Here is a 111,328-nt window from a genome sequence, read left to right as displayed (position 1 = left end):
ACTTATGGGTTCATAATTCACTACAGTTTACCTAAAGCCTAAATCTGATTTGGAACATGATCGCTTCAAAGAGATGCAAATTAATAATATTTGTGAAGTAGTAATGAAAACGTTCAATAAATCATAGATCACTGTTGAGTGCGAGATCAATAAGTTCCAGTTTCAATCAGTTTAAAGTGCCACACTTAAATCCTGAGCTCGCAAAATCAAAAAATTGATAAATCCATTTAATTCGTCCCGAAATTCTAGATAATTCGCCCCTATTTCCCTCTAAAAGACAGGTACTTGTATCACCCTACTTCTGCCAGCAAGTAGGTACTCTAATGAAAATTACGCGATAATCGAGTACTTCCTGCTGTCATTTATTGCTCATTGAATAATTGTTTTTTCCTCCCTTGTGCTGGAAGAGTCGCGGCTTTTGCGGAAGGATCCGGAATAGAGTCGGTGCGCGCTCGCTTTCCTTTAAACCATAGTGCCCCACTTTTCCCCGCGATAATTTTAATTGTAATATTGACCTTTAAATGTTTGTCGATAAGGAAGTTTCAAAGATTGAGAGCAACAATAAGCCATAGAACAAAATTTGAATAGATGTGTCGGTGGCGACGCGGATTTCTAATAAAAATATGAAGACATCAGCGCAGAAAGCGTCAGTGACCCAACACCTGTTGCGCGGTGCAAACCGCGCGTCCGCGACTATATTATTATTATTACAACAAATAACGCCGTTTAATTCCAGCAGTATTTTTTAACGCAAATCTCGTATTTTTATTTTTATTTATTTATTCCGGTCTTACATTCCCACTTTTCGCGCAAAATGGGCCATCACGTGAACGGCTTAGAAATGGAAAAGAAGAATCCCAACGAAGAAGAGCCACCGCAAAGTAAGTAACGATATTTTTTAACACAGTTTCACTTTACTGAGACCACAGCAAGGATTGCATCCACAAATAAATCCATGTTATTTTTAAATCACCTTTGGGACTTGTTTTTTCGAAATTATACACGAAATCCGAGTATAAATAGATAAAAACGAAACATGCGGTCTTAACTGACAATAAAACTGATTCGTATGATTTAGATAAATTAGACACTCAAACTACGTGCAATTAAAGGTAGGAAATAACAAATTACATTCACGTATTTAACCACAAATAATTGTTATCACTGTAGAGGTTGAGCATTACAACAAACCAACTATTTTTAAATTTTTCATCAAGGTCTGTTTCCGTAAAACACTTTTTGTTGCTTGTACACATTGTTCAGGTACAGTTATTAAATACAACGGAAGTAATTTAAATTGTGCTTTTATCTGATTTGCAATCAATATTTTAATAGGTGGGAGTGTTGCACACAAATAAATCACATTTAGAAGCAAAGATTTCCATTTGGCGTTGTTTTAGAATGTCGATGGGAAGTTTCCACGTCCAAACAAGACGGACATAAATAAAAATAAAATTACAATAAATTTAAACATAATAGCGAATTTTTCAAGATTCAAATAGCGCCATTAACCAGGTTATTACTAAATCATAATTAAATCCAACACAGACAGCTGATTTTTTCTTAGAAAATTCAAGTGCTAGACAAACATGAACTTTATCTGAAGCAACTTTAGTTAACTTCAATACATATTTTTAGGCGTTTGCTTTTTTATCATTCGGTACTTATCAGTTATTTCTATTTGCATGTCATTAGGACATAGCAATAGTTGGAAAATCCGTGGCGAGTTGAAGTAGCTTTGGACGTTATTTATTTAGGTGTGGAAAGTGTGGAATTGCTGCTTTTTCCACTAATTGGCGCAAATGTTGTAAATAATCCATTGTTACCAGTTTATGTCCAAAAACGTGCCTCACCTGATTGGCATGCCATCATGTGTAAGTAAGTTTCCATTTGTTGCCAAAAACAGGTTTGTTGCTTAAATTTTACAATACATTCTTTGAAGACTAAACATCGGTGAACTTGTTTCAGAAGAACAAAAAATTTCAATGTCGAATGTTTGCTCATTAATTAATTACCCAACTGTTAATAACAAAAGCGTAAAAATGTGAGCAGTTTAGCATGAAATCGTTTATTATTGAAATTAAATGGGAAATAATCTTGAGTTTCAATTATTTGTTAATGGTTTGAATCTTTTTTAATTATTGTAAAGTATAATTTGGTTACTTAGAACTGTAATTACATTAATTACAATGCGTGCAGGAATGCCATATGACGAAAATACATACCTCTTCCAATTGTATGAACATGAGTGATCCATGTGCCATGAATAATGGAAAAATGTTAAATTAAGGTCTTGCGCCACGTTCTAAATAAACATTTTGCGGAAAATGTTTGTTTATGTTCTTTTGCAAGAAATTGTTGAACTTATCACGAGCCAGTAAAAATGCGTTTCTGACAGTCACGTGTTTAATTAACATAAGAAAACTTAATTGTTTTATTGGTGGAGTTTTTATTCTGTTTGTGGTAGAAAAAAATTTAATTTACCAAAGAGTGCACAATGTCAAATAATTTCTACTGATTTCCGTGTATTATTTACAAAGAGAAAGCGTGAACAATAAAATTTCAAGGCAGTTTATTGAATAAAGTTATTAGAGACTAGTGTAACATTACTGGAAACTGTAACATAATATGCAAGTGAACTCTAACTTTTGCTCCAACTTTGCGGAATGCCAGGAAAAGATATTTGAATTTTTTTATGTGATTACTCATTTCCATAAAATTTGAACTTTATCATATCTAGAAGCAGACTGAGCAACATGATTTATACCTCGTTCCTTGTAATCATTGACGAAATTCTTTCGACGAGCCGTTAACAAAAATTTATCATGGTTTTTCAGTTTTTCACTTTATTTAGATAGAACGTATAATTCTTCTCGCCTCTGAGGCATATAAGGGGATTTTAAAACATCGTATTTTGAAATTTGATCTGAACACGTTTTGTAATAAAGATTAACGATAAATTTCTTTATAAAGATTATGGTGAAGGTAAGAATGGGAAAAAACGCGGATCATCAAAACAGATGTTGTAATGCACTCGTTGTTTTAACCATATCTTCTCAATAAAATTATTAGCCAAGGTTAAAATCATGAATGATAAAAATACTAAAATTTTTACCCAATTTGATACAGACAAGTAAAGTATAAGTTTGTATGTAATACAATAATGAAAAAATAACATAAAACACTATATTGCATTACAATTTTTAGCTCTGAAAACTGAAAACCCATCATAAAATCTTGTATTTTCTAATTAAAGCGCCAAAAATTTTTTTCAACATTATGCAACTTACAATACTAATCTGTGTTTAGAGAATAGAATACAGACGTGCGCAAAAGTGATTAATTAAATTAATGATAAGTTGATAAGCGAAGATGTGTGTGTAGGCAACTTATAAAACAGATTTGTTTATTTCATGCAAACTAAATAACTGCACTCAAAAAATTCAAAAGCTATTAGCGTTTTCGATAATTAATTTACTATGAAATGAGGGTTTTTTCACTGCTAATATAATTTTGATTTTTCCTAAACTCTTGATGACATTTTAAATTGTGAATAATGATTAAGAATTAATAAAATATTTATTCCTAAACAGCAACATTAGAAAAATATTCAGGTAAGTCGTACCTATAACTGGTTGTATTAAAAAAACACCGTTAAAATTTTGACGATGTAACATGAGATCATCACTTGCTAATTCTGAATTTCAATAAAAAAAATTCGTTCTTAAGCTTCAATTTGGATAAATCAAATTTTTTGCTCAGAAATAATTCAAATTTTTACTTTTGAGTTTCACCAGACAATTGTACGTGTTGTCTGTATAAGATTATTTAGGCCTTAAGGTGTAAGAAAGACAACTTTCTATTCTAATTTTTGGATTAGGTTCAGTCTACCGCCATTGTAAATTTAAAAACCAGTTTTGTGTTACCGATCGAGATCATTGAACCGGCAAATATTAATCTTCATAAGTGCTTTGCTAAATATTTGCAAAATTCTAGTAATGACAATGCCTTTTTGCAGAATGTTGTACCTATTATGAAAAAATGTAAACCTTTGAGCAAATGAGCAAGTGTACTTGCCTACTGCGCAAGTTATTTGTATGTTGAATTTTTATTGTTCTAATTAGAAATATAAATAGCCAAACAAGGAAAAATTTGTTTTAAAAATAAATTAATTTATGTAATTTTTCTTAAAATTGATGATTCACTCTGACATAATATTGCACAATGGCACTGATGATTATTTTCCATTCTAGTTTGATAATGATTTTACTTGGTGTACTGTGCACTAAAAGATGTTTACAAGATAATTAACAAATAAATATAAAACACACAGCTATACGTCATGCAATTACTGCGCCATTGGTATTATTTTCTACCATCACAAAGTTTTTGATGTTTTTAACTTTATTTAAAAAAAATATTAAAAAATCTCCAAAAATCATTCATTCAATAGAACCAAATTTTTGAAGATCAACGAAGTTCATCAGGTCCACAAATATAAATCACCCTGTACGTTGTTAACTACAAAAAAAAAAAAGATTTGAGAGGATTTTGAAATAACTGGAGTCAATAAACCATGGAAACGTTGGTGGTACTTCTGAAAAGGGAATATTCCTTAGCTTATCGTGTAAAAACAAGAAGGGGGTCAAGAAATTTGTTATATCATTGTCCCAATCATTACTTAATCATCACTGATCCTTAGGTACAATGTAAAATGGAATTTTTTATAAAAAAACTGTGTTGTATCAAATCAATCATTTTTGTCAACAGACAGGATTCGAAAAATTAAAAGAGATTTGATCAAAAATTTTAATTCTTTCTGAAAAATAACCTGTAACTAAGCCATATATTATAAATTGGATTTATACGAATAATACAGAGTTTAGAAAAAAATTCCCGTAAAAATACATAGTTAATGTCTATTTTTCCGAAAGCGTAATAACTTACGTATAAAAAATTCCAAGAGATGGAAAACTTCTACAATAAATTTTATCAAATGCATATTGTTCTAAAATGTGAGTTATTACTTATTGTTGGAACAAATCTAAATTGTTGCAGGTTATTTGTTAAACAAATTTATCTTTGTTTAACACACATGCTGCGATGGTTTTCTTATGCAATATTTGAAAATAATATTTTTAGAAACGTAACTGTGTCAATTCGGCCAATTGGTAATAATTGGTAAAAAATAAATGCATGAACAAGAAATGCTAAAATTATGTCGACTAGAAAGAACTTACAAGTCATTACAACAATTATCTTTGTGGTATTAGTCATCAAGGTAGAATTTTTACGTAATGTGTACCAAGATGATTTTAGATGGTCTGGTCAATGTCCAATTTTTGCGCAAATCACTTTAAGATCTTGATAAAAATCTAAAAGATAAAGTAACGTCAGAAGAAATTGCGTACAACATTTTTAATTCAGATTGTAGTTCTGATTTTAATATACAAGATGATGGCCTTTTTTCCTTACGTATCGAAAAATCAGATCAAAATTGTATTTGTAGTATGTACATCAGTGTCAAATGATTTACAAGCTAACTGACGACGTTTCAAAAACAGAGATAATACAAAAATTTTAAAAGTTTAAAATCGTAAACATTAAATTAGAAAAAATGTATATTATCATGTCACATTTTTGAGATTTTCCGAATACAATGACGTATCTTATGGAGTTTTTTTCCTTGAAATATGAGTAAATTTTTGAAAAAAAAATAACAATAATCAAAAACAATTGCAAAAAGTTGCTTGAAACATGTGACAATTTATAAATAAATGTTGAGAGAAAGCACCCTTATCTAAATATCGATCGAAATTTGGTGTATTATATTTGTCGAAATTTTTACAAAAATCCAAACTTTCTGTGCATACAAAACGCAAAAAATAGTTGAGCTGTCGTTTTTGCTTTTCTGTATTTAACGTTTTAAGGTCAAGTTGTATAAAAAATTAATCCTTTTTAATCTTGGTTTAAACCTAAACGTTTGTTACAAGAATTGTTGTTAGGCAGGATTTATATCTGAATTAAAAAAAATGGAGTGTTCGGCAAAATTGTTCCAAATCTAGGGTTTGTCTGCTTTTTTATTCAAAGCCATTTTGCGTTATTTTGACGGATCTGTCAATTGTGACAGTATTGAGATTTCATAGGTGACTTGATCACACTTGATGAACAACCATTTTTGAACACTCTTTACCGTATTAAAAAAGTGGTTTAAAGAGCCACTTTGGAAGTCACTTTTTGAAACCATTCCTACTCAAGGATGTCCCTGATCGTACAATACAACCGCTATCTTGAACAAACTAGTAAATACCGTAGATTTATTTATCTGAAAGAGGTGGCGGCAAGTCGATAAGCTGCGACTTAAAAATTCTAATCACAATTTATTCTTATTCTGCTGAGTTAATTTCCAGTCTTTGTCGTTTTCAAATCAATCTTGATTACAGTTAATACCGCGTATTATCCCCTCAGGAAGATTTTTCCAGTCCCTATTTCCAAAAATAGGCCGCACGTTTTGATCGCCCGCGATTTTTTAAAAGAGCCGGTCCGGTCATGCGCGCACCCCACTAGTCCAATTTTTTGGTCTACTCTACTCCCAGAGATTACCAAGTAGTCTTATCGGTTCGGTTCGTTGTCTTCCTGTTCAGTGAAACTGATAAAAGTGACAACGAGCGTTCGGTCCCAACATTTCCCTCGAAAAACAACCGGCGGAAAGTTAAAAACTGTGCTGTGCTCGTGTACGTGTCGGAGTTCCGCTATCGGCAAACACAAACCTATAATGAACGTTTGATTATGATTTGTATTTTCAAATCATTCCCCGATCGTTTAACGATACTTTCGTCCCGAAAACGGAAGCGGCTCAAGTAACTCGGCCAAATCGCATCCGCCATTTAAACCCGGATTATTTTTGGCGCCTATTTATACCGAGCCCAATTATTTATTTTTTGATTTTTTACGCCGTTTTAACTCATTGAGCCCAGCGAACATGCACCCCCATCGCCTCTAGAACTCCGCCGAATTAGTTTTACCCAATTTTCGCCAAAATGAAAAGCAACGTGACGAATGGGACCAGCAACAACACCAGATATACGGTCGTTTTCGACCAAGAGAACCTCAACAACACCGAAAAGAAAAAAACAGGTAAATGCGACCAAAACCAGCAGTTTTTACATTTTTAATGTTCCGAAAAAACCACGTGCTTCACGTGCGACTCCATTCTGCGCCCGCAACGCGCATGCGCATCGGCGCCAAATTCAAATTTTATCGCGCTATCTCGCCTTGAAATTTGGGGCGCGTTATCTGGAGTGTGCAATTTCCCAAAAAAACGTCCACAATAATCAATGATTGATTCAATTTTTCCAATCATTCCGGCTAAGTATTGCAAAAATGCGGATCAAAGTTCGGGTTTATTTCTAACACTGCAATAAAATTGGCGATAAGTTCATGACCAGGATTGTTAGCACCCTTGAAGGGTGTATTTGCAGACGATTGTTGACTTTGTTGATTACCACTTTGCGAGATATCGATCACTTGTGTTATTGCACAATAATTTTTCTAAGGTTTTTGGCTGGTCGAGGTACACGTGCAATAAAATTGTGATCCACATTTAACTCTCAATTCGTTGTCGTCATTGCAAGGCGGACTAAAGGTCGATTTCCAGGTTTAACATAATATGATGAGTCAATTAATAAAATGGAATGCGAGGTTTATTTTATGGGTTTGCTGACTGGGTTTTTATAGCATGGGGCGACTTATCCAAATAAAAATTACGACAGACAAGGTTAGATAATTACATACAATTTCATTCACTCATTGTGACTTTTATTATTCAGTTACCTTCAAAATTTTTATCATATTTGCGCCAATTAAAGTTTTTGACGAAAGAAAAACGTCACTAGCGATTCATAAGTATTTTTGAAAACCAAGTGATGCCCAACTTCGTTGCGCAATTTTCAGAGGAAACGGTTATTAATTCCACCACATTATGGTAATTGTTAGTGCAACAAGTGATGTTTATTTTTAACTACCTGCATTTAAATATTGTTACAATAACAAGTTTTTGGGGCAAATAAACAGGAGAATTTTTCCTCGGAGACAATGATTTACTTCAGAAAAATTGGCAAAGTCGGGTCAAGTTTTTTTTAGATTGGTTTGAAATGCAAGGGTCCCGAGTTGGGAGATATTTCCGACGTCGGTATTTGATTGTCATTCATTAGGCGGCACATAATAACAGACCACAAGCACGTGCTATTTTATTTATACCACGAATGTCTCATTTCTTAGATAACTAGCACAGTCTCAAGTTCATTTGTGCGTATTTTCCAATCGTTCTAATTAGATTTTGGCGAATATTAGTCATACACGTGCAAAATCATTGCTTTGGCCCTTGAATTGTTCGGTAACGAACCGATGGCCACGAGTTGGACAATATTCAAATGAGCCATCTGTTAAAAATAAGCCATTCTATAACTGTATTTTTTAATTACAATAATTTTAGCCCCGATTTCAGTTGTCAACCAATGAGTTTGAAATCTGCAATTAATTCTTTGGGAAAAAGGCTTTCACTAATCCGGGTTTATATTTTGTAATCTTAGATTATTTATGATTAGAATCATGATTGGTGCATGATTCTGTCGTGTTGTTTTTTATTTTTTTAGTGATAACAATCAAGCCGAATTCATTGGAATGTTGAACTTATTTTTGGGAATCTTCTTTTCTTTGCATTACCAATTGAAATTGTACCAAACTTAGTATTAAAAACAAAAGCCACAAAACGAACAATGTTTATTAAGTGGCCGTAATAAAATAGAATTATGAATAAGTAAGCAAATTAAAAAACAAAAGAAAAATTTTTTACTGTTAAAGATTTGGCAACAATTCTGCTTTACTTAGAAGAAATTTGAATTAAAAATTATTGGGCTATCTTCTAATAGGCATTATGGACAAAGCAAAAAAATTTTCCCGAAAAAAAAGAATATATAAAAGCAAATAATTACTTACGCTCTCAAATAATGTAAGTAAAAACCACAAATAATATAATTATGTGTATTCTAAAAGACTGCAAAATTAATTAAAATAAATCTTTTCATTTAAATAAACTGCTGCATGTGGTTTGTGTTAATTAAAACAAATTTTTATTTACGCATTATTGCGTTTTTATTTTTATCTTTGCCAGAATTATGTGTAATGTAATGATTTTTGTTTTCGAAATCTAATTTTTTTAAGAACTACCTACATACTGCTAGAGGAGATTTTCTTGTCTGAATCTAAAGCTTATAGTATAAAAACTAAACTGAATACTGTATACATGTCGGGACAATTGGCAACTTTACAAATAAATGTTTTCGTTTTTATATAAAAAAAGATCTTTGTTGTAACTGTGTAGTTTCTAAATCTTACTGACAACTTCGGGGCCAAGGAACTCATTATTTTTATACTGGAGAAGTTTATTTATAACAACTTTTAGAATTCACTTTTAAAAAAATTGAAATAGTAGTGTTATACAAAGAAGTTTGAATTTATATGTTTTGTAACCAGTACATTTATTAATTTATATCTTATTCAAACAAATATTTCTCGATTTTTTAATAAACTCTTATTTATTAATTATCCTCTTCAATTTTAAAGTAACTCGGTGGCGTTCTGTAATGACTATTTCAATTTTTGTTAATAAAATAAAAATTTGTAACAAATATTATTTTTTTAAATATCTTCAAATTAACACTATAAATATTTTTTATAAAAAACATATTTGTTTCATCAAAAGTTGTAAATTTTTTATTGATTCAATAAAATCTACAATACTTACTCGGTTTATGAATTAAGTAGATCAGCAGACAAGAAAAAGAAAAAATTAATAAATGATCAGCGAGTGATCAGCATACAATACAGTAAAACCTCCTTTAATGGACATCTCTTCACAACGGACATTTTTGTAGAAACGTAAAGGAAAATAATGTAAGAAAACCTCTCTAGAACGGACCTTCTGTATAGTGGACACGGTCAAAAAAATCCCCAATTACCATAATATCATATAATTTTTTTATCTCTTACAACGGACAGGCCGAAAAAGTGGTTTAAAAAACGACCGTTGGTTTTAAGCACCTTGTAGAAGTGGATGAAAAATTCTGTACCGAAAATCCAGAATTAAATATCGATGAGTGTATGAAAATTTCTTAAGTAAAACGTGATGAAAAGATTGTGATAAAGGTGAAACTTGCTTCAGAACCACAGTTAACTCATGCTATCTGGAACCTATTAAAAAATAGCTGAAATTAAGTGACATGTAAAAAATTAATAAAAAAAAAAACGGCTGGAAAAACAACAAACAAAAATTGTAAATTTAAGTAAAAAAATTTTTATATTTCCCTTTTGAATAATGTTAATTTTATTTTGAAAAGATTTTTAGTTAAAATGTACCTAATAAGAAGTTTAATAACAAAATGTTTATACTGTCACGAATCTTAAGATATCAACCTGGTCACAAAATTGAAAGAATTAAATACATCTAAAGCTATACAAAAGTTATTTAATCCACGTAACATACGAGTACTTATTAACTTATTCAAGAATTCTTACGACTTCTTACAAGAGTACGAGTAAAACATTTTTTGTGAAATATATTTTTGCTGCTGATTTAAATTTCAATATGTTTGGTGGGCATTTTATGAAATGATGTTTAGAACTATTTATTTAACATTGCCCACTTCTTATTAGTGGACACCTCTCCACAACGGACAAGACAATTTAAGATTTTCCACCGGTGTCCGTTGTTGAGAGGTTTTACTTTATTACAATAGTTGGCAATAAATTAATAAATCTGCAAATCAACAGAAAATTTAATAAGTAGCCAGTTTTTAAGACACAATAATAAAGAAATAAATAGTCATTTGACACTTCAGATTATTACTATACTAAATACCTGTCTATTTCACCTTTCTTTAAGTCAGAGCATTTGTCTTTATTCAGCTGAATTTTGTTATTGTTTTTTTGGTATCTTTTTATTTTGTGTTTTATGTTTTTGTAGAATGAAATAACTAATATAATTATTTCATACTTTGCAGAGCATTTCACTGATTAATGACCATATCATTTTCTCTATTAATTCATACTGACATTCTTTCTAATAAAATAGTTGAAGAGTGTTCACAAAATTCAAACTAGGATAATTTACTCGTACTTTGTACATGATCGGTGTATTTTATTTACGAGTATGCAAGAAGATCCTCATTTTATTCTTAGTTCAAACAGTAGGGAAGTCTTGTTTCTTGGCGATTTTCTCATACTTGGATCAAATTCCTTTAGTAAATTTACTTTTTTTTGCAGGATGGTTCGGCACGCGCCACTTTGTGACCTTCATGCTGTTCCTCGGAATGGCAAACGCCTATGTAATGAGGACCAACATGTCTATGGCCATCGTGGCAATGGTGAACCACACGGCAATCGAAGCCTCACATTCGAACCACGACGAGCCGGTTGACACCGAATGCGGCGTGGATCTGCCCCAGGTAACACCACGGCAAAAATCGCTTGCGTTTCTACCTTCCTTTTTAGGCGAACAAATCGCACCAGGAAAACGACGGCGAATTTGTCTGGGAGACGGACATCCAGGGCTACGTCCTCAGCTCCTTCTTCTACGGCTACGTCGTCACCCAGATCCCCTTCGGCATCCTCTCCAAGCGCTACGGCAACATCTACTTCCTGGGCGTTGGCATGCTGATCAACTCCCTGTTCGGCCTCCTGGTGCCCGTCGCCGCCAACATGGGCATCTGGTGGCTGATAGCCGTGAGGTTCATTCAGGGCCTCGGTGAGGTGAGTAGCTGATTGTCGCAAGTACAAAGTGAGACAACACATTTTTGTAAGTTCGGTTCGTTGCGAGTCAGTGAAACAAAAATGCTGTTTCCGCTCACTTTCGTACCTTGTATAGGTTTTCAACTATACCTTTCTGGTCAGGGCCCTATTGTCCCATGCACACACGCTCTTCTGGCAAAATGGATCCCTCCTAACGAGAGAAGTCGAATGGGTGCTTTCGTTTATGCAGGTATATTTTTCTGCAATACTGAAAAAGAGACAGTGTTACGAATGATAGGTTTTACGGCACGTTGAGCCGAAACGGTATGTTGTTTGATTCTGACTTAGCAGTAGTTTGACCAAGTTCGAGTTTTGTGTGAGTGATGAAGGTAGAACATCCATCAGTGTTATTCAAACATGCGGCTGAGGGTGTCCAGGTATACAGGTGACTCATCTAACATTTTTTCCTCTCGTTTCCAAGATTTCTACTCTCTTTAAACTCTTTCTTGACTAGCATTACGGCAACAGCCTGTATATGGCCACCCCTTATTTTCAAAAACCTACCCCAGCGAATTCGGTACAATTAAAGACATTTCATTAACCAAGAACTTTAACATCCTCAAAACTCAAAAATTTTAGTCAAAACTTAGTTTTTGAGTTATTAAGTGAAAGCACTATTATTTATTATATTATTTTTAATTAACAAATAACCATTCTCTGTTATTGGTAAGTATAAAAGTAGGACTTGGCTCTTTCCTTCATTTTTCTAAAAATCATTCATAAAACTTTAAATTTCTAAACGAGGGTTATTTCCAGATAGTTCGCAAATCTAAATAATTGACAGTAACTGACAAAAATTTTACACAAAAGTGGTAACTTTAGACTTCGTTTCTACGTTTCCATTTTAACGGACGGGACACTGCAGGAATTTTTATTTTTAGTTTTTACGGACAGTATCAGTAAAAGTGATTTTTTCTTTATAGACTCTTAGTACCAGTCAAATTGTTTGTAACTTAAAATTAGAGCCACATTTCTAGATTTGAAATACGAGCAGAAAAAAGAAATACAAATTGATGACGGACGGGACACAAAAAAGACCTCACATTTTTATCGTTCGTGTTAAAACTGTTAATTTACAACAACTCTTTTTAAAGTAATTTACTTTTTGTTTACATATGACGGACGGGACAAAAAATCTTGTGGGAGAAAATAGCTCTAAAAGAATTATTCAGACATGTTTTAATTATAAAAGGCTTTAATAATATCAAAATTAGACAGTGGAAAGTGAAAATTCTTGGTGAGAAACAACATTTTATATTTGCGATAACGGACGGGACATCAATAGTTATAAATATAAAAAAGTAATATTACTTACCAATTTACTTACCGATTTCCATTTTATAAACTACCAGAAACTAGCAAAACACTCTTCAAAAAATATTCAACAGTTGTATTACGTCAGTATTTTATGTTATCAGTTTATCACTTAAAAGGCATAGTATGTAAATTTTAGAATTCAATAAATTACCTCAATCCTCTCTCAAAAACTCTTTTTTAAAACTTTTTTTATAAACCATTTCGTTTATTTTGAAAGAACCTTAAGTAAAATCATTTTGAAATTTCGGGGTCACGTTGCATTTTTCCTGGAATGGCTGCAAAACCACCCAGGTCTTGAAAAATACAATTTTTTTTGTTTCACTACTTTATTTCAGCAGAGATAATGTAAATTATTATTAGATGCCAAATAACTAAATTGTTGAAGCATCAAAGTATAAATCAATTAAAAAAAATCTGTGTGATAAAAATGTGAATCAGTTTGGTCGTTTAAAGTGTTACTTTTGTGTATCAAGGATTGTTGTTTAAATTTGCGATCCCTCGTACGTTCTTCCTTGTTGCCTTTAAATAACTGCAAAGTGTTATCAGAATCGGTGAAAAAATGACGAAACAAGACGAATACAACTTTGTTATTGCAAATAATATCAATGTTTTGACCGGAAGACATTAAAGAGAGGCGACGTCTTAAGCGTGGTGGTAAAGCCTTGAAACTGTTTCCAGAAATTTTTTCAGACTCTGTTTAATTTATAATTACGACGATAACTTTACGTTTTAATAATTTTGTTAAATTATGATGATAAATTTCATGGGTTAGATAACTGTTCCTTCAAAACAATTTATAAGAACGTCATTTACTTTTTAATGTGGAATGTTTATTTTAAACGAATATCTTGTCAATTATAATTTTTATGAAACTTATCAACATGTACTTTTTTATTTAATTTTGTAACAGAGTCCACAGAGAAATTTGATTGTTACACTAACGCAACATCTGCCGATTTTTTTGATTTCGGTCATTTTTCTTAAATAATTTTGCGGCTATTGACTTGCGATACGTATCACTACAGATTACGAAAAAAACGACCCACTTTGTCAGCTTGCACAATTTCATCAGAACTATTTACTTAGCCCTGATATCTTCACTGTTTGTAGAAAGTCTGAGATTTTAATATAATTATTGCTAACTAAACCCCAAATTGTGCGAGTAAATAATAAACAAATTGTTAAGATTATCATTCTGCGAATTAATCCGCTCTTCAAAGAAGATCACGAAGTGTAATCATTTGGGCACACGTTAATTTTGTGAAATTTTGCGGCCATGTCGTGTTTATTTGTTCACTGGGAAAAAACAGTTTCCGTTCAAGTGAATAACAACTAATAATAGATTATCACAATATGTAATAATAACTGATACAACGGATTGTCGATGGAATATTCCTGCATCAATTTTTTATTCAATAACGCTGAAAGAAAAATAAGCGTGTGCATAATTATACAAGATGAATCTCCAAATTTCATCAAAGGAAAACTTATCACCGCCTGTATTAAAAAATATTTCGCAATAGATAGTGTTAATGCGCAAAAAAACTCGAAAACTTCCTTGTCTCTTTCACATTATCTTCGGGGCGAAAGCGAGGAGTGCACAAGTCTGTGAAAGAACTGGATTTTAATTCCGAAATATTTTTCCTAGGAGCGCAATTTGGAACAGTCATTTCAATGCCGCTGAGTGGCCTTTTGTCGGCTTCGTCCGCCGGCTGGCCGTCCATTTTTTACGTTTTTGGGGCCGTTGGGACCGTCTGGTGCGTGGCCTTCCTGATCTTCGTCTACGAAGACCCGAGCACGAACCCCAAAATGAACATCGACGAGAAAAAATACATACAAAAAGCCTTGGGGAACGTCAGCGGGGCACCTGTACGACTCTAGTTCTAGTAACAACGCCTTCAATTAAATTTTTGCCAGAGGCGGCCTATGACTGATTTTAAGTTTGCACATAGGCCACTTCGACGGCTGATTTAATTGAACGCACGGTGGAATGCTGACGCTTATGGCTGGTTTTTATAGATTCCGCCAATCCCGTGGAAGTCGATCATCAAATCCCTGCCCTTCTGGGCCATTCTGCTGGCCCATATGGGCCATAACTACGGGTATGAGACCTTGATGACTGAGTTACCGACGTATATGAAACAAGTTCTACACTTCAGTATTAAAGACGTGAGTTTTGAGCTGTTATTGAGTTTTAGTTGCTTAATTTATTGTTACAGAATGGGTTTCTTTCGGCTCTACCTTACCTAGCCATGTGGTTGTTCTCGATCTTCATTAGTCACGTTGCTGATTGGTTGTTAACCAAACCGTGCTTCACACACACTATTGTGCGAAAGTTGATCAACGGAATTGGTAAGTTTGAATTAAAACAAAGTGCAACATTATTTAACCGACAAACTTGATAAATACACTCTAGCATTAAAAATATTGACTGAGCCAGAGGCAGAATAAATTGACTGTTAAAATTTTGGGGCCTTAGAACCGGTCTCCGAAAAAAATACTTTTATTAACATTTTTTAACATTAAGTCACAGTAAAAATAAATCATATTATGTATTTTTTAAATTATTCTAAAACAAACGAGTCTTAAAATCTTATTTTGTTCAAGAAATATGTAAAAAGTTTAGCTGACATCAAAAATGATTTGTTGAATAAAAATAAAAAATCCAATAAACCTCATTTTGAGGCTACTAATAATTTTTTTACAAATTGTGTAATGTTCTTAATTTTATTAGTGTATTAACACTGTTAATTAATATGTATTTAATTTTGAAAAAATTCCATACAATCATAGAGAAAAAATCAAACAAACGCTGATATCAGTAAGTTTTTATTAGTTTTGAGGTACAGTAAAAATACTTGTAGTAGATTCGCGTTGTATAAAAGTGCGTCTTAACTTTGCTTTAACAAATTAATCAATTCTATTTTATTGTACTGTTGATGTGTCTTCTTCCATCATATTTTTTAAATAATTGGGAACACATTAAAAAGGATATTTCAACTTAAGCACTAGGCATTGGTATTGTTAAAAAAATATATTGTTTAAAAGGTTGTACTAGAACTTTAAAGACTTCTTAATCTTGATATATAGTATATTCTATGTTCTGCCTAGCGCTAAAAAATAAATACATTATTTTACGCAAGAACATATCGAGTAATGCTAACTTTAACAGTTTAAATGCTTTAAATAGTTACTCTAAATTCACACCGTGTGGCAGTGAAATGGAAATAATAATCATATTTAGATTTTGAGTTACAAATAAAAAGTAGGTAGCCTTAACTAGGTATTCTTGAAACTATTATTTTGAATAATTACCAGATTAATAACTGTTGTCAGAAAAAAAATTATATACAAGACAAAGGTAAAATGTGAACAGAAAATTTAAGTAAAACTTTAGGAATTAGGAAACTACAAACTACAAACAATGCAAAGAAATAGAAAAAATACTAAGTATATTTGATAATACTCGTCTTTTAAGTAAAATGTTGTGAAATCTGTGAAATGTGACTTGCTAATGAAACATTTTGGTTCTCTGTTTTAAAATATTAAAAATATATAGAAACAAGATCAGGTATAAGACTACCGTTCAAGTTATAAAAATCATGTCGCTTGCTGTTATTTTTACATAATACAGTCTGTATCAGAACTCAAGTCAGCTTGTTCTAACACATTCGTTTTAAAAATTATACCTTATATCCTCTAGTAGCTACTTACTAAACAAAAAGTATAAAAAATGAGTTTTTTTTGGATTAAAATTAAAAAAATTAAGATCTAGACTATGGCTTTTTTGTCTTAAGCCCGATTTCTGGTACGATTAAACTTCAATTAAATTTTATCTCTGTTAGTTGCTAAGGTAATGCGTACCTGATTGGCATTGCTGTTTTAACTGAGGTTTAAATTTATCTCTCCGTTAAATATGTTTTCAGAAACTGTGCCTTAATGATCTATTTACTTGATCTTACGAAATTAAAGGTTGAATTACTCAAAGTCTCGTGTTATATAGTTGAATTTCAGAATTCTTTCACTTGAAAAAATCGATTGGGATAATCGTAATTTGAACACTTTTTTTTGAAATTTGTTTTTTTGCGTTTTGTTGTTGTTTAAAGGAACTAAGTTCAGTGTATTTATTACGCAATATTTGTACAAATTTCTTTTAACAAATTAGGTGTTTTTTCCGAGCCACAAAATTTTACATTCACACCTAATTAGTTTCTGCTTTTTCTGTTGTGGCTATCTTTCATGCAGAAATGTGACTTGATAATGAAACATTTTGCTTAGAGTTTCAAAAATCTTGTCGTTTGGTGTTATTTTTACATATTAATTTTTTTACTGTATTTGAATTGAGTATTCTGAAATTAAAATAACAAACTTGAAAGGTTTTGAGTTTTATTTCGGATTAGTAAATACTTAGAGGTTTTCCAGTAATTTGTGAACGCAAGACAGCTTCTGACAAATTCGTCTTCAAAATTATATATATTCTATAAGTATAAAAAAATTCTCTCTCTTTTGTCTACAAAAATCGAGGTAAACGATTAGGACGATTGGCTGCCTTGTAATGTAAAAGGAAGAAACCTAATTGCAGTGTATTTATTACGCAATAGTCGTACTTTAAAAAACTTTAACACACATAATAATTATTTTAGCTTTTTCTGTTGTGTCTGCCTTTAATAACATGCACCTATCAGCCGCCAAGTTGCTTAATCCGCCTTTTTTGCAACAAGTATTAAATAGTTATTTTGTAGGCCAATATGGCCCTGCGATTGCGTTGGTGGCGGCGTCATTCACGGGCTGTGACCGATGGTTGACCGTGGCCATCCTCACCATCGGAGTGGGCCTGAACGGCGGTATCTACTCTGGCTTCAAAGTCAACCACTTGGACATCTCCCCGCAATTCGCCGGGATCCTGATGGCCTTCACCAACTGTTTGGCAAATCTTGCCGGATTGTTAGCCCCAATCTACGCTGGAAACGTAGTTTTGGGAACGGTGCGTTCGCACAACTGCGTTTATTCTTGTGTTAATTGCCGTTTTACAGCCTAGTCAAGCGAAATGGCGCGTCGTCTTCGTCACGGCAGCGGGTGTTTATGCTGCGTGTTGCACGTTCTATATTCTGTTCGGCTCAGGGGAGCGCCAGTCCTGGGATCAGCAGGAGGATCCCGACAAGAAGAAGGAGGCAGACAGTGACCCGGAGATTGTGACAACACGTGCTTGATTAACTAACTAAAAGTACTATTGTGATTTCTATTCTACAAGTTATTGTATATTTTATATTGCCGCAACTAAACTAGTGCAGCTGTTATTATTTTATTTGTACTGTAGATTGCAATACTCTTGAGAAACCTAAGTTTTATTGTAAGTGTTGCGTGAAGGTTTCGGTTTGATCCAGTGCGAGCGAGTACAAATGGTCTCAAAATTTTTGTTGATTTAATATTTTTATGATTAGGTACGTTATTTAAAAACTTGTGAACAGAATTGTTATGATTTAGATAAATACAGAAGGAATTTTTACTGCCGTGTTTTATTCGATGAAATAAAAGAAAAGTTCTGACTGATGTATAATTTTATAATACATGAATAAGTAATGGTTACAACAAGAATAATACATATCAGATTCTAACAGTAAACAGATTATATCAAAAAGATCACTTAGACCATACATTATGAGACTAGATAGCATTTGTTACAAATGACTAGAATGTCACATGCACTTACAGATACGTAATGCCCCTTACACCAACCCTCCAACAATTAATTTTAATTCCTTTAAAAAAATAGTAAAGAATTATTAAATTCGTAATAGTGGTTGGATGCAAAATGGCAATGTGAAAGATATCGCAATAACAAAAATAAACTATATGTAACGGAATTAATAACAATATTAATTAATAACTTAAATTAATTTAGACAGGATCAACATTTAAGAAATCCAACAAAGAAGTAATTCCTTAACTTGTCCAACACACAGCAAAGTGATTTTTTGACTTGAACAACCGACATTGTTTAAAAATAAGTTCGGTTGTGGTTATTTCACACAAAAGCCGGGCCAGATTGTGTTGTTTAGTGTTGTAGATCGATTAGAAAAGCTGACAATTTAGGAGTCTTGAGCGGGCAGTAGTACAGTTGAGTGGCTTTCTGTGTGAAACACTATCGTTTTGGGAACAATTTGAATATTAACACTGCCACAATCTTAAAAAATATTTCTTTTGAGAGGTGTGGCTCACGTCAAGATTACACCGCTTGGAGAAATAGGTACATATTTGATAATTTTAAATATACTTATAAATAACTACATTCACAAATCACGTCATTGTCATGACTGGAAGAACTGTAAGAAAAAGACGCGTGAACAACAATGTTACCATTAGTAATTACAATATAACTGTTTCTAAAGTGCCACAGTTGTCGAGAGTAAAAACGAGATGTGGTAAGCAGGCAATTTGCAAGTCAGTCATTTTGAAAGCTACAACTAAGGAATGTCTCAACTGCATTTGTGGAATGCTTAGTTTACAATATCAGTTAGTTTGTTTCGCTTAAGATTGTCAATTTGCTCAAAAATCACAATTCATCACTAGTAGCGAAAGAAACACTAAGCGAAAGCGATGACTAAGTTTATAAATACAGTTTCAATATCCTCTAGGGGTCACAGATGTCGCTTAATGAGTTTCAATACTGGGGATAATAATACAATCGCTAAAATAAAACTGTATCAACGAAATGCTTCACTATGTACTAGGTCTACGGGAACTGGACCCTCCTTACGTATCAAGCTTTGGTTAAATAACCACTCTTGCGCTCCTCAACGGTCGTGGTATGTAATATTTGATATGTTTCAGAGTGGAACAAGAAACACTACGTTACTTAATATATTTATGTACACTTTTATTACTTAACATTGGGATGAGAAAGTTCCGTTTTTTGGCACTATACATTAACTACTTCGAATGCAAATCATGCATACTTTAGGTGAGTATATTCATATATAAATAGTCGATTATATCGAAATAAACATTGCTCAAGAACGACTGAGATGCAAATTGCGAACGCAACTACGCTACTCTAAATATTAAAAAAAGAGATACGTATCGTAAACACTTAAACATGTTGGATAAATTCCGGATTGAGGAACGAAAATCCCATAAACTCCGTCTGATCCAGATTCATCATAAACAATTTATCGGTGGGCGTCAGATCCGTTTTTTCCGAAGTGAACTGCTTATCAAAATTGCTGACATCTTTGCGATGTTTCTGAAACCGCAAGGGTAAAAGGCGTTTAAAATTTTACGGACACTCACAATTTTCGGCTTGAAAGGGGGCTGAACCTCCCGATTTTCAATCTTTTCCCAATCGATTCGTCTAAAGAAAGCATGAATACGGACGTCTTCCTCCCCGTGCGGACCGCAACCCAGCCGTTTGTTCGGGTTTTTGGTCAAAAGCTGTGCAAGATAAAACGAGTTATAACCCAGAAAACATTCCTACAGAAATTTTTTAAACGCACAGGGCGATCCAATGGGGCGTGCATGCTCCATAATTTTTTTCTATGCAAGCTGTCAATTTGTTTTTTTTTAAACTATGGGCCTTTACAATAAGGCACATTCTAAAAATATTTTAATTTGTATACAGAGTGTTTAAAAATAAAATACCCAACTAAGCTCAGTTTTTTAATGAAAACCCCAAATTTTTGTTACATTTTTGAAATCGTGACTAAATTGTACATATAACGTACCCGGTTACATAGACTTACTTGTCTATTATAGTTTTTGACTTATGTCAATTTATGTGTTAAAATTGACTAAAAAAATTATGACTGCAGAACCATTCAAAATAGCTTAACCAACTTTTTTCCACTCGATTTCTTAAGCTTTAGTGCATTTTTTGCATTAAAAGCGAACTCGGGGTCGATATTCCAGCGCTTACTACGATTTTCTAAAAATGTCGATTTGTAGTTTGTCATTTTCAGAAAATCGTAGTAGGCAATGTAACATCGACTCCGAGTTCGCTTTTAATGCAAAAGATGCGCTAAAGCTTAAGGAATCGAGTGGAAAAAATGGTTAAGTTATCTTAAATTCTTCTGAAGTTATAAATTTTTCTGTACGTCTATGTACAGACTGATCCAGAAATACTGAGTCTGTTGGCAATACTGAACTCAAATTTTAAAGGATACCAATGAAGAACTCCTCCAGCTAATAACAATTTAACAATCTTGTGAGGTTGTACGTCAAATAAATGTCAAAGATCACCGAATCCGTTTGCAAAAATACTTTCAAATCTGTTGCCAACAGACAGTATTTCTGGATCAGTCTGTACAAGGGGCTCAATTTCGGATGTTCGAATAGGGAATCTCCGAAACTAAAAGGTTTACAGAAAAGTGAGTGACACATTCATGGGTCCGTTTTTTGGGAAAATAATTTTGGTCAAAACCGCTATCGCTTTTGTTTTCGACTTATAAACAAAAGTTGACATTTTAGCGAAATCTTAAAAAAATCATATCCTCATTATTATAAAATAGACATTTAAAACAAAGACATTATCAGGCACTTTCTTTCAGAGAATTTAATGATGTTATCAGCGGTTTGTTTGAATCATTCGTTTAGCTGTAATAACATAAAGTTGTAATTTTTTAAACAGGAATCGTAGTTTGCTATGACGTTTTCGAAAAGCTTATTTATTTCTGAACTGAAAACAATATAAATACAGTTTGATATTTTTATACACTTTTCGTAAAAAATATATTTAAAATATTTAAAAGTAGTTGGCCCTGGAAAAATAGTTTCACATAAAAGGTGTGAAAATCTAGAAATTTTGTGAACGGTTATTGAAATAGAAAAATGTGAAATTATAAATAAGCTATGTTAAAGTTATTTTCAATTGAAAAAATGTGCAGAAAACTGAAAATGATGACACTTTTTTATGCAAAAATTTGATCTAATAATAATTTATTATGATGTTTTTGAATTAATTAGTGTTTAAAAAAATCATTAAATTATAAATACTTGTTGGGTCAGGTCAATATATTTTTCATAGGTTTAATTGAAAATCCAAAATTTTTTCATGGCCTACTACAAAGAGAAAGCGAAATTTTATGTTCTTCTTTAAATATTTAAAAAGAATGTATTACACAAATAGACATATCAAATAAGAAAGAAATAAGCTTTTCAAGCATATCACAGCCGCCTATGATTCCTATTTAAAAAAATAAAACTATATTATTACAACTAAATGAAAGGTTAAAAAAAATCGCTGATAACATTATTAAATTCTGTAAAAAATTGCGGTTTCATTAAAAAAAAAACAAAACTTTGTTGAGTATTTTACTTTAGAACGCTGTATACAAATTAGAATATTTTTAGAATGTGCCTTATTGCTTAAAAAAAATCAAATAAAACAGTTATGGAGCATGCAAGCACCCCTGTGTCACCTTGTATGTTTACTCAAATCTAAAGAAAATGTTTAAAAAAAAATTCCAACTCTAGAAACTTTTTCAGATCGCGTAATTTTTGTCTAATTTATATTATTGCATTTTTCGATCGCGACATTACCCCTTTGCACACATCCTTGGCTTCTTTGGACAAACCCTTCGGATAGCTAACGTTGTGATCTGTGATAGCTGCAAACAACTCTTCCTCGTCCTCTCCGTCGAAAGGGGGCTGTCCGACCAACATTTCGTACAGCAGGACACCGTAAGCCCACCAATCGACCGATTTTCCGTACGGTTGGTACAAAATTATCTGCAAATTGGTGGTGAAATTTTGAATAAACCAGGGAAGCAATGAACAGACCTCGGGTGCGATGTAGTCAGGGGTACCACAGAAAGTTTTCGTAGTTTTATCGCCCGTAATCCCTTCCTTGCACATCCCAAAGTCGGCAATTTTGATGTGTCCATCTTGATCCAATAAAACGTTATCGAGTTTCAGGTCCCTGTAAACTATACCCCGGCTGTGTAAAAAGAACAAACCGATGGCAATTTCAGCCGAATAAAAACTGGAAACGGCTTATTTATTCAAAAGCCACAGCAATTGCAAACCCACTTACACCGCAACAGGTTCTTTAAATTTGCCACATTGCTGAATTTGGAACATGAGATCACCGCCGTTCACGTATTCCATAACAAAGTACAGCCGGTCCTGAAATGATCCAGAAATGGAAAGTTTTTTAATAAAAATTCACCCACCATTGTTTGGAAACACGAATGGAGTTGGACTAGGAAAGGCGGTTTGTTGGAGAGAGCCAGGACGCGCTTTTCCACCATGGTGCATTCGACGTCGTCGTCTTGGATGATTATGTCCTTTTTCAAAATTTTTATTGCGTACAATTCGTCCGTTCCTTTCCTTTCAGCCAACATTACCTTCAAACATTCAGCAGTTATGTTGGTTCACGCAAATGGACGACAACTCACTTTGCCGAATGAGCCTTTGCCTAAAACCATGAGGAAATTGAAATCGCTCGCCCTAATTATGTCTTTTTTGCCCATGTTGTGAGGGACGTCTTTGTCGGTCGTGATCGACGGCTTCTTGGTTATTGACGTTTTCTTAAAAATTTATTAATTATAAACAATTAATGTTAAGTCTTTCCTGTTCTGTAAACCATCAAACTGTATATTTTACTATTCATATTGGCGATAAAATAGCCATTCCAGCCAATATATTGAGAAATATTAAAGCTGTTTGATCTTGATTTGTATTTTTGATATCACGTCGAGGGGCATCGTAAAAAACACGGAGAAAATAAAACGTTCTTTTCTAACTAAAGGGGCCACAAAATGTTGCTGTTACTGCGCTAATTAACTTTGTAAAAAAAGGGATTTTGTAAAAAAATTGAATAAATTATTTTCTCTGATAACCCTTTGACTAACGACTTTTTTACGTAGGTACGTTTACGTAGTAATTGTGAAAATTGGGAAATGGAAAACAATGGATTTATTTGTTTATTTACTTTATTTGTTTATCAGAATTAGTCATATCGCCACTGATTTATTATAACCACTTCTAGTTACTCTCTGTTTATCATAATAACCAATAACATTCAATTGTTTGATTTGTTAGAGCAAAGTCCTTTCTGCTAAAAAATTATACATTATTCTATAACTATGTATAAATATTTAGAAAAAAAGTAAATCAGAACAAAATCTAGCAAAAAAATTAATAAACAAAATAAAAAAATATGTTTTGAACGAATGATTGAAATAAACATTTATTTACTTTTAAGAAAAACCTAATTCGGATATTTCGCTACATTTTTCCTTTCAAAAATCGATTTTTACCTTTCAAACCTATCCTCCAACTGAGATCTACGAAGTCATTGGAGAAATAATCAAACATAAAAATTTGGAAATAAAAAAACAATCAAAGCACTGGAGAAACAGTGCTCACTTCCAATTTTTCAATCAAGTTTCTATTAACTATGAATAAACATTTAGAACAAAATCTGTCAAAGAAATCAAAAAACAAAATAAAAAAATATGTACCGAACGAATTGTTTTCTGGTTGAACAAATATTAATTTACTTTTTGGAAAAACTAAATTGGAGACCCAATTATTTCCTCCAAAAATTAATTTTTACCTTTAAAAATACCATAAAAATGAGATCTACGAAGTCAAATTAGAGGAACAATGAAACACAAAAATTTAGAAATAAAAAAACAAATAACGCAATTTTTCCACAAAGTTGTAAACTGTTCCCAAAATTGTGTTGAAAAATGTTTTGGCTTATTTTATTGCAATAATTCTTTTAAAAACGGTCACTTTTTTCCAACTGTGACAAATTTAGCGTCTGCTATTCAATATTTTATTTTTTATAGACGTAGGTATATCTAAAAAAAATGTTGTTAGTCAAATGTTTTGGTTTATTTTATTCAATAATTCTTCAAAAACGGTTACGTTTTTCTAAACTTTTTCCAACTGTGACAAATTTAGCGTCTGCTATTCAATATTTTATTTTTTTATAGACGTAGGTATACCTAAAAAAATTGTTGCTAGTCATAAAACTACGTTTAGTTGAATTTTCAATTTTTATTTAATTAGTAATAAATTAATTTGTGGGGCTAGAGACATTTTTAACGCTGTTTTTGCACAAAACAACATTTAAGCATCCATTTATTAAAATAACATAATAATAATTTTTTCACAGCGACATGACCTGGCAGCAACTTAATTTTAATTATAAGGAACTGTAGAAGCATTCTGAAAAAAATTAAATGCTTAAAGAAAAATATAAAGTATTTAATAGCAAAGACCGAATTCTTAATTTTTAGTTAATATGGTATAAAAAAAAATTAAATTACAAGAATTTGTACTCACAATATTATCAATAACTCGACACTAAAGTCTCTATATCTATTAGAAACTCAAAAAAATCCAAATTGAAAACAATGTTAGAAGTTAAATAATACGACCTTACTGATTAATTACAGCTTTAGTTTGAGAAGACATTTACTTATTTAGTAATACGTACATAAAAAAGAGGGATTATCTCATAAGGTCCAATACCTATGTTAATTTTGGAGTTTTTTGAATGATTTTCTTAACATTTCTTTTTGCGAAGCGTTTGTTCAAACACTAATTACAGTGGTAATGAATTAATTTTGAGAAGCAAAGCTTGAACATAATTTTTTTCATTTATTTTTCTGTTCTTACCCTCATCTGCGTTTTGATTGTTGCTAGATCGACGCCCTCTTCGGGCACCGGCACATTGTAAAACTCGCCTTCCTCTTGAGTCAAAAGTTTAAACCAGCCATCCGGCGGTGCTTTAATAATTTCCGAAATCCCGAACGATAACGAGCCCATGAAATCATTGCGAGAAGTGCGATCCCAATCCCACACTTCAATTAGTAAACGTCGATCCTTATCCTCGGGCTTGAGTTCGCTAAAATATCGCAAATTCGTGAAAAATGCCCCAGTGAGGAATGAGCCATTACAAAGTCAATGTTTCATTCCAGACCGGATTCAAGCACGATCTGATCGTTTTCGTTTTCTTCTTGACATTATCCGAATCGGGAATGAGTTTGATTTTAACGTACGGATCGCTCAACCCATTGGGATCCATTGGAATTAAATTACGACCCTGTAGGACTGAAATGCAAAGTCGCAGACCTGGCCAAATAATGCACAGTACCAACCTAGAACGCTCAGTTTTTGGCCCGTGTAGGTCATTTTCAGCTGGATTCTGCCTCGGCGTTCGGTATGATCACAACCACACAAATTAGGAACACTCTCCCCACATCTTTTATGAACATTCATATCACATGCTGGAAAATAAAACAACCGGTGCTTATTTAGCCCCACTTTGGCCGGTTCGGAATTTTGAGTCGTAAAAACAAACAAAAGGATTCGAAAGTGAGAAAATCTGTTTTTAATGGAGTGGTAGGAGAGAAAATACCAGAGCGTATTTACTTTATGAAAGCTCATGTGCACTTCGCAACTGACCAAAGCGAAAGAAATTATCAAATCTCGTTACGTCTAAATGGCAGGTGATCCGCTAAAAGCATGACAATGTATAAGTGTATTAGATGCTGCTTCTATTAACTCGAACCAGATATTTACATAATTCCTTACAGAACGCAGACAATAGGCGAAAAATCGATAGTCCTCAAATTTGCAACGTGCACCTCTTTTACGTCGTTTTTCCTCATAACCGGATATTACAAGTTATTTCATCAGGCGACTAAAGGGCGCTTCGAAATTTTGTTTACATAATTTACGACGATTTGCATAAAGTGGCGACAAGGCGTCACTAGTAAAAAATGGTTGGGTTTTGGGTAAATTTCGAGTTTTTACTGCATAATTATAAGCATTTGCCGATGTTTACACAGAAAATATTGAATATTTTCGCCGGAACGTAAACGTCCAGGATCATAAAATGTGCATGCGATTTGGGTGAAATTCGTAAATAAACCAACTTGGAATGAATTTGTTGAGAATAATGAAGAGCCAAAAGAATGCGTGCCACATTTAGCTTTCATAAAATAGAAAAGTCGTCAATCCCATGCCCTTCAATTGATCATGTACTAGGAAAAGCTCAAGCTTCTAAATAAATAGACAGTACCGAACACATAAGCTTCTACAAGGGAGTAATCGTTTGCGAATTGAAAGTATCAGGACCAGTCAAAAATGCAAAATAATAAGACCGTCTTCGAGACATAAACTGAGTTAATGTATTTGTTGATTTTACTGGACTTTGTTTTATATATTGAGAGACTCACCTGAGTGAATTAACGAATTGTAGAAGAGTGGACTTAAATATCGAATAAAAACAAAAATTCTCAAATCATTTAAAGCTATGAATTCTGGATATTAATTAAATTTTGAATTGGATACCTGTTGTTGTTTTCCTGTCACTTCGGTCGGTGCAACCGGCTACCAGCTTCGATCAACGCAGTTAAGTCATTGTTTTCCATTCGATTATGATCTCTGGACCTGCGATCAGTGGTTGTACAAACACTGTCTAACTCAATTCGAACACTAACAATGCTAATGATGCTTTGGTTTCGAACATTAATCATTAAGAAAAACGTAATAGTAAACACAGTTCAAGACATATATCCACCCTTCTTCGTATGGAAAGCGTGATGACTACTAATACATCTGCGTAAGTCGACTGCATGTTCTCTCAATAAATTTCAACTTAATGCATGCTCTTCTTCACAACTCGGTCATTTCGATAACATTAGTCGCCAACATTTAATTTGTATACAAATTCCATGTTAGTCAAACGAGAACCCAAAGCTTTTTACAGCAGAGCATGCATTAATAAATATTTAAACACTTTTTATTAGATTGAAATATTTATAGTTACAGAGTGACACATTTCGCTTTTAGCACCATTTCCACAAAATGAATCATTCTCACATGAATCACCCTGTAATCCAAGCAATTTACAATGGAAGCGAACATGACAATGGCAATGGTGGGTGACTTTCTTGTTACTGATTATAATGGCACAGTGTTTCTTTTGACTAAATGGACGCACACAGTAAAATCTAGCTAGAGAAATAAACACTCAAAGCAATACTTTTGCCAAATATTAACTTTTTCGCAGTTACATTTTCAAATGACTAGCGAAATAATAAGAACAGAGTAATAATGTTTCTAATAATACAAGAAATTGTAATAAGCGACCTAAGAATGAAGAGACATGAACAAGTATAAGCTGACGTTTTATTACAAACGGAATAAGAAGTCTCGCCATCCTATCTTGTATGCAAAGAACGACAGTGTGCTAAAATGCGACGCTCTTAAATTTTGGTTGGATGAAAACACACAAGTACATTTTTATTGCACAGAATATTAATTAAGTCTGAAATAAAAGTGCCAATTTTTTGTGAATAAAATGCATTGTTTCAGTTGAAAAACAAATTACAAGACTGATATTAAACCCTGCAGTTTGCAGCAAAATGTAGCGCAATAATTAATATCTATTTTATTTAAAAAAGGATGTATTAATAGAATTTCTGGAATTTTGACGTTTTGAAATAAACAACCATTTATTCTCATACAAATAAAAAAACAGTGACGACTAACATGACATTTTAATAACTATATAAATTAATACTATAGTGCGAAAACACAAGCTTAAAGATCGAGGGCTGTCGTTATGCAACGAGCGTAGGCGAGTGCATACCTAGACACCCGAAAAATTTAAACGTTTTGGCATAAGTCTTATTAAATTTTTTGTTGATGGAACATTTTAATTTAAAACACGTTGCTATAGGAAGCGTGTTTTAAAATAGAGAAAATACGTTGCTATGGGAAAAGTGTTTTAAAATAGTATTTATAAAAGAAGGCTATAAAAGAATGTTACCAACAAAAACATTTTAATATTACAATTGTTCAAATTTAAGAATAGAAAGTGTTGAAAAATTTAAAATTGTCTACCTCCAGGACAAACAAATGATGAGGGTATGTTATGAGGTCTCATCTTTATCGATGCGATGAAAAAAATGAAATTGGTTTTGATTTGTAATTAATTTCTAATTTTGTCACAAAAAAGAAGTTTACGGTCAACAAAAAAATATTGTAATAAACTCGTTTGTTAATGGGCGATTAATAACTAAACTATCAAAGGCACTCACTCACTATCGCTCGTTCGTGCTTTAAACAGTTTTGTTTATTAAACGCCTTAATTAACAAACTAGTTATTAAATAACTATTTTTTGGGCAAACTGTTTTAAAGGACAACTTGTTAGACAAATTTAGGTTAAAAAACATCATTTGAAATTTTTTTCTTGTCAAAAGAAACAAACAGCTCTTAGATTATAAGCAGTAACTCTCGGACATCTACATTTACCTATGGCTCTTGGATCAAGTCTGTGTCAACTCGTGTGGTGTCACAAAAATCCATGCAATAAAAATGCAACACATGCAGGCTTTTGTTTTTGCTGATGTTAAATTCTTGGGGCGAAGGCGTTCATAATTACCTGTACATTTCATGCCCTGATGGATCACTCCGTACAGTAATGATCCACAGTGGTCACAAAAAGTGGGCGAAGAATACGTATGTGTTTTGAAATTATGACGAGTTCGAGTATCCTGCCGAGAAAAAAACGCACAAAAGGAATTATTTGTGGGTCATGTAATGCGAAATACTTACATCTGAATCGGCACCTTTGTCGGCACCTGGGCAGGTAAATGTTACGTATTCGTGACATCGTTTGTGCACAACGAAACTGCAAACTAAATTAAGAGTTAATTACAAACCGCTGTAATTAAGAATCGCGTTTTGAGGTCGCCATCGGCACGGGATACCTCCATAAAACGTATTTATAATTTTATTTCGACAATTAAAGATACTTCATAGGATTAATAAAAGATATTTGCGACTGACTACACGTTCATAAAATCGGTTTTATTTTGAAATAGGCGGCTCCAAACTTGGACCGTTGAAACGATTTGGAAAAACCTGCACTCAACTACGAGTACTGTTTCCACACTTCATTACAGGAAAAGTCATTCGCCTTTGAAATTCGTTTATTGTCCTTTGTCACGAAATCTTCGCGCTGTGTAAGGGTTTTAGGATGTCTCCAGCTGGAAAAAATCCGGTTAATCATCTACCAGCACCGTGGTCTCAATATCATAAAGTTCCGGATCGTTTGCTCCGCTAATTTACTTGTCGCAGCATCCAATAAAGAGTAAGAAATCTTCAGGATTTACTATTTTGCGATCTCAAGAACCACCAGAGCGGAAAGCTGTGAACTTGTCGGCTTTATACAGCCCATAATTTAATTGTACGTTTGAATCATTAATTGCAAACTACTGTTAAGTTATTTATTTGCACAATAAATAACTATAATGAGTAATATGCAAATTAAATAATAGTGCATGCTGCTATTAATTTGTCAGTTCAGTAATCAATATCTAAATAACTACACAGGGTGCCCGTTTTTCGAGCTCCACCATGGGGGTCTTAAATTAGGACAAAATTACGCATTTTTATGCTGAACAATATTATCTGAAAGATAGTTTTTGAATTATTTGGATTACAACTTTTGTAAATTTCGTTTTAATTTTTTTAAGCGGAAACCAAAAAAACGTTTTTAAGTAAGACATTGTTCAGGCACTTTTTTTCAATAAATCTAAATCTGTTATAGCCTTTTCCAAGGTGTTCTTGATGTCAGAGTTACAACAACCAATTTTTTTTCTTATGTAAACCATATTTAACATTTGTTTTTTCGAAAAGTCTTTTTGTTCCTGATTCCAACGATGTATCACATGATATGATCGAATTTTACATGCTGATTAAAATTTAAAAAAAGCATTTTAGCAAAGAGTGCTTTGGAAAAAATGTCAAAAATGTTGTTTAACAAACTAAATTTTGACAATTCTATTAAATATGCGAGCAGAATTTTTATAACTTTCTTTTGTTTTGTTTAAATTCATTTAAACTTCTAAAATCTAGTTTGTTTAAAAACAAAATTGTTGACGTTTTTTCCATTGCACTCTTCGCAAAAATGCTTTTTTCTCCATTTTGATCAGCATGTAAGATTTGATCGTATCATGTGATACATCGTTGTAATCAGAAATTAAAACACTTTTCAAAAATACATAAAGCGAATATAGTTTCCATAAGAAAAACCTAAGTTGAATATTGTAACTCTGACATCAAGAACGCCTTGGAAAATACGATAACAGATTTACATTCCTTGTAAAAAAGTACCTGAAGAACGTCCTAGTTAAAAATGTCGAGTTCTTTTAGTTTTCGTTTAAAAAAATAAAAACAAAAATTATAAATTTCCGTTCTTTTTTTGATAATTCAAAAACTAAAAATGACACATCAAATTTTCTTGCAGATAATTGTTCAGCATAAAAATACGCAACTTTGGTGGAGCTCGAAAAACGGACCCTGTATTTATTGGGGAAGCTGTAGACAAAATAGTTTTTTTATTCCGCTCGTCAAATGCTAATAATCGTATTTGTATTCGCGAAAATCGCAAAACAGCCTATGAATTATTAAACAACCTATTTTCGTTGATGGTCGAAAAGCGCAACAAGTGAAATTTTAATTGCAAGTAACTGCAAATGGCATTTTAAAGTAGACGGTTCAAAAGTTAACAAACCCACATTATTACAAGCACGAAAACTAATAAATTACAAATCTAGTTTTTGCTTTATTATAATTTAGAAAATCGTTATTTCAGTTTAGAGCCTCGATAAAGTAAACAAACAACGTGATTGTGTTTGTAAGTGCAATTTTATGTATTGCCAATTTCCGAATGAGCAAAATATTTAAATATAAGTGGCCTACTACCACGTGCAGTTAAAAATAATTGTTGATAACGAAGACCTAAAAGGCAAGTGGTCCAAGTCATTAAGTAATAAAATTAATCATTTTTATTGAAACTCTTTCGGCGAACTACAATCAGGTTGTAACTTTTATTAAACCCTTTAGTAAACTGTATATAAATAAAATAACTCCAGCGTTTATTTTCATGAACGGAAATAACACTTTAAAATGGAATATTTGGACGTCATACAAGATAAATGCCCGCGTTAAATAAATGTTTTTACGGAAATCACCGATCCTCATCTTACACCCTGTAAACACTACAGGGCTTCTAAATTACAAAATGCTCCATTGGGGGAAGCACCGAAATAAAAATCGCAAAAATAGTCTTGTCTTCAGAGAAATTAAAGTAATAGTTGGACGACTATAAAGTGCACCGCTTTAGAATCGCCCCGGAAAAAAGCACAAAAACATAAATTTAATGTGTTTACTCTCTTGATTATTTCGCCCTGTTAGTGGCCATTTGTGGCCGGCCTATCGTCGAGTGTGTTGGATTTGAAGATTGTTACACAAGCTTAATTAAAACAGCACATTTATGTTCATTACATCACCAAACGGCGACCACCGGGAGTGCATTGTAGGTCCCAATTAACCCATCAAATAAACCAGCGGCAAGGTTATTGCCACAAATAAGAAAATACAAGTGCGAATTAAATCGCCACGCACACAAAAGTAATTTTTTCTGTAATTTACAGACTGACTGAATAATTATTATTGATGAGATTGCGTGACGGGATTTCAGCTTTCATGCAGGTGCAATCTACATTATTTATTTCGAGTGGGTTTTTTCGGAGCGACGTTAAACTTGCAATCTAATCCTAAATGCTGCAACCGTACAAATGTGGAAAAGCTCGTATTTTTCACAAAGACAATTAGTTCGACACGCCGAGGAAATTTCTATTCAATTTTCAGACGCAGTAGAAATTGATTATTGATGGAACTCGCTTATTCCAGTCACATAATGTACTGAATTCCATTATAATTGTAAAACTTTAGTTTTTGGGTCGCAGGTTTTCCAACCCGTTGGTTTATTCAGCAGAGTGTTAAAAAACCTAATTATTACTATCACAGTTACGTGGTATTAGAATGTAATGAAAATCGTATTTAATGGTGGAATTAAAACGAAATTATTACCTTGACATTGATATCCTTGTTTTCCGAAGCCCCTGGAAAAATAACGAAATTAATACCTTGCTCCACAACCAGACAACAAAAATAATATACTATTTCGCCCAAATACAGGGTGCTCAAAAACTGGTGCACTAACTCAGTGGTACGTTATTGAGAAGCAAGTGCAGATTACGGGTAAAATGTTAAAAAAATTCCTAAAGTTATATTTTAAAAAATCTGGAGCTACAAACTTATTGTGTTAACTTCTTTAGTTTTCATTATTTTTTTATATTTCTATGTTTCATACCAGGTTATCGTTCCGTAACAATACGATGAATTATTATTTTAAAATTTAGTATCAGATTTTAGTAGTTTTTTTAATTTAAAAAAATTAAAATTTATCCAAAAAATCAAAATATGTAGATGTGCCAACACTGGGAATTATTTCCTAGGAAACCGTTTCAAAAATAATATATTTTTATTGTTGCTCAAATTCTATTGCGATCATGACTGTTAGACAACGTTGCCACATATCATTTACCTAAAATTAGTTATTTATCAATAACTTTAATACAAAGATTTTTTTAACTATTTTTACCTTTATATGTAACCACTTCTTTACCACACACCATTGAGTTGGTGCGCCAGTTTTTGAGCACGCTGTATAAAAAATATTCAATTGGTGGTTATTTTCAATCCTGCTTCATGTAAAATAACTGATGGTTGTATTATCGTGGTGATGGCACACGTTTAACTCGATTTTGTTTGAAAATTAACTATCAAATTAAAGTGCCGCAAATAGCCATTATTGTCACATTATAAATGTCAGTCGGATTTACATGTGAGCACTGAACTACATCGCTAATTGCAAATGATGCAAACAACTTTAACATTAACACGATTATTAATATACAACAGCTATAAAATCTAAATATGCCGTATGTTTGTAACGGCCTAATTTTTACTAAATGTACGAGCGTATTAATGAAAAATCAAAATATATTCAACCACCTGTTGACAAGAAAACAACGCTAGGTATTTATAGATTTGAGCAAATGAACAAACGAAAATTTTTCGGTGAAGCTGACAAGCAACACTTGAAGAAAACAATTAGTTGCATCAATAGAGGAGAGAACGCAATTACACTAATTCATTACTTTTGTCCCATTACTTCGACTGCACTTTACTGTAGTTAATTAGTTAATTACTTATAAAGTAGTTTTGCCATCAACTGTTAATAAATTGTGCACTTTTGGTTTGACCTTAGGCGTAAATGTTTAATAGAATTTTAACATCTGCTTTTAGCGTCACTCTGAGCAAAATATTAAACAAAAAATAATTTGTTGCTTGCCAAAGAACGGGCAAAAAATAGATTAATGCTTAATTTCATTTTCTGGGAAGAAATAAAAACCGTTTTAAAAATTAATGAAAATAGTCCTAAGTAAATTTGTTTTAGCTATTTCCATTTAGAAGCACTGATTGAAAGTGGAGCTTTCAGCGTCGACACAAGCGATTACATTTTTTCAGCAGTGACTTCTGCTCGATTTTAGAGTATTTACACGTTGTTTTTACGAACTTGCCATGAAGTTTTGCTACAATTAAACACTATTTATTACTTTCAGCAAATAGTAAGACTCCTACAGAAACCAATAAAACTTCAACAAACTTATGGCTTGTAAATATACAGCTCCATTTCATGGTAACGTACAACTAATTCCCAATTTCCTCCAATATTTAAACACGTTATAAACCTTGAAGTAAATCGAATTGTAAACTACAACATTTTTAAGCTACCTGTGCTGGAAATTCATAAGTAAATCGGAAAAAACAGCATTTGCCTTCTAAAGTCAAAGTTTTAATGCTACTACTCGAAAATTCATTAATTCAAATAAATGCACGAATTTTATGTCTCGGAAATTGAAAACTTCACTTTTATGTAAAGATAAAACGCGTGAAATCCTCGACCAGTGTTCGTCTCTGCATGACAAATTTTTATTTTACGGTGAACTTTACACACAGCAAAATCATAAGTTACCAAAAACTACCTGAAATGTAACACAATTTTTTTTTTGATAAAATGTTTCGAGTGCAGTTTAAGCCAATAATGCTCGGTTCTTTTCTGTTAAAAACACCGAAATACGTAAATAAACAAAATTACAGTCGTGTCACACTTTTGCAGTACAATTTTACATGGTTAAAAATTGACACAGTCATTGTGTTTGCTATTTCTAATAATTTGATTGTTTCAATTAAGGCTCAAGGTTTACCAATTTCGTACAATAGACGTGGAAAGAAACCAAGCGTTTTAAAAATATAAATTCCAAAAGCCTAATAATATTTCGTGCAACGATTTATTTATTACAGTTGCGCGATCATAAGTGTCAAAAGTTATGCTGTGCGAGAACTGTGACATTTTAGATTTGAAAAAGCAATATTTGTGCGACTGCTGCATCTTGTGCATTATGGGAAATTCCTTTGTGGGAGTTTTTTCTTTCTGAAAACATTCCAGACAACACGAAAAGCTGCTTTGACTATAAATTCTTGCCAACTTTTTTCCTCCAGCAGAGAGAATTTAGCTACAAAACACCATTTCTAGTATTGATTCCCTGCTAATAAACCCGGTTCATTTGAAGCATTTTTAATTAATTATTGTTACAACAGTGTACGTTTCATTCAGTAAACAAGCACTTTTTGTTTAATAGCTGTTATCGATAATCAATTTTCTACTCGCTGCCTGTATTATCAAACTTGCCTTTGTTATGCAAAATTGTCTTAACAATTATTTGCGAATGGCAATATATCTATTCCCAGACGATATTTACATATCTATAGACAAGGTTAACTTTGGTTCCTGCATCAATAGACGTGCTCTTACTCTTATTATTTTTACAGTAAATACAGTTATGCAAAAATACTGTTAACGTATGTATCTATCCGGAGCGATCTTGCAGGAAAAATGCTTTTAGTTGGAAAAGTTTGTAAAACCACAGATTTGAGATTTCCGTGAACCACCGGTGTTATAAATAGCTTCTTTCCGTGTTCTTATCAGGAATTTGGCATTGACAATATCCGCGACAAGACTTTATCATTTACAATACAATGCATTTCTTTAATACGACTTGCACCTCGAATTACAGTCAATCACGACTTTTTGTAGCTCTCCCTAACAAAATAAACATATTTCTTGCAACATAGTGTATCTCTTGGCTGGTGCTAGCGATTCCTGTTTATAAAGTGTTGACAACTGGCGTGAAACCCAGCAAAAGCTTTGGCATTTTTGTTGTGTGCTTGGAATTCATTCTCGTTGCCTATCGCAGATTGTGTTTAAAACACGTAAACCGGAGCAATCTGTTACACACACTTTTAACAGTTTCTCGGAACAAGGTGTTACATTTTATTGTGAGATCAAGCCTTGACCTATCAAGAAACAAGAGAAACTTTTTAAATGGCAGTTGTGACCGAGTGAATCAAGCCATATTACGACAAATACGGTGAAACCTTTCGATCTTGCTGTTTCAACAAGCTCAACTATCATTATGCACTTTACTCCTACGGAGAGCTTAGTGGAGCTTTGAGAGATCAATTCATTGACGATAAATCAATTCCCAAATTACTTAAATCGTCTTGAGGGTAATTTATTTAATAACTTCAAAATCAATATGCACAACAGGCAAATTGCGGGAACACTATCCGAATTAATTGGGCAAAAGACCGAAATCCTTACGCTCTAATTATAAAAAAGTATGTGTAAAAATAAATGTAGGTGTATTTTATTTTATTAAAAACGTGGAAAAATTTATTTGGTGTACTAAATTTCACACTGTAATAAACCAATTATTATTATAACAGTTTAGTGTAACTTTTTAAAAATAATTCGCATCTACCCTCATATATATTTATTTACTAATAAATGTGTATTTTAATATTATTTTTTTAATTAAAAACGATCAAGACCGAGGTAAAACCTTTCGTAAAAAAATTCGAATCGGAAAAATTGATGGCATATTATTAACTAATAGTAAATTGTATCTACATTCCATTTGCAAGCAAGGTAATTTGTCAAAGATGACTGAAGTTCATAGAATTTAACTTAGAAGAAACGATTTTGGTTGAAACAATTTCAAAGATGTTCCAAGTTCGAAAAATTAAAAAACGATTTTGCATAGTTATTGCAATTTTTCTTTAAGGTGCTGTGAAAATTTTTTAAACTTTTTTCTTTTTAAAGTATTTTTAAATTATTGTGAGTTACACAATTATACGGTTACCTAATTCATTTTTTAGCTTTCGACATTTATTTTTTTTTCTTATTAAATTTTTTGTATTTAATGGCAAACATTTTTAAATTACTAATTTGTATTACCAGCAAAAAATTAGCAACCATCACATTACAAACAAAATTTAATTGAATAACTTATTAAAATTAATGAAATTGCCGATAATTTTTTAAACTGAGTAAAATCTGTTCACTTTCTTAACAATCGCTGTGGTGCAAATGACTAATCAGTTACCATGACAACTCATATAAAAGATATTGTCAAATGCACGCCAAGTTTAATGAAACCAACGATAATTTTTTAAACTAAGTAAAATCTCTTCACTTTCTTAACAACCGCTGTGGTGCAAATGACTAATCAGTTGCCATGACAACTCATACAAAACATATTGTTAAGTGCACGCAATTTGCACCACAATGGAGGCTAAGAAACTGTACGGCTTTTATGTATTGTTTAAGCAAACTTTAATGAGACAAAAAAAGTCAAAATTAAAAATAAAAATGGTAAACTATTTTTCAAAAAGTCAGTTTTTTAATCCAAATTCAATTCATACAATTCATAATAGAACTGTATTGATTTATCTTTAATATTCCAATGTTTTCGTTTTTTTTACAACCTATATTATAGTTTAACATTAAAAGTAAAAATTACAAAAAAACAAGAGGCAAACTGTAAGAGTGCAAAAAAAAATAAGAAAAAATTGCAGAGAAAAAGTGGCATAAAATTAAGAAAATTAAGGGAAAGGAAAGAATACTTTCTTTCTTTTCTTACTGAAGAAATAAAAAACGTAAGGAAAAAATGTTGGTTTACAAAATATTTCACAACTCGTTGCAAATTTTTTTTATTCATTAGTTTTAAAAAATATCACTTTATAAATCAGCTGATGTATTCCTTTATTCATTTTTATTTCGTTTATGTAAAAATCAGAAAAATACATTTTTTTATTTTACGTAAAGCTTGCTAATGCCAAAAACTTGACCTTTCATTTTTAATAAAGAAGAGCTAAAACAACGAAATACGTGTAGATTTCAAATCTTTTTCTAAAGAATATTTTCTAATACACTATATCAAAACCAACGTACTTTATTTTATTCAAAACAAAAAAAAACATTTTATTCATTAAGAGATACCTATACCTGTCAGTTGATTTTGTCAGGAAATAAAATCAAAAATTAAAAGTAATTCTAATTCATCACCGATTGTGACAATTTTTTATTTCGCCCAAAGTTACAAAATAAAAAAGCTGCTTTATTCAGAGAGTACGTTGTAATAGCGTAACTCTCGTATACGTAAACTAGCATAAAAATTAATTAAAAACGTGTAAAACATGTTACAATTCCTTACTCCACCGTAAATTGGTGGTAAATCCTGAAAAGTATTACCGTTTTGTTTTTATTTACAAAAACATACATTATTCTTGTTAATTACAGTTGAATCCATAAAATTTATTGGTTTACTCTGTGGTTAAGTATACAACTGGGTGTGCGATTTAAATTTAAAATACAGGAAACACACGTGTAGAAGGTAAGAATTTGAAATAAAATGTTCCGCCAATTGTTTGGCAATTATTCTAAAAGAAAAAAAATAGTCTCTTGGGAGCATCCCAGCATTCGATTTTCTTGTCAGGGGTGAATACAATTACGAAATCTCAAATTGCGAAAGCACAGATTTTTAAAAATGGTAAAAAACTCACCATATGAAGTCCTTACAGTGCGAACAGAACGTGGGTTGTTTAAAAAATCTGGGCATGAATCTATGGCCTTTAATGTTATACACATTTTTCTTTTTGAGAGCACCTTTCCTCCCCCGCAATCGCAGGCCGAATTTAGTGTTGAGATCACTTCCCTCTTCATTCAGGTCTTCCTCGGCCATAGTTCGTATTAAAATTAAATAAACAACATGGAAAATGCAAGAGAACACAGAACACTGCCCGTCAAATGTCAATATTCAGGTGCCTATATCTATTCTATTGAAGTATATTTAGGTGCAACAGTTGTGTACGAACGTCCGTTTCGCTCTGGCAGGAACTCTTTCTGGGGGCACCCCACCCATGTGCTGAACGAGGCTAGAGGATGGATGTCGTAGCAAATGGCGTTGCGCAATCGCATTGATTACTTTTCCGATTGGAACGAACCATTACGGTCTTACCTTACCCTTTATGCTGGCTTTTTTTCGACGCTTTTTACCTTTATTTCACGTAGAACGCACTAGACGTAGGGGTAGTGGAGTGGCCCTTTTAATCAGGGTTATGTAATGAGCTGGAGCCCCGCTGCACTCGCTCGCTAATCAATCACATGCCGCTGCTCAGACATCGCCAAATTAAAATTTTAAATATTAATTGCTCCGAATGGGATTGTGGCGACCGAAAGCTATTTTTGAAAGCCTCTTCATTGCTTAAAATAACGCCTCCAAGTGCACCAAACGCATACACAGGGTGAATTTGGAAATCCATAAAGAACTGGAACAAAATCGTTTTAGACAAACCGACCTACTAACCGGGATGTTATATTCATGGCGCCTTTTATGATGCTGCTGGAAATGCTAGAAAGCCTATAAAATATTTCTCATATAGGAAGATGAGAGCTATTCTTATATTATTATTGTACACCGAAATAAAACTTATATTTGATTTTCCCCGAAATAGCGGCTGAGGCGAACCTAAAACAAATAAAAGAAACAGAATTTTGACGCGGTAATAATTTACATCTTTCATAAAAAAATAGAGTAATTGACTAATTACACTCAATTAATTTGATTTAATAATTTTTTGTGACTTAATATCAATTAATTAATTGTAATTATAAGTAATTTTTGAAAAATTATTTAACAAAAAATGTGATACAGTAGCCTTCATTTTTTTAATTCCGATTTGGATTTTTAATTTTCGCTTACATTATAATCCATGTATAATTGTCCCATATATTTTTTTAATAAATATTTCTTTCTTTGGATTCAGACCAGTTTAATTGTTAATTTTATTAAAAAAATCCTATTTACGTTTTACATTTTTTGAGCCAGCAACTGTTATTTACGCTTAGAACTGTGGGCGTTTTTATTAATTGGACGCCGTACATCAATTTTTTCGAACGTTTCAAATTTCAATACCTAACTGGTATTTTTGTCCTGCTATCGCCCACACATTTTGCGGAAGAAAAATGGTGGAATAAAAAATGATTAATGAGAGTGCGTATCGACATTACTATAACAGCTCTCCTCTAAATTTTACACAAACTATTTAACTACTTCTGAAAAATTCCTAAATTTAGAATTGTCTGTAAACTGGTGCAGGAAACAGCCATCATTAGAAACAACATTTTATTTAAAAGTTTAGAAATATCCTAACAGCAGGTAGAAATTATGATTTTGCGCACATTAGTTTTTACTAGAGTCAAATCTTTTTAGCAAGTAATTGGTTAGCATCATAAAATTACCCGCTGGTCATTAAAGTGATTTAAATAAACACTTGAAGAAAGTACACATGGATCGGCTGTTGTGCAGATATGTGGAAATTTCACGTAGTTGTCCGAGTAGTTTAAACATTTCACATTGATTAACTTAGATAGAATATGCATCTACCCTAAAGTAATTCTAGTAACTATAAAGTTTTGCTTCAGTATGTGTGTAATAAGTTGCAGTTTGCAACAAACTCGGGGAAATACGAATACCGCACTCCAAAGTTCCAGCTCAAATAAGCGGTCAATTTGGTTAGAAAAAAAACGCAAAATTCTAAATCTAATGCATATTCAAAACTTGTAAAAATTTTACAACTAACGGTGTATGGCAATAAAGAGTACCATTTTATTTGGCATTAAATTTTGCTTCGTAAGATATGGTAATGTTATTAAACTAAACCAATTCCAGTTCCTTTTAAAATTATCATTTAAATTCACGATATAAAAATAACTTGAAAATGGTGAAAGAGATTTTAAAAAAATTCTAACAAAGTCAATTAAAATGCAAAAACGCTCTTAGGTCCGAGAAAAACCACACTTATAACAGTTTCTTAAAACCCATTTCGAGTAATCCTGTTAGCTTACTTACCTGTACAAATCAGGTCAAATTGAATTTTTACGACTTCCCATAACTTTATAAAAGTCGGGTAGAAAAGTAAGCTAATCACACCTTTAATTTTTTCTTGATTAGGAACAAATGTGTGTCAATGGCGACAAAATGCTTAATTTCTTTTGACGCTAACAGGAATGGTAATGTAATAAGGAAATCAAAATTCTTTCACATCAAGTTCTAAACATTTTATGATTAAAGGAAACAAACTAGTGGTAAACATCTTGAGCACACTTGACGAAAATTATTGGTAATTATTAGTTAAACACGCACTTCTGACGAAAAAAGGTGCAAAAAAATCAATACGTCCATTAGTGTTCTATTTTTACACCTCTTAATCTGAAGTGGCGATTTGTAATATTTGTGGTATGGTGGGAAAAAAATAAATAATCGTGAAAATATATTTACACTAAATACGTTTGTCACAAAAGTATGCGATCAATATCTTTCGTTTTTATGATGCTTTCCTGATGAACTAACTGGAGTAAAAACCTCGTAATCGGTGACGGTGAAATTATAATCGCCCATTAAAACAGCAGGAGAGGCCCCATCTCCATCATAGGTGTGCGGCAAGTTTGAGTAACTGTCCATGTTGCTATTACAATTGTTTGAAATTAGGAGATCAGCGCCAGCCCCAAAAATCGGCCCTGAACTAATTTTAACACTGTAAAATCCCTCTTTTTTGTCAGATGAAATATACATACTCTGGGTGGTAACAAATGGCAAATGGTTTCTTCACTAGATGAAACTGTGTAGGTGGCAAGTCTTGGTGGTTGTAAAGCGTGAAGAGAAAAGCCCGCTCTGAGGCCACGTAGTGGCTTTTGCCTGGTGGGCGCCCCCAAGCTGCGTCGCTGAACCCGCCACAGATTTCCCCCCTTGGACCCTATTCATAAGCAATGAACACAAACTCGTACAATCGAAACAACAATACATTCTTATAAAATGGTAAACAAAACAATTCATTAATTTTAAAAGAATGTAATATTTGTCCCTGCGCATCCACCATTTTTGAAAATAATTTTAATTAAAAATAAAATGTTTTAAAAGCCCTTACCACAGTGCCATTGTTTTATTTATTATTTATACATATGAATAAAATAGAATTCTACCAAGCTTTAACCCCAGGTTAAATATAATCTGTCCCAGCGCATCCACCATTTTTACTAATAATTTTTATTACAAAACAAATTGTTTTAAAAGTCATTACCACCAAATTTTGTACAAATACTGTACTATTTTATTCACAATCACATACTTTTTGTTGAAAACATTTAAAATAAATTAAACTTTAACAAAGTTTTTAACCCCTGGTCTAATTATCAACGTCGTTAACGTTAAGAATACATGAATTACTAAATTAATAATTTGAAGAAAAAAAATCCCAATACTTTTGCTTTTACTTTTATTACTGACCAAGAGATAAAATCGTGGATGCTAAACAATTTTTAAATAAAAATAGAGCAGTTATTTTTTATATTTTCTCATTCACATATCTGTAGATCTTGATCTGCCCATGGTTTATTTATTCTCTCTTATTTATAACCATTAATTCAGTGAATCATCTTTCTACCAGTGATATAATACATTTTTTTTACAAAAACAAATATTGTATTTTATGATTGAGATTAATACATGATTATTTTTTGAGGACAAACTATGGAGGCTTTTTCAACAAAGCGCTAAGCAAATATGTATGTATGCGTACGTGTTTTTTTTTATTCACGGCTCAGCTAAAATAAATCGCAAAATTCTTACCAAAACTATGACAAAAGTGGGCGAAATCCCATCACAGTGTCTGTGAAAAGCCGATGCAGAGTACCCATGACTGCTAGCCCTGTAAATAAGTCTCCAACTCTGCTTGGGATTACCGAACCAGGCATTGAGCACCCTTTGGTAGTGACTCTTATCCTGACCCAGAATTAGCGAACCCGGGAATAAGTGAGGTGATACCCTTGGACGCAGTCTCTGGTCCTCTGCTCCTTCAGGATATTTACTAGGAAGCGCAGCATGTCTGTACCTTTCCAAACTGAGCTCCATTGGAACGGCTCCAGTTGGTTCAACTTCTTCGGCAAAAACTTGGCTGTCTATAATATTACAAATAAATAAGAGAAAAAAAAAATTTAATTTACCAATCAGAAGTAAGCGGACGTGAGAAATGACATGTGAGAGGTGCTGGCACACTCTGGCCCTCTCTTCTTCAGTCCAATGGGCTGTGGGTTGGGTGACACCAGCTTGGTACTTTGCCCAGTTTAAAATTGCTCTCCAGACATCCTCTTCCTCCAAACAGAGCTAAATTGAAACAGTAATAAATGATTTTAAGTAAAATTTTAAAACTTACATAATCTGAGGAGATTAATTTTAAGACTGCTTCTTTGGGAAGAGAAAGAAATGAGTTTGTTTTTACACATTCTACAGCATTTTCGCCAATGTAGCTGACGCAACGTTCGACAAAACCTGTCGCAGCTTTACCCCCTACAAAAAAAATATATTGGAACACCTACAAGCTTCACAATTCTAAAAAAGCGATAATTACCTGTATTGTCCATCACATTTTAATTTTAAGGACTTTGAAGTTATAAAAATAGACATAATTACTAAAATAATTTTAATGTCCGCATTTCTTTTACAGAAAGTTGATGAATCACTTAATACTAAGACCAATTGCGGTTTTCATACAAACACATTACTCCAACGAATGAAAAAATTGTTATGAAACTTAGAATTACGCTACAATTTACAACTAATTGCCTGATTGAGGATTCACGTTCTGTATCAGCGTTATGTTATCTCCTTTAAGCATGATTCTTCCCAGCTGCCTCCTGTTCTTCGTTTTAACGTAATATTCCTCAGCATCATCCAGCACAAGATTCATGTATTCATCAAAACCCACAATGTGCCCCTCGATTCTCAGATTAATGTTCTCGTATAACCACACTTGTACACGTGAACGGTTTTGTAAGTAACGAAAAATTAAGTTGATGGGTTGTACCATCACTTTTTGAACTTTTTGTGGTTTGTACGCCATGGTTAGAGGAGTCTTGGGTTACCGGCAAAAAAAGTTCTTTAAGGAAGCTAAGTGCAAACACACTTTCACACAGCACGAATTATTCGTATTAAGAGAAAAAAACTTGTTCAAAGTTTGCAATAGTATTTATAAAACTTAAAAAATGAGGCGACGCTTACAATACGACCAAAGTAAGGTTATCTGTGTGAGTTCTGTATTCTGTTGGCAATCGTGGAACGCGGGAAGCTTGACGAGCTGAAATACACCAGAAAAAGGTCTGGTGGTTTGGTCGTTTTTAGGCTGTTTCGAAACTATAAAAACACCAACGTCCCATTTTTTTTCCAAAATTATTCACGCAGAATTATAGTCGCACAATTTATATTTTGGGTTTTCCTTAACTAATCAAGCTGAGTTATTCCATAATTATCATCAGATGGGCGTAAATGTCTCGAAAAAAATTTTTTTTATTCTCATTTAGCTTTCTTTGACGTGATAGTTTTTTATATATTTTTTTTGAACTTGGTGTCTCATAAACTCAATTTTTTTTTAATAAGGTTGATAAAAATGTAAAATAGTTATTAATAAATAAATCATTGAGACTATAAATAACATTACCTATTAGTTTTTTGAAGTGCATAAATAATTTATAACAACTAATTTTGAGAGAAAATACGAGGTTGGCGTTTTTATAGTTTTGAAATAGCTAATATGAGGAGTTGCGCCGTGTCTTACACACACACAATCGTCAATAGGTCTTTCTTTGTCATTGTTACCCTTAATGACACAATTTTGGTTTTGGCGGGATAATTTTACGTGACTTTAAAGAAAAAAACGACAAGCTATAAACTCGATATAAAGATGTGAAACGACATTTAAATCAACTCTTTACTGAATAGGAAGGGTTATTTTGCTCAAAAAGTTAGATAAATGCCTGAAATCACACTTAAGAAAAAATTGCCAAGAGTGCTTTGACTTTGCACCAAATGGATGCTGCTTTTAACAGTTGTCATCGCGTGATTGTCAGTCAGTGTTGTTATCTCTCAGAAAATCGAACGAAACTAGTGATTATTTGGACTGGGTGGTTCAAAAATGCAAAGTGGGGCACCTGTTTTTGTGGAATATTTGTGAATTTGAAAGTGCGGGCGCGCAGACTGTGACCTGGCGCGATGCGCACAACGACCTGCCCCTTGACTGTGTTTATGGAGAATACTCGGGGAAAAACCGGCTCAAAAGACACATTTTTCAATTTGGGTAAGGTAAGTGCTACACCTTTGCGGCCCAAAACCTCTTTGAACCTTAATTTTTTTATTTGCACCGGAGATTATTTTTATTTATATTATTTATATTTTCCAAACTGTGATGAAGTGTAAAGTGTTGTTTGAGTCTTAATAGCCCCAAAAACTAGAATTAGGCGAGAAAAATCTCAAAATTAATGCCAAAACGATACAAAATTGATGTTAATGAGCCCTAGCCGATCCCAAAGGACCAAAGGATCATTTATATGAAATCTGTGCATAGGGGTTGAGTGTTTTTTCCCAATTTTCAAATGCTCAAATGGCATAGAGATACAGCGTCTCTATAGGCAGTCAGGGCGACTCTAAGTGCACTATTAGGTCACTATTTCTTTTTTAGTTATTTCTTCATTAGCTTTATACCTCTATACTTACCCATTCTTTAGTAAGTTTTTAATCTCAAATTTATTTAGAATTACAGTTTTTGATGTTGAGCAATTTTGAATTAATTTTTCACTTACCTGGGGACCGATTTTGTATGTCCATCGCAGCTGCCAGAAAAGTGCAGGCTGAAGCAACAGACAAGGTTGAAGTGACATGATCTTCGCAAGCATTTCTCAATTCATCAACCCCCAGTTCTTGAGCAAGCGCCAACATTTCGAAAACTCCACTGTCTTGCAGCAGTATCTGGCAAACGTCTTTATTGTCAGTATAAAATAAACAAATAATCGGTAATTTATACCAACCTTTCCTGTGTACACATAAAGGAGGAACTGCTTGAAAGTGTCAGGAGGCGCCTGCGGTAGACGCACAGGTGTGGGTGTTCCTGGGGCTGCTGGAGAAACAGAACATCCCGGAATACGACACACTTCACCGCGTTTGGCCGTTTGAAAACTCTTGCATCTGAGCGGAATATTGAAGAATGAAATAATTAGCTTCAAGATACAAAGACGTTTCCATTAGCTACATTTTAGTTGTTTCTTTGAGCCGCCGTCAGCCACTCAGGCATATGAGTTTATGCATCTATGCGTTTGGAGAAAAATGCATAATAATGTACAGCGCGTGTAGGTGCTCTCTCACAATAGTGGACTCACAGGATCAAAGCAATTTTCGAAAGATATCCAATTAGACATCAGAAACAAGAGTCGTTGAGATAGAGAAAGAGACTTATTATTAGCGTCATTATATGAGTGGAGCAATAAAGTTACGAGTAGATAAGAACAAAGGTGCAAACAACTTTGATGTTTTAATGAGAGGTGCGCGAAACCATAGTTCCTTGTCTCTGCAACTTTGTAAAAGTTCAGACTTTTATAAAGTCCAACAATTTGTTCTTGCTTGATCATCTTCTCATTATATAAGCCTTAATTACGACAAAATAAGACCAACAGCTTTGAAAAACTTGAAAAATAACAAGCACAAGGGATTTATTAAGGACGTAATTAGAAAAATTCTTTCACCTGGCCATAAGAATTACTCGATGTGCGTACACACGTTCTTCGTCTCTCCCAAGAATAAAAACAATGTCTGCTGAATCCGTGTCTTCAGAAAGGCGCTGCAAATCATCCAACAATCGGGGAACCCCCGCTAAAGCTTTATCAGCTGGCAAACCAGCTGAATTAAATCCTCCAACTCGAGATCCCATCCTAAGCTAAAAACATTTCGAACACTGTAAATATTTCGACCAAATATCTTGATTATTTGAAAATCGTACCATTAAGCCGGCTTATGTTTAAGTCGCTGCTGCGCAAATACACGGCGCACCATTGACAAAAACCCCACTCTAATAAAACAAAATATAAACTTACCGAACACAAAATTCGATGGTAATTTCGATGCAAGATCACAACACCTCTAACAATAATTTTATTCTAAATATGCAAGCATTTAAAGCACGAATAATGCCCTAATTTCAATTAAATTTTCGATATTTCTTTGCCATACAACTTTAATAGAGTTATAATGGAACTGGTCTCAAACATATCCTGCTCTGACCAGGTAAACGAAGGTAGGCTTTAATCTCTTGCACAGGTTCTTGAGTACACTGCCCTCGACTCTCCGGTGTTGCCAAATCAGAAAGATTTAAATACAAATCAGATTAAATCTGCTCTGATATGTTTGAGTTTTTTTGCCGCACTCCATAATTACTGCCATTATTTATCGTAAACAACAATAATATTATCATAAGTCCATTTTTTATTGCAAAAAAGTAAGCACTAAAATTTAAATATTGAAAAAACAACACGTAAATCAAAGAAGTTGTAATATTTGTGGGATTAACTTTTATTATTATGGGAAGGTGTGATAGAAAAACTAAATCTAAATGGGCATAGTTTTATGTATGAAACCACAATACATACAGCAAGGACTTTTTACGAAATCTCTTTAACAATAAAAATATAAATAATATTAATATTTAATTGCATCTTAATTTTTTTTTGTTATCATTTATCAGAAAGACAAGTGTTTTTAACATTTTGTAACTCAGTCAATTCAAACATTTTCAATTTTTAATTTTTAGTAAATAATATTTAATATTTTTTATTCTTTATTTTTTTATATTTCGAACATTACAAAATGTTGCTTTCTGTCTTATTTCCGACTTCCGAGCGGATTTATCGGCTAACTTCTGCAACAACATATTAGATGCCTGCATTGTTGGTCACATATAGACTTGGCGCTTAAATCGACTTTTACTGTTTCCTTATCCTTTTTTTTTGACAAAAGTTTTATAAATCCTTTTGACCACCCTAACTAGTAGGTAAGATTAAAGAAATAATTTTATGTAAAATTTTATGTTTTACAATTTACAATTTTTATTTGGGGGTAGGAATTTTTCCTAGCTCGCTCTTACCTATTTTAGATAATCTTAAAAATATTTTTTTAAATTAGGGATTGTAAAAATATCACAGTAATTTATATCAAAAATTTAAGCACGAGTATTTCTTCTAAAATTTTCATTTGGAGGCCTATTTTATCTCGACAGCAGTTTTCCATAATTCCAATTATCCTGATGAAGCCTTTTAATTGGCAAAACACGTATCGAAGTTTTCAATAAAAGTTTCGGTGTTTTTTGAAATTGTATCCAGTCGTATTTTTTTTTCTTTAAGAATGCGGATAAATGTTGGTAATTAATTGAAGTCGCATATGTAGGTATTAAATATCTACTGGTTTCAGCCGCTGCTTTGCATATGAAAAACTCTAATATTGATGTTCCGACTGATTAGATTTAAGTACAGATAAAAAGGATGCGGGACTAACGACGTCCCAAACGAGATGACGTGAATTATTCAAAGTATAAATTTTCAGAGTTAACTAACTGCCAAAGTTTACTCAAGCAGGGGCGAATGTTAGTCAATACTTGGAAAAATTTGCCTTGATAAAGCGTCGCGCTTATTCGAGCATAAAACGAACAAAAATTTTAACACCTTGAAAGTATAGTAATTAAGCAAGTTTTGCGTTCATCTAACGTGAAATGTACACAGACTTTGCGTTTTTCCCATGAGGTGTAAAGGAAAAATGTGTAAAGGAGGTCTAGGCGGGGTCCATTATTTAGTAGCCCAGGGGATAACATGTCAAATCTTATTGCTTCCAGAAGCACGTGTCCACCCCCGGATTAAAGTAAACACCAGCACCCAATATATTGCATGAGTATCCATCAAATACCATGCTTGATTAAATATGTGCATATTTTCCCTGCAGACAAGCCGGTGAGACAGAATGTTCTGTTTTGCTTTATTTCAACTGAATTTAACTATAAATGAATCGATATTGCCAGTGTAAGTTTTCCCAGTACAGATAGTAGTCATCATGCTTCACCACTTTGTGGAACATATCCCCAGTTTCAGCAAATATAATAGTTTATTGGAACAAAAGGCACAATAGCTTTCAGTAGCGCCGTCGAACAAAACACTTGTAGTGCTTTATGCCTTCACCGACAAGTCTAAACATTGTTTCGAATTTAGCGGAAATTACATTTCAGGTTTCTTATCATAGTTGATTAGGGCCGGGAATTTATTTACTTTATACTGAAGGAGAAACGTATTTGACGAAAGCTTTATGCGTCTGCTTTCCTAAAATCTGAGATAAGTAGTGTTGAAAGTTGTATAAGGGGTTGAGTAACTAAGGGAAGACACTCAGAATATTGTATATCTATGTGGGGGGGTCATAAAGTATTCTTTACTAAACATTTATCTTCCAACGAGGAATGTTTTATTTCGTCGTGATGAATTGCTCCTGTATTTAGTGCAGGAAGATTTAAGATTTTACTAATAATACGCCGAAGGGTAACAGGAATACAACATAAAAAATACAAAGCAGCTGATGATGAAAGTTTTGTGGGAGAAACGAGTGAATAATTGGTTTAAAATTAACGAGTGCATAGCGAAATATTGCTCCAAAAATACGAATCTTTGTGAGCGAATTGTTTAACTAGCTTATTTTTAAACAGTTTTATTTATTTTCCTATTATAATAATTTATTGTAACCACTTTGTAAACATCGTTCCTTTGCGTAATAACGGATTAACATAAATATATGTTATTTACACTTATGTAAATAATAAATTTTAAACTAATTATCATATCGAAAGATTAAAGGTTTCCTGAGAGATATGAATGCAGAATACTGGCAAATAAGTAAATTAAGTTGTTACAGGCATCTTCTTGTTTGCTTGCAAATTATAATAATTGCTACTGTGAATCATGTGTAGATTGAGTAATAATAACGTGGTTAGACATGTCACTTCACATGACGTTGCTACAAACGGCCCCTAAATTACATTACAATGTGCCTGAGTCTCTGTGATTTTCCAACTGATCACGAACGTGATTGAGATACATTTGAGAGTATTATTGATTTTCATATTGCAATCACAATATTAAAATTATTCAATTTCTATGAATAGGCATCGAGAAAACTTTTACTAAAAAAAAAGAACAGCCTTTGACTTTGAAATTAAATTGATAATAGTGAAAAACCACGTCACTAAATTTTTCCTGCTAAGATTTGTTTGAAACTGAATTGTCGAGAAAGCCTTGCCGAAGGAGAACCCCAAAGGCATAGACATCCTTTGGGCGTAGTTGTACTGAAAGGAAAATACGTCCAGGAATGTTTAATAGGTTTAACTATAATGGAATTTAATTGTAACTGACTGAAGCTTGTTACGCCTACCATTAGTTTGGCCTAAATTGTAAACAGCACAGTAATTGTCGTTGGAAAAAATCAATTCAAACGGTAGGTAATTGTTTCTGACTGAAACCCTCGCTTGCTATGATTATAAAGTGTAAAATTTTCCACATGATAGGTACTTAATTAAAATGTGTACCCATTAACTTTTAATTTAGCAATAAAGTTGTTTACCTTTGATTCCTGTGGCTTTATTGCACATATTTATCTTCCTATTTTTATGTGACACTTCACTGAAGACACCAGAAACAGTAGGCATTTGCATCTAAATTATAAGTTACAAGTTTTTATCAATAAAACTATGAATTAATTTTATTCTGCTGGTCGAATCCTTCAGAAAATCGAATATTTTACCACCATTAAAAGACTAGAAAATGGGTTTTCTTGAAATCTAACCTGGTTAAGAACTATTGCATTACGTATTATTATTTGTACATTGATGGGAGAATCTGTACAATGCTGGAAATTATAATTAATAATTTTTTCGTATAATGTACAAAAGCCAGTCAAACTTTTTGCTTTATTTTCCGGCACCTACAATATTTTAAAAATAGTCATTTCTTCGACATTACTTCGGGCTTTACTTGTCTAGTTAGTCGTGCAACTTAAACCTTTGCAACATAAATGAATCTCATATTTTGTAAAGAGAAACTTGGTAAACGCAAATTTAATAACAAATTTATAAAACTCGTATTTAGATGATTTACTAACTCATAAAAATGCAGGTTCGAAGCTTTAGTAACGCAACTTTTTATAAGTTCTGCAATAAGTACAAAATTTATTACTTTAATGCAAAAGCGTGATCAAAACTAAAAATAATGTATCAAATAGACATATTCCACAATACCTATAAGATATCAAAAGGTAAACATAGTGAGATTATTACCAAGTCTGTGAGACATTTCCGGTACGAGTTTAAATGTTCTTGTAGCTCATTAAAAGTCATGTCAACATTTTAAACATGGACTTTTTTGTTGTAAAGTACAAATTTAAACTTTCAAGGCCCAATAAAACCATTAAATAGTTGACAGTGTTAACTAGGAAATTTTCAAATTTTGTTTGTTACACTATGGGACTGATAATTCCTAAAAGTTTTATTTATTTATGTTGTTTATTTGCTCTTGCAAAAATATGTCAGGTTGGTGTGATACTTTATAAACAATCTAGTGAAAAATTATTTTAGTGCAAAATAGACGTAATTGAAGTAACCGAATGTAGAGAATCAGTGGAAGGCAAAGGAACAATTACACATACTTTTGATGGAGAAATGAAAAAGATAGACCTCACAATGGACCTGCCTGATATTGACATAAAAGACGATGCTACTGTATTACACGCTCTAGTAATTGTATTGATGTGGTTTTTACTTTTTTATATTCCTAGTTTGTCTTGAAACTCCATAAATATGATAAAGATAAAGACGAATGGGAGTATGACTATGATGAAAAAAAAGGTGATGTTTGTTTCTACATTCAACAGTTTCTTACCAAAAGTTGGGATAAGGCTAGGTCAGCTTCAAATCCAGAAATTGAAGACGAATGCGTTGTACCAAAGGCAAGTTTTTAAACATAGAAACAGAATATTGACTTAAATCTAGGGCACATACGAGTGGAAAAATTTTGAACTGAGTGAAGACGATGTTATCGTTCCAATTGGAATGTCAGGTAGATACAAGTTCGATGTGACCGTTTATGGCGACGAACCCTTGTTTTGTTTCGAAGTAGATGTAGATGTTCAATAATAAGAAATCTAACACTTTGTATAAACATGTATTGTAATGTGAATCAGTAAAGTAAATTCTTTGTGCGTGGTACAATTATTTGTGACTACAGTTACAGTGCTACAATTATTCTCAAGTTTAGAGAATCCATTTTAAATATAAAGAATGGAAAAGAAAGTTTCATGTTTGGAAGACAAAATGTAATAGGCGTTAATTAAACTCGACTGAAATTAAATAAAAAACGCATCCATTTCCCGATAAATCCCGCAAAGTTCTAAATCACAATAAATACAAAAAAGACAATTACATCTGGAAAAATCTGCTGAAACTAATAATGAAAACAGATTTCGACTTGTGGCAGAGCAAGCCAATAAATCACCGACCAACTCTTCTTTATTGCAAGAGAATTCTATCGATTTACCATCTGTTTTCAGCGAATTTAAAGACCAGAAGAATTAAACATCAAGACGTCTTTTTTATTTTACCATAATTAATGACGAATCCTAAATAAGCCGGTTGATTTGTGCCAAGATGGGTGCGTGCAGAATCAATTAGCATTTTATGAAAGAATAAACAAATATAAAGTGTGCATAATTGTTAAAGCCACTGTTACAGTAATTTATTGCCGCATATTTGATATGAAGGTTTGTTCCACAGCCCATGTTATCATGTTGTTAAGTGAGCGCTAATTTAGTGGTCATAAAAATGTGATTACCACGAGTAGTATTGATTTACGGGGTTGTAATAAAATTGTATTAAATACCTCCGCATTTATCAATTAGTTCTTTCCAGTTTATTGCCCATTTTACTAATACAGTCACAACTGTAACATTTAAATCGAGATTCGTGAAAGATTTATGGGACGCCCCAGATTATAGGAATATTTTAATTAAAGTTGTGATATTCTATTAGCTGTAAATAGTTACTTTATTGGACAGTTTAATAAATATCCAATTTGTTTTAAGTGTTCATTAATGCTTGAGGCCGGTAGTTAAGTCGCGAAAGACAAGATCGTCTGTCACCTCGCATAAAAGCGAGTGATAAGTCAGAAGAATAAGCAGAAGGAAATGAAAAAGGTTAAAGGCAACGAAAATCATGAAATTCCCTGCAAAACCAACATCAACCTGCACTCGTCCTGTACGCATGTGTCCCTTGCGTTTGCACAGCAAAATATTTCTCGACGTTCTTTCAACTTTAGCACCCCAGCCTTTTACACTTATTTGGTCTGCTCGAAGCTACGTCTATGTATCGATCCGTCGGCGTCGCGGCGTGGAAAACGGATTCCGCCATTTGCTTTGTTTACGGTATCTCGTGTCGTTCTCTGGTGCGGCTGTGGTGCGGGGAAATGGACCTCACGTATGTTTGATTCTGGCGTTAGCAGGAGTGAAACAAACACCGCCAATTGCCTTTATTTTATACTTTCGGATTATCCTCCGGTGAGTCGCTTTCTTAATCCTTGCGGAAGAGGTTACGGGTGCCGGCGTTTCGCCTATTTGCCACTTCCGGTAAGCTCGTTACCATTTTTATAGTTCCGGGTGGAATCGTTTAACTACCGACACAAATCAGGCCCATATTTGGCCTTTTGACATGATTATCTCTTAGTAAAACAACAGTAAAACAAATAAAAGAAATTCTCTCGGAAAAATCTAAAAAAATCAAAATATTTTCTGTATATTTTCTGACTGATACCTATTTTATTATAATTCTTTTTAAGTTAAATGCGTTTTCCATTGGTCATAAATTTTGCAACAATTTAAGAAGAAAAATAACAATGGTTCTCCTTCCTAATATTTTGTATTTTTTTTTAATTTCAGGGAATAATTAAGAATTTTTGAATTGTCGTGTTTTCTTCACTTAATTTCTAAGTCAAAAACATTCATTGAAATCGAAAACTTGAATCCTCCTTCACTTTAAAATGGTCTTTCTAAGTTCAATATATTTTGTATTTTATTTGTATCTATTTGTTTACTTGCACTTATTTTAAATTAAATTAAATTATTTTATTTTCGTCGTATCCTAGACTATTTTTCATGTTTTCAATTTTGTATATTGAATACCTGCAGTTCCATCTCTCGTGGAAAACTATATTTTGTTGCCAACTTTCTCTTGGATGTTTCCATTTTCCCCATACCCATACTTCTTACAGTTTTTTTCTATGTTGCATTTTTTTAATAGGAGAAAAAGTAGGTACTATATTACAAAACCAAATACTCATAAAAATAAACTTTTAATTTTTAAATTTAAAATGTAAAACTTGTGTTAAAAAGTCTTTCCACGCAAATTTTTTAACAGCTTTTGAATGATTTAAATTCGGAATAAAAACTAAAGAATTGTTAAAAAGTAAAAAATTACTATGATTTCACTGAAAGTTTTCACAGGAAATAAACAAAATTTCCGCGTAATTTTGGTTCGATCTCTGCCTCCTTAAAATAAACTTTGTAATAAAATTAAATAGGAACATCAAGCAAATATTTTCAAATTATGGCTTGTCAATTATCAGAGTAATTTAACAACTCAAGGTTTGGTTTTTCCATTTGTGCGGAAGAACACACAAAAGATATGTAAATAAATAGCAGGATAAGTGCTAATTATCGTCAGTTGATTTTTCGTTTAGTTATAAGACAGTTTTGATTCAGAAATTATTTAAGTAATAATTTACACAAAAAGTCAAATCTTTTATTAATTTTATTCATTCATCATTATATTTTCAGCATAATTTTGTTACTTTACATTTTACAGTTTCCAGAAAGACCAACAAGGTTTCAGTACATTATCATACTCTTGTAGATGTCTAACAAGCCACATTTAGCAAATGGATTGTTTAATTTATCTGCAGTTATAAAATCAAAAATATAATTTGCAAACTTGGAAGAAATCTTTTAATACCGGTAGTTTTTATCTATTTTTTTTAAATATCAGCTTTATTTTAGTACAAAGAGATGGTTGTAAGTTGAGCTGACTATCCTTACGAGAAAAATCCTTACAAATAACCAAATGTATTTGGAGTTATTGCAGCGTTTCGGTCGATATTGCGCTTTCATAAGCTTGTATAAAACCGACAGTGTGTCGAATCGTTCCATTTATTGCTTCATAATTTAAATCGGCAAAATTATTCTCGACAAATATTGCTCGTGTTCCAATCATTTTAAACGCTGAATGTTCACAAACTTCTAAATTACTTTTACGAATTGAAAAATTGCCAGCTTTATTAAACTCCAGTTGAACAGCTAGCTATTCCCTGGCGATGTCCAACGTTCACTTCGTAATTGGAGAAATTGTTAAAATCTTTGAAGGCGTCGAATTTTGAAATAATTAAAATCAAAAGTTTTAAGGCGAATACTAAAATAAAATTTCCATAAAACAAGCATTGTTAACTTCAGAAACCCCAAAAAACACGCAATATATTATAGATTAACTTTGTGCGTGTTGCCGAAGTACAAGTCATTAAATTATTAAAAATGTATAAAATAAGTAACACATTAAGCGATAGCATCGCGTTTCGGAACTTAGGTGTTGGGTTTCGCCAACTCTCCGCAACTTTGTTTCTACTTAGAAATCGATACAATTCGTGTGATATCAATTTGGTGCTTATTAAGTATAAGAAGCCACCTGTAAGAATCCGCCCTGGGCTAGGACAAAATAAATGGCTTGCTACATTCAGTTTAGTGCACATCAAAGGGGGAGGTCACCATTGGCTAGCGCCAGTAATGTGGCACACGTGTAAGTTCCGGTACGAGGTCAAAGTTCCGGGTGATTGATGGAGTCCGGGACTGATAAGAACCACAGTACGGGTGCCAGATGACCGAACACATTCCTGAACGCACTCGGGACAATTTTTTATAGGCCACTACATCGCTTATTGCTACTCTTTCCCTGATGATGAGACCGAAATGGGGCCCTAGACCCTAGACTATCTCAAAAATGCGGGTTGCGAGCTTGACCGCCAAATTCCATCGGCGAAAGAAAAGGAAAGTGGCAATACGGGAGGAATTTTTTGAACTAAAAACTGATGGTTCTAAAGATTATCAGCAGATAATAAAACAATACAATATTTACAATTATGCAAACACTGGAGGCAGAAGTCTTTTTATGTTTTAACGATATTTATTCAATATTATTAAACATAATCTGTACATATAGACTATTCAGTTATGATTTATATCTTTATGGACTCTTCGGTTTGATAAAAAGTTTAGTTAAACGAACCGCCTTATCTTTATAATTCTGTCTATCATTTCTGAAAGACTTCCATAAAATAAGTACATATTTCGCTGGGGCCTTTAGTGCCGCTCTATTTTAAATACAATAAAATTATTGATTGTGCATACAGTTGTATTTTATCGCGACCTACTGCATATTTATTTTATAATCCAGGTGTTGTATTACACGAGGTATTGTGTACAATCCTTTATTTATAGGGTACTTGCTACCGGTTATCGAATCATTTCTACCGGATTTGTGTCGAATTACGGTACCATTGCAGCTTACCATAAATTTGAAAACGTTATCTATTACTGAATTGTTACTTTCGATCGAGCTTTCCATGAAGCTTTCAGTTTCGATTTTTTTCAGTCGTTATTCGTTTCCAGAAAAATCAAACTCACCCAGAACTGAAACGTGGTGACAACTTTTTCAGTGTAGTTTTATGCTCAATTAAAGACAAATTGAAACTTGGACACGGTTTTTCAGGGGAACACAAACTGAAGCTTGTGAAAGTAATAAAAACTGCAAAAAATTTATTGTTGTGTACAGGGTGAGGAGCCTGAACGTATTCATTGATTCCTAAGGTGAGCTGTAATACAGTGGAGTCCGATTATAACGAACTCCGAAAAACCATCATGAAATGTTTTTACTTAGTAATTCAATAATCTGTTCATCAATTAATACTTTGCTGCTTTGTTTGGTTGCTATAACCGGTAAAAAAATACATTGAGCTTATGGAAAAATTTTCGGTGGTTGAAAAAGAGTATAGCCGGAAGCTCGTTATAAGATTTTGTTTACTGTACTTTTGGCACGGTCCCAAAAGGAATTTAAAAGACAAACTGCACCATAAATATTTTTTTTGCGAAAAATAGTGTTTGACAAATGACGGGTAATAATTTCGTAACAGAATAGTGCTTGGATAGTATCTAGTGCCAGATTCGTTATTTGCATCTTTACTGCTCTTCCAAATCAAGCTTTAGCCTTGTTTGAGGGGTTGTAAGCCGAAGACTTATCAAATGTCATTTTTTATGCCATTGTTATTTCAGCATTAGAAGTAGCATTTATTAGGGCTTCCACAACGGAACGAAAACAGCTTTTTTGGAAATAAAATATTTACCTAAGTAGTAGACAAGTATATTTATAGCATCTGCAAAAACAACAAATTGAATAAAGCCGAAACCAAATGTTTCCGCCGGTTCTTTACAGATGGCAATTGAAGGGCTCCACCGTTGACAGCTAGGGGCTTTTCAAGTGTCATCATCGTGAACTTAAAATTTGTTTAAACCCACATGTCACATATCACCGACAGACACGAGAAAATTTTGAAAGATTTCCCCAAAATACACAATATTCCATTCTAAAAATATTTATTCGCATTTTCGACGAAAAGTGATAGAAACTCACAAAGTGGAAAAGATATTGGTGCATAATAAAGACGAAACTCCCCTTCATATTTCGTTTGATGTGAAAATAGTCGATTTGCATTCTTATGGGGAATTCGAACGACCCTCCAAGCGCGTAATTTGCCCAGGAACTGTTAATTTTATATTTCATCGATTGGCAACCATGGTCTATGCTACTTTTGTTGACACGACCAGGCTTGATGATAAACTGCTTCGATGAAAGGTGATATAATGACTTTCCACATGTTGCCGACGTCTCTGACGCCATCCGGGCGTTTTTGAAAACCTACACTTTGTTGTCTTGAGAGACAGTTTACATAAATATATCTCAAAACCACTAAATTGTCTTATTGTAAATATTTGACGCAAAACGGAGATAAATAACCGAACTTTAAAGAAGTTAAATTTAACATAAGTTAGTTAACTCGAAATTTATTGTTCATGCATAAACATTAAAACGGTGTCAAAACCACGAATTATGCCTTGCTAAGTGATACCATTAGGTCAAATTCCTCTATTTATTTGAAAGCATTCTAAAAACCATCTCGTAAATCAAGCAACAACCTCTGGAATCAAGTCTAACATTAGTCTCAAAAGCAATAAAATAAAGACATTAGGGTTGTTTTATCGTTTAATTATTTGATTTCGGGCGTGAGTTTACGACGTGTTTTACGACTCATTGAAACTGGGGTTGCAGGGGTTTAACCCAGTGGTTAAATAAGACTATTGCACAAGTCTCCCAACAGTAATGACGCCACATGCCCCTCATATAGATGTTTACTCAATTATATTCCCATATATTTTTCTCCGAGGACAAAATTGCTCTCACCCTAGCAGAACGATTTTATTCCGGCGCTGCCGACCAGCAATAAACGTATACTTTGGACTTGTTTATTACTTTTGAATACAATTCGACACAAAAGCCAACTGCTAACACAATTTTTTTGTCAGGGCTGTGTTATTAACAAATACAATGCAACCAAATCTCGTCAATTTTCAAATCTGTTTTAATTTGCTGGGGATTTTACGAAACTTGGAACGTGAAGTTTTATTTAGATAAATGTACAATTAAGTTTTTAAATTGATCGAACTTTTTTGAGATTTACATAAGCGAGAAGTGAGTAGAAAGAGATTTAAATTTAATTTCGTTTCGTAATTTGATTTTGATGGATATTTAATTGTTTGCTCTGTAAATTTTCTCAAGTATTTCGTCTTAGTTGAAATTGAATTTTTGTAGAAAGTAAATACACTTTTTAATGAAGTTGTACACTCCCGTACTTCAGAATTAATCAAATGAGAAAAATCAATTAAAGTGTGTGTACACGTTCATACTTCACATACTTCCAGTGGCGGATTAACCCTTAGGCCAAAATCCATAGCTTTGGGGCAGTTAATCTGAAAGGGGAGATAAGCAGACTAGTGGAGTTCTGATTACTACTCATTATACCTAAATGTTTATATTAATTTAATAATTTTAAAGGCGTCTCTGTTGATGCATGGTATACTTGACTACATTTTTTTAAATAGGTCATCAGATTTTGTGTTTTCAAACAAATATGTTTTAGAATTTAGTAAACTAAAACACTTTTATTCTTCTATTACACAATTGTTTAATAAACGCCTCAAGTGTTTCCCACTCTCGGAATGAATCTTATAGCTATAATTATGCATTGATCTCGTAATTACGTCTGGTATACACTTGCATATTTTATTATAACTGATTGTACATTGTATTTATGCTTAATTATTACTTATTAATTATGAAATCTATTAAAATTCTAATAAACTTAGCATAAAATTAAAATGTTTGTCTAGACACATTGCAACAATAACATTTTCTGCTGTTACAACTTTCTCGATATGAAAATCAGTCAGAATACGTAATTGAGAATTGAAGAATAAAAAAGTAAAAGTTTTTTATTTTTAACACGACTGTCATCCAATTTTTTCCTATTTTACAGTTTAATTTAATTCTGGATTTCGGAAAATAAGATGCGACTGAAATTTAATGAAAATCTGAAACGATGGAATTTATATAAGCACATACCAAATTTCGATAAACTTTGATGAATAGTTTTTAAAATATTTAACTGTATCCAAACTTTTTAGCGACCCTGTATAATCAAGAATACAAACTTATTTTTCTGTCTTTCGGATTCTGTGTGTAGGGTTCTAAATTTGTAACTGTGTCCTTTTTTATAAAGGACAAACACATTTTTCGATACTTTCAACAACACAAAATTATTCAAAGTAAATAAAACGATTACTATCAATCAAAACAATAACAGATTATTTTTATTGCGTTTAAGAATAAAAATCATAAACAAGTAAATTGTTAACATGATTGTTTCTCACACGTTACATCAGTTTTTTCCTTATCTAAAGTATTTATCTACACAATCTATGATTTGAAAATTAAAGAGTGGTTCCCTACCTTAAAGTTAATAAATTTGTTATTGCTCTCAGAATTTTTGAAAAAGGTTCAGTAGCGCAAATAGAGTATGTACATACATAAAGGGTGATGCAAAAGACTTAGACCATCTCATGGGTAATGAAAAAAAAACATCCAACTGAGTTAAAAGTTCATATAACAAAAAATTGATTGAGCTTTTTTTGAGATCAAGTTTTCTTGAATTTAGTTGAAGATTTTGCAACACTGCTAATGAAAAAAAAATTAAAGTTTGAAATATTTTGGGCTTGGCTGAAAGTCTTTATCATCATGCGAAAGTTGGTCGAACTGTATAATTGTTATGATTGCCTGTATTAATTTTCTAAACATTTCCCCACGTTTGCGGAACAGCAACAGATCCTTGCTGGATATACGGTTTTCCAATAGTGGAAGTGGATGAAATTCGAGTTTGATTGCTGCGGTAGATTGAAAAACTACCTAACAATTTCCTTAAATTTCCCGCTGGATGTCCATTCCACAGTATACAAATCAGTCGGCGTTTATTGGCGAAGTGTGCGAAAAGAAAAACGGAAGAATACGTAGCCGGACTAAATGAATTCTCTTTGAGAAGGGTGCGTTCAAGCCGCAAAGGAAGAACGAACGGTATTCCTTATAAAGCGAGACACACATAGAGCATTTCTGTTGGAAAGCGAGATGTGTATAGAGCGTCGCAAACCGACGCCAGTTAAAATGCGCGACGCACGGTAGCAACTAGAGGGGTCTTATCGCTGATAAAAACACATCGAGCCCTTCGGGTAAACGTTCAGTCTGGCTTGAACTCGAGACCACTTATCAATGTTTCTTATCATGTAGTAGACAACTTGCTCATCGATAAACTGTATACGGTAGCCATACAAATATGTACACTTGATCGGTGAGGACATTTCGAGAATTCCCTACCGGTAGTTTGGTGTTTTTCAGCGGTTTACTGACGGAACAGTGCGTGAGGACGCTTGCTTTTTCAGTGAAAACTCACAGGATTTCGACTGTGTTCACGTGACTTTGCTTTAATAATAACATAAGAATCGATACATTTAGTGTATTTTTCGTATCTGCAGGATTATCCATTCACTTTATCTTATCAATGCTACTGGCTACGGTTTCGTACAGGTATGATAGTTCATTTATTATTAAACGCTTACTGAACGTTACATTTTTCACCAAAAAAAAATTGTTGCCGTTGCGAAAATGAAAATAAACGGCAAATGGTACGTTTTTGGATTGGACAAGTTAAATTTATGTATGCAATATACAAACGCTGTATTTTTCATTTTACCTTACACTTGGGGATAGTTGCAGTACATGCTGTAAAACGTATAAAACTGCAATAATAAATTTTATTTCTTTAATTTTAAAAATAAATGTACCACAGTTAAATTAAGAGCTTGTCTCTTGGCGCTATAAACGTTTTCAACAGAACAAGAAAAAATTTCATCAAATGGGCGGTGATAATACTTTTCCGATTATTTTACGTATCTGATTATTCTTCGAGTAAATAAAATATTTTTAACATATGTATTGACAATAAACCATAATTAAAAACTGTTTCAGAAATAAAAATTAAATAGGTATGCAATTTTTAGTCTACTACAAAAGCTGCAGCTTTTGACGTTTATTAACTAAGTACTTGAATAAATTGTTTGATCACCGCTCATTTCGTTATTTTTATATTATTTTCCCTCCGCTAGATTTTAAAAATATGGACATTATAAAGTAGTACAAATTTTGAACTACATTGTGCCTACACTCAATTTTCTAAAACCATAAATCAAAACCGATGTTAACAGTTCTCAGAAAACTATTCAATTCTCTTGAATCACTCTGTATGTGCTGAGGTTTAATGTAAAAACTGCTCATTCAGCTGTATGGAGAAATTTTTGATAAAACACTAAAATATTGATACACAAATAGTTTATCTTATCAGTCCTAAGTACACACAAATAAATTCTTTAGTGGTCGACATATCAAAATATAATTTACAACACTTTATTGCTGGCATAATTTGGTTGCCGTGATTTTATATCATGGTATTTATCAGTTAAAGATTTTTCAGTAGTTTGTTATAAAATCTGTTTGAGTAGACGAGATAATGATGCAATGTGTTATAATTAAGCAAATTTCTTTATTGTTTGTGTCTCGTGCTATTTGAGCTCAGTTAGAAATTAAAATCTGCACAGATTTCGCAGTACTTATCAGTGTTTATTTTTCTTTGTTTTGTTCAAATTATAAATCAAATTGGGCTTTAGCTGGAACAATTTTGAAATTGGGTCGAAGATAACAAGACGTCTTACATGACTTAATTCTCGTATTCGATACAAAAGCTCCGTCAAATCCTGCAAAGCTCGTTATTGCGGAATTGCAAAGCTTACAATTTGAATTGGTGTCTTGGGAAAATCTGAAATTTTTCCGGTATCTAGAATTCAGCAAATCTATTTACTCGTAAGTTAACCTCTGTACAGGCGTCGCCGACGTCGAGTGGCGTCGTTTTTCAGGCACAAGTTGATGTAATAACAGGCCTCCTCTCAGAATTGCGTAGTCATGCCGACCGTAGGAAGGCAGATTTTCAAGTGGCGATGTAAGTGAAATGAAAAGACATATAGAGCATAGAAGTGCCTTGTAGTCTCAAGTTCAAAGGATTTTTTCATACTCTTTCAAAGATTTGCTTACCGAGAAAGCAATAATACGAAAATCCTTCAACACCATATGCTTGAGGATTCTCTTTCTTCCAGCACCACTAAGCTTCTAAATCATGCTATTATTAAAATCTGTTTTAAATTTGTCGCATCTGGGGCTAAAATTTCCTGCCACATAAATAAAAACGTATCATTTAGAAATGCACAGTAGACAGCCATCCATCATTCCATGAAGAGAACGACGTCCCTCGTCTCGTAAAAAATATCTGCATGATAAATTAGCGCTTTTGTTTCCGCGGAAATTCTATTGAAAGCCATTTCTTTTCATTAAAGCATCGGTTAGGTCAATAAATCTAATTAACTCGTGTGGTAAATTAAAGACTTTTCCTGTGACCGTTTTTTAAAATTGCGTGCGAAAATACGATTCCTCTATAAAGCTTTAAACTCGCAGCTAACACTCTTTAGTGAAGGGGATATAAAAGCTCTTCTCCCGTGTCCTAAATGCGTGAACGAGCTTTGTTAGGCTGTCAGAACCCATCACTCCTCTGAGGATCAAAGCCTGCTTTGCATCTCAATGTTGCCTCCGGTACAAACAATGAATCAAATTTAGTTCGGGGGACCTTAAATTACACCGTTTTTAACCAACTTCTAGCTTTAATTGCAATTATACTCATTCATAACACGCTGTTATTCAGCACGCGATTCTCGCTAGAATAAACAATTTTTTGCAACGATTGTTGTACAAAGAACAATATCACGCGACCAAGTGCCAAAATGAAGTCATAAAAATTCCAATGTTCCTGATACATCATACTAAATTCAAATTTTCGTATGGATTTTGACACTTAATGAGGCATGTTATGCGTGTTAAATTAATCTATAACTTGTCTTGAAATCAGATTATTCGAGGTTCGGCAGAGGGTTATTCTACTTATTGTATTATATACCAAGGGTTGGTGGCACCAGTGAGAGTGACTCTACATGACGTAATGAGACTGGTCACGCAACTGCGTCATTCTTGCCATGCTAAATGAGCAAAGTACTACTATACATGAATGAACATGCCTCATGCCTCAAACGAATTTATTTATTTATTTATCCAGCTTATAAAAGCAAACTTTTTTTTTAAACTAAAAGTCGTAGAGCAATGCGGTTGGTTCCATTGAATTCAGCGGCACATTTTCAGTATTATACAAGCTTTTCACGAGATTTAAAATTTTCAATTAGTTATACACTTACCTTCAAAGAGGTGAAAAAAATTTTTTTTTTAAAACTCACTCCAGTAAATTTTTATGGACTTCTACATGTCTTAACAACCCACAAAAGTTGTTAAAAGTCCACAAAGGCCATATATTCGATTTTTTGATGTTTGATTTTTTCAATTTTCGTCGCAGTTTTTGTCGATTTTGGGTACCCGGAACATTTGTTGAGCAATAGCTCCGGAACTATCAGAGATAACCCCATGAAGTTTATTATCGTTGGAAAGCTCTTTGAATTATCTATTTTTTTCAAAAAAAATTATTGTTCTCCGACTAATAGTTTTTGAGCAAATTGCAGATAAATGTAAAAATTGGTAAAATTTAAAAAAATTCATAACTAAAAAACTATTGGGAATTTGGCAATTTTTTCGATGCAAATCGATTCCCCGGATCATTTTGCATAGGTATGGATCAAAACAGTCCCACTTTTTCGAATAGTTTAGTCGTAATTGGGAAAATAAAAAAAATTAAAAAAAAGTTTACACCCCCCCTCTACAAAATGGTCAATTTTAAAAGTGTCTCAGAATCGAATAAAACCGATTCTATCTTATAGATTTTGATGTGCTCTTTCCGATCTAAAAAAGCGTTTTCTCCTAGCTCTTTTAGTTTAGCCGTAATCGGCGTTTGAAAATTGAAATTTTTTGCGAGATATTGCCTTGAGTCCTATGCCATTTTGTAGAGTTTTGTATTCCGGTTATCCTCCATTTTTCCGTTTCTCGATATCTTTAATAGTTTTGCCGTAATTGGCGATTGAAAATTGAAAAAAAGTGAAAATGGAAACCTTTTTTTGCGTTTTTCTCGGAAACTGTAAGACTTAGAGCAACGAACAAAAAACCATCTGATAGCGCTTAATTTTCTCTATTTTTTCGATTAAACCCGGAGCCGCTCCGGGCAACGGTTCCGGCTACAGAGGCGATCAAAATTTTTCACTAAAAAAATTCATAAAAAAAAAACTAAAAGTCGTAGAGCATTGCGGTTTGTTCGATTGAATTCTACGGCTCATTTTACATATTATATCAATTTTTCACAAGAATTAAAAATTTAAAATTTTTTGCCTAAATTTAGGGTAGTCATTTGTCATAGTGGAAAATTTTATCCAACAAAAAAATTCATAACTCAAAAACTAAAGGTCGTAGAGCAATGCGGTTTGTTCCATTGAATTCAGCGGCTCATTTTCTGTGTTATACGAACTTTTCATGAGATTTAAAAATTTAATTTTTTTTTGCTAAAATTTCCTTGTTAAGTTACACTTACCTTCAAGAAAATGAAAAAATTTTATTTTTTTTAAATTCGTTCTATCATACTTTTTCGTATTTATATATGCCTTTGCAACTTTCTAGAGTTGTTAAAAGTCCAAAAAAAGTTCATATGTTCGATTTTTTGATGTTTGATTTTTTCAATTTTCGTCGCAATTTTTGTCGATTTTGGGTACCCGGAACATTTGTTGAGCAATAGCTCCGGAACTATCAGAGATAACCCCATGAAGTTTATTATCGTTGGAAAGCTCTTTGAATTATCTATTTTTTTCAAAAAAAATTATTGTTCTCCGACTAATAGTTTTTGAGCAAATTGCAGATAAATGCAAAAATTGGTAAAATTTAAAAAAATTCATAACTAAAAAACTATTGGGAATTTGGCAATTTTTTCGATGCCAATCGATTCCCCGGATCATTTTGCATAGGTATGGATCAAAACAGTCCCACTTTTTCGAATAGTTTAGTCGTAATTGGGAAAATAAAAAAAATTAAAAAAAAGTTAACACCCCCCCCTACAAAATGGTCAATTTTAAAAGTGTCTCAGAATCGAATAAAACCGATTCTATCTTATAGATTTTGATGTGCTCTTTCCGATCTAAAAAAGCGTTTTCTCCTAGCTCTTTTAGTTTAGCCGTAATCGGCGTTTGAAAATTGAAAATTTTTTTGCGAGATATCGCCTTGAGTCCTATGCCATTTTGTAGAGTTTTTTATTCCGGTTATCCTCCATTTTTCCGTTTCTCGATATCTTTAATAGTTTCGCCGTAATTGGCGATTGAAAATTGAAAAAAAGTGAAAATGGAAACCTTTTTTTGCGTTTTTCTCGGAAACTGTAAGACTTAGAGCAACGAACAAAAAACCATCTGATAGCGCTTAATTTTCTCTATTTTTTCGATTAAACCCGGAGCCGCTCCGGGTAACGGTTCCGGCTACAGAGGCGATCAAAGTTTTTCACTAAAAAAATTCATAAAAAAAAAACTAAAAGTCGTAGAGCATTGCGGTTTGTTCGATTGAATTCTACGGCTCATTTTACATATTATATCAATTTTTCACAAAAATTAAAAATTTAAAATTTTTTGCCTAAATTTAGGGTAGCCATTTGTCATAGTGGAAAATTTTATCCAACAAAAAAATTCATAACTCAAAAACTAAAGGTCGTAGAGCAATGCGGTTTGTTCCATTGAATTCAGCGGCTCATTTTCTGTGTTATACGAACTTTTCATGAGATTTAAAAATTTAATTTTTTTTGCTAAAATTTCCTGAGTAATACACTTACCTTCAAGAAAATGAAAAAATTTTATTTTTTTTAAATTCGTTCTATCATACTTTTTCGTATTTATATATGCCTTTGCAACTTTCTAGAGTTGTTAAAAGTCCAAAAAAAGTCCATATGTTCGATTTTTTGATGTTTGATTTTTTCAATTTTCGTCGCAATTTTTGTCGATTTTGGGTACCCGGAACATTTGTTGAGCAATAGCTCCGGAACTATCAGAGATAACCCCATGAAGTTTATTATCGTTGGAAAGCTCTTTGAATTATCTATTTTTTTCAAAAAAAATTATTGTTCTCCGACTAATAGTTTTTGAGCAAATTGCAGATAAATGTAAAAATTGGTAAAATTTAAAAAAATTCATAACTAAAAAACTATTGGGAATTTGGCAATTTTTTCGATGCCAATCGATTCCCCGGATCATTTTGCATAGGTATGGATCAAAACAGTCCCACTTTTTCGAATAGTTTAGTCGTAATTGGGAAAATAAAAAAAATTAAAAAAAAGTTAACACCCCCCCCTACAAAATGGTCAATTTTAAAAGTGTCTCAGAATCGAATAAAACCGATTCTATCTTATAGATTTTGATGTGCTCTTTCCGATCTAAAAAAGCGTTTTCTCCTAGCTCTTTTAGTTTAGCCGTAATCGGCGTTTGAAAATTGAAAAATTTTTTGCGAGATATTGCCTTGAGTCCTATGCCATTTTGTAGAGTTTTTTATTCCGGTTATCCTCCATTTTTCCGTTTCTCGATATCTTTAATAGTTTCGCCGTAATTGGCGATTGAAAATTGAAAAAAAGTGAAAATGGAAACCTTTTTTTGCGTTTTTCTCGGAAACTGTAAGACTTAGAGCAACGAACAAAAAACCATCTGATAGCGCTTAATTTTCTCTATTTTTTCGATTAAACCCGGAGCCGCTCCGGGCAACGGTTCCGGCTACAGAGGCGATCAAAGTTTTTCACTAAAAAAAATCATAAAAAAAAAACTAAAAGTCGTAGAGCATTGCGGTTTGTTCGATTGAATTCTACGGCTCATTTTACATATTATATCAATTTTTCACAAGAATTAAAAATTTAAAATTTTTTGCCTAAATTTAGGGTAGCCATTTGTCATAGTGGAAAATTTTATCCAACAAAAAAATTCATAACTCAAAAACTAAAGGTCGTAGAGCAATGCGGTTTGTTCCATTGAATTCAGCGGCTCATTTTCTGTGTTATACGAACTTTTCATGAGATTTAAAAATTTAATTTTTTTTTGCTAAAATTTCCTTCTGTTACACTTACCTTCAAGAAAATGAAAAAATTTTATTTTTTTTAAATTCGTTCTATCATACTTTTTCGTATTTATATATGCCTTTGCAACTTTCTAGAGTTGTTAAAAGTCCAAAAAAAGTTCATATGTTCGATTTTTTGATGTTTGATTTTTTCAATTTTCGTCGCAATTTTTGTCGATTTTGGGTACCCGGAACATTTGTTGAGCAATAGCTCCGGAACTATCAGAGATAACCCCATGAAGTTTATTATCGTTGGAAAGCTCTTTGAATTATCTATTTTTTTCAAAAAAAATTATTGTTCTCCGACTAATAGTTTTTGAGCAAATTGCAGATAAATGTAAAAATTGGTAAAATTTAAAAAAATTCATAACTAAAAAACTATTGGGAATTTGGCAATTTTTTCGATGCCAATCGATTCCCCGGATCATTTTGCATAGGTATGGATCAAAACAGTCCCACTTTTTCGAATCGTTTAGTCGTAATTGGGAAAATAAAAAAAATTAAAAAAAAGTTAACACCCCCCCCTACAAAATGGTCAATTTTAAAAGTGTCTCAGAATCGAATAAAACCGATTCTATCTTATAGATTTTGATGTGCTCTTTCCGATCTAAAAAAGCGTTTTCTCCTAGCTCTTTTAGTTTAGCCGTAATCGACGTTTGAAAATTGAAAAATTTTTTGCGAGATATCGCCTTGAGTCCTATGCCATTTTGTAGAGTTTTTTATTCCGGTTATCCTCCATTTTTCCGTTTCTCGATATCTTTAATAGTTTCGCCGTAATTGGCGATTGAAAATTGAAAAAAAGTGAAAATGGAAACCTTTTTTTGCGTTTTTCTCGGAAACTGTAAGACTTAGAGCAACGAACAAAAAACCATCTGATAGCGCTTAATTTTCTCTATTTTTTCGATTAAACCCGGAGCCGCTCCGGGCAACGGTTCCGGCTACAGAGGCGATCAAAGTTTTTCACTAAAAAAATTCATAAAAAAAAAACTAAAAGTCGTAGAGCATTGCGGTTTGTTCGATTGAATTCTACGGCTCATTTTACATATTATATCAATTTTTCACAAGAATTAAAAATTTAAAATATTTTGCCTAAATTTAGGGTAGCCATTTGTCATAGTGGAAAATTTTATCCAACAAAAAAATTCATAACTCAAAAACTAAAGGTCGTAGAGCAATGCGGTTTGTTCCATTGAATTCAGCGGCTCGTTTTCTGTATTATACAAGCTTTTCACGAAATTTAAAATTTTCAATTTTTTTGCAAAAATTTCCTGAGTAATACACTTACCTTCAAAGAGGTGAAAATTTTTTTTTTTTAAACTCACTCCAGTAAATTTTTATGGACTTCTACATGTCTTAACAACCCACAAAAGTTGTTAAAAGTCCACAAAAGGTCCATATATTCGATTTTTTGATGTTTGATTTTTTCAATTTTCGTCGCAAATTTTGTCGATTTTGGGTACCCGAAACATTTCTCGAGCAATAGCTCCGGAACTATTAGAGATAACCCCATGAAGTGTATTATCGTTGGAAAGCTCTTTAAATTATCTATTTTTTTCAAAAAAAATTATTGTTGTCCGACTTATAGTTTTGGAGAAAATGCAAATAAAAGCAAAAATTAGATCATATATTCAAAAATTCATAACTAAAAAACTATTGGGAATTTGGCAATTTTCTTGATGCCAATCGATTCCCCGGATCATTTTGCATAGGTATGAATCGAAATAGTTCCACTTTTTAGAATAGTTTAGCCGTAAATGAGAAAATAAAAAAAATAAAAAAAAGTTAACACCCCCCCCCCCCCTTAGAAATCGGTCAATTGTTAGTTTAGCCGTAAATGAGAAAATAAAAATTAAAAAAAAGTTAACACCCCTTAGATGTTAGAGCAATGCGGTTTGTTCCATTGAATTCTTCGGCTCATTTTACGTAATATATCAATTTTGCATTTTTCTCGATGCCAATCGATTTCCCGGATAATTTTGGATAGGTGAGGCTCATTTTCTCTATTAGACCAACTTTTCATGTGATTTAAAATTTTGAATTTTTTTGCTAAAAATTTTAATTTTGCCTTCACACAAGTAAAAAAAATGAAACACACTCTAGCAGTCTAGATTTCCGGTACCCGGAACATTTATCCACCTATTGAAAAAAAATCAATGTTTCAGCTCCATTAATAATTTAGATATTTGCTTGGAGTTTTAATTGAAACAGCTCGTATAAATCAATAAAACACTGGTACAACATCGAAATGTTTGGAAATACTACAACATGCTTTGCTAAAATCCCAAACAAGTTGTTGTAACGAATTAGAAAAACAAACGTCCTTTGAGATCGGCAAATGTCCGACTAAGTGGCTGATTATTTTAAACAAACACACCATTCGACGTCATAAAAAGTAAGTTTCTGTTATACACAAGTCACCCAAACTTGCAATACTCAATATCTTCAGGTTTGAAGCAGTTGAGACTGTTAAGAAAGAGGAAATTTGTTTACATTTTACGCCCAATGTCTGTTTTCATAAACACATAAATCTGTCAACGAGCTATACATGCCTGTACTTTGTCTCTCTTCGGAAAACAAATCACACGTTGGCTCCTCTGTAGAAATTCTAATGGGAGTCTTGTACCCTAATCATGTGAATCATCCGGAAACACTAAATAAATTGTCCATGTGTATATTTTTATTCTTTGCACGGCCATATAAATTTGTACGATCAAGCAGCCACGTTAAATATTTAATGCTTCTTAAGAACGCCATTATCGAATGGCCTCAAATGTGAAAACAATCAAATTGACTATGACATGTTTTTAAATTCTAATAGCGTTTTGTTGTTCTTGAGTCCGATGGTAATGGTGGCTTCGGCATCACGTCCACAAAGAAAACGAACTATCAATCAATCGCTCGAAAATAACGAATAGTTAATTTAAGAATCTATTCGATTCCCCTCGCCGATGTACACATTGGATATTGATTATGTCATTATTCGCCTCCACCTGAAACACGGCTGTTTAATTCGTAACTGAGCCAACACTCAAACCAATGTTTCAAGCCAGTTGTGGTAAAATTGATGAGCAATTAGCACTCATGGTTGCTCAAGCACATCGGAGTTGTAATAAGCATTTCCAGAAACAAGATTTTTGTCAGGAAACAAGTATGGAAATTGTCTAGCAGTCGTGTCATTGACGTTGCTGAATTATTTAATTTGAAGTTAAATGAAATCCGTTCAAAACGTCTGTAATCTCTCTTCTGACATCGCAGTATTTTAACATGTTGAAAGGGCAATTACCACAAATGACGCTGTATATCAATTTTTACCCCAAACACGGAATTTTTTGTAATTAGGGCGAATTAAACCGCGCTTAGCATCTATCTCCATTTGCCAACATTTCCAGTTGGCTGTTTTATGCCATTATCTTTCCAAAAGACTTCATTGTGTATGTATGAACAAACATAATGCTTTAAAGTTATTGTGGGGAGTAGCATTTTGCGCTATTCTTTTTTATTCCTATAGTATTCTCCAACGTACTGTGAATATCATCTTGCAGTTGAATAAAAAATGAAACTCTATTGTTAATCGATACGCCAACCAACCACAACTCAAACAAAGCATTAGCCTAATGATAATGGTTTGAAACACCAATAAAAATGGAAAAGTTGGCTCTACTTCCTTGACAGGCTGTCCCAACGATCCGAAAAAATTCCATAACTTGTTTATTATTAAAGATATTTTTTTTTCTGGATTGTACTTGGGTTTCTGCAGCACATTTCTAAAATATTGCGGTATCTTTACAGGTGTCTCAATATTAAAAAAATACTAACGTTATGTTTTTTCAAACGGAATACGCGAAGCTTTTAATACTGATGATTTTAAACTAAACTTGCATTGATCATTTCTGCTTATTTCATTTCTTCAACAATGAACTTTTTCACGTCGCTGGGACACCCTGTAGGTAATTAATAATGCCAAACAAAAAACCTAGCTGTAATAATACGGTATCAAGACAAGGATTAAAGTTTGCTCAGTAATCTACTTTGTTAGACATGTTAATATTAGGTTATTACGCAGGTATAATATTAATTTAATTTATAGTGTTTTGATCTCTTGTGCACTAACCTGTGACGGCATTAAATATTCTTTACATCTTTTTTGCAGACAGACCGTCGGAGACGAGGATTAAAACTATTTTTGGAAGAATTGCAGATATTCCTCTGAATCTTAAAATAAAGGTAAGTTTACAACTGCGCTATTTTCGTCAACCCGACGTAAATTAATAACAGTCCGGTCAAATAACATGGGACTTTTATTTATTTTGTGCCGAAAACCGTGTTCAATGATTGATAAACGTGTCAAACAAGGAAACGAGGAAAACGTTTTTTGCCAACCGACACTCACAGCCACAGCACAGTCCTGGTTTATGTGCTGCATACCAAATGCCTAATACCGGGGATTGTTAAGCTTCCTCTGATTTTCAATTTGAAGCAGAGATTTTCCGTTTTTTCGAACGAATCCAACTGCATTATTTAAAAATACCGGCGTTCTTTTGACGAAGCAATTTGATTCCTTGCGTTAAATATAGATTATAACGCACGGGTTTTTCCACCCTCCTGTTTGTAGATAATAAAACTTCCAAAGATACCCTTTTATTGTGCATCGAAAAGACCTTAATCAGCGTCGCATTGAGCTAAAGTGGCGCCACGACGCCGTTTCATCGTCTTTCATAGTCTACGATCGTCATAAATGTAACGCGACGGTGCTTAATTGTGCACAGGACGGCCGTCTATCAATAATTCTTCCTGTATTTCGACGTAACGACGCTTGTCCTGTGATATCTAATCACTCTTAACACCACACAAAAATCCTGTCTGATTTGATTAAATCTGAGAGCTCTGTGTGTAATTTTATTTAGCGCATCATCAGCACCGTTTTACGAATTAAAATGATGCGAAAGAACGTAATATTGCGTGTCTGGAGGAATCTTAATCTTATAGAGTAATTAGAAGAAGTAACAAAACAGCGTCCGCTTAATTGTGTAGTAACATAAAATTAAATTGCGTACCGAACGCGGTAATTAATTTTCTCTACTTAGTTAGACGTTGTTTTAATTAGTTGTTTGCATCAAGTAAATTTAGCTACGATCTGAATTCTCTGGCATTTTTTTTTGTTTCGGTGTGGTAATTAATATCGTGCTGGAATTAACTCATTTATCTCGCCAAATTATTTAACTTAGTTTGGGGAATTACGATTTTTAAAATGGATTAGTAAAAACAGATACTGAAACGCCAGAGCTAATGAACATTTTGATGTTGATTTTTTTAAGAGCCGTTTGACAAGAAGCATTCGTAGTCAAAGCTAATTGTGCGGTATTAGCAGTGGCAAATTAATTTAAATAGAGCCATTCCACCGCCTTCTACCACTGCAGGAAGTTGGGTCTTCATCAAAAAATTAACACAAAATGTCTAGTGCAATTAACGATTTATTTACATTTTTCTTAAATAAGAACTTCAGTAGAGCCCGGGTTTACATACGTGTGAAAAAAGGCTGTACAAAAACAGGAATTAGGTATCTATTAAAATCTGACAATTCAAGATTCATTTTTTATTAATTCCTATTGCAAGACAAATAAAACATAATTTTTATTGAATAAATTCTAATACATAAACAAACAAACAAGATGAACTACGTTTTGTCAAAAACTAAAAATTATAAAAAAAAATTTGAATCTTGCGATACAATTGAGTTTGAACACAAACTAATTGCGAGAAGCAATCTTTATCAAAAATAAATCGATCTACGATTTTTGAACCCAAATGTAATAAAAAACTTTAATTTTCTTGAAAAACAGCGAAATTCCGGATGGGTTGGCCGACATTTACAAAATAATCAAACATCAATTTTTTGCTCAGTTTTAATCGCCTGATGATTGGTCTGTTTTACAGTTGGGAGTGCAATATCCCACCCATACCCAATAACAAACGCTTCAATCGCCTTGCGACTTTTTGTGCACCTGATAAACAAGTAGGAGGTGATTTTTATATTTTTATTGGTCAAATTACTTACTACAGGAACCAATGAAACACTAGCATATAGTATGTACCTTTCGTGCGCATAAAATGGTTGATTCTTCTTAGTTTCTGAAATAATTTGTTTTTTTTTTGACGAAAGTGAAGTGTTTTTTCTTAATTTATTACACAAAACTACGAATCCTAGGAAAGGAAATTAAAAGTTTAAAAAACAAAAAATTAAAAATATTGAGGCAGAAAATCTAAAGAACTAAGTGACTGAAAAATTGAGAAACTGGAAACATTATAGAACTGGAGAAGAGAAACACTAATAAATTGAAACAAAAAGATCTAAGTCGCTGAAAGAATGATGATTAAAAAACTATTAAACCGCAAAGTTAGAACATTAATAAGATAACACAGTAAAACCACGAAAAACTGAAAAATTGAGGAAATAAATAATATGAAATACTATGAAACTAAAAATCTGAAATACTGGAAGTCTGGAAAAAAATCTTTAGATGTACAATAACTATTAAATTAAATATTAAAATCTGGTGTGTGTATTGTTTTTAAACTAAATACACGTACTAATAAAAATTGCTAAAATCATCTTATTTTAACTTAGGAACTGTAGGATGTTTAAAAATCATTTAGGATACAACAAATGAAATTAGGAATTTAAGAAAAATAAAAAGGGTGTCAAATATTTCCATTTTTGACTAAACAAATTTATTTCGAATTTTAAGAAAAGGCCTTAAAATTGCATGTTAGGAAAGTTTCCTAAAATCCTGTTTCTAGACATAAGTAATAAGAACGTTAAAATTCTGTTAGTTTCTTCAAAAAAGGAAACGTGCTTAAAAAGGGGTTTACATACACGTGTCTCCTGTTTAATACCGTAAAGCGTAAAGAGATGTATCACAAGAAAAAGAGAAATTTCTGTTAGATCCTACATTTCCTTATCGGTAACCATCTGTTTTAATTGGTTTTTTATACAGAGCCGTTTCTTAAAAGTAAGTTATTGCTAGATGTCAACTTTACAAAATAAAATTTGTCTATTGAGTTAGTGGCAAAATTTGTAGACTTACTTGTACTAGTAATGCAAATAAAAGTAGCGAAAGCGTCAAAATAAAGTAGCCTTTGTTAATATTTATAAATTTGTATTAACATTCCTACCTTGAGCAAAAGAACTTAATCAAGTGTAGTGTCGTTATTGCTTCATTTGAATGGAAGATTGTATCAAAATTTATAAATCCGCTTTTCAATATACATCTTTTTTATGTTTTTATGGGGAACATTCTGCTGATATAAATTTAATTTTATTGCAATATCCATGCGAGAAAATCGCTGTTTTCTCTCCAGTTAAGTTGTTGGCATTAAATCCGACAGTTCGAATAAAAGTAATTAAAAATAATGTGTGTAAAAAAGTGCCACATGTCTTGTTGGACCACTTTCTGTCACAATAATCGGCTTAAAATTATTATAATCGCTGCTACAATACCCTTTCTGAAAGAAGGCCCATAATCCCTTACATAAACCTTTTACCTGAAACGCTTTGTGGTTTAACAACTGTCAAAGAAGGATTAAATAAGAAATTCTGGGTAACCCAACTATTTGATCGATGGGTTAGTTGTCCATATCCGGGCCCAGAATTTGAATAAGTTTTCTGCACGACACGGAGCACTAAATTGAATTAGTTAGCCATTAACGAACACTCTATTGCGACAATAAACTGAAAGAGAGTGTTGAGATTGGAGCAAAGGGTCAGGTTAATTAAATTCGATTGCCTTTGGTAACTTTCTTAAGAACACGTGCCTCATAAAAGGACACACGAAGTCTGGCTTACCATGATTGAGTTCGGACCCCATCTTAGAGGGATAATCGGCTTAGGAGATTAAGAAAGTCATTTTGTGTTACCTCCAGACGATTTAATTTGCTTTCAAGATGCACCAAGTGGATCTGCTTGGTTTTAGGAATCCAAAAATGGATTTTTGAGGTTGATTTTTTGCACTGCAGACTTGTGATAAGTGATAACGTTTGATAGTGTCTGATTTTATTGATCGATGGCCAGATTTTTGACACTTATACGTGCATATTGCGATTTTTTCCTTGAATACATCATTGTATAAAATGGAATTTTACGTAATTAGATGACTGGCAATGTTATTAAAATAAAAAATCTTGAGCTATTTGTATGCTGTACAAAAAATCGAATGTATGAACTGTGAAATAGCTAATTGGTTATGCAGAACATGTGGGCAAGCGAACATCATAATTTACCACGACGCTTGGCTAGAATGTTTAAACCAATTAATGAATTTCTCACATCATTATCGTTTTATGAAAGCCAGAATTTGACTAACATTTTTGTGTTTGTGAAGATTAAACGTTCATCAATCTTTCAGCGTGATTCGGCTTCTGGCACTTTCTCGCACGATCGTTTCAATAAATCACGTCATGTCACATACCACCAACTTCGTTGGGCGAAACCTCGACCATTAACCACTTTATTTTATCATTTTCATCGCTGTGACTCTCGGGTGACATCGAAGAACACAGCGCTCATAATTGGTAAAATCCTATCAGTTTCATCTTCACGAAAATTTATTACTGTCGTTAGAATAGAAAAATATTCCTCGGCTCTCTTCCATTTAATATATCTGCCAACAGTCAAGGCCTACAAGGTATTCCGTCTGCATCAAAAATTAAATTACGGGCGCCTCTATTTTCAATCAATTTTTAAATCAGGTTTAATTTATTTAGTTGACTCGGAAATGACAAAGAGGTGTGCACAATTCTTGGTATTTATACCACAAAATCCAGCCATGCAGAATATAGAAGCTTGAATTCGAACAATGTTGAGTCATGTGAGGAGTCAAAAATAAAAGTACACGATTTAGGTGGAGTTTTTAATCTTTGTTCACCACAAATTTCAAATCTCCTACTTGACACAGGTTATCCAAAAGTGACACTACGAGGTGATTAATAGCAATTTCTTTACCGTTTGACTTTCTTTACCTACTTTTGCAACAAATTGCGATTTGTCACGGCTATGCATTTTATTGGAATGCATATTACGGTAGTAAATGACTTTGAAAAGGGGGATTTTCAATAAGTTGAACAAGAATATCGAAATATAATTTCATTTTCAATCTCACGGTGAAATATGATACAGGCGGAGGTCTGTGTCATCTGAGCAGTTGGTAACGGGTCGATTACACGCCCAACGTGCCATTTCAGACGCCATAACTACAAAGAAAATGACAGCATCCATAAAATGCAATTCGAATAGCAGACAACTTGAGACACGAAATTCTATTAAATTATTGTGGACCATCACGGAATATGATGAACATGTAGTTGTTGCGGCTTTCTCGGTAACTATGTAAACTGATATCTGCTGATCAAAGTTATATCAGGCGACGATCACTGGTCCTAGAGGCTCCAGTAACGACATTTTTTAATTTTTTTTCAATATGTTTATCGATTTTTTAGTTATTCATCCAGTTATTAAAAATTATAGGCTTTTAAATCTTCTGTATTATAAAAAACAGTAAGTTTCAGGCGACATTTTCAATATGAAATATTTATTATTATTATACGAGCACATTTTTCTTAATTAAAACTTGTATCTAAATAGCACACATATTTTTTTTATACCTAGCTATTTTCAATAATTCCGGAACCCGAAGCTGTTAGTGTTGATCCTAATGGCAACAAAAATAGACTTTTTGTAAGAATAGAATTATTATCTTATAAGTAATATGACTATAATAATTTTTAAATTTCTTGGAAGATTTTAGTTTTCTTAAGATTAATTGATTTTCTGGAACATTTTACTTGGTAGATAATTGAAACTCTTTCAATTTTGGCAGGTAGTTAATTTTTCTAGAGCTGATAACATCACCAAACCGTTTTCAAACAAAATTTGTTGGTAATTTCTGACTTACGAAAGTTTCTTCAAATGTATACAGAACGACCAGAAATATTTTGCACGCGAAAATAAGTTATCGCACGAATAAGATAGCTATCGTATGAAAAAATTGTGTATTTGATGACTAGAAAAGGCTTTATTTGACAAAAATATGCATTGTAAAGCATAGAAATAGTAAGATTGGCAAAATGCAACCAAAGAAAATTAGAAATTAACCACCAAACTTAAACGACAACACGAAAGCACAAATTATCAACAGAAAATTACACACTAACGACAGTATTACCTACTAGTAATTTTGAACAGAATAAATGAAACAGAATAAAGTTTATAAACAGTATTTATTTTTTTATAACAAAAATAAAATATTGTCGGGCATCTGTTTATTCTGTTGTGTTTTGTCCTAATCGCCTATGCATTGTCATTTCTTCTGTCCTACATTCTCTTCTTCTGCCGTTTTGAAACTTTTTATTTTGTGCTGGTTTAAGTTTATTTTTTAAACTCTATTTTGTTAATTAATGCCAGAAACAACCCATTTGCCTTAACTTTTAATAAAGGCTAAAAATAATTTAGTTTTCGATTCGATTAAATAGATGCTGGGAATAACAAAGTCAACAAAGTAAGTTCTAAACTTTTTTTTCAGTTTGGGTTATTGTTTTTAGTGCTTATTTTGTAATTATCCTTATTCCACTTCAAAAAACCCAAATAACAATAATAATAATAATAATAATAATAATAATAATAATAATAATAATAATAATAATAATAATAATAATAATTTGTAAGTTCTATTAAAAAAATTGCTTTGTCTACTGTTTGATTGCTTTGTAACTCTTACATTTTTGTCGATTCTTAAAGTTTTAATTTGCAAAAATTTATCAAAACCAGAGGAGGATTTATTTTGCGGCTCATTCTGTAATTATCCTTTTCCAGTCGAAAACCCAAGAAAAATTCTTCGTTGTCAGTTTATCAAAAAATTTGCTTTTCCTACAATCTAATTGCTTTCTTATTCTTACATTTTCGTTGGTTCTTGAAGCTTTAGTGGGCAAGCATCAAAACTAGTGAAGGATTTAGTATTTTTAGTAGATATTAGGCTTACAAATGTGAATGAAAAATACCGAACATACAAAATAAATGAATGATTATTCAAACTTTATTTATTATAGTTATTCTCTGCCTAAATCCGCCACTGTTGGCACGAATAAAGCAAAAAAGTTTATTTCAAACACATCCCTTTAAAAACTGGTGCTACTAAACAAAAACTGGTGATTTATTTCGAGCAAGGAAAATAAGTAAAACACATTTTTCAGAAGGTTTTATATTTCATTCCTGAGATACATGAATGAAAGCTAAGTCTGCTCATGGATCAAAATTAAAGTTATGTGCTGTTGGATATTGGTCTAGCCACAGTTCATATAGTGGGGTGCCCCCGGTTTTCCCTACAATATCGATTAACCATAGAAATTGTGTTTACTATTCCAGTCAGGTGCTCCCCCTTACCCTTCGACACGTTTTTGGAGACAAATTGCAATCAAACCCATATTAACAATGACAGTTTTTGAAGTGCAACCTAATACCAGATATGTCATCAGTTGGGAAAATGTATGTAATATTTTGTGCGAAACGTATAAATTTATTTCCTTTATTACTTTTATCACAAGTTCGCTCGCCTACAACAGAAACTGGAATTTCAGCTTATAAATTCTTCAACTCTATAAATTTCTCCATTGTTAAGGGAAAGATACATAGGTACTCATTTATCATCTACACTTTTGCTAATCTTACCGTGTCACTATATAACAGCTGCGGTTCCTCCAACGCACTAAAGTAAGAATAACAAAAGGCCATATCACGCATACACATGGCAGGTTTAAAGCACTCGTACAAATTTCCTGACACGGTCGAAAGTGATAACTGAATTCGTGCAAATTATAGATTTTGAGTGCAGACGATAAATATGCAAATAATGTGTACAGCAACGAAATTTACAGAAGGCACCACTAAGTCCAAGTCTGACAAAATGCATATTTTAGCATTCTAAAACCAGTGTCATAAATATTCAAGTGTTGGGTCTGGCTTAACATCACCCTTTCACATAAACTGCGGAATCAATTAAGAATGTTAATATGGCGAGCTCGATTGTTCGCCCAAATCGCTGGCGTTACGTTAAGACAAACATTGTTGATCATTTTTATTAGCATACAATCAAAACAGGGACATTAAGACAATATTATATGATTTCGTTCGTGGCAGAACTACAATAAAAATCTGATGGGACCGTAAAGCGTGGGCCGGTAATGTGGCTAACATGAGACAGGACAGTCGGGCTTGTTGCTGTTCAGCGCTTGGGAATGAAGAAACTGTCAGTAGGTGTCATTATTTAACATTATCGCGATATGACTAATGTCCTGCACAGCAGGAAAACGCATATATCACTCTTTCACACCCGCACTCTGCGTCTCATGCGAGGAGATACCTGTGTGCAATATGCATACTTATTGCTTTGCAAAAAACACAATTACCGGTTTTTCGCCACACACCGTCTCTTTTTGGGGACTTCCTCACACACAGGTGAACCAAAAGGCAACCATGGGAAAATTTACATAACATTTTGGTTGATTTATTCAAGAAAGTTGTTTTGTTGTTACAAGAGATCTAAGTTATCTGTTTATTATAATGGGCACCCACTCCATCAAAATGTCTTTATGACATTATGGCTACCAAGGTGGTGCAAAAAATATAAAATGTCAGAAGATATGGCTATAACGACGCCAAACATATTTTATATTATTAAAATTTAATTAACTATGTACAAGTTTTGTCAAAGGTCACAAATATATGCAAGAATTTTATTCGCTGCGTTAATATACGGAAAGATAAGAGGATTTTTATTATACGCTTGCAGCTTCACTGTTACTTTTATTATTTTTTATTCTTTGGCTTACACATAAATACAGCCAAGTATTGATTGAACTTGACAAAAAGGAATTCCCTCTGAACGAGGCGGCATTCCACTGGACTCATTTAGACATCTGTGTCGAGTATTGCACAAAAATTAAACCGGTGTTGGTAATAATAACACTAATGGCTTATTGGAATGGTGGAGTGTCAAGAAACGAAGCAATTTAGCTATTTCAGATATCTCACACGTCGAAAAAAAACGTGAGTTATTCTCTCCAAGTGGTTTATGAATTTTAAGATATCGTGTATACATTTTAATAACAAATGGTGGACAGTTTCACGAATTATTAAATTCAGTACTTTTTTAATAATTGTTAACTCGAATCAAGAGTCAGATAGTTGATCACTTCACTAAAAAGTTAATCTCGTTTTTATCACTTATGGTCCTTCGAGCCGGATATATATTTTTTGTTGTTACTTCTGTAGATGCAGTAAAATTTTAGTAGCTCCTCTGATTAAGAATTTTTTAAGTATAGAAGGGTCGGTGTGTTGAGTCATTTTCATATTGTTTGGTTGTACGTGATTTTTTGAAAAATTAGTAAAAATGCACAATTTTCTATCGTCATTTTTTTAACATGGTAGTTGCAATGTTAATGGATTTCACATCATGTAAAGGCTTTAATTAGTAACAAATTAACGTAAAAAAATGTGTAATAACAAAGGTTTTAAAGACTATGAAATATATTGTTATCCACAGTTCTGCAAATATTTTAAGAGACGATAGAAGGTTGAAAAAACACACTAGTTTACTTACTTGCATTATAAAGGGTTTAGACATTTCTTTCTCAAGGTTCTTTGCCTCCGAAGTCAACGATATTGAGCTTTGGAATAAGGTACTTAAAAGATTGTAGGATATTTTTAGGTGGATTTTCTAAACTCTAGGTTATATCTCTTATATTATTTTACCAACTAAACGTATTATTATTAAGTGATTAATTTATTATTATTAATTGAAAACAAACCGTAACATTATATCTAGCTCCCTAACATATTCAACTTTTTGCTCGACTCGTATTTTACTTTATTATAACAAACATTCAAACTTTTGAGATTTCAGTTTCCAGTTTCCATTCCATTTACCATTTTTACCTACCATGTGGTCCTCCAGACCATTTGAGAGACTCATGCGGTGTGGTCATGGTTGTTTAGGACACAAGCTGTTTCCGGTTGAACGCTTCTCTTGAAAAACATGCACAAAAGTCGAACTTTTCGAATATCAACTTCTATTTGCGTGTTATTGTTACATTTTCTGGACAAAAATGAAGCGGATCTTTGTGCAGTTTCGATATTACCCAAAATAATTCATTTTTAAAAATATACTTTGTTGCATTGTCCTATTGTTGTAATACAGTCCAAAAAAATCAAAAACTGATCGGGAAATAACTCCCCTACCCTAGAAAAACATCGGTGACGTTTCAAACGTTTTCAACAAGATTTTGTTTCGGAAACACGAGGACTGGGAAAGTAGGAACTGAACATGTGAGCACAGCTTTGTGATAATCGGTCCCTATCAAATGATGCTGTGATCTTCGTTACTGGGAAAATTCTTAATTTTGCGTTGAATAATCTTCGCGTAAATGATTTGCATGCAAGACTGAATAATTATTTGTTATTTACGATTTAAGAACGCCTTTCCTTTAATATAACGACCCAACTTTTTGTTTGCAGAGCCCGGTTTAAAATAAATTTTGCGGCTCAACAGGTGGCATTGGCTCTCTGTGCAGAGTCGTATTATTAAATGGACATATTTATAAGTATATTTTATAACAAGCTACACGAATATGACAGGATGTTTAAGTGGATGGCAGGACCGGACCATCGACTCTGTTTATTAAATGCGACAATACAAAACGGTATAAACATTATTAAAAAATAGAATCCGGCAAATAAATTCAAGGCAGTGTGTGTAAAATGTGACTATAAGTGTCCAGAGACCGCAGAAAGTTTCTCAAAATGATACAATTAATTTGAAAGTCAAATACAGCGCGAGAAATTATCATAACCCCATTTATAATCCTGTTTATTGCGTTGGCAGTCTTGGTTTTCAAACAAGTTTATACGTCCCAATAAAAATCCGCGCAAAAATAATCCTGGTACACGACACCCACGACTTTCCAGCTTACTCCGTAAAATAATTGGTTTGTTTTTCACGAGGATTTTATACCATTTCACCCGTGGTTGAGTCACTTGGACGTGTCATAAGGTGCACAAGTCAGTTGTTTTGTCTGCAGATTTACGCCAAACTCTACGATATTTATTAACAGCATGCAAGTTGCCATTACTTCAAACGTTATTTTTGTCACATTTGCTGGGCTCACCGCTTATGAATAATTCCCAAGGAGCGCATTCCAAAGAATTTGTCGATCTTAAATTGAATTGATACATCAAGATCATAATCGCGCTGTGGCATAAATTAATTAAAGCAACTGCTTAATTCAAACAATTTAATGTTGGCTGATTTACGATGTTTACGACCGGGAACAATGCGTTTGTTAACTGCTTTAGAAAAATTAGCCGCACTAATTTCAGATTAAGGCTTTTGCCCTAAGTTATGCACGCTTCGAGTGTGTAAATTTGATTTTAATAGCCAAAAAAATTGAAGAATTTCTTCGTAACTAGTAAGTACAATGTAACCCAAGGTGTGTTTAATTAACAAATATTTTATCACTCTGTTATGACGTTTGCCAATTAAAATATGTAAACATTTCGTAACACCTGACACTTTGATCGGTTTAATAAATGCGATTTGGACAAATTCAATGTTACAGAGAAAAATAGTTATGAGAAGTGACAGTTTAATAAGGGTTTGAACAGAATATTGATGTTAAACTTTAAAACAATGAAAGGTAATTTGCGGGTAGCCAGCAGCAACTGTAGTTATTTATTACACAGTATTGTTACGATTTAACGAACCCTTATAAAACTTAATTAATTAAACCTGTATTACTGTTTATTAATTTGTGAGTTTTGCGAATTGAATAAACCGATAGAAAACCTTTATTTCAAAATTTAATTAGCCCCTGCATATCCAGACTATAAAATGCGAATGTAAGGTTCTGTAATTAAATGAACGGTGTAATAAGCACAAGTAATTACAGGGAAGACAGAAGCCGTCGCTATTCATTACAAATAATTAATAAATTAATTGTAATAGCTAGCAATTGAGTGAAGTTAGATTTCTATATTAATAAAATTCCAGCTTTACAATAATTATGGTCCGCTTTGATTTACTCTGATCGGTTATTTCAACGTGGGTAGATGATAAAATTATTGACAAATGTGTACGTCCGTGAACGTTTTGAAGAAGTGTTAACCGGGCATGCATGCGTGGAAGTAGTAAATCATCAATAATAAATCACGGTTATAATTAAGAACCAGCGGTGGGACGTTTCTGTAAATTTTTACCAACACCTGCGAAGTAATGGCATACTTTCAGCCTCCAAAGATGTGGAGATGTTCGAAAAATAAGTTTAAAACCAAATTTAAATTTTATCGGGTGATGAATGAAGACTAAAAATTACTACTTGGATCTTACGACACCCAAGTAATGAAATTCGTGCTGTTCGGTTTAATTGGAAACGATTGCACTCTCTATTTTCCACATAAATTTTTTCGAGTCATTTATTTTAATTCTGTTTCTTTGTGTCTCAATATTTGCTTAATTGGTCGTTTGTTTGTAAATGAGCAGAAAATAAAAGAAAAGAGTGATCAACTATTTTGTCCATGTTTGGAAGCTCAAGTTTAAAAATTTTATTTCCTGGAGCTTTCCGGTGCCTTCGTCGAAAGATTGGAAAGTCACGTTGCCAGATAAATAAACACAAAGGCCCCACAACAGTTATTTTCTTAAAGGATTTTTGTGACATGTTTATGGAGATGTCACGCTGACAATTGACTGAGCATAAATCATTAGTGGGCCATAAATTACTCGGTCCTAAAAGGTGTTGGTCGACAAGGACGAAATTCCGGACAAAAGACCCTAACCCACGTCCATTTGCGCCAATTCACAGAAGTCAAAATATTTTCTACAAGCAAATTATGTGTGCCTGATGCACTGTTGCAAATTTGATTATTCGCGCACTGGTTTCGGCTTTTTATGCACAAAATTCCGCTTCATGAAAAGCATTATTTTCGTCCGAATGCTTTTAAAAATAAAACGTGGTTAATGCATTTCCGTTTGTTGTTTTTAGGAGGCTTGCGGTTTCACAACGAAACTAAAAAGTCGCTCTTGGCACTCGGGTGGGTTTTGAGGCACGATTTTTCCACATTTTTCGGAAATAGTTAGATAAACTAATGACTGGAAGTTGATTATCGTTAGGGTTTGGGAGGTCCCAGCATTCACTTAAGAGGCCATAAATTTTCATAAATCTGCGAGAGAATCTAAGTCCCAGTAGGTAAAAGTTAGCAGCTTTCTTAGCTCGCCTGCAGAGTTTGCAAACAATTGATATAGATGTCTAAAAAGGGGACACTGACCGGCCGTTTCACAATGCCTCATTCTCGTAACATTTATTTATGTATTCTGTAGGTTTTAGAAAATCTCTAACGTAGGTACACCAAACTGTGTGACCTAATACATTAGCTTAATGGCCCCGCGGTAGACATATTTACGGACATTACTTTGATACTGATGCATTTGCTGGTAATATTTCCAGGCATTATGTAGGCGGACATAGTGAAAAATACCTAAACAATGATAAAAATAAAACCGGTGGAAATTTCACTGTTATCTGGGAATCCGGTGGCAACAAATGGGTGGAGTTAACAATTAGCCTAATTTATAAGACAATGCTCGGATTTCGGGCAATAAATCTGACACACAAGCCCGAATAAAACTCTCCTCAGCCAGATTTCATGTACCTGGTGGTGTAGGAATAGCGTAAACCCTGCTGCGAGAGTCAGGTAGGACTGCATGAATAAAGCAGATGACGCGATAACAATGGTTAAATACGTCAATCTTCCAGTATGACAGTCAAAATAGTCCCACGTTTTTCGTTGTCCGCCATCATATTTCATAACCCAACACTTCCCTCTTATCTGATCTCGAGAAGTTGAAGTGTCTTTTCATTATTTTTTATTTTCCTTTGCATCTTCAATTATTATCCTAGTCAGGATATAATCAAAACATGGCCACACTACAAGTGTTAAAATCCTCCACAGTGGCGTTTAATGCATTTAACGGACGTCGGTGTGTTTTATTAATCACGTGAAATAGGACGGCGTTACGCGGAATGAAGTCAACCCACATTTTATTTTGAAATAGTTCTTCGACTGTAATAGGCAGTGAAGGCCTTGCTAAGGGGTACACATTATCTGTAATGAAAAGTAAACTCTAAGGAAAAATTGGTGTGGGCTGTTTTATTACAAACAACATAATACCTTTGGGGTCCTTGTATATTCAATCATTTTTGACAAGATAAGGCTTGAGTTATATTTTTGTAACAATGGACGGATTGTGCAATTAGCTGTTAGCATTTTTAAGGTAAATTAACATTTCAGTAACCAAATTAGATGATGATAACAAAGAGAAATTGCTACGTATTAAAATATATGTATTCAAGATGAATCACTGCGGTTGCTTTTCAAACAAGAAACGTCAGAACAACATAATTTACTTTTGGACAAATTTTGATTTATGAAATGTTCTAAAAACTTTACCTGAATTTTCTATCTACAGAAGAAAAATTGCGAGTTAAAGTCTTTTAATTTAAAGGATAATGCTCTTTTTCTAATTAATTGTCCTTTACTCTTTTACATGCAATAATAAACTGTTAGTTTATTAGGGTATTTAAAAATAAGTGGGAGTCATAAAAGCAAACTCTACTTTTTCAGACACAATAAGTAGTAGTGTTTCTAAATTGAAAGCTCCTTAATTTTTAGATTGATTCTATTTCTTATAAGATCCTATGATTCTATGGTTTTTTACTCGTAGATGTTGAATCCTAGTCTTAAAATAGCAAGTCCGTTTATTTCACTCTGTTAATAACACTTAAAAAAAATAAATTTTCATTTTAAGTGTTACATGTTTTTTTAATTTTAAGTTATCTAATGCTAGAAGCAGAAGTCTTTCACATTTCACATTTTTGGATCGGTCAGTAAATTTAAGTAATTTTAATAAAGAGACTAATCTTTTAATACTTAGATATAAATCTCTAATTTTCGAATAAAAAGTTCTTACTGTTTTTAGACCAGTTGTTAATTAAATACAATTTTATCGCAACGTTTCGATTTTATTATAAAGTCATCTTCAGGCTTACTTTGCTTGGTAAGAACTATCTAAAAACAAATTGTAGGCCTGAAGATGATTTCATAATGAAACCGAAACGTTGCCATAAATTGTAGTATAAGCACCTGATTCAAGAACACCAATAAACTTTTTTTTCAAAAAGTAATCTTAAAACGGACGAAAGGACGGCAGAAATAAATCTCTAGTCCAAGAGTTCTATATTTTTTAAATACGCTTCTATAAAATAATTTCTAAAAGTAGAAGTTTTCAGGAAGATGAAGAGATTTTAATTTTAATTCCAAATTATCTATCGTTTTAGAGCTTCAAACGACAATTATATTTTGTTTTGTCATGAATAATGTTTAAATAAATTTTACAAATCAAAAAAATTTAAAAATTCATGTTAATGTTTGTGAGACTGTTTTGTTACGAAATAAAAGCTAATCAAATGTGAGTTTTCAGGTTTGACTTGACTAAATCTGACAAAACTCAGTTTATTTAACATCTACTCAATTAAAATTCTAATCAAAAATGAAAATATGTTGGCAATATTGTAACTATAATAAAAAAAGACAAGGCTTCAGTTTTCATATCTGCTGTCTAAGTTTTTCAATGTTTTTGATTTATAGTTTCAGAGTTTTAAAAAGTAATAAAATAAATATTTTTAATAGTATAGGAAAAAGCTCAAAATTAGAAATGAAGCAAAGAAAATTTCGGAGGAACCGGAAGTAAAATTGGCGTCGCATTTTTTTGGAAAAAGTATCTCATTAAAATCTCATTACTTGTTTTTTTTTGTGAGTAATCAAAATAGCGAACACTAATGCTTCACCCTGTGTTAACTGATGGCACCGGCCTGATGTGCGCTATTTAGTTACATAAGAATTGCGAAAATGAGGTTGACTTCACTTTGCTGTAGCTTTAATTTCCGTACTTTACGTCTCACAATGTCAACAGTTGGAATAAAATTAATGCTTTTCAGGTTCTCTCTCGTTGCGTTCCATTTGACGGAAGTGCATCAAGCTGACAAAAAAGTATTTCTAATTTCATTCATTCGTTAAAAAAGCAACGACGTGCTTTTGATGTGTGTTGATAGGAAGGATAAGTCATTAATAATAATTACTCACAAATTAATAAAATAAACGGTTTTGGACTGACATTTAAACAAACATCCCAGAACTAACAAATCAATCGGAGAAAAACTACACCCGGCCTTCAGAAAATTTCAGGAAATTGGTTTTACAGAATATTATGTAAAATTATTAAATAGCTTTAAATATTTGTCGAAATAATAAACCTGCGGTGAAGACGTATTTGTCCGTTATCGAAGAATTGATTTTATGTCGACAGAATGATGAGTTTCGTTTTTATTTTGTTCATTGTTGTCTAGTGGTCTTAACATAAATTTGGATAACACATTGATTTTGCGCTAATAGTTAATTTTGATCAAAGTGAGACATTGAATTAGTGCACCCAAGTGCGTAACTTAACATTCGGACATTGATTTACGTTTTCGTCTACACAAACAAAATAAGAAATTAATTACAATATAAAATTACCCCAACCTAGTGGCAGGCATGCCTAGAATATTAAACAGATTCACCTGGTTTGTAACCATACCAGCGCGATTAGATCTTTTATAGTGTTAATTATTTGGGCCCAGTTAGTATGGTTGATTTAGTTGTTACGCTGACGAACAATCAAGTAGGTGGGTTGGCGGGGTTAAACTGGCGCCCTCCGCGGCTAATTACCCCAATCAAAACCTGTCATACGTTCAACAAATCCCGATAAATCGCCAAATCAACCGAATATGTTGATGTGTCGTTAGCAGTCGGCCGGGTTCGGCTAAAACCGGCGTGAACTTCGGTTCAACTGTAAGAAATCCTGGCCACATGCGTGCGTATTCTCAATTTTGTTCAGTCAGTAAATTCAGTTGAGCTTGGTTGGAGGTGGAGTTAACGTCTGTTGAGTTAGTGTTGGACGTAATTTAGCACCACCACCAAAATAAATAGTTTGCGAATATATCCCTCAACACCGGAGGAATTGTGGAGTGTAAATATTTAAGTTTAAACATCATTCAGATTTATGTTGTGCGAATTGAATTTTGAAATGTTACCAAGTGTAGTGCGAACTTAGAATGCTGCTCAGGATATACAACCCACTGGAAAAAAATGATACAGTTTACAAGGTAAGACGGGAAGCTGCGCCATGTGGGTGGTTTGGCTCGGAAATACTTTTATTGCGATCAAAATATTGAATTAAATCAGGAGCTTATGTTTTAAAAATAAATCTGTTGTTATTTTCGAATTGGGTCGCATGGTCAACAGTAGCGCAGGATAATAGATTTGTTGAAATATAACATATTTGAGGTCCGGCCTGAAAGTTGTACCTTGTTATTAGTGGTAACATCTGTGCTGTGAATTATGGAATAATGAGTTCCATTATGCGCCCACCCAGCCCATTGCCTTGCTACTAACATTTTCGATTAAACTATCATCAATCTCTTCAATATGGTGTGTCTAATTAACAAATCAATCATGGTTTTATCTCCGAGCAGTCATGTATTCAATTTCTTGTCACAAGTTCAGGTAGTTTCCAGCGAAAGCTGAGCTTGGGTTTCCGCCTTGACTCGACCCTTGTTAGCTTTCACAAAGGCTGAGACTTCGGGAATTCATTTTTAAAAATTTTAAATTCAATAATACGGAAAAATTCGGCGGCTTTTTTGGCTGGGTGTTGGAAATGTCTCGGATAAAGTACTGCATCTAATATTTTGGTGTCTATTTACAACTGTTTTATGTCTATTTTTGATATTACAACGCAACCACGCGGTTATTTAATAGCTCTTTAACTAAGCCACATTCTCCCAATAAGGAAAAAATTTAATTTGGCAGTTATTTAATTACTAAAGAGCTTGAAATTCTTCTCCTTTTTGTGGTAGTGATGTTTACACGGCGTTGAAATGGTCAGTGATCTATATTTTCGAGTGGAAACGAGCTATAAATAACGTCTTTTATTTTAATATGCCAAGTTATGAATTGCCGAGTAGGTGCCTTGCCAATTACTGAATAATTATGTATTGAATAGGTGGCCAACAGCTACTTGAGTGGAATTCATTATTGTTGCTATTTTTTCAGACAATTAGGTTTGGCGCCAGTTATTTATTTTGAATTAGAATAACTCTAATTATGCGTATTTTTCATTTTGCAAAAGAGCGCCTAATGAGCTTTGCTACGTAAAATACGTCGTCTGAACGCGTTCGTTTATGATAAAATGGATTTGTCAGTTTTGTTACAACGTCGTCATCGTAGTAATTTCCGTTGATAGATTAAGTTGTGGAAGAAAGGCGAGGATAAAACTAACATAAAATGTCTATTATGAATTTGCTGACTTTACAAAACACTTTCAGCTAAAACTTCGCAAACAATACATTTACATTTTCTGCTCATTTTCTCCTCGTCGTGTACTTATTGGAATTTCATTATATTATTAAGTTTTCCATTAATTTTGTTTTCATAACATGTAATGAACGAATGAACGAATATTTACTTGGAGTACAATTCCAAAAATGCTTACAAAAATTTGTAATTTTGTTTGTTTTCTGCATTGAATACTCTGCAAGTTGCTACAACTTGTAATTACATATTCCTTTCCAAAATTTTTGGTAAGTTTGTTATGGGAAGTGGAATATTTTTCCTTAAGAGAAAGGCCGAGAAAGTCTTTTTTTGGAGACTAACAAATTAATCAACCTTGGGTGGGTTAAGGCGTCAAGATATATATATTTATACCTCATCGACTTTTGAATGAAAACTGATTCATTGAAAAATGTCTTCCTATATTTATTTCTGAGCATTTGGCATGAAATAATGAACTGTTGAACAAAAGTGAGGATAGATTTTTGTAATTTTTTGCCTTTAATTTGGGTATTACATAATATGTAATGTATTTATATAAAAAACAGGTCAGTAATGCCTTTTTTGATGATAGAATTTTCTGAGGTTCATTATTTCACATTTTCAGACTAACCTTGTAACCTTGCGTTTGCTTTACTTTTTTGTTTCTTGCCTTGCTGTTAGAAGGTATTGGATTTTATTTATTTATTTTGCACTGTATTTCCATACAAAGAGTGTTGACTATGCAGTGCATAATTCTCCTTGTTTCATGATGATCATGCCGATCAATCAATCAATCAAAATCCTCACACTTGTAGTGTACGCCATTGAATACAAATATGCAAATATGAGCAAGAACAAGTCAATAAATATGCATGGAAACGTTGGAATAAAAAAAATGATTAATTTAGGATTTCCTGTCTGTACCTACGGCCTATGAAGAGTTATAGCTGCGCCTATTTTGATTTATGGCAACTTTGGGTTGTTGAAACACAACTCAAAACTAATCTACTAGTGTATAAGAGATTTGTTGTAACAATGTTACTTTCTGGGGTGCAATGGCGGGGTGAGCCTCTAATTGCTCCAGTCGTTAAATGTTTACATAATGCTAAATAAAACAGTTTTATTACATTGAAAAATGTGTAGTATCTAATTTGAATCGTTCTAAATTTAGCAAGCGGTCGTAAAACCGGCTAACAGATTATTTATTTGCTTAACGCCATCATATATGGTGTGTCAGTATAAATAAAAATACCATATCATTGGCCTGTCCATCAAGCTGAATGGGAAAGTTTATTTAGAGTTATCAAAGTCGTATTTTATAAAGTGCCGGGTTACAAGAACAATAATTAAAATCTGATGTAAAACATAAGGTGTGTTTGAACAAACTATCGTAGGCAACGCAAAAACGACCACCACCTTCCTTCTATACATGTAATCTTGTTATTACATAGAATTTTCCGCAGAATTATCTGTTTAACGGAACAAATTCGATTTGCCTTATTGCACGGCAAGCTTGTTTAGATGCATCATGGACGTAATTACTCACTTCGTTGACGAAGCTGGCAGGTTATTTCAGAAAGTAAATACCAGGTGAGATGTTTTTCATCTCATTCGTGTTAACTTTTTATCTTCTTGGAAGCCCGATTTCGGAGGTGATTAATTTTTAATAAGTATTCCATCCGTTCTATCAATCAAAGAGTGACACTAACAGAAATTCCCTGAAATAAGTTCGCCGCCAATGAATTTAAATTAAAATTCATCCGCCAGTAAACTAGTTTTTTATTAAACTCTATTAATGTGTCAATTAACGAACCATAAGACCATTTACCGATTTCATCGATTACTGACTTTAATTGCACCAAAACATGTGAAAAGTCCAAACAACTTGGATAAATATTTGTATTTACATGTTTGTTAGATAATTCGTTAATTTCAACTGGTTAAAATTCCCCAGTAGAACTTGACCGTGTATTTAAAATTGTTTTGAAGAAATAGATTCCGTGGAGGTGCGTTTTTATACCGGACACTAACGAAGACAAATTGGTGGTTGCTTCTTGCTGGAAGGTATAGATAAAAATGCACGAATCTCTACCCTTCTCGCTTAATTCTTTTGAATGTAACCAGTGCCCTAGTTTATTCTAGACTCAAAATAAATGTGCTAATGACTTTTTCGTTCCGTTTACTACAAACAAATTTCTAAAAATCTACTTCTAACAAATTATTATCTAAATATTAAGAGTAAAATGGGATCAGACTTTAATTTCCTTTAATTTATGATCTATTGGTTTATCTTACCGGTTTTCCCGAAATTTCATCAGACAAACACTATTTCTAGATGGAGTAATTTTTTGTAAGCAAAATACCTGTTTGCTACTTCCAAATGTTTGTTTTTTGTGTGTTGTTTAGAACTTTTTCTCTTGAAGCAGTAAATGTTGACCATAACTATTAAATGGATATTTATAGCACGTATTGTGAAAATAGTCTATAATCATAAGGGAAAAATGAAAAATAAATAAATGATAACACCATTTTTTATGAGGAAAGTATGAAAAATACTCGGAAATTTAGCAATTTAATTGTTGTAAGTTGAAAGACACCGTAGGTAAATAGCTTGCAAAAAACTGCATAAATTTTCGACTTCTATTTGAATTTTATGGTACATGAACATCGTTGCGGTAAATTTTTACACCTAGAAGCAGTGGCGTATTATAACAGAAGCCCGGACTTGGAGCGCAATAATTTCAAGAGGCGCAAAATTTTTTCTTCAAAGAAATAATAAATTTGTGTATTGGTTGGAAGAAAATAAATTCTCGGTCAGGATTTTATTTAGAGATTATGAAGAATTGGGGTCAGTTATGGACATGAAGGAAATTTAAAAAAATGCTCAAAGTCAATTCAAACTTACAAAGATCTTGACCATAACTTCGAAGGCCAATCACTTCAAACCAAGGACATAGGTCTGTTATCTAATGTACACTTGGACATGTTGCATTAAAAATTAAAAGCGTAGTATTTGCTAACAAGATATCCAGAAAAAACCTTCAATTATCAACACTATTATTATAGTATAATTACTAATTATTATGAATAAACAATAGTGGTTTATTAGGGGACAATTTTATAATCATTGTGATTTTCACCATTACCATTATTTCACTAAATATCACTAAAATCTAAAAAAAAATGGTGAGATATGCACTGAAAGTATATTTTTACAATATCTCTAAAATTAATAATCGCACAAAATTCATCATTTTCTTATTAAGTAGGTACTCTATTTTCTCTATGCCTCAAATATTTTTCCGACTTTTTTACAATTGTTTCTAATTAAATTAATTAATTAATTCTTTTAATTTTTTTAATTTTTAATTCTTTTAAATCCTTAAAAAAATCGCTTGCTTCAAAAAATAATAATTAATAAAGGGAAAATAGTTATTTATTAACGAGTTTGAGTATAAATCGGACGTTTTATTTCACGAGTGGATTGTCAAACCACGAGTGAAAACGAGCGGTTTACCGTCCACGAGGACCGATTTACACGAAAACGAGTTGAATACAATATTTTATTCTTCGAATTAGTCTCAAGAAGATATTTTAAATCTGTTAAAAATAATTTGACGTTTCGTATTGAGAAATGCCATACAGTTGTCAAAACTGCCTTACACAGGAGAAAAAAACGGACATGTTGACAGTGTCGAGGAATAAAAAAATAATAGTATATTATATTATAAGTGATGGAAATGCATCATTATATGCGAATGGGAATTTTGACTTCTCACGAGCTTTATAATGGCATTTCGATCACGTGTGATATACGATGTTTCATCTTACAGGTGCTTTGTAAAAAAATCCAAGAAATTCAAGTAAATATTCGCCTGTAACATTAGCATAGGTTTATGTATCGTAGTGACCTGTGATGCTATAGTTATGAAATAAACAGTCTCATTTTTTTCCCCAATTTTCCCCAGATTTACTCACTTGTTTTGCTGGAAAACATCATTTAAGCATCGTTGTTTGAGAATACAATTTCGAGTAATTTATATTTTCATTTTTTAATTAATTATTTTTGAGGAGGAAGAGTAGAAAAATTCACGTACACAGAGAAACACTTATTAAGTAGACATTGAATAGCAAACGCTGAATCTGGAGCGACTATTAGTTTCTGAGGTAGAGAAATAGGAATAATTTTAGCAATCTTTAAATAGAAAAAAATCAACGAACGAGGCGAAATTTTCGCCAAAATGGGTTGATGCGCCACTGCCTAGAAGTAAGCAATAGTTTTGATGAATCGTCCATAAAGTATTTGAACTTTTCCCAACATTTTACTGTCTGTGGTTACCACAACCGTCGTCCAGCTTTACCTTATCTACAATCTGAATGTTCATTTCTTGCTGGATCTACCTGTTTGAGAAAATGGTTCCTTGAAGTAACAAAGCTTTCTAAAGTCGCCTAATCCTCTTACTTGGTTTCAACACAGTGTCAATCAGTCTTGGACAGATATTTTGCGTGACGCAACCAACTTTTGAAAATGAAACAAACTTGTCCATTTTCTACAATATTGTTTCGTTATAGAAAATTTATTGCAATGTAACACATGTTTCGTGAATCCAATTCGACCCAACATCTGTTTTGAACTGTGATTAATGTGGGTATGAATCGTTGGTTTTATTTTCTCTCCACGGTAAATTTAGATTACGATTTTCGCTTACGCTATTTCCAAAATCATAGTCTAAGCGGATATTGCTTTCCACGAAACGTGCCTAATTAGCTTTGTGACATTTGATGGGCTCTTGTGCTAGTGTCGAATGTCTTGCGATTAGGAGCTGTTGCTATAAATACTTTATCAGTTTCAAGAATGCCTGATACCAATACTGTCTTCGCAGTCGTGCTGCGACCCACTCTCCGGTTCAAGTTACCATTATCTGTCTACCATCAGGAACGTAAAGTGTCCCTGAGACAAGGGCCAGCGAAACCAGCTTGCATCTACTAACTTCTCGACTGTGCGATGTATGCTAGAGCCCCATGCTGTTTCGTTAGCAGAGCCGGATTTGACGATAATTCCTATGTCCAGAGTCATTCCCCTCACTCAAATTTTTCAAAAAGCTCGCTTATAAACTTGTTAATTGTATTGTCACCGAAGTGTCAAACCAGTCTTGTAAAACTAATTAGTTTCACATACAGAGCTGATATCTAATCCGTGGGTATGTGAGGTAATTAAACGAGGCGAAGGCTTGTAAAAATGCAGTAAAGCCGATCCTGTCTCACGAGCAGGCAAACGTCTTTCGTCTTATTTAAATTAAATTCAGTTCTTTATTTGTCCAACACGCCCAACAAAGTGTCTGTCAAAGATTAAGTGGGTGATTCTGCAAGATCTGTTGTGGCATATAAGCGAATGGAGGCTTTGTGTTTCGTAAGTACATATTCGTGATCATAAGTCGAGTACCACTTCTCGAATTCTTACCGACGAAAAAAACGAACAGGTGTTTTTAATATTATAAACAAGGCGCTTTAATGCCGACTCCTTCCACTCTGTTTGGATTTGGAGTACGATTTCGGACGAAACCAGCCTGTGCTGAAGAACAAAGAAACGATAATGATTGTCTTGGTCGTGGGTGACCGTTTTTGTTTTCGAATAAAACGAGGCGTGGGAGTGACGATGTGACAGATTGAGGTGAGGTCGAGAAGAAGATATCGACGTTTCCAAAGACAAACTTTCATGATTTAAATAAATGGCTTCTGTCACTATAATGGTAGTATCCCTTTTAAAAATTATACGCTTGAAACGATCTCGCTGGTAATTATAGGTCTATAACGTCTGTAATATAGGTGTGATAAATCATCAGCATAATTTGCGTGGAGTTTTTTCATGTCAACATTTACCGGCGCTAATTGATTATTACTCAAAAAATCCGCAGAGATATTACTACGCGATTAATTTAACGATTTCACTGATTTTCCAGATTTATGACGTTTATCTGCAATAACTTTTTGCTTTGTTAGCTCCTTACACTTGTACAAGAATTTAATTTAAATTCTGGTTTGGGTTAATTGGAAAGTGGTTGGCATGAACATGACAGCCATCGCAGTCGTAAACTGTGATTAAATCTAGATTAAATACTATTGACAGTCTACCGAATGTTCGTGTGGAGAAGAAGAGGTGCACGAAATAACAACACGTGGTAAAACAATTAAAATGAGTTAAAGCATTAAATAACCCAAGGAAGAAAGGGCAGGACTTTAACAGTGTTGAAAGGATTTTAATTTACGTTTAATTTAATTTATTTTTTAAGAAATTTTGCGCAATGGTAATTGAGATTTTGCTGAATAAATGCTTAGAAAAGGTGAATTTTGGGTCATTTTCAACCTATTTTGATGATTTTTTCGCTCTAGTTTAATAAAAAGTCTTCAGAATTAGTAAAAGTAATGTCATTTTTGACATAATTCTGCGATTTATTGGCTTACTTTTTAAGAAATTTTGCGCAATAATTGAGTTTTTGCTGAATATACGCTTAGAAAAGGTAAATTTTTGCTCATTTTCAACCAAATTTGATGTTTTTTTTTGCTTTAGTTTAATAAAAACAGGAAGAAAAATTAGATTTTTTGTCTAAAAACGTGTTTAAATGTTCAGAATTTGCAAAAGTAAGGCATTTTTGACATAATTTTGTGGTTTATTGGCTTACGTTTTAAGAAATTTTGCGCAATAATTGAGTTTTTGCTGAATAAACGGTTAGAAAAGGTACATTTTTTTTAGTTTAAAAATGAGTTTAAATCCTCAGAATTTCCAAACATAATGTCATTTTTAAAATAATTCTGTGGTTTATTGGCTTACTATTTAAGAAATTATGCGCAATAATTGAATTTTTGCTGAATAAACGCTTAGAAAAGATGAATTTTTGGTCGTTTTCGACTAAATTTTTGATCAAATTTAGTGTTTTTTTGTTCTAGTTTAATAAGAACAGGAAGAAAAATTAGATTTTTTGTCTAAAAACGTGTTTAAATGTTCAGAATTTGCAAAAGTAATGCATTTTTGACATAATTTTGTGGTTTATTGGCTTACGTTTTAAGAAATTTTGCGCAATAATTGAGTTTTTGCTGAATAAACGGTTAGAAAAGGTACATTTTTGACCAAATTTGGTGAATTTTTCGTTCTAGTTTACTAAAATAAGAAGAAAAACTTCATTTTTAGTTTAAAAATGAGTTTAAATCCTCAGAATTTCCAAACATAATGTCATTTTTAAAATAATTCTGTGGTTTATTGGCTTACTATTTAAGAAATTATGCGCAATAATTGAATTTTTGCTGAATAAACGCTTAGAAAAGATGAATTTTTGGTCGTTTTCGACTAAATTTTTGATCAAATTTAGTGTTTTTTTGTTCTAGTTTAATAAGAACAGGAAGAAATGCTTGATTTTTTGTCTAAAATCGTGCTTAAATCTTCAGAATTTGGAAAAATAATGTCATTTTTGACATAATTCTGTGATTTATTGACTTATTTTTTAAGAAATTTTGCGGAATAATAGAGTTTTTGCTGAATAAACGCTTAGAAAAGATGAATTTTTGGTCATTTTCGACTAAATTTGATAATTTTTTCGTTCTAGTTTAATAAAAACAAGAGAAAAGAACCTGCAAAAATAATGTCATTTTTGAAACAATTTTGTGAGTTATTGGCTTACTTTTTAAAAATCTTGCGCAGTAATTGAGTTTGAATTGGTTGAATTTTTGGTCATTTTCGACCAAATTTGGTGATTTTTTCGTTTTAGTTTAATAAAAACAGGAAGAAAAACTTGATTTTTGGTCTAAGAACGTATTTAAATATAACAATAATTGATTTTTTTCCGAATAAACGTTAAAAAAAGGTACATTTTTGGTCATTTTCGATTAAATTTAGTGATTTCTTTGTTCTAGTTTAATAAGAACAGGAAGAAATGCTTGATTTTTGTTCCAAAGTCGTGATTAAATCTTAAGAATTTGGAAAAATAATGTCATTTTTGACATAATTTTGTGATTTATTGACTTAATTTTTAAGAAATTTTGTGAATAATTGAGTTTTTGCTGAAGAAACGCTCAGTAAAAGTAAATTTTTGGTCATTTTCGATTAAATTTGGTAATTTTTTTGTTCTAATTATTTAAAACTAGGAAGAAAAACTTGATATTTGGTCTAAAAACGTGTTGAAATTTTTAGAACTTGGAATAATAATATTATTTTTGACGTAATTTTGTGATTTATTGGCTTACTTTTTAAGAAATTTTGCGCAATAATTGAGCGAGAAAAGTAAATTAAATAACAGTTAAAAAAGTTTAATAAACTTTACGAAAAAAAAAATACGAAACAAATGTTTAACAAAAATGTTTATCGGTTTTCGGGAGTTGGTTTAATTTTTGTAAACAGTGTCTGAATGACTTCCCTATTTGCTTTGCTTATCAAACCACAAATGTCAGGTCGGAATCAAAGTTTTATTAATCTGGTAGCTAATAAAGCGGACATAAATAACCCTAACCGCCCCAAGTCGTTCCATATTCGAATGCCCTCGGTAAAAATGAAGCAATAACAACAGTGTTGACTGCTGCTAGAATAAATAATCAAACCACAAAAACCAAATGTCCCATTACTCCGGTTACGAGTTCCAAAACACACAACGAGAATTTAAAGCCAAAAGTTTTAAACATCTGTGTCTAAAACACCCACAAACATACATACACAAATATAGTCGTAAAGCGTTGGCTCGTTTCCTTTTGCAGTAAATATTTCCACATACGTGTAGTGTGTCTCGTTCTTCGGTGGCTCTCTGTACAAATGGAATTCAAACATTTGACTACGACTTCCTACGAATTCAAACTAATACTCGTATTTTCTCACTTGGAATGATCTACTTTGCGAAACAGTGTGAGATATTAGTAATAAAAGTTGTAGCAGTGAAAATCGATTCTAAGGAGTACAGATCGGTAGCTGGACGTCTTATCATGAGATTCCCTTAATCGTGTTTCCGGTCGTACAACTTGGAGCTTTGCAAATACGTAGGTGTAGCGAATTTCAAAGAAATTGGTACGTGATGTGGCAAAAAGCTGGCCAAACGTGCATAAGTTTAACGAGTTGTGTGTTTAAAGCCGTTTCTATGAGTGTTATCTTACAGAATAATCACCGCTTCGATTCGGTGGGATAGTGTTAAGTAATAATAAGAAAACGACAGGAGTTTACTGACTCGAAAATTATTATCATACTGGTTAGATCCCACTATCTAATTCAATATCTTAATTGAACTAAGGTGTTGTATAAACAGTCTGCCCGGAGAAAAAGTCCAACAAGCTTCACTTCTTTGAATCGAATATCAGCCTGTAGAGCAACAAAACTCTCGGCATTCTAAGTCTCACCTGCTTCGCCTCTCATTCCAGGGCATTGTTGGCCGTAGCACCGTCCTCATCCAACAACAGGCATAATCTCGAGTCAAGGTCTAGAGTTGTTCTTTCTTACGGATCCTAATTTAAATAAATATTTATTCAATGTGTATGTGTGTAAGACATCATTCGAATATAATTAAATCTGTCACTTTGAGCAACGAGGAATGCACTCGTTTCGGGTTATCGGCAAGTAATTTGTTTGATCAAAATTTCAAACTTACCTAATTTGTATTCAACGGTCTACCGTTTGCGAATTTGCAAGATCGTTTCGCACACAAGTGGATTTGCCAATTTTTTCTAATGGCGTAGAAATTTGCATGTTTTTTCGTAACAAGCTACAATTGATTTAATTGCAGCAAGCACCAAAAAACCTTAGCCTATATTTTGCTCTTATTTGCTGGGCTTATTACGGGTTTCCACTTGCTTATTATTGTCATTAGCACAAATAAAAAGGAGCCGATGCCTGATAATGATATAATAACATATTTAGTAAATTTTGTTTATTCAAAATTAGGCGCGTGTTAACGTAATTATTTCGGGCTTGCTGTAGGTCATAGGCGTATTTGCATTCCTTGAAAGTTAGAAAGCATGGAATAGCCTATTTCATATTGTAATTTATTAACAATTTGCGGTTTTTAATGGAAAATTGTTTGACCTAGAAATCGGAGCAGCCGCACGCTTCAAACAAATTCCATAAATAATTCGAATGTTTTTCTAGTGTTTTGAACAGCATTTTTCCGAAACTTGTAAATTTTTATCTCATTAGACAGGTTTTTATCATTCCTAAATGCGATAATGGACAGGTTTTATAATTACTTTACCACAATTAAAATTTATTATGCGTGAAAACACCTAATTAAACTCGTATTGTTTTTGTGTGGAAGAAATTGTGAAAAATTGACGGCCCATACATGGAAAGTGGTGCCCATTAAGGCAATTAAGAAAACGACGAATATTTAGAAATTAAAGTGATCGTTTTGGTTGTTTTTGTCGGTGTACTAGAATTTTAAGTGAAGAGAAATTCGGAGCAATAATTGGAAATTCGGAACATCTAGTCCATGCCGTACGGGTGTTGCATTTGATCCTATTTATAATAAAATACGAGCGTTGGCGCTCGGATCAAATATCAATTAATTTTACCTTTTTTCGGAGAACAATAAACTTGCCTTCAAATGTCTGCCGATTGGTTTTCTTAACAGTTCCTGTATACACAGGAATAAAGAGCGATAAAATTGTTTAATGAGTCATTAAAAAGCTTTTACTGTGTGTGCGAAATATGTCGTAAAAAACACCCTCTACTACTGGATGTTAAATCACGTACGGAGTCACACCCCTGCTATTTCGGTATTGAAAATGAATCTTCTCGTGGAGAGACCCTCAAGTTAAACAAGCTTCGACATCCTATAACTGCATTTCTATGCACTATATTGCACACTGATCTTCTACAGGGTATGAGTAATGCTCATGGTGGATATTTCCCCCAAATAAATTTCAACCTAATTGACATCCGTCTTATAGGGGAATAGTAATAGATCAAACTGTGACGTCACGCACCCCACATTTCAATTAGCGCGTGGGTTTAGTCGCTGCTTAATTTTATATCTCATCAAACACCATTGGGAAGAGACATATGTTTCAGCTTTTAGTTTGATTTCCACTAAAAACCGGACAAATAGAAAGGTTCGTTGTATTCGGGGATTTGGGTTACACTTTAAATGCGTTCGGATGTTCTTAGACAGTTTCAAATCAGTCAGCAAACCCAAAAGCCCAAAAACATTTGTTTTACCCTTACGGTGAACAGAAAAAAGCCCTCACGAAAAATGCGCACAGGAAAAAAGCCCACAAGAAAAAACCCACAGAATAATACCCATAAAGAAAAAAGCTTACGTCGAAAAAAATTCACATGGAAAAAGCTCACAAGTAAAGAAACGCACAGTGAAAAAAATGCACACCAAAAAAAGCCCACATGAATAAAAACTCACACAGAAAATACCCAGATACTAAAAAACTACACAGAAAGAAGCACAGGGAGTCGCTAAAAAGTATTGACATAGTTAAATATTTTGAAAACTATTCATAAAAACTTATTGAAATTTGGTATATGCTTTAAAGTATTTAAATTTTGATGTTTACCAAATTTCTATCTCCATTTGTTCTGGGGATACAAAGCTAACTTGATTTTTTTTAATGGCAAGAAGCGTCAAATTTATTATTTTTAAGAAGAGCATTTTTTTCTGCGTTTTCTGATGTAACACATGCATACCTTATTTTAGAAAAAATTTCGAACTAATAAAATTTTATTAGTTTTGGAAATTCTTTATCAAACCTTACCTCTTCATAGCCTGGACTTTGATCAAAAAATAAGTAAAAGTTAATTATAATTGTTAAAATAATACTTTTAACTAAAAAGAACACTTTTTAATGAAAAAAATATATAAATATAAATAAATAAACTGTTCTTCTTGTAGTTGCTATTCATTAATAATTTTTTTGTTCTCTTCTACTTTAATGATAGCATCTTCTGTCAATTCATAAGAGTAACTTCATTTTTCACATACACTTTTCTTCCAGATTCTATTAGTTCTATTAGAAAACTTCCACTTTCGTATATAGATAGCACGCTGTTAAAATGATCATTATTAGAACATATATTTGCTATACCCGGGTGTATTAACTCAAATTTCACAGCCATTTTCTCGAAAATTATTAGATATTTTGCAGTAAAACAAAAGCGTTTCAAATGACTTGATTATAATACGGATTTTCGATATACAAGAACTTTACTTGCGATGCGTTTCAACGCACCTTCAAATTTTTGCTAAACTATTCCCTAACATACGGTATAATTTTATATTTTAGAAAAGAACGTCAGAATAACAATTCAACAAATTAGTGCAAAAGTAATGACAAATCGGGAAGATTACTCGGTCTAGGTTTAGCTAGACTGAAAAGTCGTAATCAATTTTCCAGAATTTAAAATTTGTAAGTAAAATAAAAAACATTGCAACAAATAAAATTGGGTTGTCTAAAAAAAAATTGGACGGTTGCACTTTACTCTTTTCTTGAATAGGATTGTAGCAAAAACTAATTCTGAAATATTTTTATTGTTTTCCGAATAATTATAAACTTCTAATTCAATCCACTATTGCAGATATTGGTTTTTTTTCTAGTGAGTTAATTTTCCGTGAGCTTTTTTTGAGGGCTTGTGTGTTTTTTCTAGGTGCACTTTTGTCTTTGTTGACTTTTTTCTATGTGAGGTTTGGGTTTTTTCCGTGGAGTGAACTTTTTTCCATGTGTTTATTTCATGGATTCGATTCCCAAAACGGCTTTAATGAAGATTGACGCGTTCAATTGCATGTAACACTATCCCAGTTCCTTTCTGTAATTGTACTAATGACGCGTATTTATTGTTACAGGGTGTTATGGCTCCATCCTATGCCTTGCTATTCATCGCCAGTCGGCAACAAAAGTGAGCCCCAACCAAACTCCTGCCTTTAGAACTGAAGTCGTGTGTGTAAAATAACAATGATGGGGTACACGAGGTTATCAATACTCGTGATACTCCTAGTGAACACCGCAACCGGCGGCTCGCTAATATCCCACTTGGACGGCAGCGACCAAGAGGAGCGTTGCGAGGACATCACCATCCCCATGTGCATGGGCATCGGCTACAACCAAACTCGCATGCCCAACGAGCTCAACCACGAAACGCAAGAGGAAGCCGGCCTGGAAGTGCACCAGTTCTGGCCTCTGGTCGAGATCAAGTGCTCCCCCGACTTGAAGTTCTTCCTCTGCTCCATGTACGCCCCCATCTGCCTCCCCGGCTACAAGAAGCCTCTGCCCCCCTGCCGCGGGCTGTGCAAGCGGGCGCGCGAGGGCTGCGAGCCCATCATGACCCAGTACGGCTTCAAGTGGCCCGAGCGCATGGACTGCGAGCAGTTCCCCGTGTACGGCGCCTCCCCCGACCAGCTGTGCATGGACGAGAACAACGGCAGCAGCACCACGGCCAAGCCGCCGCCGCGCGCCAAGGCCCCCAAACAGTGCCGAGGGTCAAAAAACTGCACAAATCCCCCAGGAGACGGAAGAAAAAGCAGCGTGGCGAAGGGCTGCAAGTGCCAGTGCCAACACCCGCTGGTCTCTCTGGGGAAGGACCCGTCACTGCTCAACCTAAGCGTCCTCGACCCCGCCACCTGTGCCGCCCCCTGCCGCGCCACGTACTTCAACTCGGAGGAAAAAGAGTTCACCACGGTCTGGATAACACTCTGGTCCAGCCTGTGCGCGGCTTCCACCTTAATGACACTTACGACCTTCTTCATCGAAACCGAACGGTTCAAGTACCCTGAGCGGCCGATTGTGTTCTTATCGGCGTGCTATTTTCTCGTCTCGGTGGGTTATCTCATCCGGGTGGGGGTGGGGCATGAAGAAGTTGCGTGTGAAGGACCCGTTATCCGCTATTCCTCAACTGGGGCCAACCCCTGCTCTTTGGTCTTCCTCCTAGTGTATTTCTTTGGCATGGCCTCGTCCATCTGGTGGGTGGTGCTCTCCTTCACGTGGTTTCTAGCCGCCGGGTTAAAGTGGGGAAACGAAGCTATTGCCAGCTATGCCGAGTACTTCCATGTCGCAGCTTGGCTTATTCCAACCTTGCAAACAGTCGCAGTGTTTGTCTCTGGGGCCGTTGACGGCGACCCGGTCGCCGGTATTTGCTACGTTGGCAATATGAACATGGAGAACCTTCGCACGTTTGTTCTGGCACCACTTTTCATCTACCTGCTCCTCGGTACCACTTTCCTAATCGCTGGATTTGTCTCCCTCTTCCGCATTCGCAACGTGATCAAGAAACAGGGCGGCGCGGGCGCGGGCTCCAAAGCGGACAAGCTGGAGAAGCTCATGATCCGGATCGGCATCTTCAGCGTGCTGTACACCGTCCCCGCGTCCATAGTCATCGCGTGTCACTTGTACGAAAACGCATTCCATAACGAGTGGATGCTCTCGGCCGCCTGCACCTGCCCCAGTGCGAAAGTCCGCCCGATCTACTCCGTTCTAATGCTCAAATACTTCATGGCGTTGGCGGTGGGCATTACCTCCGGAGTCTGGATCTGGTCGGGCAAGACGCTCGACTCCTGGCGGAGGCTGTGGAGGCGCCTCTTCGGCCGCCCCGACCCCACGGGGGCCAACGCCGTGCTGATCAAGAACCGGCCGAAGGGGCTCGGGGGGCCGCCGCAGTACGTGGTGGCGGGCGCCGGGAGCGCGTCGCTGCTGGGGCCCGCGGGCAGCGTGGCGTCGGCCAGTCAGCACCACCTCCACCATCACGTCCTGAAGCAGCCCCCGTTGAGTCACGTATGACAAGCGGGCGAGGGGGCCACGCCTGTAGTTGTCTCACACCCCGCACAAGGTTCAGGACCGTCGTTGAGCAACTACGGGCCCATTTGAGTGACCGCCTTGGCCCCTCGACACTCGGTCACAGCTCTCTAGTCTTGCATGTATGTTCGAGGTGGACTTTTGTACAGACGATTGTGTTTATTTATTTGCTAAACGTGTATAAATGTGGAAACTTTCACTGCATTCGCATACTCAAAAATTATCGTGTGACAACGAATGACACGAAAAATCGTAACCAGCCATTTTTTGGCGGTAGGACTTGATCTGATGATAGTGATATATCGTAGTCAGGCGCGAAAATTTATTTGGACTTTTACACGCAATTATACCTTCAACAATGTCTATCGTAAAATTTCATGGTGCATCCATGTGAATGTCAAAATATAGAAAGTGAGATTTTATATACGTAATTAAACTAATTGGAGTTTACATTGGTAGTAAATGTGATCGGTACGTTAGTTAGATGAGCGAATGTTTAGAGTGGTACTCTGACTGAAATTTTCGTCGAAAAGTTAACAGTGATATTGCCGTCGCTATTGACGCTGTACGTATACTCCTAACTACTTATCCACAGTGTTCAGTGTAGCCATATTTTGTGCCATGTATAATCGTGTAGGGACCATCCAAGGAATTTTTCTCGGAGTACCATCAATCAAAGTGTGCACTCTTTCCGTTGACAATTTGTAAAATATTTAATATATTCTTGTAGTTTTCGAATAGCTGTAGGTTTTTATATGACATATTCATTGACCCCAATAATCTTTTGTACTTATCTTTGTCTATTTAACCGTGTAAATATAACTGTGCAGTTCATGAAATACGACAGGTTTGCTGTTAGGTGTAAAGCAACAATAGCTATCCATTGAAAGTGGATGAGTGTCTACGCATCCAGTGATGATTTGTATCCAAATACAATATAGCTTTATAATGAATTAAAAAGATATAATTATAGTGTAGAACATATCAAATTTTATATTAACGAAAATTATAAATGCACAATGTTTACGTTTGTGGATACTGCCATTACGAAATTATTTTGGTTGAAGAAACACAAGCACAAAATGGGTTTTGTATATATTTTTTCCTGACCGTGTACAGCAAATTATTATTTGTAATTGTGTGTATAGTACTCCTAGTTATGTAAACTGTCTGTATGCTTCAAATTGTATACGATTTTAATTATATTTTATTGTTTAAATTTCAACCGCTTCTTATTTGCCCACAAGCCCAGATTGATTCCGATATCGCTAGCCAAATGCCCTCACACGAGAGCTTAATTAAAAGTTAAAATTTACGCCTTTCATAAATCTTTCTTGATTAACATTACCCGGACTAGCCATAAAATACTTTACGATGAAATATGCAGATATGGCCGCTGAATGAAGTGAGTTTCCGATTACTCTCTTTCCATTCCAATTGTAATAGCTGTATGTTCATACGGTAATGTTTCACACCATATTTTACGTGACTAACGCATTGTGCAGTCCGGTTCTGACTTAAAACCAGCGTTAACAGTTTTATGAATAGTGCGATTTTTTCTTTGAAACCTTGCAGCTTACAAGCCGCTTTTAATTAGATTGCTTGAACACTTATCGGATATTTGCCTCTTATTTCCATGTTTTATGACTTTTGTGGTGGAAATCAATTGAATTACCTGCTGGTATTACTATTGGGGTAAATAGGCATGGAAAATGAGCTCAGACTAGTTAGTTGGAGTGCAGTGTCAGGTATATTTAGACCCTTTCTGCAAAATCTTTAATTAATTTACCTGAAATACCGCAAATGGGTGAGGGACATAGGTGGACGCATTACGCAAGTGCCTAACAAAATTATGAACTATTTTGCATTACATTTCCAAGTCGATTTTACAATACAATTCATACTCTGTAAAATGAAAAGACTTCAGACTATTTCGCAACATCACTTAAATTCCACTTTGGGCGATAAGTCCACATGAGAGCAAAAATGCTAGTAAAGTTTAAGCACAAAAGGTGACTACGCCACTGGTAACTGCATTTAAAAGAATCGAGAAATGAAAAACTTATCGCGTACAACGCAAAAAAAAGGTACAAAAACTTGTGGGCTTTGATTTGTGAGTCAGCGGATCATAATCGTGAAAAATCACACAAATCCTGAAATGACTGATATGGTCCAGTGTTACGGAAGTGTAGATGGTGTTGTTTTAATTGTACTGCGAAAAATGTCCGGCGCGACTTGTTTTTTACGGAATAAGCGTGAAATGTGAATGAGGGCCTCGAACGTCGTCTTCTTGAGGCTGGGGAAAAATTCTGTCAACAAGTACCCGGCAGTTAACTCGTCAGCTTCAGAGTGTTCAAGGGTTGCAACCTGGCACAAAGTCGAAGGACAAGTCGCATTGATAAATCAGGGCGGACTTTGTGAACAATTTTTGTAAAATGTAAGTGGAAAAAATATTGTTCATTTTTGCTTAATTTGGCGTTTCACTCGCTTTCACTCATTTAAAGCGTTTTTGCGTTATTCCATTCACGAAAGACGGTAGTGCCTCTCTTTTTAAAGCGTTTTTACGGCCATTCATATTTTGATTTAGGGATGGAATTAAGGAAAATTTGACTTTACGCGTTTGCAGTTTTGAACTACAGTTTCGGTTTCTACACATATTGAAGACACTCCAGTTTACAGATTATGAAGGAATTTAGACTCACCCTGTATGTCCGTTTAAACATACTGGTGATTTTTAATTTACTCATGGAACGAAAATTCCATACAGTTCAATATTGTAAAAACTGTTCATCAAAACTTATTAAAATTTGGTATATGCTTAAGAGTATATAAATTGTATCGTTTCAGATGTTTATTAAATTTCTATCTCTATTTGTTCTTCAGATACAAGGCTAACTTAATTTTTTTTTAATAGCAACAATATTTTTGAAAAGTACATTTTTTTCGAGTTCTATGGTATAATACATGCATACCTTAATTTAATCGAAACTTAAAAAAAACGAAAATTTTGAAAAATTTAAAATTTTTTAGCCTTGTCTTTATCTATCATTAGCTCATTAACCAAAAAATAAGTAAAAGTTAAAAATACTTGTGGAAATAACACTCTTAACTGAAAAAGAACACGTTTTAATTAAGAAATTTTAAACACGGAATACTTGATTTTTATGCTACAGACGATGTTCAAACTGATTTCCACTAACTTCTTGGCTTTCTGTCTCCATGATAAACCAACATGAGATTTATTTTCGCTCAGTTTTACTTAAATCTACCATTAATAAACTAATTATTGCACCCAAGTTTAATTTTGGCTAATATACAAGTGACATATCGTTAATAACAGTATTTTCAAAGCTAACTTAGAAAATTTTCGAATTCTAATTTTTTTACATTTTAGTAAAAGTAATACTGGGTATCATGTTATATCATTGAATTCAGAAAAAAAATGCTCTTTTAAAAACGATTATATTTGACCCTTCGTGCCTTTTAAAAAAAATCAAGTTAGCCTTGAATTTTCAAAATAAATGACGATAAAAATTTGAAGAAGCTCTCAGATGATAGAATTTAACACTTTTAACTCAAATTTCACGGTTTTCTGTTAACCCGTTCTGAAAATATTTAACTGTATCCACACTTTTTAGCGACTCTGTATATAACTTCATTTATTTTATTCGTTCAATTGATGAAATTTTTATTGCTACTTTAAAATCGGGTTAAAATTGCATTCTCTTCACTTGTTAATTTAGACATAAAAAATATCGAAGAACCGAATAGAGACAACGTAGCAACAACAGAAAATACCATTTGTGAGTTATTGATTTTTTAATGGGTGAGTTGACAAACTTGCCTTTATAGCATGATCGTATGCTAATGTAACGAGTGGCAGAATGATAAGTTTGCAGATATGACACGTCATCAATCATTTTGCTCCAATTACAACCCGTCGCAGGTCTCATCAGAGACATGCAATTAAGCATCGGTCTCAAACAGTGTTTGATGAAACTGTTTCTAATATATTCGTGCTCATCACTCGTCCCTAACACAATCTCAAATTTCTTCGTGATGGATGATGAAATAACGTCACTTGAAACTGGGGCACTTACCTGATGGGTATTGGAATATTTTCCACAGACAAAAGATATGTGGTCAGAGAAATCTATTCGTTTAATGTAATAAAGGACGTCCTTTGATTGCAATTTCTGACTGAAAACGTTCGTTCCAAAGCTCTAAATTACCAGCGCGCACTTTTTCACAGTAAAGACTAATTGCATGCGAAATTCAATTTCAGATTATATCCATCTATGTGCGAACACTTCAAAAGCTTTTTAAAACATTGCCTGTTTAACTAACCAAATTATGGCATGCACTAGTGAATGAAATATCGCTAAAAATGTACATATTCAATTAAAACACGAATTTATACATTTATTACGTTCATGATTCGAATTGGCTCCCAATTGATTTGTGAAAAAACTTTCCACTGAACGATTTTAAATCAAATTGAATTAAACATTTTTCCAAAGCCGATTTTCTACCTACAATCGGGCGCTTTATTGGCGAATTCCTGATGAAAAGCGTTTAATCGAAACAGAACTTCACTAAACTTTGCAAATTGTGTTACTGTAAGTTTGACACCACCAAAATAGATTGCTTCGGTAAACTATCAAAGCATGCTACGACTAAGAAAGCGGTTGTTCATGCTGGAAACACCCTCGAGATTTTACCAGCTAAATATTGGCCGAATTAATTCGGTTGGGATATGAATAATTTACCAAATTGGGGTTTGATTAGCCAAATACGCATTTAATAACCACTTGCTTCTAGAGGAAAATGGGAAAATAAGCGTTCTTTTCCGGTTAATTTATTATTAAACGTGTGCACACATTATCTAAGTATTTTTTTGAGCTATTTTGTGCGAAATTAAATGCATTAGCTCAGTTTTCATTGGTTCTCTCTTCAAGCCTCACTGAATGTTTGTGCAAAAGGAATGCGCTTTTCATTCATTTGCACACTGAATATTACCTGTGCTACAGCCTTGGTACACAAATAACTATTGCATACAAAGAACAGTTTTGTAAAAGTGCCAATTATTTATTGACAAAATTCAGAAAATTTAAGTGCTGTGCTGTAAGCATACAAAATGCATCAATAAAAACACCTTGCATAAAATAGTAATCAAATGGTGATTATGTTTGGAAAAGTATGCAATAAATTATGCATGATGACAGTGATGTGTGAAAGGAATATGATTACTTTTTGATGCCTGATTAGGAAGTGTCACTCTCACAAGGTATACGGTGTGGCGCATAAACAAATGCACATGAAATATTTCCCCCAACACTTTAACGTTTTTTAACCATCGATTATTTCCAAAGACATTGAACCAAAATTGTTTTCAAAATAAATTAATTAATAAAGTATTAACACGTAGACAGTTTGCTTTGTTGCTTCTGGTTCTATCAATTAATAGAGTGAAGTTATAAATTCAAAAATGATGGGAACCCTAATAGGTACGTAATTTATTATTTGTGGGTAGATTTTGCTTTGGTGAAATTTGCTCCGCCTCTAGTGTGTAAAATGATAACGTCGAAGAAGGTATTTGTTGTGTGAATTATTCGCAACAGTGTGAATTATTAAGTAGAGAAGCGCTTCATTTTAAGTCAAAAGGCGTGAAAATGTGAAACCTACTCTAACCGTCTGCGGGTGTTGGCATCAGCTGCTGCGGATTACATATGTCGTTGACAGAGGGTGAGCCAGTGAAAGGGTAAATGGGAGGGTAATGAGGTGTGGTGATTGAGAGAGATCATTCGACTGGA

At 33.4% G+C, this 111,328-nt stretch overlaps 6 protein-coding genes and 2 long non-coding RNA genes across 14 annotated transcripts; 3 read left to right on the top strand and 5 right to left on the bottom strand.

The window, feature by feature from the left end:
* The first annotated feature begins 624 nt into the window (after nt 1–624).
* Picot (picot) lies at nt 625–18,670 on the top strand. Of its 2 annotated transcripts, none has more exons than XM_008192602.3 (9): nt 625–881; nt 11,323–11,504; nt 11,551–11,808; nt 11,950–12,037; nt 14,813–15,033; nt 15,184–15,333; nt 15,384–15,516; nt 17,907–18,148; nt 18,198–18,670. In XM_008192602.3, the coding sequence occupies exons 1-9, from the start codon at nt 815–817 to the stop codon at nt 18,372–18,374; spliced, it is 1,518 nt and encodes a 505-aa protein (XP_008190824.1). In that variant the 5' UTR covers nt 625–814; the 3' UTR covers nt 18,375–18,670. The 2 variants fall into 2 exon arrangements, with proteins under 2 accessions (XP_008190824.1, XP_966316.1); XM_961223.5 differs by lacking the exon at nt 625–881 and adding an exon at nt 6,594–7,137.
* Nucleotides 18,671–18,704: 34 nt separating this feature from the next.
* Nucleotides 18,705–39,574, bottom strand: LOC656250 (protein kinase C, brain isozyme-like). 2 transcript variants are annotated; one of them, XM_008192604.3, is made up of 14 exons: nt 39,011–39,574; nt 33,068–33,099; nt 29,744–29,826; nt 29,571–29,682; nt 26,274–26,402; nt 26,073–26,226; nt 25,792–26,020; nt 23,556–23,687; nt 23,331–23,504; nt 23,192–23,283; nt 22,939–23,140; nt 22,699–22,887; nt 20,455–20,595; nt 18,705–20,407 (listed from the first exon to the last, which is right to left on the bottom strand). In XM_008192604.3, exons 1-14 carry the CDS (start codon nt 39,187–39,189, stop codon nt 20,255–20,257), a joined length of 2,001 nt encoding a protein of 666 aa, XP_008190826.3. In that variant the 5' UTR covers nt 39,190–39,574; the 3' UTR covers nt 18,705–20,254. The 2 variants fall into 2 exon arrangements, with proteins under 2 accessions (XP_008190826.3, XP_064214935.1); XM_064358865.1 differs by lacking the exons at nt 29,571–29,682; nt 29,744–29,826; nt 33,068–33,099; nt 39,011–39,574 and adding exons at nt 27,472–27,570; nt 27,621–27,931.
* Nucleotides 39,575–41,766: 2,192 nt separating this feature from the next.
* LOC656334 (uncharacterized protein) lies at nt 41,767–47,628 on the bottom strand. Its single transcript, XM_962873.4, has 9 exons — nt 47,421–47,628; nt 47,073–47,263; nt 46,362–46,518; nt 46,137–46,302; nt 43,718–43,851; nt 43,509–43,668; nt 43,135–43,463; nt 42,084–42,262; nt 41,767–42,031 (listed from the first exon to the last, which is right to left on the bottom strand). The coding sequence occupies exons 2-9, from the start codon at nt 47,255–47,257 to the stop codon at nt 41,818–41,820; spliced, it is 1,524 nt and encodes a 507-aa protein (XP_967966.1). The 5' UTR covers nt 47,258–47,263; nt 47,421–47,628; the 3' UTR covers nt 41,767–41,817.
* On the bottom strand, nt 43,971–44,621 carry SmE (Small ribonucleoprotein particle protein SmE). The gene has a single exon (XM_008192605.3). The coding sequence runs from the start codon at nt 44,402–44,404 to the stop codon at nt 44,120–44,122; it is 285 nt and encodes a 94-aa protein (XP_008190827.1). The 5' UTR covers nt 44,405–44,621; the 3' UTR covers nt 43,971–44,119.
* Nucleotides 45,619–106,740, top strand: fz2 (frizzled 2). 5 transcript variants are annotated; one of them, XM_064358885.1, is made up of 3 exons: nt 45,619–45,639; nt 72,411–72,484; nt 103,574–106,740. In XM_064358885.1, the coding sequence occupies exon 3, from the start codon at nt 103,683–103,685 to the stop codon at nt 105,498–105,500; it is 1,818 nt and encodes a 605-aa protein (XP_064214955.1). In that variant the 5' UTR covers nt 45,619–45,639; nt 72,411–72,484; nt 103,574–103,682; the 3' UTR covers nt 105,501–106,740. The 5 variants fall into 5 exon arrangements, with proteins under 5 accessions (XP_064214955.1, XP_015833240.1, XP_015833239.1 ...); XM_015977754.2 differs by lacking the exon at nt 45,619–45,639 and adding an exon at nt 53,802–53,955; XM_015977753.2 differs by lacking the exon at nt 45,619–45,639 and adding an exon at nt 53,809–54,024.
* On the top strand, nt 51,811–52,605 carry LOC107397486 (uncharacterized). Its single transcript, XM_015977732.2, has 4 exons — nt 51,811–51,937; nt 51,983–52,126; nt 52,183–52,353; nt 52,397–52,605. The coding sequence occupies exons 1-4, from the start codon at nt 51,869–51,871 to the stop codon at nt 52,538–52,540; spliced, it is 528 nt and encodes a 175-aa protein (XP_015833218.1). The 5' UTR covers nt 51,811–51,868; the 3' UTR covers nt 52,541–52,605.
* LOC135266797 (uncharacterized) lies at nt 57,366–58,379 on the bottom strand. Its single transcript, XR_010334955.1, has 3 exons — nt 58,127–58,379; nt 57,927–58,079; nt 57,366–57,869 (listed from the first exon to the last, which is right to left on the bottom strand). It is a non-coding gene; the product is annotated as an uncharacterized LOC135266797 (long non-coding RNA).
* On the bottom strand, nt 79,475–80,398 carry LOC135266511 (uncharacterized). Its single transcript, XR_010334616.1, has 3 exons — nt 79,977–80,398; nt 79,692–79,861; nt 79,475–79,630 (listed from the first exon to the last, which is right to left on the bottom strand). It is a non-coding gene; the product is annotated as an uncharacterized LOC135266511 (long non-coding RNA).
* Nucleotides 106,741–111,328: the final 4,588 nt, after the last annotated feature.

The sequence above is a fragment of the Tribolium castaneum genome, chromosome 1 (genome assembly GCF_031307605.1).
Source record: "Tribolium castaneum strain GA2 chromosome 1, icTriCast1.1, whole genome shotgun sequence".
In the NCBI taxonomy this organism is placed as follows: domain Eukaryota; kingdom Metazoa; phylum Arthropoda; class Insecta; order Coleoptera; family Tenebrionidae; genus Tribolium; species Tribolium castaneum.
Note: the sequence above shows the minus strand (reverse complement) of the source record. Positions and strands in the feature narration are given on the sequence as shown.

Coding starts and splice junctions, on each gene's coding strand:
- fz2 (XM_064358885.1), top strand. CDS start 103,683: ATGATGGGGTACACGAGGTTATCAATACTCGTGATACTCCTAGTGAAC.
- LOC656334 (XM_962873.4), bottom strand. CDS start 47,257: ATGGGATCTCGAGTTGGAGGATTTAATTCAGCTGGTTTGCCAGCTGAT. Junction 46,303..46,361: donor TTTATGTGTACACAGGAAAG/GTTGGTATAAAT, acceptor GACGTTTGCCAG/ATACTGCTGCAAGACAGTGG. Junction 43,669..43,717: donor AATTAATCTCCTCAGATTAT/GTAAGTTTTAAA, acceptor GTTTCAATTTAG/CTCTGTTTGGAGGAAGAGGA.
- LOC107397486 (XM_015977732.2), top strand. CDS start 51,869: ATGGGACTGATAATTCCTAAAAGTTTTATTTATTTATGTTGTTTATTT. Junction 51,938..51,982: donor CTCTTGCAAAAATATGTCAG/GTTGGTGTGATA, acceptor AAATTATTTTAG/TGCAAAATAGACGTAATTGA. Junction 52,127..52,182: donor ACATAAAAGACGATGCTACT/GTATTACACGCT, acceptor TTATATTCCTAG/TTTGTCTTGAAACTCCATAA.
- LOC656250 (XM_008192604.3), bottom strand. CDS start 39,189: ATGGCCGAGGAAGACCTGAATGAAGAGGGAAGTGATCTCAACACTAAA. Junction 29,683..29,743: donor ACAAAGGTGCCGATTCAGAT/GTAAGTATTTCG, acceptor TTTTCTCGGCAG/GATACTCGAACTCGTCATAA. Junction 26,227..26,273: donor CCAAAAACTGAGCGTTCTAG/GTTGGTACTGTG, acceptor TTTGCATTTCAG/TCCTACAGGGTCGTAATTTA.
- Picot (XM_961223.5), top strand. CDS start 7,041: ATGAAAAGCAACGTGACGAATGGGACCAGCAACAACACCAGATATACG. Junction 11,505..11,550: donor GCGGCGTGGATCTGCCCCAG/GTAACACCACGG, acceptor CTTCCTTTTTAG/GCGAACAAATCGCACCAGGA. Junction 18,149..18,197: donor GAAACGTAGTTTTGGGAACG/GTGCGTTCGCAC, acceptor GCCGTTTTACAG/CCTAGTCAAGCGAAATGGCG.
- SmE (XM_008192605.3), bottom strand. CDS start 44,404: ATGGCGTACAAACCACAAAAAGTTCAAAAAGTGATGGTACAACCCATC.